At 37.9% G+C, this 144,179-nt stretch overlaps 1 protein-coding gene and 1 non-coding gene across 2 annotated transcripts; both read right to left on the bottom strand.

Moving 5' to 3' along the window:
* Positions 1-5,318: 5,318 nt before the first annotated feature.
* Positions 5,319-117,302, bottom strand: COL12A1 (collagen type XII alpha 1 chain). Its single transcript, XM_045843384.1, has 66 exons — positions 117,061-117,302; positions 113,933-114,046; positions 107,384-107,500; positions 105,220-105,363; positions 104,714-104,773; positions 102,289-102,552; positions 101,948-102,112; positions 101,111-101,284; positions 98,823-99,113; positions 98,054-98,656; positions 96,644-96,916; positions 93,605-93,877; positions 91,659-91,931; positions 81,040-81,312; positions 74,312-74,578; positions 73,669-73,861; positions 72,479-72,600; positions 70,595-70,744; positions 70,394-70,513; positions 70,139-70,303; positions 69,440-69,586; positions 66,627-66,766; positions 65,948-66,077; positions 64,536-64,678; positions 64,102-64,231; positions 62,062-62,198; positions 60,847-60,976; positions 58,349-58,488; positions 57,962-58,094; positions 57,842-57,868; positions 57,347-57,489; positions 54,528-54,657; positions 53,987-54,126; positions 53,431-53,560; positions 52,161-52,303; positions 50,989-51,118; positions 50,199-50,341; positions 48,596-48,725; positions 46,865-46,984; positions 45,574-45,720; positions 44,531-44,647; positions 43,884-44,030; positions 43,279-43,353; positions 41,795-41,934; positions 39,893-40,016; positions 39,599-39,742; positions 38,058-38,222; positions 36,701-36,739; positions 36,466-36,604; positions 34,278-34,420; positions 33,757-33,866; positions 30,042-30,191; positions 28,247-28,324; positions 26,881-26,967; positions 24,862-24,915; positions 23,753-23,848; positions 22,282-22,335; positions 21,863-21,916; positions 17,478-17,531; positions 15,945-16,016; positions 12,359-12,394; positions 12,187-12,253; positions 10,831-11,019; positions 9,844-9,912; positions 8,692-8,862; positions 5,319-6,348 (listed from the first exon to the last, which is right to left on the bottom strand). Exons 2-66 carry the CDS (start codon positions 114,003-114,005, stop codon positions 6,170-6,172), a joined length of 9,366 nt encoding a protein of 3,121 aa, XP_045699340.1. The 5' UTR covers positions 114,006-114,046; positions 117,061-117,302; the 3' UTR covers positions 5,319-6,169.
* Positions 117,303-132,514: 15,212 nt separating this feature from the next.
* LOC123822319 lies at positions 132,515-132,644 on the bottom strand. The gene has a single exon (XR_006786289.1). It is a non-coding gene; the product is annotated as a small nucleolar RNA SNORA33 (small nucleolar RNA).
* Positions 132,645-144,179: the final 11,535 nt, after the last annotated feature.

The following is a 144,179-nucleotide window of genomic DNA, read 5'->3' on the forward strand; positions in this document are numbered from 1 at the left end:
AAACATATGAGAGAATCTTAAAAAATAAACACCTGTAGAGACTGAGGGGTGTCTTCAGGAAGAGCATGTTAGCCCATGGGTGCACATTTGCTATGCAGTAGACTTGCTCACCTAACTTGCAAGACTATGCGCTTGAGTGGAGCAAAATGAATAGGAAGCACCAAGAAAGGAAACATTTGTGGGGCAGCCTTTGTTCTTTCATTTGGCTTGACAAGGATGCTTGAGTCTCCTGTGGTCCAATAAGCACTTAGAAAGTAGCCAGACTTGAGCCATCTTACTGGAATCTTCCCTAAGAGGACTTCATTTCAGGCCAGGGAGAAGACCAAGTAGCAAATAGCTGTGGCGCAGCCCATGGGGACAAGAGCTCAGTGGGAGTTGGAAGAAGTTTTTTCAGAGATACCTGGCAGCAGACAGGGCCTCTGCGTGCTCCTCTGAAAAATATACACGGACACCCAATAAGCAGAGCTGCATTTGGGCACTGGCCACACAGTAAGCATTGGCATTCAAGACAGGATTTTGGTTGCACACATAAGCAGAAAAATCCTTTACCTCCTTCTTCTCTAGTCCTGTAGACCTGAATTCTGAAGAAACTGGAGTGAAAAAGCTGGCCTACCATCTCTACACCTCAAGTCCATAAGTCTAAGTTCTGACTTCAAGGTGGAAAAAACATGAGTCTGAAATTGGATTTGAGATTTTTTCAAGTGGATTAAATTGCACTGGACTGGACCAAAGTACTCACTCTTGAAATGATCCAAAAGCAGTAAGGTCTGTCTGAGATATGCTACGGATAGAACAGGAATATATAACAGAACATAAATGAAGGAAGTGACTAAAGAAAAATAAAGCTAGTTGTATACTTCTTGGAGTCAGGCTATTTAATAAACTGGGTATGTTACTGAGACATGGAATCCAAGTGGGATAAGGAAGGAAGTGAAGACAAAGATGGATGGGAATAACATGGGAGGTTCACTACACTGAGTGTCATAATGAAGCTGAAAACAGTTTCAGTGGGGGTACCCAAATAGATGAGCAAACCCAAGAAGAGTGGAGGGTCTAAGTTAGTGATCTCAAAGTCATGGCAGTTTAACATGAGTCCAAGGTTAAGAACTTGGAGAGACTGAATACTGAGGCTGAATAAAAGAAAAGGTCTGCCCCGGCCAGTGTGGCTCAGTTGGTGGGAGCATCATCCCAAACACCAAAAAGTTGCCTGTTCAATCTTCAACTGGGCATGTAGGGAGGCAACCAATCGATGTTACTGTCTCACATTGATCTCTCTCTCTCTCTCTCTCTCTCTCTCTCTCTCTCTCTTTATCCCCCCTTCCTCCTTCCCTCCCTCCACCCTCTCTCTCTCCTACCTTTCCTCCCTCTCTAAAAGCAATGAAAAAAAAATGTCCTCGGTGAGGATATTTTAAAAAGTCTTTGATAAGTTCAAATAACTGAGATAATGTTATATTAGTTATCCAACATGAATGGTTAAAATACCTAGAAGATGACAGATATTTGGGTGGACAAAGGCACTAAAGTCTCTTCTGAATGGGGTAAGTGACCATGAGGTGAATAGATGGTAGTGCTGGGGAGTTGGGTATAAGCCTCAAATAAAAGGCCTTTTAAAGATGGAAGGACTATTGGTCTGGAAACAGTGCTGAGTGAGGAGTGGGGACAGGTTGCCACCCACCAGCTCTGGGAGGCATAAACAGTCTCTGCAGTATCTTCAGGGTCATTCCAGGAGGTGCTGGGGATGTTCACTGAAGAGGCTAAGGATTGGGGAAGTTTGTAAAAAATGGAATAGAAATTCCAGATGGTCCAATGAAAGGCTGGTGATAAAGGAATAATAGGGTATTGACAGATGGAGTCAAGACTCACAGAAATCTACATACCATCTGCAGAATGTTAAGTCAGAATGACATGGTCAGGTTTTGCATTTTTAATAAATCACTCTGGCATCTATGTGGAAAACTTATTTGAGAGAGGCCAAGGTTACAAGAGAGGGGACCATTTCAGAGACTGTTATGAACATGACAAGAAATCCCAAGAGTCTGAAATTGAGCAGTAACAACAGGGTGATGACAATACACATAGAAGCTCAATCAGCTAGACTTGACTGATTGACTGTAAGAAGTGAAAGAAGGAAGAGTTTACAATGGCTCTCAAATTTCTAACCCGAGGAACTTGGTGATCAGTGAGGAGGGGACAATGGAGGAAAATCAGACGTATGGGGAGATATATTCAGATTTGGACATTGTATCAAAGACTGAAGACTTGAGTTGACCCCCAGTATTCATTTCTCCTCTTAGATTGTAACAGAACGGCTGAGTTTAGTTGGGCACGTGGCCACTCAAAATAAAGATAGCATTTCACACTTATATCTAGAGGTAGCCAAATGACAGAATCCTGGCTAATGGTATATAATATAAATTTGTTGTTTAAGTTGTTCCTGCAACTTCCAGGAGGTGTCCTTAAAAAGAGGGGTGGAGTTTTCTTCACTCTTCCTTGCTTCCTGCAGGGGAATATTGACATGATAGCTAAGGCTCTATTGACCATCTGGGACCGTAAATTTACTTGACCAAGGAAATCACAAAAAGCATTGCAGCAAGATAGAAAAAGCCTGGGCTTTGACTTCTTAAACATGAAAAATAAAGAAACTTCTACCTGTTTAAGCCACTGTTATTTTGTGACTTTCTGTCAGTCACAGCTGAATCTAATCCTAATAAATACCAGATGTGTTCATTTTGAAGTGTTTGTGGAACTTCAAGGAGGCCTACACAGTTGGACGTGCTGATAAGACAAGAGATCAGGGCTAGAGACAGGCTCTGTAAGTGACCAGCATGTATGTCATTCCCTGAAAGCAAGCCCATGTGGTTTTTCCCAATAGCCTTCAGCACCTGAATCTCAGAGTGAAAAGTTAATAAATGTTCATTTAGATGTTCATATCAAACTTTATTTTCTAACCACAAGTAAAAAGTGACCAAGGGATCAAAATTAATTTGTAGTTAAAAGATTGCCTTTGAAAATAAAAGATTTACCACAGCTATTCTTTATATTATTGGTTACTCTTTTTTTTTATTTTAATTGATTGTTTAGAGAAAGGAAGGAAGAGAGAGATAGACAGACAGACATTGGTTTGGTGTTGCACACATCCACACATTCATTTGTTGCTCGCTGCATGTGTCCTGACCGGAGATCCGACCCCCAACCCTGGCATGTCGGGAGGACTCTCAAATCAGCTAAGCTACCTGGCAAGAGTGGTTACTCTTTATAAGGCACTCAGACCATGTAAGGATAGTATAATCAAAATCCCTTGTATCATGGAGAAATTATAACTAAAATCAAATGAGGAATAATCTTATCTGTCAAATACACTGCGATGGGTAAAATAAATAATAAATACTCAGAAAAATTACATTGAACTTATTTGTACAAAAAAATAAAATGTATTTTTGAGCAACTGCACAGGCAGCATAACTCTTTAGAGGTTCAAAAATAGACACAAATCTGAGAAATTATATGTGTAGCCACCTCTTAAACTTGCCAAATTGTTAATCCCATTGTACAAAATATTCTATAAAGAACACTCAGGATTTATTTAAATGCTGTTGTGAAATGTTGAAATCTTCTTACGGTAGCCCTCATGAGAAGTTGTAACATCTTCCCAGTTATTTCAAGTTAGTTTCTTAAACATCAGAGCATCAGCTTCAAATATAAATTTCTTATAACACTTCCAAATTTAAACAGCTTGAAAAAGTGTTTCAAGTTATTCTATATTCCCTCAAAGAAAGTTTGAATAAATAAACTAACACCTACAGGTTTGATTATGTGGGACATTAGTTTTTAAACCGCAGTTACCTGGTCTTTTCTCTCTATCACTTGTCACTATGCACTCAATCAGAGGTTACAAAAATTATTTTAACGTGCTCAGGCTGGCGTAGCTCAGTGGATTGAGCATGGGCTGCAAACCAAAGTGTCACAGGTTCGATTCCTAGTCAGGGCACATGCCTGGGTTGCAGGCCACGGCCCACAGCAACCACACATTGATGTTTCTCTCTCTCTCTCTCTATCTCCCTCCCTTCCCTCTCTAAAATTAAATAAATAAAATCTTTAAAAATTATTTTAATGTAAGATTCAGCAAACTTAATTACAAAGGAAATAGACTATGAAAACAAAAGTCACAACATGTATCTCAGCTGGTCATTACTTTCGTGCTTATCTCCTGGTTGGAAATGGCTTGGCCCTCATGCCCTTTTGGGCACAGATGAGAAGGTAGTGAAGTAGTGACTGCGGACACCAAGTATCGAACCCACATCTATGCGTGAAAGAAGATGAAACCCCTTTGTGCCTTAAATCCATGCAGCTTTGGGACTCAGCTGAGTCAGTGACAACAAACTGAACCTATCTTCACAGCCCTGATACAGAGGCTGCTCATTAAGGAGCATGAGAAACCCCAATGAATCCGAAATTAATTAAAATAACTTCATAGAACTTTGAGGTTTGAAAGCTCCTACCCAGAGAGTAAATGTTCCCAAAAAGGAAGAAGGAGATAGGGGAAATGAGAGTATCTGAGATGATAAAACAGGGTAAAGAACCACAAGACCTAGAATTTTGGTCTTGTCCTGATACTAATTAGCTCAATCTGCTTCTTCCTGTGTAAGGCTAAGAACTGGACTGAGATGATCTCAGTGCTCTTGTCTAACTTTAGCCATCTGCTGGAAACTTCATGAACACAGTATATTCATTTATTGTCTATTCCTTCTGATCTCGGTCTCTAGGAAGTATTTAGCTCAAATGTTTTGCTCTGCAGAAAATTTTCTATCACTACTTCTTTCTCTTCAATTGATGTTGGTTCTTCAAACCAACATTTACATTGTTTTCTTTGATATTTAAATGATGTTATTTGCATTAGTAAAAGTGCAAAAAGAAGGTATCACTAAATGCAAAATTTTCCGTTAAGGAATTTTCCATTTTGCAATTAAACGTGGTATTAGGTAAAATATGGTATAGGAAAGTGATTAAATGCATGCTAAATCATGTGGGTTGTTAGAGGTTATTTGGTTGTTTGGGGTCTCCTAGGATACATAGTTGTTTTTCCAACCAACCCACACATCCTCTACATTCCTAATGAAGCCTTTGGAATAAGCTTGGCTTTTTAAGGTTCTCAACACTCTCTTTCTATGACTTCACCATATCATTAAAAATCTAAAGTTATTTAGCATAATTTAATATATTAGCAGGACTTGTAACCGTATCCAAGGATATGAAGTTGTTTGTTGTAACAACCACCTAAATAGTCCAAAAGGTCATTTAAAGAAAAACAACATACCATGTCAAATTTTCAGTAGTTTTATTGAAAAATGCCTCTTTTGTTTCAGAAATAAATAATATAAGGCAGTGAAATTCACAATCTGCAGTTAAAATATAAAAGCAGCAATTCTATGTTCATAGTCTTGCAAACATTTCCAACTGCTTTTGATAACTAAGAAACATGTTCTGGAAAAAAAGTTCATACTAAATATACAACACAAACATGCAATTCCATCGCTGCAGAATATTCTGCAATTTGGCATAAATGTTAGTGTGTCTAAAACAAGGAGGTTTAAGGCAATATGAAATTGTATCCAGTTGATACAATAATTTCAGCTACATGGATTAAGGTTCGTGATTGTTAAAGATGTATAAAGCATTCTATGCCATAATGGATAACAGGAGACAGAAGAAGAAGAAAAATAATTGCAATGGAGTTGACTTTTCCCTCCCTTTTGGTTTTAGGAGGGCAGTTACTTGAATCGTGCTGTAATTGAATTGCAAATAAGTATTAGGAAAGATAATCTGCCCTCTCAAAATATGCAGTAGTTCTGGGTTCCAGGACTTACGGCTTAACCTAAGAGTTTCACTGAGGCTGCTCACTGTGCCGGGTAAAGGCACAATGCACGTTCTCTCCTTGCAGCTTTTGTGAGCAGTGTTTTGCAAGTATTTCAAGGGCAAAAGCAAAGATGTCTACAGACTACATGCGGGTAGCTAGGCTTCCTGCAGAAACCAGGTTCTCTACAGTAAAAAAGGGGACTCTTGGATGAAGCAACGCCGAAGACACATCGCAGGTAAGACGTACACTGCTCTATCTGACCTGTAAAAAATAATCCCAACACCTCCCCCGAGCCTGGCCGCCCTGGGAGCGGCTTCAGGTTCGCTGCCCGACACCGCGGGGCAGGGCGCGCCGCCAGCGCGTGTGGGGAGGATGCTCCTCGACAGGTTCGTCGGCACCGTAGTCCTCGTACTCGTCAGTCCTCTCAGGCTCCACCGGCACGATGAAGGGCTCGCGCTCAGGCAGGTAGGCCCCGCCCTCGGGCACGTAGGGCTCTGTCCGATTCAACATTACAGTTATGGCATGATTTGGAAGGTACAGACATAGCAAAAGCTAAACTATCACCTGAGGTGATGGCGCTCCAGTCTTAATTTCATAACTATAAATATATAAATTACAATGTTCCGATTACTTCTATTTGCATAGAGAATTTGGTGATGCTCAAATAAAGTAATGGCACTTGTTTTTTTAACCTTCAACGATCCAGCAGTAAATACAATCATTGCACAAATACCTGGGAAGGTATCAGAGACTGGGCCAAAGAACTGTAAACACAGAACCCAGGTGGGATTTCCATAAATCCCCAAGTACCTATTCATGACTTCAAACTCCTCAACTCAAAGAACAGTATGGAAAGATGAGGAGGCAAGGGGAAGTATTGTTGGCTCCTAGAAACTGAACTCTGGAGGTGAGAATCAACTATCACCAGGTAATATACAGTACATGACATTTTCTATGGCTGTCTCTCCCACAGACTGAGTTACAGCTGGTGGGTGAAGAACACCAGTGACTACAGCGAAACAGGAAACAAAAAGTGACTATAAAACTTTGGTTTTATAAAACTAAAGTTGCAGTTACAAAACCCAAATGAGAGTACATGTACAAAAAATAGTAATAATGAGACACATGCCCTGAACCAGACACATTGCTAACAAGCAAGAAATGAGGCAATTCCATTCGGTGTTATTCTGGCATAAAGCAAGCAGCAGGCTTTGATGCAGAAGCTTACTGTAGAACTGTTAAGTGATTTTAGCAGACAGGATCACATACACATCATTTACAAGCCACAATTAGTTTATTATTTACAAAAGACATGTCTCTGTAACCAGGTTAATTGTTTTTCTCCACATGGCATGATCTCCGCTGGTTAGTAGTTTTATTATGAGCCTCTTTCTCTTCTCAGGCTCCTTATGGCTGTGTGTTTGAACTTTTTTTTTAAATAATATTTTTCTGTATTATTACTGAAATGCATCAGGCTTATAAACTAACACCACTTTTGTCTCATTCAAGTTAGTATAAAGAGTCTCCACCCTCCTTTATGATGTTGACCTGGTTCGTTAACCATATCTGTGGTGAGATTTCCATACAGACTCATTTCCTAATAAGCATGTGCGCAAACATCTCAGAAACAGGATTTTCATGTATTCAAACTGTAAGCAGCACTGGCGACTTAGAAAATGTGTTAGCCGGAACCTGAAACAGGTCAAAGATGATAGTTTTTAAAAGTTGAATTACTATGCAAAAAATATATATACACATCCATCTAAGTATGTAATGGTTAAAGTATATATATATATCCATATATTTCTAGTTATTCACACATACCATAAGGCAGAGATAATTTAAATTTATTTTATCAAGCATTAAATTATAATTTTGTGATAGGGCTACATGAGAAATTTACATTAAGATTCATAACTTTTGGCCATATGTAAGTATTCACATAAATATATAGATATATAGATATTTAGGTATTCAACTACTCATGCACTATTTGCTAGTAGCCAACCATATCAAACAGCAGTATCATTTTTAAAACTTGCAAGATGCTTGAGGGTGCACTAATGAGAAGGTCACCGCTGGCCACAGCATGACTTTACTCCAATCAGCATATGTCCCCCATCCCCACATCCCCAAAATCAGACATAAGGGAACTGAAACATTAGAATTTCACTACTAAATCCTTTAAAAAATTGCATCCCAGATTTTATACATATTAATTCTACAGACAGTGTGAGACAGTGAATTATTTTCAGTTATCTGAGTCATGTTATCAAATACAGGGTGGGGCACAAGTAGGTTTACAGTTCACATGGAAAATAATACAATAATTAATAAATAATAATCCAAGAATAAACTGTTATACATACTCACAACTGTTAGCCTATTATTGCCCCGCCCTGTAGTATGCCTACATGTTAGATTCCCAAATATATATATATTCTTAGCATTCTACAATTGCATTCAACAAGTCCCTGTTCCCAACCTTTAGGTTAGGGAAAGAAAAAGAAAAGTCAATTGGTAGCATTCTTTGAACTTGCAGGAGAAATAAGGAGAGCTTTATGATATGATTTGATAATTGCAGAAATATTAGAAGGGAGAGAAAATAATTATTCAACTCATAAGAGTGATACAATGTTTTATGCTTTGAAAGAGAATATTACTACATAATCAAAACACACAACTGGAAGAGCTGATATCTTCAAGAAATACTCAAATCAGTATTCCTTCAATCCTAGGGAACTTCATTTCCAGAAAAGTTCTTTTTAATTTTATTTTATTTTAATCATTGTTCTTTATTCAGGTGAACTTGGGCTCCTACATTGACAATCACGTACCTGGATAGCCTTGCCCGTTGTATGGGATGCTGGCACACTGGGATGAGTCACAGTACCCAGGAGGACCTGGGGGCCCTCGGATACCTGAGTTTCCAGGACGACCAGGGGGTCCTGGGGGACCTCTGGAACCTGTGGACCCTGGCGGACCCGTTCTGGATTCTCCTTGTGGACCTAGTGTGGGTTTAAAACAAATATTTCTTCTCTTGTTAAATACATGTTCTCAGGCAGTCAACAATACTTTGGTACCTCCACTGCCTCAAGAGTAAATAACTCACTAGGCTATGGTAAGAAAATATTTCCTGATAAAATCACCAATATGAACCAAAGTGTGATACTTTCTTACTAGTGATTCATTAACAGTTAATGCCAGAAATCCAACTCCTTTAATGATTTTATTCAAAGAATAGACTTAGCGAGAATTATCCAAACTAAAGATATCAGTGAGTTTTCTGGACACTCCCACTCTCATAGAGATTGACAACCTGAAGGAAATGGCTACCCTAGCTCATTAGACTGCCAGTAAGACACGGAAGTGCCTGCTCTGTACCTCTGGACCATGGGAAGCAGTGTTATTTCTGGACCAAGTGATATTTATGGCTAAAATAAATGTAAACATGTAACCACTAGGGTTGACCTTAGTTGCAAGGGTTATGGACATTATAACAGAAAAAAATTCATTTTCAACCTACTAAAAGAAATCCATAAAAGAACTAGATAACTCCTCTTTCCAAAGCATCAGTAAAGAAACTATAAATGAAATCTTGTGATGACTTTTGAGTGAGAATACATTTTTTCAGTCTACTAGCAACATATTAAAGACTACTAAAAAAAAACAGGAAATGATATCATTCTTAAAAGCTATAAGGCCAAAGAAAACAAATAGGACTTCCATAAAAAAGAAAATAGCAACCTTCGGTGTCACTGAAACTCAGACCCTCATATATTAAAGACACTGGGAATGCTTACTAGAACACATTCAAACTTTTTTTTGAGCAAAGAGAACATAAAAATAAGGTTTTAGAAGTTGAATTTCTTGCTAAAATATATTCTATGATGGTAGCCATGCCTGAAGCTGATCTGATGAGGTTGTGGATCTCTTGGGGTGTTATGTGCTCTCTTGGTAGTTACTATTTCAGGTACCAGCAGACCTACCTGGCGGGCCAGGTGGCCCTCGAGCCCCTGGAGACCCAATACCCCTTTCGCCTTTCTCTCCGGGCAAACCTAAGGAAAGACAAAAAGATAAACCACAGGAGGGAAATTATCAGGAAACACGTAGTTTTCATTTCAACTGAGAATACTTGATTCAAGTAATTAATTTCCCTAATTTTTCATAGAAGTTCACTCTTTAAGGCAAATCTTTCTAGGTATTTGTGTAATTCCAGATTTATGGCCAGTAAACAAATCTGGCTACACACCAGGGAAAAAATTATCTGAAGAAAACAAACATGTCTAACATATATTTTTAGGAACAGTTATTACGAACAGAAATCAAATAAAGAGTTACAACTTATTGAAAAACATCTTATTTTTAGTAGCCCTATTAGTATAGCATCCAAATCATTGGAATGATAGAAATATCTAAGTACCCTCCACAATGTTAAGTGCTACTTTGATCAAGGCAGATACCAGAGTCCTGAAACATCTGGAATCAGGTAATCCTATTTTTCTTCTTTTCCTCCAATTATACTTCTCTACCATAAAATTAAAATTAAACAAACACACGAGAAGAGTGCCAGACCCTGAATAAAAGAACAAAAAAATTGGATCTAAAATTGTAGGGCTGCTTAAATACAAGAACATTGTTACTGCCCAACTCTTTCAAGTCATGACAATTAGTAAGATTTTAGTGCTTGATTTAGTTTGCCAAGATGCAGTTTTGCCCATTTACAACAACCAGAAATTAGTATTATCTTTACTGAGATCTCCTGACAAAATGTTTCTGTTTTCTAAGCTATGGTGTTCTACAGCTGGTGGCCTCCTGAAGAAGACACATTCACTGACACACAATTCCTCTGGGACCATCCAAGCAAGACTCAAGTCCTTTGCCAAATTCAGTCTTCCATGTACTTTTAACACCCCCCAGGCCCTATACTTGCAGACTCCTTTCTTTATGCTTATGCTGCAGCCAGAAATGCCTACCTCGTTCCCCTGGGGGTCCCTGCATGCCTGGTGTGCCCGGGAAGCCCGGTCGCCCCCCAGGTCCTGGTTCTCCTCTGGCTCCTGCACTGCCTGGGGGACCTGGGGGACCTGGTGGGCCCGGCTGGTTACGGTTGGAGTGGTAGTCATTTGGAATCTGATTCAGCATCTGATTGAATCTGTTCATCTGACCTATAAATAGAAATAACAATTGTTAAGAGGAAACCCAGTCAATTAGGGAGGGGTGAGAAGCTGAAACTGCTTTCTCTTAATTGTCTAATGGAATCCATGTCTATTCCTCCTCTGTCCAGAAAGCATTCTAATTATGACCCAAAAAGTAAAATGAAACTCTCCCATCACCAAGGACAAAATGATCTCTGATAAATGATTGTCTCCACTAAATACTGACCAAGTAGGCCATACTATTGCTATAAACATGAACAAGTTGTAAAACTTTTAATATGACTCTGCTAGGAAGAACTGAGATTTGCCAGGTGATGTCACTCAAAAAGAAACCTTTTGTAAATTAAGAAATTATACCATTCTTGTGTGTACATAAGGCAACAATAATCAGGATTTAGTGTAAATTGGGCCCACCTGTGGGATATGTTGAAAAATAAGATTTCTGGGTGACATCTCTAAAAACAATGATTTATCAGGTTTAGAGTCCAGTCCAGGAACCCTAGTGCCTAACAGGCAACACAGGTGATTCTGATGCAAGTGTTCCCCAGGACAGCACTTCCAAAAATAGTGAGTATGACTTCCAAAAGAGGGGACCCTGAGTTTAAGGCCACTTTTGGTTTTCAGCCACTGAGCTTTATTAATAAACTTGGGTTCAGTCCACTGAGCTACATCAGCCAGGTTTATTAATAAACTTATAGGCCTCACTTAAGAAAGAGTCTCTGAAAAATAAGGAGGCAATAAAAATGTCCCCACCAAAGTGGACTTTCTATGATCAAATTGGACTGGGTGGGCCTACTTCCTTAAAGTCATACAATAACTTGAAGGTCTTAATTTAAAAGATTCAGTGTTTGCTGCTTTTATATATATACTCAGCTGGAGATCTCTAAAAATCCTACAGTGTGAAAATTAAAGATACCTTTGAGAATATGATTTTATATCACATCGAATATAAGGAAAACAGGCTTTCTTTTACCTTGAGTTATTATTTTATCTTAATGACAATCATTAAAATAGCATTAGCCTTAACTCACTGCCTACCAAACTGACAATGTATAAAAATAGGAGATCCTCAAAAATGAAATAGAAACATATGTCTTAGAAACTTTATGACTCAAACTCTGCATTTTCCTGTAATTAATTAAAAATTATTTAGACATTAAAAAGAAAGAAATTTACCACTTATCAATTGTTCACAGACTTGTCTTGCAACTGCCCGCATCATGTTCTGAGAAGCAATGTCTCCCTTGTTAATTAAATCAATGAGAATCATTAGCAGGTTATTTCTATCGTTTCAGACTTCAATGTTTTACACAAAAAAAATGTAAGTCAAATTTTAAGAAATACATACTCTATCGCCTTTCTCTCCTTTCAATCCAGATGCACCCTGAAATACAGAAATTTCATATATTAGAAAGTAACATGATCTAAAATTATTCATGAATAAACATGATGATGAAGAGAGCAAGGTCTGCTTTCGATGAATTAGCAAATGACACATCACATTTACATCAATGTTACTCACATTGTCTTTGTCTGTTAATAGCATCTAATTCCCACCCCCACCTCCCTCTCTCTGAAGCACATGACCTCCAAAAGAGGGTGGAGATATGGATTTTATGATAACAATTTAGAAGTTATGTACTATGCATACAGTTTATGATGCCATTCACAAGAAAAGCCTGGAACTGAAATACATATGAAAATGGCACTTGGTACAATGACCCTTTCTTTTACATCACCATGGCTGAGTGACTCAGCTGGTTATTGTGCAGTCCGCATGACACTAACATTAATTTCAGTTCTAGTAAGAACCATTGGACTTTTGTCAATCCCTAGCTAAACATATACCTCTAACTTCTTCCAATGATTTTTTGGTGCATTGAGGATAAAAGTAATCACATGTCTCCCTTATTAAATAACTCAATGCAAATGGTGGTTCCACATCCAAACACAACTACAGAATATTTGTCCCCATTCTGCCAGGACTCTCATTGGCCAAGAGAGGATCATGGAAAAAGTTTTCCTTATAGTGCAAGAAGTTTGTGCCTTTTAGTAATGCTCTTTCCAGGCTACCAACTGCTATCACAGAAGGACACCCAAGCCATTGAAAAATGTGATGTTCAAATAATATATCCCAAACCAACTGCATCTTACAGCCTCTAAAACTTTTAGCCTGAACTACTCCAATATCCTTCCAACTGGTCTTTTTGTTTTCTGGATTGCCCCATTGGAGTCTATTCTCCTTACAGAAGCCAGAGTAATATTTGTAAAAGGAAAATTCTAATGTCACTGTTGGCTCCTTTATGACATTTGGAATAAAAGAACAATTCCTTATCATTGGCTAGATGGCCCATGTGATCACCTCTGCTCAACTATCTGACATGATCTTCCATTTCCCTTCACTCTCTTGACTTCGGGCATCTGGGCTCTCTGCTGTTCCTTTCATATACCAGGGTCATTCTTCTCTCAGAACTTTTATTCATGCTGTTCCCACTGCCTGGAATCCTCTTCCCACAGCTCTTCAAAGAGCTTGTTCCCTCAATTCATTCCACCTCTGACAGGGTGACTACTGTATCTAAAACAGCTACCTCCCCACCACCACAGTTACTCTCTCACCCCTTCGTTTGTTTGTTTTATTTATGTCACTCATCATCACCAGAAATATTTTCATGTTTCAATATTTTTTGGTCTATATGCTCACCAAAAGCAAGAACTTTGCCTTGTTTACTGTTGTATCCCTAAACCCTAAAACATTGACTAGCACACATTTAGGCACTAACACATAGGTATTGAGTAAATGAATAAAAATATTCCACAGGCAGTTTTTGAAAACATCCACAGTATATCAGGTGTTGTAAGTTAGCAAGAAGAGATCAACTGGTTATAATAGCTAATGACATAAGCCAGCAATTTCCAACCAGTGCGCTACAAGAATTTTTGAAACATTCAATACCTGACTATTATTCAGAGGCACTGACCTCTTTTCCTTTAAATTGTCAAGTCAAAAGATGACAACAGACAATACAACAATAGCCGTCCAGTATGAATGAATCAAAATTATACCTATTTTTGTCAGGTCAGCAGAATTTTAGTAATTAGTTTATGTGTGTCATGAGGTGAAAAATGTTGAACATTGCTGACATACGCTGCAAGTCACTGAGCCAGGCTCTCTGCTAACACCTTCTGCACTCATCTGCTAGTTCAAGGTATAGAAATGAAAGGTCAGATAGAATAGAGGATGAAAAGAAGAGGCAGTTTGCCACCCTACAGGGCAAGAAAGATTGAAGGAAAAAAGGAGGTCAATAAGGTCCACATAAATGCTGCAAGTTACAATCACAAGATAAACTGGTGTTTAGCTTTCCCTTTGCCAAATGTACTAGACTGTAATGGAAACACTATTATTATTGAGTTTAAAGCCTTTTGTAAATTTCAAAGATTCTTCTTTAACATTTACTGCTACTTTGAGATTGTTCCTGATGGGTTGTTTTTTTTTTTTAATTTACTGTTACTCTGAGATTCTTCTTGTAGGCAGGGTTTGTAGAAATCATCTTTATTTCAAGTCAAGGACTTAAAAGTTTCCTTCAGGTTTCTAGCTGCAGCCATCAGCTACATCAGTAACAGCCTTATGTAAGACTCCTATTTCAGTCATAGTGAAACAAAACAGAATTCTGAATATATAGAAGAGTTCCATGTACTCTAAACTGCCCTTGTGAAGTTTATGCCATGTTCTTACTCTATTTGAGGAAAACAGAGTAAGAACATCATGTGCTAGGGTATACATGGAGTATAAAGTATATCAGGAGTCCTTCAATTATTATGTTGCTTATTTAATTTTATGTAAACATAGAAGATGACCCATGTCACATAAAGATTTTACCTGAAACTTGTGTGACATTAAAACATTTTTTAAACTTGGCTTTATGTGACTTGGACAATACTTAAGAAAACAGAAGTCTAATCCAGGGAACAGCTAAAGGTCAGACTCAATTATCTTTAAGATAACTTTTTATATTTCAGAGATCTATTTAAATGAGACAAACTCATGCTTCATATATAAAAATAAGAAAGAACTTAAAAAGTATATGAAGCCCAATAGTCATTATATATACTTGTGGATATTTTATTTAGTGTCTCAGTTTTGGAGATACTAATTTGAAAATACCAGGTATGCATAATACCATCTCAATGACTATTTTAACCAAAACACCTAACTAAAAGAAAGTTACAGTAGCCCTGGCTTGTGTGGCTCAGTAGACTGAGTGCTGGCCTGTGAACTGAAAGGTTTCTAGTTCAATTCCCAGTCAGGGCACATGCCTGGGTTGCCAGCCCAGTCCCCAGTTGGGGGCCTTGTGAGAGGCAACCGATATCTCTCACACACTGATGTTTCTCTCCCTCTCTTAAAAAAAATGTTACACTGGATATGAATTAGTCAATACAAAAAGTAAAATAGCAGATTAGATCAATCCTTTTAATTCTAGGACTAAAGATCTTACCATCCTGAAGGGAAGAGAAAAGAGCAAGTGTCTTGACTGTAGGGTACTACCAAAGGGCTAACATCTGCACTTTACACAGGGAAGCACCATCCACCATCACCATGTACTTTTCCATATTAAGCAGCATGCCACTCCTAAATAAAAAGATTCATTCTGCTGACCCAGCTTGGAGTGTTTATACAGTGTAGAAATATGTGTCTTGGCTCGTAATCCCTTTCTCTTTTTAAAGAAACCCTATAAGCACAGTTTCATCTTAGAATATTCTAACTCACAGAGAAAAACTTTAGAACTAGTACCAAGTTAATTCCACAGGTTTAGCATAGTTTCGACAAATGCTTCAAACACATTACAGCAGAGATAATACAAGGCCAAAGCCTTTTGGTTTGCTCATTATCGATGGCCGCAGTGAAACGACTCTAGACATGCAAACCATCCACTTACTGGTCTGCCGTGGTCTCCGGGCTTCCCGGGCTTCCCACTCGGTCCTGTGGCTCCCGGAGAGCCTGGGGTTCCCTGCAGCACACAGATCAGGAAGGAGAATGTCATGATGAAAAAAAACTCCCATCGAAAGTAAACCAATAGAGTGGCCAGCTTTAAAAGTTTTGAAATGAAACAATATATAATCACACATTAAAGAAGAATAAACCGAATTTTCAGTAGCATAAAGGAAAAAATATTGAAAGTTCCCATTCAATAAAAGAAAAAATATAATTCTGCATAAGCACTTTTAAAAACAAAGAGAAAAAAGAAAATTCCCATTCAATCTGTATTGACTATACAGTTCTAAAATATATTTTTAGACCATTTGAAAATTATATACATATATAATCAGTTTTACAATTCACAGACTGTGATCTCAGTAATTGGTTACAAAGTGAATCTGCAGAAAGCAATTCCTGTTTTTCAGTTTATTACTATTACATAACCAGACAACCCATCAAAAGACAGGAGTGAAAATTTTGGCTGGGGAAGAAATTAAGAAGGTAGCCAGTTTTCTGCTAAATTGGGCATCATTGTGGCAGAGTATTCCCTTGCCTGCTGAAAATTGCACCCTCAGCCTAGAAATTCATTTTTTCTTTGGTTCATTCTCCACACTTCATTGTCTTCTGTCATATCAGCACCCTTCACCCCATCAAAACCATAAGACTTTAACACAGCTTCAAGACATTTAGCCATATTTTAATAGAATATTTATAATATCTATGAGCCAATAATTATGTTCTAAAGCCTAAAATTTCCTTAAAATGAAATAATATTTGGTAAAATAATTAATTATTTCGTTATTTAAGCACATTTTAAGCTCTGTAGTGAATACTTCAAATGAAAGTTTCCTATACATTTAAACTCTCCTTTACCTGAAAATATATATATTAAAAATAAATAAGATTATTTTAACATATACTATTGAATATTCATATCCTGCCATAAGATATGAAAACCATCCATCATCTCAGACAATTTAATTGTGATCTTGCCTGGATGGTGGTATACAGACACCACTTTCAAAATCATTGGCTTCAGTATTTTCCTCAAAGATCTTAATTAGAAACCCTATTTCGGTAAAACTTACTTCCTCAGAACGAACTGATAACCATTCAGTAATAAATACCCTTAAAATTCAAATGTTATAGGCCACAAATTGTGTGACAGGAAGTAACCAGCACGGTCACAAAATTCCACCACTCACTGGGGGATGGGTGAACTAAGGCACTAACAGCGAGTGGCCAAATTTTTCAGGGTATTTTTCTATTTTTCAAATATAAATTGATTAAACCAGAAAAATCCCTGAATTTTAATACACCTGTTTCTTCGAGCACATTTTGATTTATGAAAACAAAAACAAACAGCAACCCCAATGGTGTGCCCACAGCAAAGATGGAATGCACTTCAAAAGCCAGGCAAGCAGGCTCTTCTATAGCAAAATGGTGGTGGGGGGGGGGGGCAGGACAACAATGGAACCTGTTCTGTCCTTACCGGTGGCCCAGGTGGCCCCCTGGGTCCCATCGCACCATCTTTTCCAGTAAAGCCCTATTGTAAAAATAAAATTAACTACGTTAGTGAGATAATGACCAAGTGAAAAGGACAAATGTCAAACAAGTTATTAAGTGTGAAGGGTGAAGGATTCAACCCACCCAACCTATTTACAGGTAACCTTGCAAAATAAAGACAAATGTACAAAAAATACAAAATTACCAATTTAACTCAATACCTTTTACTGAATAATTAATTTCTATACTCATTCATTTATATAATTATAAATAAAATTATTTTGAGTCAAACTAATCTTCTGCAAAGAAGGCATTTCTTTCTTGAAGATACTAGATTTTGCTTTTGTGAGAGTGTGAAGAAGCCTAAAGGAAAACTAATCCTTTCCACTGAAAAGTCAATGGCCACTAACTGGCCCAGGAAGGATCAAAGTAGGATGAGAGAAATGTTGCTGAGAAAATCATGTGGTCTCATAAAAGGGGAAAAAGAGGCCAAGTACTTGATTAGAAAACTCCCTTGCTCATTTCCTAAGCATCGGCCAGACAGCCAGGGCTGAACTATTGATGTCTCCACTCTTAATGAATTTCTCTCTTCCACCCCTTAAAAAGAGGCAATGGTGTCTTAACCACCCCCCACCTGAAACAAAGGAAGTCCTCAACCCTGTTAATTTTTTTAGTGGCCCCTCTCTCCTCATCTCATAAAAAAAGGAGAGGCCTACACCAGTGTGTAGTTGACTGGGAAGGAGGGATTGGTCCCAGGAGCACCATGCATCTCCACGCAGGCCTGGTCTTTGGCTCTGGAGCCCCATCTCCATCCAGTGCCAAGTGACCTCTGCCTGGAATGAGTCACCCTGCTACCCAGTTAGCATTCATCCCAACAGCAGGTCTCTGAAATCCAGCCTAGGACTTCTGAGTCAGATCATTTTTTATGGTTGTTGCATTCCTCTGTCAAAGGACATTTTTGTCTCATTTTCTGCAGAGAATGAGCAATAATTTCATCCATATTCCTGGATTTTTTCAGAAAATTATAGAGATAAAAATTTCAGATTGTTTTCTGGAAGATCTAAGCCTGCTTAATTAAAAACAGACTCCAAGTTCATCTGATGTAACATCAACACTGCTTCTGAGAGCCACTTAAGAAGCAAAAATGCGCTGGTAGTATCATTGTTTGGACAGTTTGAATGGATTTCCTTCCATCTGAATTTCTCCAAATGCTATATAGGACACTTTTTTTTAGGTCACTATCATATTTCTAAATAATCCTCCTTCAGTCAGCCTAAGAACACTTCATTTTTTTCTAGCTTTACTGAGGTATAACTGACAAAAAAATGTACATTATTTGTGGTGTACAGTGATGCTTTGATTTATGTATGTATAGTGAAATAATTACCAAAATTATTTCACTATAAGGCAATCACCATAATTGTAATTATATCCATTTCCTCATATAGTTATTTTTGAGTATGCTGAAAACACTTAAGATCTACTCTATTAACAAATTTCAATAAATATGTAGTATTATCAACTATAGTCACTACATAATTATATATTTTAGATCTCCAGAACTTACACATTCTGCATAACTGAAACTTTGTACCCTTGACCAGTACCTTACCATGCCCCCCACTCCCGTCTCCCCCAGCAAACATCATTTTACTCTCCGCTGCTCTGAGTTTGACCTTTTCAGATTCCATGCATAAATGAGATTATTCGGTATTTGTCCTTTTGTGCTTAGCTTATTTCACTCAGCATAATGTCCTCCAGGTTTATCCATGTTGTTGCAAATGACAGGACTTTCTTATTTTGGGAGACTGAATAGCATTCTATGCTATCTATATATCACATTTTCTTTGTCCATTAACCTAATGGTGGACACCAGTCTGATCAACCATTTTCTATCAGGAGAAACATATTTAAGTTGGTGTGAGGAGAATTTTATTCTGATATCTTCCAAAGGGCTACCCACTGAGGTACCTGCAGAACTTTGTGCTTTAACTTTACCCTCTATTTTCAAAGCTGTAGCAATTATTGCTGCTTCCCCCCATGTGAGGGGCACTGAGGAGACCTGTGGTTGTCTTGGTAGATACACATGTATTAGATGCCTGTACATGTTGTTCTTTCGTTACTTTCTAACACTCCCCAAAGCTGTGTCTCATTTTGAAAAAAAAATTATCTACGTTGAAGACAACACACGCATTCTGTTTCTACCAACTCCACCCTGGTAACAACCTTCCTTCCCCACCATGGTCCTCAAGCTTGCTCCCCTGAGTTTTTTCTCTTCCACCACAGGGTTCAAGTTTGTTCCTTTACTTTCTTTTTTTTTCCACTAAGATGCCTATACCCAGAAGCTGCCTAACTTTCCAAACGATGTCCCATCAGCATGATACCTTCAGTGTTAGTGGAAGGAAACTAAGTGTTGGGTAGATGTACAAGGCTGTGAGGAAAAGAGAATGATTTTTCTGAACAGTCTCCTCACCCTGGGAGACCTAGGTGGCCTCAGCACAAAGCTGGATTCTCAAATTAGAATTTGACAGTGGAAAAGCACAATCCTTCCACTGCCTCATTTTTCAGAGAAGCCGTGATAGTGGTGATGGCTGCCTGGCTACCAGTCCCAAACCAGCAGTGGACAGCACTTGCAGTGGCACCCGGCATGGCTGCGTGAAGCCACACTGGGTGGACCTGAGGGGCCCACTGAGGCTTCTGTGGTAGCAACAGCAGTGAGTCATCCATCATCACTTCTTGGTTGTGGTATTTTGGTTTTGTTTTCCAATTGAATAGGCTGACTTTTGCAATCTCACTATTTTCCTTTATTGTGAAATAAGAATGGAAAACAACTAATTCCAGTTTCAAGAGTTATAAAAAAAAACTGTGGTACTTTTACACAATGGAATACTACGCAGCAGAAAGAAGGAGCTCCTAGTTTATCCATGCTGTCGCATGGATAAAACTGGAGAGCATTATGCTAAGTGAAATAAGCCAGGTGGTAAGGGACAAATACCATATGATCTCACCTATAAGTGGAACCACTCAGCAAAACAAACAAGCAAGCAAAATATAACCAGAGACATTGAAATTAAGAACAAAATGACAGTAACCAGAGGGGAGGTGGGAGGGGATAATGGGAGGAAAGGGGGAAGGGTTGTCAGGAACATGTATAAAGGACACATGGACAAAGCCAAAGGGGTGTAGGATCAAGGGTGCAAAATGGGGATGGCTGGGGTGGGTAGGGAGTGGTGGGGGGAAAATGGAGATAACTGTACTTGAACAACAATAAAAAATGAAAAAGTCATAAAAATGCATATATACATACACACACATGTGTATACATAGATAGATATAGATATATAGACATATATCATCTCCAGGTACCAGACTCCCAGAGAATACTGTTTTGTCTTTGACCTCTCTCTTTCCCAAACTCAAAAGTAGACATAGGAGTAAGTCAAATTCATTGGCATATCATCCATTTGGAATTATCTGTGCAAATCTCTGCTGCATCTGAATGACCTCCCTCTTCCAAGCAGTGGTGTCTGGGAGGCATTAAGGGTAACAAGTCGATGTTGTTAGTGGCAACAATTACAGTCCTGGCCCTCTCTGACTTGCTGCTGGTCATGTTGTAACTTTTGATTAATCAGAATACAGACTACTCTCAGACTGTTGTCTGAACCATAGGACACTGAGAAGTCATTTGTTTCTTTGCTCTGAACAACTTTAAAATCTCATTAAAATATTCATAGTTTTCTATGAAACTAAGTATTTCTTAATATTGAATAGAGCATAGAGGCCATGTCCACTGTGCTTCTTGTTTACTTACCCAAGAAAAGAGTAGATTTCCTGCACTGTTTTCATAATGTCAAGAGCAAACCTGAAAGCTGTCACAAATGAGCAAAATCCTTACTAAGTACCAGTTGTCTATCCATCATCAAGACCTAGAAGTGGTCTTGATGTGCAGAGGAGGTGCTGACTTCAAAAAAAGTGCCCAGAAACGAAGACTACTCTCAGAGTTACATAAAGCCCGCCTCATTACAAAGATTTTAATTTTAGGATTTAAAACAATTTGGTAGAATTCTTAAATCTCTTACGAATCAGCTAAAATTCCTTTTACAGACTTCTTTTTCTAAATCTGATAAATTAAGACATCTTCCCAAATTAAAACTTTAAAGACTCTCCTAAAGTACCTGCCACTTTGTTTCCTAGACCTTGGGACTGATCTGGTGCTGGGTGGTCCACTGATGACAGTTTGCCAGTCGTCCACAAAATATGTGAACTCTGCTTTCCAGACATGCAAATGAATTGTGGACATTTCTTAATTAATAAGCAGCAGCAATGTGGTATCATTTTTGACATAATTTTAGCTTTCCCAAGAAAACTTACTCGATCTCCTGGAGGTCCCATTGGTCCTGGTGGGCCAGGTAGCCCTGGGGTTCCCTACGTGAAAAGAAAAATCAAGTGAAACACTGTGATATACTTCCTGTGTGGGAAAAGATACTTGTTCTTCCCCCCAAACATTTTTTTTTAAAAAGAGAGTTCGGGGTCTCTGGAAAGAAACAGAAAACCAGAACCAAGCACAATGTCAGTCATACAGTAGATACTAAGTCATCAAGCAGGTACCTTAACCGACAAGCTCAAACTTGAAAATTAAGACCAGAGTAGGAAATGGAAACAGTGTGAAGGACATAGCCAGGCTTCTGCTTTGCCGCCTGGCCTTGATTCACCTTCTGGGGCACCGCAAAGGCAACTTTTCAAATAACACTTGACAAGTGAAAGAAAAGGCAACGTCAAGAACAACTCACTGTTCGGCCTGGAAGTCCTGGCTCTCCGGCATCACCCTTCATCCCTTGGCGACCCTAGAGAAAGCAGTGGGAAAACAGTTCCCAGGCATTTTACAGAGATTAAGTGAAAATGGAAGGCATGAGCCATCTCTGAAATCTCCATCATCCATAAATTCAATGTAAAAATATTTTTGAAGGGAGATGAATAAATCATTTTTTATACTGATGCTCACTCTCTAAAGTACAAATGTCATATTATAATTACCACTTAATGTTATGGGATAATTTTACATAATTATGGGATAATATACCTGCTTTAAAAGAATATTATTTAACATAAGAGATTTTCATAGAAATATAATTTGAAGGGAAAAACTTATTTTGTACTTAATATATTTAATTTGGTGCTAATTTTAATAATCAATAAAATGTTCTAAGAAAATAACATAATTTGATATTTATAACTACATGCTTAAAGACACTTGTTACAAAGGCAAAGCTGAATTAATTAAAACTGAGCCCTGACTGGTGTGGCTCAGTGGTGTGGCTCCATGGACTGAAAGGTCACTGGTTCAATTCCTGGTCAGGGCACATGCCTGGGTTGCGGGCCAGGTCCCTGGTTGGGGGGGGGGGGGGGCACGAAAAAGGCAACCGACGGATGTTTTTCTTGTACATCGATGTTTCTCTCCCTCTCTGTCTCCTTCCCTTCCCCTCTCTCTAAAAATAAATAAATAAATCTTTAATTAAAACTGATACACAGTAATAGTTAAAAAGTTTTACCTAAAGCTTTCCTTTGGACATGAGAAATTAAAGGTATTGTAGATGTGTTCAAGCCTCTTGAACAAGAAAGCCTTGTTCCTTTACATGTTTCATTGTTAGCTGTATCTGATGTAGATTTTTTTAAATGCCAAAAAATTTATCTGTCCTTTTAAAAGGGAGTTTAAACTTCAATTCAAGAGTTATGCAATTATTGTATTCTTGAACATATACTGTATTTGTTTTATCTTAAAATAAAGAAAAAAAGTTAGTTAGATAACAGATGAGCCTTAAAAGGTAAAACATTTTTGTAACTTCAGATCAGCATTTGAAAAAAAAGGTAAACATTTTATTTAAAAATTCCTAAAGAAGTAATAACCTAGATAAATAATGCAAGCTTGCCTGGAGGTCGTAAGTATTTGAAAAGGATGCCAGGGCTCCCACAAACTGGAAGCAATTTGAAGGCTCTCAGGGTGTTGAGGAACATATTTATTATTTATTTTAAAAAACTGTGTAGGTCAAATAAATAGCAGTGACTCTTTCTACAGTTATAAATTATTATATACACTATTTACATATATGAAATCAGAGTCATCATAGGAAGTTGTCTCAATCACTAATTTTGTTGAGTTCTCTGAGAAAACATTAGAATTTAGCAAATATAGTAAAAAATGTTCCAGTTAAGCTCAATGTCAATTTACTCTCCTCACTTAGTACAGAAAGCCTTTGTACTTACTTGCTCTCCCGGAATAGAAAGTCCATTCGGTCCCTGGGGGCCAGGAGGACCCTGGGGGCCAGGAGGACCTGCATCTCCACGAGGACCAGGGGGCCCCTGAAATGCACAGGAAGGAAACAACCACACAGTGACATCATGCTCATCCAGCGCTAACATCCAGTCCAAAATGGGCTTCCATAACTCTGAGACACCAGCCATATAATTCTTCATATAAGAACAATTGGAAAATGGAATAAATTTATAAGAACATTTAAATTTCCAAAAGTCCTAGTAAAAGTGAATTTTTTGAAGAAGTAAAATGTATTGAATATAATATTCAGATATTTATATTCATATATTCATGAGATCAGAGTTCAAATGTTATTGGATTTGATGTATTTAAACCATAGTCCTGGTTTCTCCTAGACTTGGACTTATTTCTGGAACCTACATAGATATGAATCCAGCAAGGAAAAAACAGATCCCTCCTGAGTAGAAACTCTATGCTGGAGCTCCATTGCAATGTGTGTAGGTGAAAAAGGCAGAAACTTGGAGTCAAGATATACCTGGGTTAGCATCCCTGCCACACCCTTTTCTAACTGGGTTAGCTTATCATTAGTGATATTATGACAAAATCTATACATTATCTTCATAATATATTCCCTGTATAAAGCTGGAGTTCTTTTATGGAAACCCAGTGTGAAACTGGTAAATGGGGCCGGGGCCTCCCAGGGAACACATATGTGGCTGCTCAGCTCTCTCTGAGTCAGGGAAAACAGAGCTTCAGAACTGTTCCCGATCCTCTCCAGCTCTCCAGTGGGAGGACTCTGCTCCCTCTGTGGTCTTCTGACCGACCGCCCCATCAGCCCTCCACTTCCCCGTGTTGCAGCGGAGCCCACAGCTGCTTCTGCACATTCCCATGTGTGGTTCCTACAGCAGTGAGACGCGCTGTACTTTTCTTTTCTCTGAGTCATTATTTTGACACCCAGAGACAAGACAGAGGTCATTATATTGTCACACTGAACATGAACTAACTTGCTCAAGGTAACATACCCTCTCAACAGAAATTTCAACCACCAGAGACCTCAACATATAGATGAAAATTTAAATTCACTTTAAAATGTACTCACAATTGCCCCATTGATGCCTCTTTCACCTCTGGGACCTTTAGCGCCAGGTCCTCCCTAAAATACATAGTAAGAACACATTTTAGGGTGAATGTAAGGAAAGTAGAAAGAAGTTGATACATAAAAATTATTTCAAGGAGCAGTACATTCTCCAGGCAATCAACACATCTGCAGCTACTACAAAATACTGAAGTATTAGGTTGGCCAAAAAATCCATTTAGTTTTTTCCATAAAATAAAAGACGCATTTTTTCATTTTCACCAATGACTTTATTGATTTGGATATTTTGAGTATGTCGGCCATCTCCCACATTGTATAACATTGATTGTTCTCAATTAATGTCTCGACTTGATTGCTATCAACTTCAACTGGTAGACTGTGGAGCATCATCCAACGAGAAATCTCCAGCACGAAAGTTCACAATACACTTTGACATGTTCAATCAGTCACAGCACCTTCTCCATACACTGCACAAATCTTGTTTTGCATTTCAGTTATATTTTTACCTTTCTTGAAGTAATAAAGCATAACATGCTGAAAACATTGCGTATTTTCTTCCATATTCAATATTAAAATGGCTACACAAAAATTCACCAATTTTGATAATTTTTTAAAATGCACACTGATATGACAGCTGTCATAATACAATTGAACAAAACTGTTTTGAATGAAGTTAAAGACAGTGAAGTGCTACTAGAGCCATCTTACAGAAAAAAAAACAAATGAACTTTTTGGCCAACCCAGTAAATACTTTATATCATACAAATATGTGGAAAATTTCAAAGTTTTGTACATCCTAAGTATCTCATTTTTACATTCTGAGCTCTTCTTGTTAGAAAATCTTAAAGTTCATTTTAAAATTTGAGGTTTACTAGAAAAAGCAAGCATTACTTAAATACAGGAAAGAGAAAAATCAGCTTTGGAATTGTATGACTGCATTCTTCAGAGGAAATGATATGCAAGAATAAAATTATATTGAAACTCTCAGGATCTCAGAATACGTAGTTTAGTAACAGGGATTCAGAGACCACTGAACAAAGAAGAAATAAATATGATAAAGATATCCAATAATATTATCTTACAATAAGAGGAAAAAAGTCTCCTCTTCTCAAAAGCATCTAAGTCACATTGGGATATGATTTTATGATTATAAATATAAACCAGGCAAATCACTATTAACAGAAATTATGGTAATTCCAGTGACATTTTGATTCTGTATATGAGGAGTTGGTTTGTAATTAACCTAAAATTAATTTATATTATTTGCTATAACCCAAGTATGGTAAAATTAGGTGTTCTGAGAATCTCTGAGCTGTTCCTATGTTAACTAATTATTTTCTTAAAAGAGGCCAATAGGACCTAGAGGTATCATATCCATTTCACAAAACCAGTCCAGGTCAGATATTGGATTGACTGGATCAAAGGGTTCCATGTTGATTAATGAGTTATATCACTGAAATCTTCAATGTGTTGCCTTGCACTTTTTTTGGCCACATCTCCCCCCATGAATAGATCTAGTCACAGTCTTCTCATACAAGTTATTCAAAAACCCAGCACTTTCACCCAGAGTTTGTGGTACCATCACATATGTAACATCTTCATATATTATTCTCATGAGATGTCTGCTAAGGTACATATAAGGTATATGTATCCTTGTTCTAAACAACTTGTTCCAGGGTCAGCCACTCAGCCATAGCTCCATAACATACATACAAGACACTTTCAGGAGATACAAGGAATTTTCATAATCATGTGATTACAGATGGAAACCCAGATTTGTATCTTTAAGAGAAAAGCTCTTGAATACTAAGCCATTATCATTCATTCCTGCATGTCTAGAGAACCGTGTTCCCATTTTCTTCTTGATTTACTCCATTTCAGATTTCAAAACAGACCACAAAAGTGGTCTGCAGCACGGCTTGCTCTATTTCAGAAAACAAGGATGGCTAGAAGCATTTTATGCAAAAGAATGGTTTCTCCAGAGCTTTATCAGGAAAAACTAGGACTGTTTCAGTGTCTTACGGCAGGGCCTGGTGGTCCTGGAGGTCCAATGCTGTCCTGTGTACATGTACAAGCATTTGGAAGCGCCGGGCATTTTGCTTCATCTCTCTGAAATTTTGAAAAAAACAGTTACCTAGCAAATTGAGGGTGAAAATGATTTCGCATCCCCTACCTCCTTTTATCCTATTTACACAAGGAAATCTGTTTCCCAACTTTTAGAAATAATTTTTGGTTACCATTACAAATAGTCTTATGTTGAATCTTACTTTGCTTCTTTGTCTTTATTTTATATTTTACTTTGGAAATCTCACATAACAAAGACATGTTTACAAAATACTGGGGCCACTGGTCATTTAATCAAATTTTGTCTGGTGTTAGAGATATGCTGAATATCCCAGAAATCAATGCCCATTTCATTTAGAATAAAGCCGAATATCCTTTCCATGGCCTGCAAGGCCTCACATGCTCTGCAAACCAGCATGCCACCCCCTGGGCCATCACTTTGCCTACCCCTTTCCCATTCACTCTGCTCTGGCCCCCCCAATCTAATTAATATTACTCAGATACTTGGGGCACATTTGTGCCTGAGGGCCTTTGAATTTATAGCTCCCTCTGGCTATAATTTCTCCATTACCCACATTGTTAGCTCCCTCAGTCCATTCAGGTCTCTTCTTAAATATTCACTGAGGGCTGATGGTACTTGCTGGCTATGTATCCCTTTACCATAATTTTTTTTTATCCTAGGACTTTTCACTCCGTAACACAGTATATATCTACTTGTCAATTCTATCCCCCTGCCTTTCATTAGAATATTCACTTTTCATTGCTGTAACCCTAACACATAGAACAATTCCTGGCTTGTAATAGGTGCTCAATAAACATTTGTTGAATAAACAATGCACACTCATCGTGTGGATATATGCAGTTCATTGATTGGCAAATGCTTCAAATCCATCATCACCACTTTTTAACCATTACCACTTACACAGATAGTATGGGGATGAAGCATCATCTAAAAAATAAATATGATTCATCACAGACTTCAGCTCTCCAAAGGGGTGATGACTTATTCTGTAAAACACTCAGGTTTTACAGTCAATAGGAGGGATCTCTAATCAGCGGGTGTATCACACACGCTGACTCAGCAGGACTTTTCTAACTACGTGTAACCACTCTGGGAGAATCTCCAGATGTATTTGTATATTCTTGGCTTCCAAGGTTGGGGTCACTGGCCTGAGCTTTGGTAGCTCATTAGCATACACATAATGCATGCATCCTGGATTGTAAATTGCTAAATTCTACTTCCTCTCCCACACCATATGCATCTGCATCCCTTATTCCGGGGGGCCTATTAAAACTGTGACAGATTTCATTCCACTTTACTTACCTTAGAGGGAATGTCACAGCATCTGTCTCTACTGGTCCACACTGGACTGCAGACGATATCAAAATTCTGGATTTGGAACTGCAAACAATGAACAGCAACATCAGCTAAACATGCATGAGAAACATTTTATATTAACGTTTCCGCATTTTCACTTTTGCCAGCTTCTCACGTAAACTGTCTCAGGGGTACGAGCCCTTGAGAGCAACGTGATCCTTACTTCATAAGGAAAGAACATAAGAACCTGTGCCTAAGAGAAAGATACAGTAAGGCAAATGCACATGTGAAATCCCCACTTCTGATTCACTTCCTTGGCTAAAATGAAATGTTTGAGGGGTTTTTTTCAGTGAACATTAATTTCTTTATTTGAGGATTCAGTTCATTAAGAATTTGAAAACAACAGACATTTAAATCAACTTTTGAGAGTCTAGCCTTGTAAAATTTCAAAAGCCATTCTTCATTTATTCTGAAACAAATGCTCTTCTTTTCATAAATTCTTACCTAGGGGCTAACTAGTCATTTTTATGATTATCCTCAGCTTAACTATTCCAATACAACACAGTCCGCCCTTGGTATTCACAGAGGAATTGGTTCCAGGAACCCATCGACCTCTCCCCATGGATACTGAAATCCAGAGACACTCAAGTCATTTACTTAAATGAACTAGTATTTGTATGTAACCTACATACACCCTCCAGTATGCTTTAAATCACCTCTTGGTTATTTATAATAATTAATACAATGTAAAGTCTATATAAATAGTTGTCATGCTGTATTGCTCAAGGATCAGCTTTTTGGAATTTTTTAAAATTATTTTCAAACCTCAGTTGATTGAACCCCCGGATACATAATCCACAAATACAGAGGGCCAAATTTATATACTTCCTATCTTTCTACATTTAAAAAGTAGAGCTCTTTTAATAAAAAGGAAAAGATTGTTTAGATATAACCATTATTTTATAACCCTGACATGGTTTTCTATTTAAATACTAAAAACCAATATTCAATAAAATATCTGAATTTTAATCACAATTATATTAAACTTGCACTTGTGTTTACATGTGAGATAAAAATTTCACTTTTGCATCTAGAAGAAAATTCTGTCTATGGAAGAAAACTAAATTAAATAAATATGATTAAAATATCAGAAGCCAAAGATAGTAGACTTGTTCTTAGAACACTGTTATTATTGATTGACATTTGATATGAACTTAATTAACCTGGTAGAGTGAAAACCTTCAGTTTTAAATTTTGTTACTAGACAGAACTGTAAACAGGGTTGTTACATTCCTGCCTCAAAACGGGAGAGTGGAGCGTGTGAGGAATGTGGTCAGCTGGCTACTCCACTGCGCTGGTCTTCCTGTGAGACTGCCGGCCACCGCCTCCGTGAGAAAGTTCGGGCTCCAGCAGTGTCACGGCCACTGTCCACAGATGCTAAAGTCCTGACTGCACAAATGTGTATTAACAATTACTCTCTTTGAAGAACAAAAAAGTGAATTATTTGAGATTTCACTGATTGTCCTGGCAGCGATTTGTGTCGTACTGTCCAATTTGATCCCGTTTCAAGATGACTACACGATGTTCTCTGTTGCCTTGACATCTTATTTTGCTTTCAGGAATAAAGCACATTACTATATTATTTCAGTAGCATATTTTTAATGTAATTTTTCAATGTTTCAATCTGAACGAGAAATTTAACCATTTAAAACTGATTGAAAAAAAATTCACTTGTTACTTAAAAAAATGCCATTTCAATCTTAATGCAAGGTACCAAGAAAAATAAAAATGTGTTACTTACTGTGGCTGATTTCCTCTCCCCTTTAAGCAGTTTTCCAAGAATTTCGTAACCATCAGTTGTGATATTTCCAGCTTCCTTGATGTCTTTTTCTACAATTTCATAGCAGTCGATGTAAATCTTAACACTTTTTGAGGTTACTACAATATGAACCTAAAAAAATCATGTTTCCATTACAAATTTTCTGTCACCAAAAAATTGGCTGACTTCTTTATATTTCATATCACAGTTTTAAAAATATGTTCTTTAAGCTATTCTCATCCCAAATAAAGTGTCTTAGACTAAAAATCCAAGAGCAGGTTGCAATGTCAGGTCATTTATTAACATCAAATCAAATGACCCACTTAGCCTCTCTAGGTCATAGTTTCCTCCCTCCACACACACATGCATAATTTCCAGTCCATCACCATGTACTATTACTGAGATGACCAGGGATATAATATTGTGGATGAGATGACTCTGTAAACTATAAAGAACTATTCACATACAAGTTAATAAATCAGTAATATTATTTTCAGCAAAAAGGAGCCTCAGTTGTCTTCCACTAACTTTGTTAAATTGAATTTTTAATTTATATCCTAATTTCAGTCAAAAAGAACCTGCATACCATATAAATACCAAACATAGAAAGAGCTAGCATATATATCTCCTATAGAGATTCAGCTCTGGAAATCAATAGGTTCAAGATTCAATTTTCTTCTAAGTAAAGAATCTTATGCTGATTTATTTTTTTCTGATATTGAGGACACTCAGGGTCTTGAGAAATCTATTAGTAGAGATAATTAATAAAACATTTGTATTTCAACAATGTAAAGAATGGTTGCAGGTAATCTTTGAGTTTATAGTTATGCTGATAGTTTCCACTTAATCACAGCACAAATACTCAAGTAAGCACTTAATGATTATTTTTGAAAAGTTTAGCTCCAAGTTGAAAAGAACAGAAATTCTCTTAAGTACTTTGAGCCAATAAGCATAATGATCTCTAGAGATTTTTTTAAACAGTAAGCTTTTTTTCCCACAGAGAATCACCACCAAAGCACTAATTTGGTGCATCTGTAAGTGGTAAATATAACTTGCAGATTGCATTTATATAAAAGGAATACAGAGCTTACTAAAAATAAAAAAACATCATATGCCCACAGTACAATCATCTAATATTGAATTCAAGAAAGCCATCAAAAAAGAATTCCCAAGACATTTATTATCTAATAAGAAGTAGAGCTTATATGTTGGCTCTTGCATGAACAATCTCAGAGGCAAATATGACAGAGTATTTTAAAAAATTATAGTACGCAGGAACATTATTTCAAATTCAAAACTTTTAACTTGTAACAAAACTATTTTAAATACACTGGTCATTCAATGTCAACCATATGAAGCAGATGCTAAAAATGTATTTTGCTACAATCTCTTCCACATGTTTTATTGCATTTTAAACACATGCATAATTACAATTCAGAGTGGGCTCTTCATCTGTATATCATTGTTCTAAGAATGTAGGGACTATTTCCCAACTGTGAAACATTGTTGGTCACAGACCAGCAGAAAGAAATAGGAACATTCTTGCCAACTCATCTCCTGTCCTAAACTCTACCATTACCAAAACTTTATTTTTCATCTATTCCTCTTTTTCTTTATATTATAAATTTCTCACTTGGAACTATGTTATTTGTTACAACAGAATGGAGACACAAAAAACTTTTCAAGAGAATTTTTGAGAAACGATAGCAGTCTGCCATTCCCCACCTAAGTTCTTTTAACCTATCCCCTCTTTCCCAAGAGGACCCTGTATGTCATTTTCGCTCACTTCCTGCTATTGGAGTACTGGTCATTATCCCAAGAAATGAAGGATTTCGGTTCCTGGATTAAATGAAAAATGAAAGAAGAGTGTTTGAATTCTTGAATCAGTAAAGAATGTAAATAGCCAATAGTACTTGAACTTGGTACTTAAATTGATAGAATAAATGAGAGTAGGTTAAAAGAATGAGGTAAGAGAAAGGAAGAGGAAAAAGAGTATAGTGAAAAAGCAGAGAAGGAACTAGTAAAAGAAACATATTAAGAAAAATGTAGAGAATTTGAGGAGAGAACAGAGCTTATGAGAAGAAAAACATAATAATACAAATATTTTTCTATAAAGGCAAATGAAGTATTGCCAAAAATTGTCCTTCAGTTGCAATACCAACTGTCACTATGGACCTCAGCAAAATATTGAAAATGAAGCATTCAATAAAAGTTTGAAATTTAAAAAATGGCCCTGGCTGGTGTGGCTCACTGGATTGAGCATAGACCTGCAAACCAAGAGGTCACTGGTTTGATTCCCTGTCAAGGCACATGCCTGGGTTGCAGGCCAGGTCCTCAGTAGGGGGTGCACAACAGGCAATCACACATTGATGTTTCTCTTCCTCTCTTTCTCCCTCCCTTCCCCTCTGTCTATGAATAAATAAATAAATAAATATATGTATTATTTAAAATAAATGAATAAATAAATAGTTATCAGTCAACTAACAGAAAATTAAATTTCTAAATCTGTAGTGGGTATGAAAGGAAAAACAGAATAGTTCTTTTTAGCAAATTACTCAAATGTAAGTATAATAGGTTTATCAATGAGCCAAAAAGCTTCATAATAACTTCACCAGATTCAACATCTATTATTAGATAAGGGCAGTTGAAGCTAATATTTGTCAAACTAGAATTTTCTTTCCCAAGGAGAAATTTATTTTACTGTACTTCACCATAAAAGTCAATAAACTGTTAGGAGGATATGCCATTATACTCAAAGATCATTGTTTTTCCTTCATTGTATTTTGCTTCTCACTAATGTTCACACCATGAAGCTTCTTTGAGTTATATGAGGAGTTATTTGCCATATTTACTAAGAATCTAATTCATGAAAAAGGAAAACATTCTGAAAAGAAACCAAATTCTCAGGAATAGAATCAGCAAAAAATACAGCTAAAGCTACTCAAATATAGAAAAGTTCTTCAATTTTCACTTTAGCATCAGAATGAACTGGAAATATTTGTATTCTATGTATGGGACTAATTTTCTGTGTTCCATACTAGAGGACTTCTAGACCACCAATGGATCCAGAGGTATTCTGCCTGCTAACTCAGTGGATGAAGAAATACTATTAAAAAATCCATCCCTAACCTAGATTGTTCTTTTCTTTTCTACTATTGCAAACTTCAGTATCCTTATTTGTCAATTAACCTCTAAAAACATTTTAGAAAGTCTCTATTATCCTTAGATGTTAACATACAAAAAACTAAGATCAACAAAAATAGACAATCACCTAAGAATGCATCTTAGAACTTTTAATAAGATATTTTAGAAACCTAATAGTGTGTTCATGTAAAAATTAATCATATAAACATTTATCTTCATTATTTTGGTAGGTAATAATAACTTAGACTGGCATGTCTGCCACTTCACAGTGAACAAAGGCAAGCAGAAACAGCTCCATAAAATAATAATTCTAATAATTAAAATATATATAATTTAAAAAGTAAGCTTTAGAAAGGAAAGGATGTAATGGTTCACAATAAAATGGTAGATAGAAAAAAATAGGCATTCTTGTATTTGAAAAAATATTACCATACGATTTTATTTTTTAAAGATATAGCTATAATCCCATCAACTTAACATATTTTAATAAGTAATAAAGTAATTTAAAATTTTAAGTCATATTCCTTTTTCCATAACTAAATGATCTTTTTACCTTATGAAAACTTCCATAAAATAATGTCTTCACTTCTTCTGTGTCAAACGTAATAGTCTGCACCTCCCCTCTTGTATCCTTGTTAAAAAATGATAATGTCTTGCTAGAAGCTGTAATCAACACATAATTGTTACTAAGCTGCATGCATGGTATACTTTATATTCAAAGTATTAACAGATGATACTTTCTGGTAAGGTGTCTAAAAAATTCAATAATTTTAGTTGAGATAAAACATAATTAGAATATTTACTAGTATGTTATAGTTTTAAAACTTTAAATATAAAAGCATATATCAGGTAACATATGAGTATAAAGAGTGGATAAAAGGAGGTTTACAGTTGTTCATATGGAAAATAATATAATAATTAACAAACAATAATACAAGAATAACCTGTTCTGTGTACTTACAACTGTAAACCTACTTTTGACCCATTCTGTTTATTCAGAAGTTTCTTAAAGAGAACAGAGAAAACATAATCAATATGTATGTATGTGTCTTCAAATAAGATAAAAATCCTTACGATCTGCAATCACCCCAACTTGTGGTTTGTAGTCTCTGTCTGTGATTTGCCAAATTGCAAAAGGGTCATTGGGAGTTTCTGGGAGAAGTCTGAACAATAATATAATCGTGTATGAAGGAGGGAGTCCATTTGGGTGTAGTTCTCTGTTGGATAAAACAAATAAATGAATTAATTAATAAGGATTTCTCATCAGAAATAGAGAATATTTTAAATCTTTGTACCAGAATCTCATTATCAGTAGTTTTAAGAGTCATTTAATATAATCTGGCTACATATTAGAAGAAGAAAAATTTAGGAAGGACATCAAAAGAACAAGCATCAAGGGTCCACTATGTAAGTAGTAATAGATCATTTATAATCTGCTAAAGTCACAAAACTCTGATAATTGCCAAATAATCTTTTATCCTAATAACAATTTTTTCCACACATAAATTATTATAAAATTTTGCAATAATTTTAGAGTGATAAATATTAAACCTATGAATGTAATTTTAAGAGAATGAATCTCACTAGATAATTTCTGCCAAGGGCATAAGATCATAAGGTAACTTAAGGTTTTATTTCTTCCTTGCTTTCTCTAATAGGTTTTACACTTCCAAATTTTTCCCTTGAAATAAGATAAATCAAACAATCTCCAGAAGCTCACATGTTCACAAAGATAAAACCAGTAATAAATGTTGAGGTCATGTACATGAGCAAAAGTTTAGTGGTGATAAAGGGATGTCATTCAGTTAAAAGGAAATATTTCTTTGTTCTAAGGCTGTTAGACAAAAAAAAGAAAAAAAAATGTGGTTCCATGTGTCCTTCCAGAGCTGAGTCAACCACTATGCAGGAGGAATCATTGAAGCGAGATTGATGGTTTTCTGTCTGAGACCATTTAATAACACTTTATTTCTGAAGGTAGAAAAAAGGCCTTGATCATCAACTCTTACAAGAGAAACTTCTACGAATTTTGACAGAGCACAGCATGTCTCTTGAGGTTTCAAGTCCTTGCACACCACTGGCACTTCTGGAACATAATCCCGCCTTACTTCTTGAAACATATGTTCTGGGCAAGCTGACACAATAGCTTTTGTGTGTTCCAAAGCCTACTGTCTTCATAATATCTTGTTAAAAATAATATCTCCTCCATATTAATTCATGTCTAACCTTGCCCATTTTTCTTCCTTTCTCAGTTAATGAGTCCTTATGAAAAAAATAATCATTGAATTACACTTATGCTTCTTTCAGCCACCAGCGCTGACTACTGAGAGGACAGCAAGCTGTCATTAGTTAAAATGCAGGTGTCACACCCGGAGGTGACTAAGAGTAAAACACAGACATTAAGGTTCACTGAAACACCTGAAACTGGGAACCTGCGTGGCTGAACATCCAAAAGCTAGGAACTGCGTGGTCAAACTACAAATGTGATCTCTGCTTCCTTAAATGAAATTAGTTTGGGTTTTAGTCTGAATTTTCCATCAGCTTTCCCAGAACATTTCAAATTTCAGACAGCATTTTCTGACCCTGTCCTAAGTTATTGAAAGCTTTATTTCTTCATGTTCTTTTCTCTCTATAAGTTGCCAAACACATATTTTTCAAGATTAAAATGTTTTCATTCTAATGAATAAGAAATACATATTTTGCTTATCGCTCCCAGGTGCAAGGTTTCATGGAGTAAAATATGGTAACAACATCTAGAGCTACCCAATAGATCTCCATAGCATCAGCCAATAAAAACTAACCACTGCCTGCCTGAACACAGACAAGCAGAGGGCTTTCATCATCCAGAGGCCTGAAACACGGGAAAGAATGCTGCTCCCTGTCTACACTTATTCCATAAGTCCCTCTGCACCTCAGGGAGAAGTGTTCCAAATAGTAAGTTGCCTTAGTGTTTAAACAAACTCCTTTACAAAAAGCATAGCTGCAATCCTAGCCTTAAATTCAAAAGGACCGGCACTCCATAACACTGCAGAACCAGAATGAAATTCTTCACTCTGAGAAGAGCAAGGTTTGAGTCCTTCTCCTGTGTGACCCTGTGAAAGACACTTAACCCAAGTGTATTTTAAAAAATTAATCTAGGTCATTCATAAGTAGTCTTCTGACAAATCTAAAGTGCCAGTATTCCAAGAAGTCAGCAAAGATTCCAAGAACCTCAAAAAAACTCTTGCCCATTAAAAGAGAAAGAAACCCGTGTTGTCACACTTACGCCGTAGGTTGATTTACAAAGGCGTTCTTCTGCAGCCTGTAAGAGGAGTAGCTGGGGAAGGACCCTGACTCCAAAGAGACCCCTTGTACGGAAGCAAAATTCTTTTCTGTCAGATTGTAGGCTTCAAGCATCTTAAAACCTTCACATCAGAAAAGAAAACATTGAAATGAGGCCATTTAAATTATTTAATTGCTTAAATCCTGAAATACATTAGCCCAAGTTTGTAAATGCTTACCTGGTGAGGTGTAGCCATCCAAATAAATGAGAGGGCAACCTGCAATGTACAGTGTTCTTTCAGTATGATTCACCAACATGACATGCAAATATTGTGTATGTACAGAAAGCAGCTGTGTACATATGTCAAGTAAAGAAGTTGTTCATGCATTTATAAAAACTAACATCCATCTAATTGTTCATAAAGGATTCCTTTCCGTTTGGAGGATAAATTATACTACTGACAAGTACTAGCAATGTTTTCTAACCATACTCTAGTTCAATTAGAATTTTACAGTGTTCTCAAGAATAGTAAAATACAATTAAAGGAGAAATTTCAGATGTTTTTCAATAGATTAAAGAACTTTTATTTCACCCAGGGAATTTCAGATTTATGCAAAGGCAGTAGGACTTTGTCCCTATCCAACCCTCTCCTCTGCTCAGCCCCGGAGCCCCAGGCTGCCTACCGAACATCAAGGAACAACAAGTGTACAGCGGCTTCCAACCTGGGCCCCCAGAGCAGGGGATACCAGAGAAGGGCTTTCAGGGCCACGGGGAGTGGAAGTGAGACAACTGCGGTTCCCTACCCACCTTTCACTGGTACAGCTCCTTTCTGAGCTTCCAGGTCAGTTTTCAGACTAAAGCACTGGCATTTCTTTGTTACTGCCACCTCCCACCAGAGTTCTGAGGTTTTAATATAATGTTTAATAGGGGAAAATAAAACATTTTCAAAGCATAGCCTTGCCTAGAATCAAGAGTCTAGACTAGCCACATAACTGTATCCATGATCTAATACCCCAAGAACCAGTGCTAATGGATTGGAAAGAGAATAAATTGACAAAAATAATCAACACTGTGTACTTCACTGCATTTTAAAAGTTGGACTTGAGATCTAGGAATAACAAGAAAAATCTACAATCAAAAAAACCAATGGGTACCAAGTAAATTTGTATGGAGCACACATGTCCAAATGAGTGTTTTCATCAGTCCCTTGAAGCATGGATGTTGACAGAACAAATACCCATTGTCTACTAATAGGGAAAACCTTCGTCTCACAGAAATGCTTCCATGATTGCATGCCTAAAGCTGAAGACTAATTTACTCAACTGTCACAGGCATTGAGATGGTGGGAAAAGGATGTATTAAATCACTTTATTTCCATACAAGGACTGTATTACATCCTCAAGGCTTAAAGTGGACCTCTGACAAGTACACATTTAGCACAATCCCAATAGGAACAATAATTCATCAGTTTCTTAAGGGATTTCCCAGGATCTATTTATGCTCACACTTAATCCCATATAGGATAGGGAATGGCCTACCAAGTGGTTATTTTTCAAAACAAATAATATTATGAATCCATGTGGATCATGACTTACTTGAGGTGGCAGTTTCACAGACAAATGTAATGAGGTTGTCTTCTATCTTCTCAAAAGATTCAAAGTCATCCACAATGAACACATGCCGTTCGCTTGGTTTGCTGGCAATGTTGGCGAGCTCATTGTACTCAACATCGGCCACACCAACCACAAAAACACTGAACCCTGCAGAGCAGTGTTTACATGTCAATGACATAGCCCTTTTCCTGTCTTTTGTAGTTTAAACAATGCAAAATAAAATCTTATCGGGGCTGATGCTGTATTTCTCAGTGTATACAGTAACTACTTTTAATTGACATAAACTCTCTTTAATGAATATGTACTTTTTCCAGGTCTTCCTATTTTCTGGCTTATAAAATTCAATTAATTGGACTTCCTAATAAAATCCCAACAAGAGGCAAACATTTTATTAGCAGAAAGATTTGACATGGTGTACATTTCCTTGCACATATCTACAGTCCTGATACACCCATGAATTCTATAGCTTTCTTAGGCACTATTATTAACACTTTAAGCTTGTGTGACCCAGAAAGCAAAATGGGCTCATTTAAAAATCTGATTCTTGTGACTGATTTTCTCAATAAACCTGGGCTCAATGGCAGCATTTTGGACACTTCTAAAACAGAATCTATAATCCCCACTGGCAATAACTTTCATTTATTTATATTAACATAAATAAAGTTTCCACTCCAAAAGCTGATTTGACTATTAAAAAAAATAAACTGTATAAGGAATTAGTTACATAACTAGGTATTAATAAGGTAACATGAGGAGTAAGCATTAATAACCTGAAACTCCAGTCAGCTAGGAGCACGAAATATGCTGAAATCTGCTCAAAGTGCATAGCATAGTGGCAATAATTTATAAAAAGATCAGTGCAATTCCATGTAACCATGCAATTACCACAATAGATAATGAATAACATATGTCCACCTTGGGCCCTACTGGGGTGGGAGTGGACAGATGGTGTTAATGCAAGTACTGGAAAGACCTTGCTCCATCTCTAATAACCCTAAATAATAAATCCAAAAGGCAGTAGGCACTCAGGATGTTCTGTTGCCAAATGTACCCCAGCAATGTGCCCCTGAGCCATGGCTGCTCTTTCTGGGCAGGGTAGCTCTCAGGAAGCTGCTCTGAGTCTGCATCTACAAGGCTGTGCCACAGTGAAGGCTTTCCTGTGTCTGTCCCTACACGGGAACCCGCATCAAGGCTCACCGCTGCTATGGCAGGAAATGCTCTAAGGTCAACCCATTATTCCATTCTGTAGCCTCCCAGCCACTGTGAGGAAACTTAGCTTGCTCATTGACAGACCCTGAGTCACATCTTATACAAAGAATATATACCATGTTATTTTTGAGCAGTTACCAAACTAGTCCACACTTAAATATATACTAAGGGTATGAAGTAAAGATTAAATAGAAACAATAAAGTAAAATTAGCAAATCTTAAGGGGGGGTTGCAGGTTGCAATCATTCCTGAACATTTAAAACTGTTAAAATAATGAGTGCAATCACTGGGCATCAAATGCTTGCCTGGCTTACCTGACTGCTGGATGACGAAAGCTGCTTTCTTGACCTCGTCCTGTGACCGACCATCTGTGACCACAACCAGCACTTTGGGGACATTCTTCCTCATTCCACTCTCCCAGGTCAAGACTTTTTCCTTGATAAATGTGAGAGCCTTACCTACAGAGTGTGGCATGGAACATGTTAGTGTCACCTCAATGCCCAACTGATAGAAATGTGAATATTAGAGTGAGTGAGATGATACACTCAGTTCTTCCACTCCAAGCACTCCGGAGAGTGAAGATCTATGTATACTCTGATCAACTGTACCTGTTCTTGTGTTTCCTCCTCTGTACCTAATGTTCTGGAGGGCCCCCAGGGCTAGGGCCTTGTCATTGTACGTGTTCAGCTTGAACTCAGACTTGACCTCATCACTGTACTGCACAAATGAGACCTGAAAGGAAATGTGGTTTGTGGTGAGAATGCCATCTCTTTTTTGTTTCAATTTTCCAATGATTCCTCTGGCTGCAGAATGAGAAAAAGGAGTGACTCATACCTGACAGAGAATTGTAAGCTCTTTATAGCTAGTATTATAACACTGACTACTGTTGTCTCATTAAATCATTGAATTTCTAATCTTCAATGAAATTGGCAATAACTGATATTAAAATGTGAATATATTATATTCATATGGTACTTTTCCCTAGGACATAGGAAGGGATGGGTAAAACTGGGGAGCAGTGAGGTTTCAAAATTAAAAATGAGACACAGTATCTTGAACTCAAACGTTGGCTAAGCAATCAGTTCTGCAGTCAACTGCTCCTTCCCACTGACCACATCCACTCGTTATGCTAATAGAACACTATCTCATGTATGATGATAGCAGCACTCATCACAAACTAAGTGGCAATGTGATTTAGTGGAAAAAGGATAGTCTCTGTAGTCAGGAATCCTTGGGCTGAAATCCTAGCCCTGCCAAGCAATAGCCACATGACACTGGGCAAGTTTCCGACATTACTGGGCTTTGGTTTCCTCATCAGTGAAATGGAGGTAATTATGTTTATTTTTGAGCGTCGTTTTGAAGACGTGTATAGTAACCATGTATGAAAGTAGCTGGCACGTAGGAATTAATGCAATATGATAGCTATTTTTTATTTTCTATTAGATATTTTACATTTCTAAAAGGATGGAAAAATGGCTTAGCTTTTGACACATTAAATTGAGACTATAATGGCCTGACCTTTTACTCTTCCTGGGTTGGAATAATATCCACAGGGTTATTTGGGGATTTGAAATTCAGTATAGTCCTTAAAGTATACTTCCATAAAAGACATAATTTGTTTATGAAATTATTTGTGGTTTATGTCAAATTCTCTTATTTTCAAATATCTCTAAGATGCCTCAATGAAAAAGTATAAACTGCCAAAATAAAGAAGAAAATTCACCAAAAGGAATGAGGAAGGATAAAAGAAAATTCAAAAGAATTTGTAGTCTCTTGTTTAAGGAGTCAATGAGTTAGATAGAAGTTGCACAAAATACCTAAAGGAATATTTTTATGCTTATTTATCATTTACACCCAACTCCTTCCCAAAAATACATGTGTAATGAAAACATCAAATAAAAAAGTCAAAACATAATTTGTACTGAAAAGTCTTTCTACTTAAAAAGAGAGATAAATGTTCACAGCAGCATTATTTACAATAGTCAAGTGCTGGAAACAGCCCAAGTGTCCAATAGTAAATGAGTGGATTAAAAAACTGGGGTACATTTACACAATGGAATACTATGCAGCAGAAAGAAAGAAGGAATTCCTACCCTTCATGGCAGCATGGATGGAACTGGAGAGTATTATGCTAAATGCAATAAGCCAGATGGTAAAAGACAAATACCATATGATCTCACCTATAAGTGGAACCTAATCAACAAAACAAAAAAATAAGCAAAATACAACCAGAGACATGGAAATAAAAAACAAACTGACAGTGACCAGAGGCGGAGGGATAGTGGGGGAAAGAAGGAGAAGAGTCAAGTCAAGGAACATGTATAAAGGTCTCAGGACAAAGAAAATTGGGGGGAGCGGGGATTGAATGTGGGAGGTGGGAGATGAGCAGGGCAGGGGGAGAGTAATGGGGGGAAAATAGGAACAACTGTAATTGAACAACAACAAAAAATTTTTCTGAAGAGAAGTTCAAAGGATATAGTAAGGTACTACAAGTGAATAGTGACACCCACCTGAATTCCAGCAGGATTGACTTCATCAAAGGCTCCCACAGTATTGAAGATGAACTTTACAACTTTGTTAAAATTATCATCCCCGATACTCCAGGAGGCATCAGTCAAGAATACAATATCTGCCTTGGCCCCTTTGCATACTGGGGAAATAAAAAAAAAGAAAAACAAAGTAAGCCCCAAATCTCATGAATTATTTCATTCAAGTGAAATTATACAGCTGAGAAATGTAGTCAAACACCTTGCTACTAATCCAACTGCCCTCAATTCTGCTCTGAAATTACTTCATCTATTTGGATCCGTTATGCAATATATGCTCCTTTCTCATGGAACTCTTCAAGTAGCTTCAAACAATAAATGAGGAGGATATGAAATGGAAAGCAACAATGTCCAGAACTTAACAGTTTGGAAATTTTGCATATACTTATCAAAGATTTCATGCAAATAAGATGTCTTTTAATTTTAAGTTATGCCACTAGAATCACAGGGTGGGAAGCGAGGGGTAGAATAAAATAAATATCTTTAACTGAATCTTCAAACTTGGAGGCTAAAAAAATTCTAAAAATAAATTCTAAAAATTCTAAAAATAAAACTCCACTCTGATGCAGAGGTTGGTCTGGGGGAGGCTGTGCATGTGCGGATTCAGGTAACATTATGCACTTTCTACCTAATTTTGCCATCAACCTAAAACTGCTCTATTCTAAAAAATAAGTCTATTAAAAATAAGCTCAACAAGCCAAGATTACCTACAGAATCAACGATCTAAAGAAATCCATTATTGTTTTACCCTATAACAATACACTTTTAGGTGTTATCTTATTTAATAGGCTTAAAGAAGTTGTGTCAGGCTACAGCCTTCTGAGATTAAAAAAATGGTTTTGAAATCTGAAATGCTTTCAGTTAAACACTGAAAACAATCTGTGGTGAAAAATAAATGAATGATTAATGACTTTAAACTTAATTTGATAAAACACAGAACTGTCTCAAATTACCAAGAGATCAGCTTTAACAGTATGAGTTTTTACCAATTCACTGCAAGTGACAATTATGCCTCAAACTTTAGTGAGTAGAAGTGTTTTAGCTCTGTGCACTCCAGGGCACTTCTCAGGTCAGAAACCAAGACTCCCAAAGCCACTGGCCCAGCAGCTAGCTTGCAGACATAGCCAAAAAGATCTATGGCTCCTACTGATGCCAGTAGCAAATAGAAAGAAATGTCCACCAGGGACTATGTATGGTATCGTGAGACATTAATCTGCGAATTTAATGAAAAAGAGCTAGAGTAGTTAGTAACTGATTCTATTCACACCAAAATGTTCCTGGAGGGTGAGAGCATATTACTGACAATCTTTTCTTTTCTAAAAACTCTTGAATGAGAACAATAAGTCAGAAATGTTCTATATCAATTGTAAATGATGTACAGGCTGCATACGTGAAGAAGGCAATAAATCTTTTCTTACATATTAAATTGCCAAATCAGCTGTACTTACCATCTCGAGCAGGTGGAATTGTGGGAGGAGGAGGAGGTGTGGGTGGTTCTGTAGGGGCTTCTGTTGGTTTTAAGGCTAGAAATTTCAAAATAATGATTAGAAAAATACAATATATGCACATTTCATATTACAGAAGGTAAATTTCAAGAGTGACGTAAATCCTTGATGACAAATTGTCTCATTGGCATGGACACTGGGAATTCTATTTTACCCAAATTTGGTATCATTCATAGTCATTTGACACTGACTATAGCTGCAAAAGGCAAAGCCAGTATTCAAAGGGTTAACATAAGGCCTTCAAATAGGGTCAAATGAGTAAAAGTCACTAATACAGATGCATGTCAACTTCTCATTGTCAGCTGGAGCGGTATGTCCCTCCTTTAGCCCTTTCCTTAAAATAACACCAACTGTGTAACTGGGCAACATGGATTTCCTGCAGATAAAGGTCCTGAACCAGCCACAGACTCCACCTTCAAGAACCTGCCATCATTACATCATTACTTCTGCCTATACAGAAAAGTACCTATATGAGAGTTTTGTGTTTCACAACTAGAACATTCTACTCTGAAGCCTTAAAGATACATCCAGGTTACTCAAAAACTTACTGGTATGTTCTTTGACAGAGACACCAGGACCCTCAAGGTTTGGTGTCTGCACAAAAACAGTGACACCATAATCAGTGTCTGGTGAAAGGCCAGTGAAGCAGTGACTCGTTTCCGATCCACGCACTGTAATTTCCTGTCCTCTGGTTCCTGATTACGACAACAAAGTCAGTGTCATCATCAATTACATTTAAAGACATTTTATACATAATTTTGTAAATAAAATGGCACCTTTTTTGAATATTTATTTATTATATTTTTTCCATTATCATTTATTCCCCTTACACCTTCTGCTACCTCCACCTACCCTCCTCCCCGCTGCAGTCACCACACTGTTGTCTGTGTCCATGAGATCTTTTCCTCTTTTGCTCGATCCCTTCACCCTCCCAACCCCCACCCCACCCCAGATCTGTCATCCTGCTCTCTTATCTATGAGTCTATCTCATAGATAATTTTGCTTGTTAGTTCAGTTTGCTCACTAGATTCCACATATGAGTATCAGTGATATTGTATGGTACTTCTCTTTCTCTGACTGGCTTATTGCACTTAGCATAATGTTCTCCAAGTCCATCCATGTTGTTGCAAAGGTTAAAATTTTGCAGTTAAAAATGTTGCTACTATGTGCTCCAGTTTTTGTTTTGCACACGTACCATCTGCAGGGTTTAGCTTCAGCCTGTAGGAGGTGGCTGCCCGGTGAGGTGACCATCTAACACAGAATGTATCCCACCCGACCTGGTAAGTTTTCAGATCTGTCACATTTAAATACACTACATAATAAAGAAAAAAAATAACAGATATACTTGGTAAATAAAGGCAGAAAAGCATATTTTTAATCATAAACTTTTAAAACTTTCACAATGGCTGAAAAAAGTCTAAAATTTTTCTATTTTTCTTTACACATGAAAATGTGGCATGGTGAAAACAGATCTCCCTTTCTGTCACTGATCTGTGAAAGAAAAGAAATTCTACACAGGCCCTCTCCACAGTACAAATGTTGAAGATGTCTCATGGAAAATAAGAAATTTTTCTAAAAGGCAATCTTAAGTCCTTGAATTGTTAGTAAAGCATTGGCAACAACAAAATCTATCTGGGCTGAATTAATAATCATGGCATTTCTGTGAAAAATTTCAATTAAATCAATGTCCAAGGTCCGGCATAAATAACAACTCTATTTTATTACAAAGTCTCTTATTATAAAATCGTAAGCATTGTAATTATGTAATATAACAATATCACACTCAAGCACACCATGTAACATTGTAGGTGATATGTCCAAATTAAAATTATAAATTATTACACCCATATTGTTACCCTACCAACCACTTTCAGGCAGGCATTACTTATGCCAGACTCTATATTTACCTATTATATGTTTTCATATCAAATGTCAAAAAAAGAAAAAACTACATAGCATCCAACTCTAATTTTACAGATCATTCATGATGACATGAAATTAAATTTTTATCTGTCAAAATTCAATCTATAACATCTTTGTGAACTAAACATATTTTATCATATACATTTTTGTATAGTGAATTGTATCACTTTTAGATTTGTTTAGCTGGACACAAAAGGGTGACAACCACTTTGTGCTGAGGAAACATATATATGTTAAGAAGTAAAATTAAAACAAGCTGACCTAGTAATTTGTACTCCACATGTTCTTACAACCATGCAAAGACAGATAACTCACATGTAGTGCCTTGGTCTGTCAGGGGGACACTGAGTCCAGAATCATACTGAGCGTAAACACTGACATCATAGGTGGTGCTGGGATTGAGGTTGTGTAATGTGTATGAGGTCACCTCTCCCACAAAGACTTCCATGGGCTCACTGGAACCTGTAACAACGATCACAAAATCACACAGATATATGTCATCACTAGCCTAAAATTTGTCTTAAAATCAAAATGCCTTAACTTATACTCAAACAATAGTACGAACACCACTAATTCTAAAACCCCTTATGCACTTGTTTGTGACAGCACATGCTACAGTATGTGATGAATACAAAACTGTAAACAGACTCTGGATTCTGTACCCTCTGGTTCTCAAAGCACAGCACTGTACCTAGGGTGTAACAGATATGTAATCAGTGTTCCTTTAATGAATAAATGAATCACCCAATGACTACTCTAGACCCTCAGGCCTCTTCTCTAAGCCTCACTTTGCCAGTACAGTGCATTGCACACAGTAGGTGTTCAAGTGACACTTTTCAGTGTACGGTGGAGATGATTTAAGAACATCCATATTGGACCTCATTGCATGAGCTTAGTGACTGAAGGTCCTCAGTTATTGACACCTCTTCCTCTTTTAAACTCTCTCTCTCCATTTCTTTCACAAGCTCACCTTCCCTTGCTCTTACCCCCTCTTTTTATGTTTTTCTAAGAAAAATTTTCTAGGAAATTTCAAAAAGTTCATGCCCTTCCTGGGTACTGGGAAGATGCCCTAGAAAATCTGGTACAAAGAGTACTTTTCTTCCACTGTTCTAAGAGTATAGACAGAACATAGAAATATAGCAAATGCTTTAATAAAGGTGATACTTGTTTAGATGAAAGTGTCAATGTCAAGTTGAAAGCAAGCTTGTTATAAATAAGCTAAAATACATATGCCCCAAACATAATAATACTTTGACATAGTGGGGAAAATACAGAACTTTGTATTGATTAAATATGCACTATTTCATAATCTTAAAAACACATAGATGTCGGAACACAAATACCTTCAATTCATGGAATTTTGTGAACCACATAAAATTTTTTAGCCATGTAAATAAATGAGAATTTCACCTACACCCGCAGTAATAATACTTTAGGCCATTGGCTTAAAATACTATTTCCAGAAACATTACTTCTGATCAAGGAGGACCTGATGTGATAACTGAATTGTCAGTAGAATATAATCACAGGGGATGCAACAAAGAATACCCTCATACTCAAAAACGCTCACCAGTGCATTTCTATGATGATAAAAGTGTTTCCTTACCCACTGGCTTATACACAATTTTATATCCAAGAACTGGAGAGGGTGAAGGATCCCAGGATACCCTGAATCTTGTATACCATTCATCAGAGATGTGTATGTTCTGAGGTGGAAGTAGTCCCACTGCAAACAAATACGGACACACGTTACTGACTTTTCATTGACACATGGGGAGAGCATCAAGCTTTCTGAGTACAGTCATAAGCACTACAACACCATGAAATCAATTTTATAATATCCCATAAGTTCTTATCCAGAAAAAAAAGATACTAGAATGTTCAACAGAAAGCATGGGGGGTTTTCAAATCAGACTGCAATTCAAATAGACTCAGAAACCAGTGACTTCCAAAGCTGATGTTTTATATGATGCAGAATGATAGAAAAAAAAAACCCATCCCACTTTTAGAATGTTATAGATTACAGATTATTAGAGCCAACAAGCAATTTAGAGACTATTTAGTCCAAACACATTTCCCCAGAAAAATACCAAAATACATTCTAAAACCTAAGGGGAAGTAAAAAATGGGAAGTTGTTAAATTAAATCATCTTGATTTTAAATTAAAATCACTAAGCTGAGTCTTCATTGCCTCAGTCCTATAGACAGGAGATATCAATAAATATAAATCCCTGGCCTTGAAACACTGAGCTGAAACAACTCTAGCCCTGCTTTTCTCCTAAGAGCATTCACATATTACCTCTCCAAAATTCTGTGATGTTGCCAGGGTCATTTAAGCACAAAAAGAGTTTGGGCAACTGAGTATAGTAAGGATCCTGAAATCATGCTGAGTAAAGTGGGGGAAAAGATGCCAATATTCACCAGCAACAGAAATCAGATGTACAGTTAGCATGTCTTTACGCTAAAACAGTGGCTCTCAACCTGGGCACACTAGAACATCAGCAGGTCCAGGCCACACCTCAGACCAGAGTTACATCAGTAACTCTGGGGGTGGCACCCAGGCAAATCATTTTTAAAAGCTCCTCAGGTGATTCCAATGAGAAGCCTAACTGGAGAACCTTTGCTCTAAACCAGTGGTCCCCAACCTTTTTGGCACCAGGGACCGGTTTCATGAAAGACAATTTTTCCGTTGACCAGGGTTATGGGGGTGGAGGGTGATGGTTTCAGGATGACTCAAGTGCATTGCATTCAAGCTCATCTCCTGCTGCGAGGCCTGGGTCCTAACAGGCCCAGACCAGTACCACTCCTCAGTCCGAGGTTGGGGACCCCTGCTCTAAACCATAGGAAACTGCCACCAGTGCAAGCTAGAAAAGGGGCCTGAACATTGGTAATTCTTTGTAAATTACTGGGTACAATAGAAAAAAAATATTTTTTAAAAAAACTACATTTGTAAAGAGAGTAGGTAAATGATAATCATCTCATTTATTTATGACTTAAGATTCTTTCACGATGAAGTGTTTTTTGCTGTTACTAAATTGACTGAGTCAACAGCTACAAGCTTAACTGATACCACACAAACTAAAACAACATTCAGAGACTATGCAATGGTTTTCCAAAGGGGAAATAAAACTATCTCAAGCAAAACAAAATATGCAGAACTTTTTCTCCTTTTTCTTTTTTAAGTGGACTTCTAAACATTTAAAATACAAGTCCTGTCCTCATATCCTTTTGACAAAATTCAACGCCTAATATAAATGTTAATGGAATACTGATGTAATATTTGAATTGCATTGGTAAAGGTAAAATTTAAAGATTTTAAAAGGCATAAGACATTTACCAGTTCTTCCATTTCCTGTTAGATGGCTGCCATCTCCGTCTTCATACACAGGAATAACAGTAATTTTATATGGAGTATCAGCTTGCAGGGGCTGCAGTATTACATTGTTCCTTCTGCCTGGGACTGTGGTCTATGGGGGAAGTTAAATTACACATTTGTTACCAGTTAGAGGGCTTCCAGATCAAAAGACAATATTGTTTTATGTATTCCCATAAGGAGTGATGTTCTCTTCATATATTTCTTCGTCACACGATGGCTCATGGCAAGGCAGATGTCCACACAGCCCGTGTACAGCATGGGAGGACAGTTCTAGAGTCAGACAGATTAGGGCTCCAGTCCCAGGTTAGCCATTTAGCAGCTTTATGACTAAGCACCTCAGAAGGAAACTGTCGGGGTGAAGAGCAGCAATGTGTGGAACACCCAGCACACACTCGTGAGTGCCGCCCTGCTCAGTAGTATGTTTGCCCCCTGCATCTCTCATCAGCATATGTTATGATTTTATATACTTCTTCAACAAATATTTACCAAGTACCCACTGTGGGTATCAGTTTGGCTAATACTAAGTAGATGAAAAAAGATGAAAAAGAAGAAATGGAAAATGCATTTAACTACCTCCATGAAAGGAAACAAATCAGATCTCTCAATCTCTCTTTTGACCCTCCGCTTTACTTCAATAAACAGTGTGATTTTAGAATGTTCTAGATTATGCCTGTGATTCCCAGAGTAGAGTTCCTTTATTACAAATGGTGAACTGGGACAAGAAATTATATTTGTACTGTTTTTGGAAACTGAATGGGAATTGCATAGTTGTACGTGGGAAGGCTGAACAAACATTAAAGCATGAGCGTCTTTGCTTTGGCAAACTCAGTGTGGCAATACTGCTTATGTCATTTTGATCAGAAACACTAAATGGCAGTTACATGTGTTTCTAACTGATAAAATTAGGGCTTAAATTAAAGCTTGATATTTCTAGTAGATGAAATATAACATAGAGATGAGGGAAGGAGAATGATCAAAGAGATTGTATGTAGTAAAATGGTTGCCAAGCACAGACCAAACTGCTTCATGATCCACATCATGTGTATTCTTCCCCTGTCTAAACTAGTACTCAACTTTAAAGAAAGTGTTGACTTCTTCTATTCGTAACAAATGGATATGCATAATGAAGGTAATGAGGACACTGTAAGAAACCTGAATCTGGTTCTAGAAAGATAAAATATGATAAGAAGTGTGAAGAATCACAGCATTTGAACATGAATCTAGATAGCTCAGAATAACTGGTATCATGTTTCACTGGATTTAATTCCTATGGTATAATTAGATGGTTAGAAATATGCATGTTATGAGATAAGATAGTTTTTCAAGCTATCTTTAAAATAAAAGTGAGCCCCAAAGACATTGACTCTCTGTGGTATGGAAGGCTGCACTAGGCACATTCAGGTGGTCCCAGTATCATGTCAGACACAGTGATACAGAATGTACTGTCACACAAGAGTCAAGGACTTGACTCTAATCCTAGCACAGTCCTAAAGAAGAAAACTTAATTTCACCCTCCAGCCAGGTCCTCTTACAACATGCTCAAATAAATGAGAATCAGACTCACATATTCATCAATTGGATCACCAACGGTGGGAGAATAAACTATCCTATATTGCTGAACTGGCCCATCAGCATGATCCCAGGCCACAGAGAGGCTATTGGTTGTCTCCCCAAAGACTCTCAGATTTCTTGCTCCACTTCGTGGTACTAAATAAAGAAAATACAATAGAGTTATGTGACTGCCTGTGAACATGACAGACATGGGGACCGAGGGGTAGGTGTATAAAAGAATTTTACCCTGGTCAGATTAAGGAAGTTACTTTCAGGTGTTTCTATATTCACTAGGTTGTTTATTCCCTATGATAAAATACACATCTTCTATGGTTTTAATGTGAAAAGATAAACTGTAGAAAGTGCTACATTACAGAGCTACAGTTATATGCTGAACTTCCAGTGACATAGAACTAGTTTTGAACCAAATGTACAGACTGGGGGGAAAAAAGGATGATTTTAACTACTATAATCACTTCCTGTTTAACAAAACATAGAAGCCAAGCCCTCATGGTTGAAAGGTACCCATTTAGTGAGAAGACCTACCAAAGGCCAGGAGGGAAGAAACCCCTTCTTGATTTAGGCCTTAACTCGATGGCAATATGACCAAATAAAGTTCACTCAGCACAAAGGGCAAACATGGACCCAAAGCTTTTGCCTGGAGTGTCCAGGCCTAACCTCACCTGCACAGAGGTGGCAAAAGCTCTCACAACCTCTCACTCACCACCCACGGCTCACTCACTTAAAGAAGCCCAGCCACTGAGTCACAAGGAAATGGGGTGGAGAAGGGATTTCTGCCTCACGTGTTCGCCCCTGGGCGGGGCTGGGATTCCCCTCTCCGTCTGAGTAGAGAGCCACGATGTTCACGGAATAGGGTGTGTCCGGAATCAGCCGCTCCAGGTGCACCGTGCGGGTGTTTCCTGGCACCACAACCTGGAGGGGAGGAAGTGCCAAATTCTTCCTGATGACAACCCAAATGCTTACCAAGTCTTTTATTAGTCAGCATAATAACTCTGATAATAAAAAAGCTGAGCCCAGACACGCCAAAAGCCAACTACTTGTGCTTCTTCATGAGATCTGCCCAACCCACATGATTAGATACAATTTATCCTCAGAAATTTCCTCTCCAAACAAAGTTAGTTCACACTCCCATTTATGTTTATTGTAAAGATTCTCAAATATAACCTTCAGTGCTTATGACAGTAACTTGAAGAACATTGCTGAATGTTAGATAAACATAAGAGACTTCTACCCTGCTGGGGGAGAAATTCTATACTACAAGAGAAAGCAACTCTGTACAATGGATAAGGACTGCATTGTCTGAATATGTCCTATCATACACAGGGACATGCAAATCAATGTTCTTACAAACTACGCTATTGTTCATCATCATTGTTTATTTTTATAAAGGCTTATAAATAAAGGTAGTCTATAAATTTACTTTTTTTGAGTGTTCATATTCAAGTGTACTTTCATATTCAAATTAGTAATTTCTGATTTCTAAACTATTAATTTACGTACAAAACTGAATAGTTCTATGACAATTTGTACAAGCCAGTAAAGGAATGCTCTAAGACAGCTTTATAATAAGACATCTGGACTTTACAACACCAGCCCATATTAACAGCGTTTAGCGATGACTTACATTTGCACTTGGCATTTTGAATTCATATTACTAATTTGAATTTTCCCCCAAAATTCAGTTTTTCTAACTAACTGTATAATTAATACACCTGCCTTAACTCATAAAAAGCAATCACGTAATCATTATTCTTTGGCATGTCTGTGGTTTGCATTCTCACAGACTATTCAGCAGGACACAAGCATGAGTCTCTCTTCATCAGGAAATGAAGTTTCCCTGAGACTCAGCGCCACACCAATAACAGGCTTATTGTTCTGGGCCAGCAGCCATGGCAGGAGGCACAGTAGAATCTACAAAAGTCATTGCTGAGCTTGAAGAGACAGCGTTACTTACGGATTCCGAGGGCCTCGTGCCATCCACAGGAGAATACACAATGCGGTACTGCTGCACAGGCCCAGGGGCAGGGTCCCAGCGAACATCTAGGCTGTTGGGCGAAGGATTATACACTTGGATGTTTCTCGCCAGTCCTCTCACCACTGAGAAAGGGAAAGCCAACGCATATTTCCTAAGTCCATTTATACATATTGAGTTTTTGTTATCACTTTTCCAGAACTTACACTCTATAAAAGCATAAAACACTACCCTCCTTAAACTTCTAATTATCTACATGCAAAAGCAGACTTAAACTATCCAAATCTAAATTTAGCCAATGTTAGTCAATTATGGCCTTTGTCTCTACAGAAGCAAAGTTGTTGCCAATAAAAACAAACTAATAAATGTTGTAAATCTGGGTTGGCCATAAAGGGACAAGGGATAAGGAAAAAAAATGGAAAAGAAGCTTCAGTTTTCCAGCATCAGTAATAGAGAGACAGAGAGGAGGAATTTTATTGTGCTTTTGATTTTATGCATGTTTTCTACTATGATTAAAATTAAAAGCAAAAGGAGGGAGAGATAAGATCCTCATATCTCAATTATCTGCCCCAATAGGGACTTACAAAAACATACACTAAACCCATGTATTAACCCCAGACTGTAGTTTAGTCAATAACATCATCTTTCTAGACCACTAATCTTTTACCAAAAGAAGGCAAAGAAATATATTATAAGTATGCACAAAAACCTTTAAGCAACACAACAAAGAATTGTAAAACCATTATAAACTGTTTTTCAAGATGTTAATAGCAAATAAAATGATACAGATTTTTAATGCCAAAAGACACTGCAGCAAACCAGAGAAATGTGCAGTCAGGCAATATGAGGAACAGATTCCAACAATTCACACTATAATGTCAGTTACAAAACACAGCTTCACACAAACTTATGAAGCACAAAGCAAAGTTCAATGAATTTTTGTCAGTGAAAGAAAATAACCAAAGTGGGGAACTAACTATTGTGTACACATTTACAAACCTTGAAATTATCATTTCAGAAGACGAATGCCACTATAAATTTTTTTTACTTCATACACAAAAATAGTAATAGTTCGTGGTGTTTGAGAGGCGAATTATGAGTAATTTTTATGTTTTTATTTTATTATTCTGAATTTTACAGTTTTTCTCAGTGGGCCCACATGGTCTTGATAATGAAAAGAACAGTTGTTAATGAAATGATTAATGTTAATGTAAATGGTTAATGTTAATGATTCTCCTGCCTCCTTACTCACACGTCCTTCCAGTCTCCGAGGTGCGCCCCCCGTCTCCCTCAGCGTAAACAGGGACTACCGTAACAGTGTAGGGGGTGTCCGGCTGCAGGTTCCTCAGAATAGCATAATTGGTATTCCCAGGGATTGGTACCTAAAGATTTTAATAAAACATAAAGCACTTGATTTTTTAAAAAACCTGTAAAAGAAATAATACTTCAAGCACTAGAATACTCAAAATACTAACTCAAGACGAGTTAAGAAGCAAGCTCTGTACTATTGGAATATAATGTCCCCATACAAACCATTATAAAAGCTTATACAGACTCCTCTAGAACCCCTACACTCACCCTAGGCTCCCCGGTCAGGACTTCTGGAACAATCACTTCCAGCCTCAATTCCCCACAATCCCCTTACCACCCAGGCACCAAGACAGCAACTTGCTCTCTATCAGGTTCTGTTAAATGAATATAAATTTCATCAATGCCAAAACAAAACAGTTAATCCCTTTAGCTTCATGTTTAAATCATTCAGCTACAGTTTAAACAAACACGCATGTTTCACTACAGGAAATAATTACCAGTTCCTCTGGACCGCCTGCTGTTGGTGCATAGAACAGTTTGTACTGACGAGGATTTCCCTCTGCATGGTCCCAGCGAACACTCAAGGTGCTGGTAGAAGGGTCATACACTCTTAGGTTCCGCACAGTATTCAGAGGCTCTGGAATGCACAGAAACACATCACACACAGTAAGGTCCTCACAGCCAAGCATATATGAAGCACAGGTTCAATGGTTCACCCCTAGAACATAGCAGGCACCCGACAGTGTGCACTGCACAAGTATTTGCTGAAGGAGCGAATAAATGAAAAACTGCAATAATCCAGTACACATGTCTCCACAAGATATTTTGGCCTCAGAGCATTTTTTTTATTCTAGAAAATAATAAGTGTCTCCACAAAGAGACAGTAAACTCCAAGCAAGGATATTAAAAACAATATTATTTTTAAACGTATCTTTAAAGATTATCAAAACCCTGTGTCACCTCAGTGTTTCCAAATAAAGATGTGATTGCGTTCCAACGGCAATAACTCAGAAGCTACAGGAGTCTGGGTTCACTTACTCGTCTTGCCTCTTCCCGTCATCCGACCTCCTTCACCGTCAGTGTACAGGGAGGACACAGTGATTGTGTAAGGAGTGTCAGGCTTCAGTTTCTGCAGGAGAACACTGTTCTGTCGTCCTCCTATTGTGATCTTGAGTGAAACAGGAAAAAGCATTAACTTTGTTCTCTCCATCCCACTAGCCTGTTAGAGAAAGTCCTTTCTACAAGGGAGCTGTTTCAGACCCTTGCCAAGATCTGGAAACACGTACATGCCACAGTGAAGATTTAAAGATATTGTATGGTATAATTTTAAATCCAAATTATGCACCTTAAGTTGCACACAAAAAAAGACTCTAACCCTTACACTGGTGACCTCAAAAAGATATTTCAACTTGCTCGCCGCCAGCACTGCAAAATTTCACCCGAAAGGCATTTCACTGATCTCTTCCCATGAAGGCATTAATCATAAGTGAGCTACAAACGAACTTTAAGATAGCAAAGACTTGCATATTAGAGGTTCCACACCATTCAGTATAATTCTTACTTTTTCTTACAGATGTTTCTTATTTGCTTTAGAAACACATTAAAATGATTCAGCAAAAGATCTAAAGCTTTCGGTGTTTCTCCAAAACACTGCCACTCTAATGGCATTAGCTGTGTAAACTACGTGACGGGGCCCCTTGCCAGGACACTCAAGCAGGGGTTCCCAGTCATCTCCACGTGGTACGATGCTTTTTCAATTTCCTCCGATTACAGAGTTTTCAGTATTTTATTCATTGCTTAGGGCCATCTAGCTCTCTTGTTGAAAGAAAATTTGTACGATTTGTTAACAGTTTGCCGAATTCAGATGTTTGTGCCACACTAATTAAAATCACATGAAAGGGCATGCTGCCCACAACGAGTGCACATGTGGACGGCTGGGTGTGCTAGCACAGTCCAGATGTTTCCAGCATCACACCCGTCCTTTCAAGTTCTACAGGAAACCTCAGTGAATCACTGCAGTCATCCTAATAAAAGCAAATTGAACAACAGTGGCTAATTTTAATAAATTTAGTATTTGAGATGATGAGAGAAAATACCAATGTCAGTACAAGCCATCTGATACTTAACAAATCTGAAAGCATCCACGTAATAGAGGTAGCCTTATGAGTAAGCAGAAGGGTGTCTGCCTACTTCTTCCGTCCAACTCTTCAAGATAATTCTAGCATCAGTGATTCATTACTTTGATCAGTTCATGGACTGGCATTGAAATGAAAAGGCCCCTAACAATAACAAATCTTAGGGATCATCAGCTAATAGTTTCCAGGGGTTACAGTTAGTTATGAGACTCTATCTAATTCTATTAAGTAGCTAAGCGACAGTAAAAGAGATCTGGACAGCAGTCAGAGGGTGAGTGTCACTAAGAACAGAAATGTTAGGGTCAAGTTTACCCTACTATATTTTCACCTAAATCTGGCCTGGCATAGGCATAAGAAGTTCTGTTTCTGACAAAATATCAATCCATCGAATGTGCCTTACTTTTTTATAAAAAGCCAGATTATTATAGTTGATATTTAGTTTATTCTTGATAATAATAATATATTTAACAACCCTGGCTGGTGTGGCTCAGTGGATTGAGCACCAGACTGAAAACCAAGGGGTTGTCAGTTCGATTCCCAGTCAGGGCACATGCCTCGGTTGCAGGCAGGTCCCCAGTGGGGTGCACGTGAGATGCAACCACACATTGATGTTTCTCTCCCTCCCTTCCTCTCTCTCTAAAAATATATAAATGAAATATTTAAAATAATAATAATATATTTAACATATATAAATAATAATTTATTTAACTGAGACATATTCTCAATCCAAATATATCAAACTACCTAAGTCAAGGTCTATGGAAACCTCAAAAGACCAACTCAAAAGTCACACTGGGATGGGAGGATTTCTGGTTCAGCTAAACCCACTTACTACTATGTACTATCAGAGACCTTTAACCACTGCCAGCGTCCACTTCTGCTAACTCCTCTAAACTGCTCAGAAGTAAGACCCACTGACTGGAGCTCAGCAAGTCGCACGATTGAAAGTTAGTAACTCCTATCTCTCTAGAGCTACATGAGGAAACATTATAGCACCCCCCCCAAAAAAAAGTCAACAAAATACCAAACCTCACCAAAAGCATCACCTCCCGTGACTGTTTTAAAATCATAGTCCTTTGTGAGCAAGGATAAAGTATGCAGCTCTAGTCACACATTTCATAAAAACAAAGGTGGAGAAACTCTGAAGACAGACAACAGAAGCAAGCAAGGTGAATGAACAAGGGTTCTGCTAAATAAGGGGAGACTGGGAAGATAAAAAGATGAAGGCTGAGCTTATAGTCTTAGCATCTTTCTCAGGAATCTCCATTTAGATAAATATAAAAATGACAAATACTAGGAAGTAAGTGAACAGGCACACAGATCTGGAAACACCAGATCTAAAAGATCACTTATTACATGCAAAAAGAGAAAAACTAGAATAAAGGAGTTGAGACTTTCAGAGCAATACGGATTAAAAATCTAAATAGACTAAAAAATCCAGATATCTTCATGGATAACCCAACTCATAGTTTTTTAAGGGAAATGTGGATGCATGAGGCACACAGCTGATACTGTGAAGCTACTATGAAAAGCAGCACTCATTTCCCATGAGAACATCCTCTGAGTCTCCATCAAGGGTGCAGTCAAACATTTCTACCCTGTACAGTAAATTCCACGACTCTCAAAATAATACATATGATTAACTATATCTTGTGGGTGAAAGAAGTTTGAAGAGGAAAAGGCAGAATTTGTCCAAGTAATAGTCTTTACAAAACAAATTACCATTTGTTCATTGCCTTCGCCTGTTGAAGGCTGGTATGTGATTCTGTATTTCTGCACACGACCACTAGCAGGATCCCACTTAACGGTCAAGCTGTTGGATGTTGCATTGTAAACCTGAAGGTTTCGGGGGCCACTTTTTGGAGCTGAAAGAAGATTGTTGAGAAACAAAGTAAGCACACAGAATAATGCCTCTCCCCAAGATATGCACTGTTCCCAGGAAATCAACAGTTGTCTAGGTTTAGAACTAAATCAGTCATTGAATCCTGAATAACTCTTTAACTATCCATGAAATAGTATCCAGGAGAATACTTTTCCAGGAAAAGTAAACTCTAAACCCTAAACAAAGCTTTCCAGGAAAGTCCTATTTAAAAGAAGTCCCAATCAACACCTTACAATTTAAAAACAAAACACCTGTTTGCAGTGGATTGTATGGTACTTCTCATTCATTCATTCATTATTTGATCATTCATACAATTCAGCAAATTAAATTCTTACCTGGTGTTGTTGCAGGTATCAAACGCACTAAAAAAGGAATTTGGGAAAATATTACTAATATCGCTATAGCTGTACTTTAAAATTAATTTTAAAATAACATCCTAAAGGCTGAACACCTACATGTGCGCTCGCTGCCACTCAAGTCATCACTTTCTGACTCATCGGGATAGATGGCAGTAACAGAAACTTCATAGAGAGTGTTTGGGTTCAGGTTTTCAAACATCAAAGTGTTTTCGTCTCCATTTAAGATGGTCTTAGGGAAAGAGGAAGAAAAAAGAAACCCACACAAATCAAGTCAACATATATTTTACACTCAATGGCAGTTTGTTGACATTATTTAGCCAAATGTTTCTGCTTTGAGTCATTCCATGAGCTGAAATCTCACTAGTAAGAAAGGATGCTTTTCTGGCAACACAGGTAATACATTATTTCAGACAAGATTTCCTATCATTAAATGGGACACTAAAAAAAGATAGAGAGAAAAGAGGGAAAGAGAGTTAACACTACCTCCATCTTATCTGAGGTTCCAAAAGGCGCCCAGGTTATTCTATAGAGAGACACATCTGAAGCTGCGTGATCCCACGTTCCTCTGAAACTCTCTGTCGTCACGTCAGTCAGCTTTAGGTTTGTTGGGGCTGGCACTGTGCCTGTTGTGAGAAAAGGCAGGACTAATTTTTTAATGTGATCTATAAACTTCATTTAATATAATAAAACTGCTTTGTTTTATTTTAATGGACATGGAAAGACTGGCTGAAAACATTGTTTAGAAGCAAATATCTCCCCAATTCAGTTTATTTGAAAGATAAATACAAAAGAGAGGTCTGAAAACTGGAAGCATAGTGTGGATATAATAGGTGATTATTAACTTTTATTTTTATAGGTGATTATGTTCTATTTTAAAAGGTAATAATTTAGTAATACTCTTCTAATTCAGTGGTTCCTAATCATTTTGCATCTCAATCTTTTTGAGAATCTAATGAACTAAGGGCACTTGCACAGAGCAGAACACATAAGCAGAAACTTTGGCATATAATATCAGAGAGTAAGTGAAGCTTCATGGTCCATGAAATGTTATGATCTAAGTAATCCATGCACAAGCTTCTCCTGCAGTCACTAAGCTCACACACAATGTGAAGCAGACTGTAATTGCCTCTGTCTAAAGAGAAGAAAAACCACGGAGTGCTGATGACTGCTGAAATTCCAATTAAAAACCTATTCATCAGGCATTCTAATTAGTTTGCAGTACAAGCAATTTGGAAAGTCTGCCACAAATCCTGAACTTTCACTGTCAATTATTTCTCAGACTCTTGGCAACCAAAGTCAACACCACAAAGCCCAGAGCCATCAAAAGTTTGTTTCTAATAATTATAGTGACAAGGCCCATTGAGATAGAGTGGCACCATTTTCACAGGCACAACTGCCATCAAGACATCAAGCATGCACTTTGGATGTATCTAAGTTATTAGGAAATATTAAGGATTAAAAACCTATATTGAAAGTATTAATTTATTGTACTAAATTACCTGCTTCTACCAGCCTTTTTTCCTGACTTTTTTTCTCTCTACTACTCATGTTATGTTTATGCAAAGCTGTCAGTCTACTCTTTGCATCAATTTTTGTCCCTAGCCACTGCCCAAAACTGATGTCAAGAAAGCAAGTGAAATAGCTAAGAGATACCACATGGTAAGAAAATCACAGAAATGGGTGCTGTCTGGTGTTAAGGAGCAGGCTGGGCCATTTCACAAGATGCCTTGATCATGCACAGACAGCTGGTCACTAAAGGAGAATATTGTGAGCCTCTGGTGAGGGAGTCACTGCGTAGCAAGTAAAAGTTCCAGACGCTTGCACTAATCCCACCACTAGGTTACTTGATGAGGTGGGCAAGTCATTAAATTCTCTAGCCCTGTACTGTCCACTAGGAGAACCACTAGCCACATGTAGCTACTGAGTACTTGAAATGTGACTAGCCAAATTTGTGATATGCTGTAAGTATAAAATTAGTACATCCTGTATTCTGAAGACTTATGATGAAAAATGTAAACTAGCTCATTAATAATAATGTAAACTAGCTCATTATAATACTGATACATGTTGAAATGATAATTTTTTGGATAAATTAGGTCAAATAAAACACATTATTAAAATTAACTTTATGTGTCCTTTCCTTTTTAATATGGCTACTAGAAAAATTGAAATTACATATGGGACTCCCATTACAGTTCTTTGGAATATTGCTAGCTCTGGACCTTGATTTTTTTAACTACTATTCAATTAGAAAATTATGGGCTGAACACTGTGCCAAGCACTGAAGATTCAAAGTTCAACAAAATCAGTGTGTCTCTGCCTTCATTAGGAAGGGAAAGCAAAATCGATAAAAGAGGCCAACAGGCAATAATAATTAGGCTAAATGCTATGGAAGTACCATATGGAAGAGAAACAGGCATCCCTCCAAGAAGCAACATAATGGGGCAAGGAAGGAGGGGTGAGGCAGGTGTTCTGTAAGTCCCCACCTTCCCCCCGTGGACATCTCCCCTTCCTCTGAAATCCGAATGCATACAAACTGCGTGCCACACACCTCACCTTCCTTGTACAACCCCACATATCATCAACTAATTTTATCTCTACAATGAAATCATGAACTATTGATGGCAAAGATGCTTACATTTTGTTACCCTGGTAGCCCTTTACACATAGTAAGATGTCAAAAATACTTGGTAACTAATGCTACTTTTCCAGAGGAAATGTCCAACATACATCAAGAATGTACTTTTTCTCTCCCATCCCACCCCCAACCCCACACACACCAGTGAAGTATGTAGAAGATGAATTAGTGACAGAGGCTGATAGAAGAACAGTAGGAGAGAAATTATAACAGAAATGAACATAAAGGTAGAAGGGGAGAAGAAAATAAATGAAAAAACAACCTGTGAATGCAAACATTATTAAATACTGGCAAAAACAGCATTAAGAAACCAAATGAGCCAATCAGCATGATCACAACTCACGGGTCTTTTCTTGAGCAGTCACTGGGGGAGACTCCCCCTCGTCATACACGGCAGAAACGCTGACTGTATACAGGGTCTGTGAGGTGAGTTCTTTGAGAGGGATGCTGGTCTGTGACCTGTCTACTTCAACCTGCAATAGAGCAGCAGAGCTACTTTTACAAAGGGTTTAGTTTCGTCATCTCTCTGTTGTTTACTATACCTCTCAGCACAAGAGCATTAAGAATAGTGGTACAAAAAAAAAAGCAGTTTTTTTCCAATCTGCATAGGAGCCCAGAAACTGGAGACAGTTCATATGTGGAAAAAGAAGTATGTACTAGAGCCATACCTGGCCTGGTAAATGATGACTGCCTATGGATTTAAACAACCTAATCATTTTTCACCTATTTGCCTTTGTACCACTGCCTCATTTCTTTTGGAGATGTTGTCCTGTGGATTATCTCATTTGTTATGCACAAGAACCCTGTGAGACCCACTGGTCATCATACCTCTTTTGAAACTGAAACCCAGGATGACATGAATGTGTGCACATGGATAAATTAGCTTTTGTGTAATCCAAATGACCAGCACAGTCAGTAACTGGGTGCTTAGTGAAACTATTTCTATGTTCCAAAAATGCCCCTGAGATTCCAATATCAGTGCTCCCACCCCAAGCACACATGAATTTTAAACCCATCCACTGGTGAAGCCCCTCAGTTTGCTCCCACTTTGAAACAGGTTGTCAGAGAAAATGCTCCCTCCACCCCAACATCTACTCAAAAACATTCACTGTCAAAAGGACATTTCTCCAACAACATATCCATCCTTTCTGTCTGTCCTTTTCAATTGTCCTGTCTTCCTATTATCTGACAAACTTCCCAACATCCTCTTGCTAGCTTTTATTTTTAGAAACATTATTGACATATTTTTAGTAATTTATAGAATGCAGAGCATCATATATGTAATCTAGATGAAAAGGAAATACTATCTAGGTTCTATAACTAAGGGGTGATATTTTTAAGATTACTATTATACAGCAAAACATTTTTAACTAAATGCAAGACAGTTCAACATATTATCAATATTCAAAAAGTCTTTTATTAATATAATAATTTTTCAACACTATACTAACAAAATGACAGTATTCAAAACATGCTATCAAATGTACTTGTTTAGGTTGTTTTGTTAAATCTACTAGGAAAACAAATAATTCCAAACTCATTCTAATCTTTAACCTACCTCTTTGGTATCCTCTTCTGGAGTTTTGTAGCGAACAATATATTTACGCACTGCTCCAGGAGCGGGTTCCCAAGAGACATTGATGGTGCTGTGGGTCACATCTCTGAGTTTCAGGTCTTGAGGTTTGGGAAGAGGCACTGGAGATGCATGAGAAATTAGGTCCAGATGCGATTCTCAACCACAAAGCTCTAAAGAATCCACATAAGCTTTCAAGAAGTTGTTTTGAGAGCACTTAAAGGTATGCAGGAAAATAACTAAAATATAGCAGATACAATGATAAATGTACTATACTTCTACCAGGTAGAGCTGAATTATCATTAAGAAGTTTTTAAAAATAGGATAAATTTATATTTATATGATGACTTGACTTCTCACTTTTATGTTAGTTTCTTCCACTCTATTGAAATAAACTCTTACGTGATGCTCAGCTATAATAAATCATAATTCACCATAAATTTATCATTCATGTTTCCTTATCAGATATTTAAATTGATTAAGGTAAAAAACAAAATCAAAACAGTCAAGCTGCCCTAAGAATGCAACAGAAAAATATCTGGCTACAAGAGTGAAGAATGAAGATGAGCCAAAAGTTAGCATACAAGGAACTTATAAGCAAATCCACAGAAGCCTAAATGGTGAAAAGAAAATACAATTAATAAAGTTTTACCAAGACAAACAAAGCTTCACCTTAAAAAGAAGAAGGAGGAAGATAACTAATGAATGTGTTTTCTTTTGTTATATTAGACATATCTCACTTATATTAGACATATCTCACTCTTTCCAGTTGCCCATTTGACCAATGCCTTTGTCTCTCATTGAAACTCTACACACCTCTCTTCCTGAATCTTTCTCTCCACCTCTATTTCTGCACCTCATCCCTTCAATGCTTTTATTTCTCTGAGCTCCCTGCCTCCACTGTGAAGGTCCAGCCCTATAGCCTAATCCACGGCCACATTTGTCTTTCATCCATTATGGCTCTCCTCTCCCAGCACTCTCAGGACACGTCTTCATCCCTAGCAGGCTCCCAACTCTTTCCATCTGCCACTGATCCATTTCCACAAAAGCACTAGCTCCAAACAAGATCTAACATACAAAAGATGATTATTTTTTGTTCATGAGTTTATAGTGCCCCACCCAGGAGGGGTTCTTTCTCTTTTCTGCCCTATCATGCTTCTGCCTTAGACCCTTTTCCCCCTTGAAGATTCCTTCCAGTTTCTTTATTTCTCTAGAAATGTGGACTGAGACTCACCAAATTTAAACCAAGTCATCTATCCCAGCATGCCCACCTAAACAAGCAAGAAACCCAACTCCCAGCTAGGTCAGGCAAAGGTCCTAAGTGCAATCACTGTCACTTTTCAAGAAAAATGCTAGTGAAACATACGGAAAACACAAAAAGGGCCAATCAACACACAAATGAGAGAAGTGCAAACTAGGATGGAATCCATGCACTCTGTGCTGCTTTGCATTATTTATTGGTGCATTACCTATACTTATTGGTGCACAGTGACTAGAGTATAATAGATGATCAATGTTTTGGGGCTGAGTTAATTGATCAATTCACTTAATTGAAACAGGCATTCATATGTGCCACAAAGTTGCTACTTCAATAAAAATGTGGAACATTCTGATTTTAAACTGAGTATCTTCCTTCAAACCTACACTCACCCAACTTCCCATCCTCACCAACTGTGTAGGTCTACTTCATGGACCTACAGCAACATCGGTTGTAAGGTATATACTATTTTATGTTCTGTGCCTTGATAGACATCTGGCCATGAACAGTTGTAAGACAATATTGATTGTAAGGTACACTTCAATATTGGGCATGTTAAGTATGAAAAGATATATAAATCCTATAATCAACTTAAGATGCTGCCATAAGTCTAGAATTAATCTTAATTCTCAAATTTGATTGCCATAAATAATAACTCTATAACTTATGCACAATAATTAAATTATGATTAGCATCACTGAGTAAAAGAAAAATCTGAACAAATGTTATTAAGCAGTAGAAAAGAAGGAAAATTGGCAATGTCTTACGAGTGACTTCCCGAGCAGTGACAGGTTCACTGGTGAGGTCATGCAGGGCTGCCTGGACTGTGACCACATACTCAGTGTTGGGAAAGAGGCCAGTCAGCTGCACATCGTTCACTGCTGGTCCCACATGCATCTGCATATTGACATGCCGAGGGGAGATCAGACATTCAGATCACACGTTCCCACTTACCAGGCACAGCCAATCACAGCCCATGTGTAACCACTAGATTATAACACAACTTTTATTTTTCATGTTTCTGAATTGTATTTTCTTTTTCATGCTAAAGCTTTCTAAAAGGAGTCACAGGCCTAATTTTCTATTTTTCTGGTTTCTGTGTAAAGGTATAAATGAGTTCATAAGTAACTGCAGTTAATGAAGACTCCAAAACTGTAATGTCTCAGGAAGACCCAATAAAAAAGAAACAAATGTCTCCCACCTCTTTGGCTTTTGTCGGTTCTGTGGCATTGATGGGTTCGTAGGACAAAGTGTAGCCGGTAGCCCCTCCCACTGGCTGCCACTGCACCTTCATGGTGGTAGTGCCAATGTCATAAATATTCAGGCTGACGACAGGAACAGGCACTGTTGGAATGTAAAACAGACATCAGTCTAATTCCTGTTCTTCTGCTCATTTTTTAATTGGTTCCTACTTAGTTATTGATATTTGTATATGCTAAATAAAGAATATGTTGCTATGGGAAATAAATGAGAGTTAACATCACCCATTCCTCTTCCCTCCAAAAAACACAATGTCATTGTTCATAACTACCTCATACTCAGGACTGTGTGTTACAACTATTTCATAGGAGGAAAAAAGTTTAAATTTCAAATATTATTCCTATGAGTCCATATAGAAGCCAAAATAAGTACCAACTTCCTGATATTTCAGTTTGTTTTTCTGCAACATCTCTAATTTGACTATGTTCATCCTTTAATCATAGAATTTTATATATAAGTAACCAACATAGTATTTTATTTCACCTTTATTTTAAAAGTTTGTTAACTGAGAGTGCCATATATTACTAACTGGAACTTAGGGATTTATGGGCTTTATGAAGCCAAGCCCATGAGGCACAGTAAACAGCTTGCAGACTCCTCTTCACACAACATCCACATAGCTTTCTCTTTGTTGTCCAAAGATTGAGTTTAAATTTTTAAGGACTTACCAAATTAATCCTGCCTATTATTAAATACATTTTTTAACTCCTATTGTCTAATGTAAGGGGAAATAAGAGAAGAGATAAAGACCTAAAGAACCAAGCAGTAAGCAGAGTCAATTCTTGTGTTGGAGAGAGTGATACCCATTCCTTTCTCTTACAAGTGGTCCCCTTCCCCCTGGAGCCCAGCCAAGAAGATGGGAGAAGGAAGGAGAATATTCACAAGGCCTCAGAAACCTTACCATAAATACAAGTGAGGGACATCTCTCCTAAAAACTCTACTCAAAGTCAAAGCCATTAGAACTTCTCTAGTAAAGGCCAGAGGCCAAAGGCCAAAGGCCAGGAAAGAAAAAATGGAGAGATCTCATTGCCAGAAGGAAGATCTGGCCTTCAACAGAATGAAAATAGATCATTCAGTACAGCTCCTCTTCCTAACCTTAGTCCCCCTCCCCTCACATGGTGTCCTTAAAAAGTGAAGTATCTATGTTCATAGATACTTTGCCTGGAGTAGCCAGTAAGAGTAGAAAACCACCATGTATTTACTGAGCACCTACACAAAGAAGGCACTCAGTAAACTGTTGAATGGATATTGAATAAAGGAATGACTTGGAAGACTGACAAAATCCCACATGGGCTGCCACCTCTTTATCTTAAAAAAACAAAACAGTTATATTTTATTTTTAATCTGACTTACAGGTTTTTTCTGTGCCCTTCAGAGGCTCACTATATTCGTCTTCTACTACAGAATACACATTCACAACATACTGAGTTTCAGGCTTCAGATCTTTCAGTACTGTGCTACTTTCCAGCCGGCTCACATAAAACTAAAAGAAAAAAATTTAAGTAATAACAACATATTATAATCACTTCCCTCTTTTCTACTATAGTTACAAAGTACTTAAATACAATGAACTTAGAAATTATGTTTCAATAAGACCATTGTCTTTTGTTTTTGCAAAATACCACATTATAATGAGATCTCAGACAATTCATATAATTTACTCTCCCAACTATTGTTTCCTTATTTGTAAAAAGAGTGGGTAAAACTAGATCATCTTTAATGTTCCCTTCTAACTCTCTGATTCTAAGTATAAACTCATGAACAAATCAAGCATTCTCTAATTAAATTTTAATTAAAAATCATGTTGATATTCTTTAACTCTCAGAAATCATAAGAATTTAAGCAGAGCTCTTTTCCTTTAATTAAGCCCAAAGGGAAGTGTTTGCCTAGCATGAGCTAGAAAGCACCATTATTGACTTGTTCTGGACTCTACCTCCCTTTTGCTCCTCACCTTACATTTTCCCAGAGCCCTAATGAGTAGGACCCAATCTGAACATCAGGAAGAAGGGGATTGGAAGTGTTGTCTACTCACTTCTTGGCGTTTCCCTCCAGAAACTGGGTAGTATTCAACCTTATATCTGTCCACACTGTCAGCAGGAGGTGTCCAGCTCACTCTAAAAGAACGATGGGTTCTCTCAGAAATAACTAGGTTAGAAGGCGCTGCCAAGTCACCTACACGTGGGAATAAAGTACATACACTTTTTTCATTATTACACCAACGTGATAAAATTTGAAATTAGATTGAAACATTATTAGTGTCCAAATCAAGCTTGTACACGCTTCCTTTCACATATTAAGTAGCTACAGTTAATCATTGTAGAGGACCATTGCACATAAGATGTCTCTGAAGGGATGCCCAGAGGGGTCCTTCAGCCCCAGAAAATTCAAACTTGAGCTCATTTTCTTTCACTGAAACTTGGTCCCACTCTTCCTTATGGTACCACCCGTTTACCAGTCTCAAACCTCTGAATCATCCTTTGGATACTTTCTCCTCTCACTAGCCTTGTAATCAATTTATAATCTAATAAATTGCCCTGGCTGGCATAGCTCAGTGGATTGAGCTCAGTCTGTGAACCAAAGTGTCCTCTCTCTCTCTCTCTTTCTCCCTCCCTTTCCTCTCTAAAAATAAATAAAATCTTTTTTAAAAAAAATCTAATAAATTTAGTGATTTATAATCCATATAAATCCTAATTTATAATCAACAAATAAGGACCTGGGACCTCACAAATCCATTGTCTCTCTCATAACTTTTGGTACCATCCAAGTTCACGGCCCTCATTATCATTTTGATTATTTATATTCAGGTTGTAGTCTGTAAGAACAAAATTGGTTTCTTGTTCTTGATTAGTTCCCCTATAGGACCTAGTTCAGTGGTAAGAGCACCTAACCATTTTCATACTCAAAAGAGAGAAACAACTAAGTTTTTAAAAATGTGGTAATATCATACTGTCTGTGATTACATTCTCTGTGGGTAGATATAGGTGAAATGACTAATGCAGAACAATATCTGGAATAAATATTAATGAACGCAGAAATATTAAGTTCCTTATGACCACTAGAAAGATTTACCAAATAAGAATTTTAAGAGAATTAAACCAGTGACTCCATGAGCATGGCAAATTATTCTCATATAAATTCTTTCTACTTTCTTTGCAAGCCAAAGCTGGAGAAAGCATTTCCATTCTTAGTATCCTAACCTTTATTGTACTTGGGTCATAATCAAGCCTACAAAATTATCAACCAATTTTACTGTCTGGGAAACTAGAATGAATGCAACTCTTACATAGTTGACAAAAAAAATAAAGGAAAATAGATAAAAGATGTTTTCATCCCTATTCAAAGTTCTCTCCAACTAAATAAAAGTACAACTCTCTCAGCTAATCCAGAGCCAGAAGCCTACAAATGCTGGTTTCCTGGCTGGTCCATTTCTCCAGGGAAAAGGTCAGTCTGTTGTTCAAAATCCAAAAAAATAAAATCTGCAAAAGTTTGGAGTAAGAAACTCAAGAAGGAACAGTCGAATAAACATATCCCAGTACCTAAAGCATGTAAACCATTTTACCACATTATTTGTTAAGTTCATTCCAACCTTTCCAAAACCAGAAGATAATAATGAAAGGCTACCTTCACCATAATCCACATTGCTATTACAAGTACTTAAAAGAAACTTTTACAATATAATGCATTTAATTTTCCAAAAATCTTCAATTTTGGTGCTTACTATGTTTTGTCTTGTGATTTATGTGGAGAATAATCATTTCACACTACCTTTTGTCACTAAGAATTCAGTCCCATAATTTTACTTCTAAATCTTAATTCCTTTTCAATAACTACTTTTCTTTTCAAAGACCTCTAAAAACATCCTTAACCACTTAACCCTGTGTAATTTAACTTCTCTAAGTCTCAGTTTTCTTCCCAGGTTATGACAGATTATGTCATTTCTAAAAGTCCACACTCTAAAATTGTAATGTCCCTGTATATTTAAGGGTTACAAGTGCAAAGTATCAAATTTGATCATCTCCAGTTCAGGCAAAGCAAATCAGATATAAGACCCCTCTTTCATTCCTAACAAAAAAAAAGTTATCAAACTTTAGAAAATAAAAGTCTATGAGCAACAATTTAATAGAAGCTTAGCAATTATAGAGTGAAGATGCTTTATAAGAAAATATGTATACACAGAAAAAGAAAGAATTTCTCTTCCCCAATCACCACTTATGCACGGTGCATGTCTGTGTGCAGGCACATACAACTGAAAGTGTCCTCAAATAAGCTGGAAGTCATTTCTAGGTTGATGTCATCAGAAACAAATCATGGACTAAACCAATGATTCTCAATTGTGGACAGTATTCTCCTTAGCAGACATTTGGAAAATTTTGAAGATATTTTTTGTGGCCACAAATCAGGGGATGCTACTGGCTTCCAGTGGGCAGGACACAGGAATGCTATTAAACATCTCACAAAGCACAGAAGAATCCCTTCCCCCACCCAAAATAAGAATTTTCTGGCCCAGCCCTGGCAAGGTAGCTCAGTTGGTTAGAACGTCATCCAGATACACCAAGGTTGTGGGTTCCATCTGCAGTCAGGGCACATATAAGAATCAACCAATGAATGCATAAATAAATGAAAAAACAAACAACAAATTTATCTCTCTCTCTCTCTCTTCACCCCACCCACTTCTTCACTTTCTCTCTCTCTCTGTTCTGGTCTAAAATAAATAAATAAATAAATAAATAAATAAATAAATAAATAAATAAATTAGAATAGAGTAGAATAGAATAGAATAGAATAGAATAGAATAGAATTATCTGGCCCAAAGTGCTGAGGGTAGAAATTCTGAGCTAACCTTACCTGGACCCTTGACACTGTTACACAAGTTAATGGTGAGGTCATCCACAATTCTGGAGAGCGAGTCAAAATCTGCCACGTTGTATGCGTGGACGTCATCGGGATCTGATGCGATCATCTTTAACTCAGACTCATCAGCATTTTTAATACCTCAAAACATGGATATATACAAATTAAAAGCACTTCTCAGAAAAAGATAACGGAGTGAAGCAAAAATTTTACAGGCTGCCCTGTATAATCAATGGTAACTAGAACATATATATGATTTTCCTCAATAATAAAATGATTATCTACCTAGACTTACAAAATAGGGTCAAATAAAAAATAATGTAAATTGAAAGTTATTCTGAATTAACTTCTTCTAAATGCTTCTAGCACCAATTTCTCACCCAAACAAAAGTGTCTCTGCAATGTTTTCTTCTGGAAAGTAAAATATGGATATCAAAAATAAAGATTGGGCCATGGAAAACCAAACAGGAATTTTTCTGATTCCTATTAAGAATGCATTTGTCCTCTTGAGCCATTACTTTCTTCCAAGAAGACATGTAATTTTGTCTCATTACAAGGATAACTACATCATTTGATAAATTATATGATAGGGAAAATGTGTTTGTTTTTTCACACTTCAGAAAATATTTTTAACTACAAAAATATCCTCAGCTTCTGCAGTGCTGAGAGCACCACCAGCTTGGCAATGCTTACCAATAGCAAACAGCTCCACACCCTCATCCTTGAGTTTCTTCGAAGGTGCCTCAACATCATCCTGTGACTTTCCATCAGTGATAAGAACACCAATTTTTCGAGCTCTAGGCCTCATTCCAGCTTGGGTTTTGAAGCTCTGTTGGCGAATGAAATTCAAAGCCATGCCTGGTGGAATTTTTAAGAGAATCAATCACATCATCATTTAGCCGTAAGCTTTGACAGGAGCTAAAATTGAGCCAAACCATCCTGACTCACCTGTGAGAGTATTGCCACCTTTGTATGGTAAGTTTGCCACAGCTTGCAACAAACTCTTCTTGTCTCTGTGAGCATTTAACTGCCACTCTGTTCTGGGGTCCCCACTATACTGGGCAAGGGCTAAAATAACACCACTGGCATTAGCATATATAAAAGAGCATAATGAAAATGTCTAAATGTCTTTAACACAGTCAGACTTACCAATTTGTACTCTTTTGGGGCCAATATCAAAGACCTCTACAATGCGAGAAATGAAACTCCTCACAGTTCTAAAATTTGCCCGGCCGATACTCCATGATCCATCCACCAGTAACACAATGTCTGCCTCAGCTCTGGTGAGACACTCCATCCCTGACATGGCAATTGTGAGAGAGAGCCAAGTAAGGAGCAAATTCTTAGCAGGGTTACTTCCTAGCCACACATCTGCACCCCCCTCCCCAATGTTGCCTAATTGTTTGTGTTATAGCTTTAGAATTTGAGACTCTGAAATCACATCCATGTGATTTACTGACTTCAAATAACAGTTATAAGAATCACCAGTTCCTCCAATGATTATTTCAGTGGCAAATCTTTTTTTCATCTTGACTGTATTTCCTGGCCACAGACCCTGGAGACTTAAATTAAACTATCATTACAAATTGAATGGGCTCACAAACTCAAGGCCTGAAATAAATAAGTGAGAATGTACAGCCATCTAACTATAAGGTGTTAATAATTTAATAAAATGTTAATATAATCTAACTATTAGATTTGCACTTTTCTGTGATACTCCATGGTCACTAGCAGACAAGTGTGAGATGAACTGATAAAATGTGTGAGCTAGAAAAGGTTTTAGTGAGCCAAGAAATCTTAAAATAATTAAGCTCCCAGGTAACTACTATACATATTATGAAGAAATAGGAACATAACTTAAAATTAGACCTTTTTAAGGTAAATATAATTGTGTTAAAGCCTGATAGCTATTATATTATATAGTCATTAACTCCTTAATCGTCTGCTATGTACAACACTCAGGCATATACAGATGGTAAAGTCTGCACATTTAAAAAAATCAAGAGAGAAGAAAGACAATTTAGAAAAAGTATGCAAACAAATACACAAATTGAGAGCTATAGAGGCAACAAGCACAAACATTGATACAAAGCTAGGGTGCTTTGGAAAGAGAGAATAATCCCAATATCCTCAGTGCACAAGCTACAAAATAAAAATATAAGTCAGTTAATATCATCATAGAAGAAACAATAAAACATTAAAACAAAACAGCACAATTTGACACTTTATTTTGTCCACATCCATATTTTCAAATGCTTTCTTTTCCAGGAGCTTATGTTACCAGCTATGGATTTTCCTATGTCTTGCCATGTTAGCCTCTGCTCTTTACATTACAAGAAGAAGTAATGGAGAAAAATTACATGATGCTACTCACACTACAAAACTGTTCTCATCATTCATTATACACTAACTCAGGATAGCAGAATCCCAAATACCATTCCAACCACCTAAGCTTTTGCAAGCCTGCTCATGAATTGCCCAGACCTGCTCTTTTTTTTTAGCAGATGATGGCAAATATTTAGAAGTAAATTCTACCCACCACTTATACCTCTAAAATGTTCAAAACTAACTTTGTGTACATGAAAACTATAATCATGGCAAGTGCAAAATGGTTTATGTTAGCATTTTGCTTCCCAAGCTGTGGTTCCACACCTATTTAAGTAACCCACCTCTGCTTGCTAAGCCCAAATAAGTCACTTCTCTCATTACTTTAACAAAATACAACTGCCTTGTAGTCATTAAAAAGAGAGAAAATGTACATTATCTACTGATCTCAAAAACTCATCTTTAAATAATATAGTACCATGTGATCTATGCAATGGTAAAAATTTTTAAAAAGGCCTTAAAACTATATTGTAAAAAAGCATGCTTAGCTGGATTTTTGAAAAAATTTTAAATATGTAAATTATTTAAATAAATTTTAGTGTAACATTTGTGTAATTAGTTTTCATTGTGTGATTAACCTAACAATTCATACTTGAAATACTTTCATAATATTGAGGTCTCCTAGGGAAATGTAACTCAATTTCTTACCGGAGGATAAAATTGGCATTACAGTTGTGTCAGAAAGGGTTGTCATTTCTTGTCCAACAAGTGGTGAACTTTCTCCTCCATCAAACATTCCAAAAACATTTACTTTGTAGGTGGTACCTGCCCTGAAATGTGAAAACATATAGTCTATATGTATAATTGGCCCAAGTGGCAGCATTGTTTCTCTGTTTAAGATATTCATCTTGATTCACAAACCCTTCCTCAAAGTTATAATGCGTACCACTGCAAAAGAAGGAAAATAATTTCCATCACATTGTAGTTTAAGCTAACAGTGTGAGATGTCAAGGGAAGCTAGCCAACATTTTAGAGACTACTTGGGCTTCCAGCCCTGGCCTCTGTGTCTGCTTGCTGTCAGATGTAGAATCCCCACCATGCCACTGAGCGTATCAAGGAAGAGTCCTATCCTTCATCCTTACTGCTTCTAAGCAATATGCTTTAAAAAAATAATTTCAATGTTGTACCTTTCAAGGTTGCCTAAGGCCCCTACCACAATGCTGGCACATAGTAGGCTCAGTAAATTTCATTCTCCCTATTCTGATAAAAGTAAGTAAAAAGCATTATATAGACTTCAATATTGTTGAATAAATGGTTGAAACAAACTTTCAAAAAGGCACTCCACAGTAGTCCATTCTTTCTACTTTAATGAATGCAGGGTGCTGTTCAAACTCAAACTTCCTTGTTTTCCACTGCACAGCCTGAAGCAAGGCTTTCAATCAGTTCACCCCTCCCTGATCCTGCCAGCTGGCACCACGCACAAAGTCCTGCCTTCCCTCTGCCATGGCCCACCCTGGAAGAGGACACACTTGGAATCTAAGCATGAGTCACCTGGACCTTTCCAGAAGGAAACCCCTACGTTGCCACAGAGCTTGCTAGGGGAAAGTGACTTTTTAGTGTAATATGGATGTTAACTTTTTAAAAGCAGGATACTATTGAAAAAATACCATCCCTTATCACTTAATAACAAAAATCATTAAAATATTACAAAAAAATTTTCTCAAGCCTACATTCTGTTCTAACTCCTGAATGCTACCTCCACTTCACCAGCACCAAGAATAAGAAAGCAACTTCAGCTGATTTAAAATACTCTGCTGGCAAACTCTGTTGTGTGAGGCCAACTAATTTACATAAGTTATTTGATCTTTTAACACAAACCAAATATAGTTCATTCCTACCTAAGTTCCTCCAAAACAACTGTGTTGTCATATGGTCCAACCACTAACTCTCCCAGTGTTCTTTCTTCTCCTGTAGGGTGGAACGTGACTTTGTAACCCTTCACCTCCCCAGGTGCAGGCTCCCAAGTCACTCGGAAGCTTGACATGGTTGAGTCAGAGGTTCTGAGGTTTCTGGGTGACTTAAATCGAGAAGCTGTAAAGATAACAAGTTTTCAAAATATTATTCATAAGACTAGGCTTGGGGGTTTTTTACTTGCCTCTGCAATAGTAAATTGAATTGGAAATGTCTAAGTGACATACATGAGAATCATCACAACCATAACACTTCAAAACATATACTTATCAGAAGGTTAAGTCTGATAGCTCCAGATATAATACACAATAAAAATGCTGATTAACAAAGTGCTACCCAAGTGAAAGTGTAAATAATTCTCACAATTCAGAAGATTAGGTTAGCGTTAGAATACTAGTATGTAGAATCATTTTACCAGGACCTGTATTGGTAAAAATAACATGCTAATCTCATCCAATTATTCTAATTTAATTTATTACAGAATTAATTTTAGACATTTACAAGTAAAGTAAATATATAAAGTTTTCCTTAAAATACGACATACTTTCCAAAAAAATTATCGTTTTGTACCTGTCGTTCCTGATCCTTGCCTGAGCTTCCCTTCTCCTGTCTTGTAAACTGGGAGAACTGTGATATCATATGTGGTCTGGGGTTTAAGTCTCTTTAACACTGTCGAGGTGACTGTGGGTGGCACTTTGGCAACCATCTGTCTTCCTCCCCCACGGGGGCGATATACAACACGGTAGTTGACAACTTTCCCAGGTGCTGGTTTCCAGGTAACTCTCATTGTGTTTTCTGTTTCTTCATCCACTTTCAAGGTTTTCGAATCTTGGGGTACTGTGAGATAAAAAAAAGATTACAGTGTGTACCATGTTGAAAGAAAATCTATATGGCCACCTCCCTATTTCTGTGAAAATAAACTGTGGTTTCTTCAATATGTACATATTCTCTTGCTTGGCATCATGTTTCATAAATTCATGATGGCGGATAAGCCTGATATCAGTGAGATCACAGTGAGATGTGTTTTCTTTAATTGACTAATAAATAAAAATGGATGTTCATATTGCATGCATTTCCATTTGCATTCTAAAGGTCTTAATAAAGAAAACATCCATTTCTGAATTGAGTGCCAGCCTGCAAACCAAAAGGTTGATCATTCTATTCCCAGTCAGGGCACATGCCTGGGTTGTGGGCTAGGTCCCTGGTTGGGGCCTATGAGAGGCAACCAATTGATGTATCTCTCACACATCAATGATTTTCTCCCTCACTTATCTTTCTACTTCCCTTTCCCTCTTTCTAAAAATAAATAAATAAAATCTTTTTTTAAAAAAAGAAAGAAATGAAATATTCATTTCCAGAGATGACTTTTTAAATGTTTTATTATATTTCCACCTGTAAAGAATTCCTGTGGCAATCATGCTGTGGGGAATAGTAAAAATCATGAATTCAGGGTCAGAAATATTACTTGTGTCTTTTCAGAAAAGGTACAACCCACAAATGACTAACCAGAATGAGCAGGGTTAACACAATTCTTTGTGACTGCCACAAATATGTCAGACTATGAGCACAGAGGAATAGGAAACTCTAACACATAAAAATATCTCAATAGCTCTAAAGATAAACTAGTAAACACTGAGTGTTTTAGGAAGCACAATATGTAAAAAGTGTTTAGTATATAATTATTTATTATTAAGTTATCTTTTACTAATATTTTATAATTAATAATAACTACATCAAAAACAAACACCCACAAACAGCCAACACACCCCTTTGCTTATAGATAATCAGAGTTTATAAGCAGGACCACTTCATTCAGTTTATTAATCTTAGTAATTCAAAAGGCATAAGCATTTTCCATAGGAAGAATCTAAAGCTTAAAGAAACATTGCAAAGGATCTTTCTCAATTCTAAAAGAAACATTCACATTCAAACAGACAAAAACCACTTGAAACAACTAAAAATATACACTAAAAAAAACTAAACTAAAAAAACTAAAATATACACATATACAGAAAAACATTTTTCAGATACTAGACATCAGAAAGCACAGGACAGTGATCCCTGAGAAATGAGAAATGGATGAGTGTTCACTTTATGATTGCTCTACCATATTATTTAGAAAGAATTTTCAGCCCCAGTACAGGAAGAGGGAATCCAGGTAGGGCCTAGTGGTTCTCTTAATTCAGTAGATGGTTTTGCAAATTTGGGGAGGCCCAAGCCCTTGAAACTTGCAGAGCAGAGTACTATAGAGGAGATGATGCTAGAGAGAAAAAAAACAAAAATCGGAAAAAGATCCTCCTTGAGTTTTCAACCCAGTACTAATCAGAGCTTATGTATGAAAAAGAACCACCCAAAAAGAACAAAGGTAACAATTTCTAGAGTTCCCACAGAGCCAGAAATGCTCCCTAACCAGGGCAGAAAAACTCAAAATTCTTGGAATATCATGTATAGTATTCAAGAAGTTCTTGCCTCAGTAATGGGGCAAAATTAGCCCTAAACTAAAGGTTTACCTGGTCTATTGCTAACAAAAAATAAAATAAAGCTTTTAAAAGATCAACCAATTTCCAAGTAACTTAACTACATCCAGAATAAAACTTAAGGATATTTATAAGAATATAAAAATATCTAGCACCCAAAAAAGTAAAATTCACAATGTCTAGCACCAAATAAAACTTACCAGGCATGCAAAGAAAAAATATGACACATATTATGGACTGAATGGTTGTGTCTCCCCAAAATTGATATGTTAAAGCCATAACTTCCTGTGATGGTGTTTGGAGGTACAACCTTTGGGTAATTAGGGATAAATGAGGTCATAACAGTAGGGCCCTAATCTGATGGGAACAGAATCCTTATAAGAGAAAGAGGAGACACTAGAGCTCATGTGCTCTTGCTCTCTCTCTCTCCCTCACCCCCAGCTGTGTGCACAGACAGCCACCCCCCCAAAAAAGGGGAAAAAATGCCATATATGAACATAGCAAGAAGATGGCCATCTCCAAAACAGGAAGAGAGCTCTCACCAGAAACCAAATTCTGACAAAACTTTAATCTTGGCACTGTGAGAAAATAAATTTCCTTTGCTTAATCCAACAGTTGATGATATTTTAGAGCTAAAAAAAAACCCATAATAATAACAAAAATCAATCAATAGAAACAGAACTAGAAAGGATATATATGACTAAATTATTCAAAAGGGATGTTAAAACAGCTATTGTAATTATATTTTATATATTAATGATAGAAAAAATATTAAGTATGTTAAATAAAGACATAAAACATATGAAAGAGACTCAAGCAAAACATCTATAGCTGAAAAATACATAGGATGACATTAACAACAGAATAAAAATCACAGAAACAAGATAAGTGAACTTAATAACATGATAATAGAAAGTATCTAAATGTAACACAAGAAAATTAAAAAAAGATTTTAGGACAGAACACCACAACAGTGAGCTGAGTGATAACTTCAAGCAGACTAATGCATGTATAATTGGAGTACCTAAAGAGAATAGGGGTATAATAAGTAAAATATTTAGAGATATGATGGACTAAACATTTTAAAATTTTATAAAACTATAAATCCACAGATCCAAGCAACTCAATGAAACCTAGGCAAAAAAAATATGAAGAAAATGATCCTAAGGCACATTATAAGAAAATCGCTTAAAATCAATGGTAAAAGAAAATCTTAAATACAGCCATAGAAACAAAAGATATATTATGTATACAGGATAAAGGAGATTCAAGAGATGGCTATGGGCTTTGTTTCTGAAAGATGAAAAAGTATAAATTCAACTTAGAGTAAATCAGTTGCATTTTTTTTGTTTTAGCATTTAAAGAAACTAAGAGAATTCTCAGCTAAGCCTATTACTGTCTGGAAGTATTAAAACTTATTCACATTAATCTTCAATTATCTATTTCTATTTCCAGATAAGTGAACTATTAAAAGAAAAAAAAACATGTATTTTCAAACAAAAAAATGTAAAGACCTTATACAGGGCTTTGAAAATAGTATGGAAAAGAATGGTAGATATAAGAACCAATCTATTTTGGTTATTATTACAAATTTTCACAAATAAGTTGATGTGTGTCTAACACTTTTCTAGAAAGGGTCGTGCTAAAATATGTTTTCTGACCTCTTATTCCTAGCTTAAATTCGTATTCAGAACAAGACATTTTTACAAAAAATTCTCAGACAAATTTTACGTAATTCAGAACTGAGGGAAATGAAATTTTAAATCTTATAAGTATTAGTCTAAAAAGAAAATTATGTCCCGAAAAGAATGGAATCCCAAACTTTAAAATATTTCCTAAATTAAATATGTGAGTAACAGTCAAATGTACTTCACACCTTGAAATGCTTCAAAAATCTCAGTTATATTCCTGCTTTTAATTAACTCTTTAAAATAAAGAAATTGAAGTTAAATATTGTACAATATACTTCATCCTAGTTTTAATAGAAAACTTTGGATTTTAGGGAGAAATTTAAAAAGTTTTGTTGGCATCCCCCAAAAGTTAATGTTTTACTTCACTGATAGGTGTGCCACATGATATAAAATGCTGCAATACATTGTTAGTTCTCTTCATGTTTCAGTAACTCTCAGAGGGAGCTTTCTCACAGCCACTGTGCTCTGCTCAACCAGCTGCTATAAATGACAGAGCCAACAGAAAGCCTCCCATCCACTAGCTTCTGGACACAATTTGCTATTTTCATTCTATCAGCAGCTGCATACCATGTCTCTGAGTTGAAAGCAATCCTAAAACCACTTCCAAAATGTTCCCTTAGAAGATGATTAGGAACTCCACAAGCATGATCTACTGACTGCCCAGGTATCCACACTTAGGGATTCTTCCACCACCTAAATACCACACCTGGCTCAGGTTTGTCAAAGAGCTTCCTGAACTGCTTTACTTTCCACAAAGATGGCAAAGTAAAACAACAACAAAATGCTAAGAGAACAAACAAAAATTCTCTCATATGTGCTTAGATGTGTAAGCGGTTTGCATATACACTACATACACTACAAAATGTGTTTCATTCCTGCCTAGTCTGCTCTTCAGTTCAAAAGAGATCTTTCTCTTCCTGCACCTTTAAATCAATCAATTAGCCAAGAAAAACTGAAATTTTCTTAGATGCTCACCTTCTTAGAGATGAAAGGTTATTTAGGACTTATGCTACCATATTTGCTTTTGGCTAAACTATGTCCTTTGTTGAGATTTTCAATCTAAATAAAAACTGAAAACTCAGTCTTTTGGGAAGAAGATACGGTGGAGAGTCTTTAAAAATTTTCCTCCCTTTAAATATATATACTTGAATAATTTCTCATCCACATGAATTGTATATTTATTCCTGCAAATAAATTTAGCTTTATGTGTCATATCTGGCCTAAGTTTACAATATGATTTCTCTTTATGACAAATGAATTTCTGCTAGAAATAGAAATGAGTTTCTGCCAGTTCTTAAACAATATCAGCCAATATACTCAAACATAAGATTTCACTTATTACCATGTAAACTAATCATGTGAATATCTGAGAAATATGCTTGTCTATTTAAATTTTCTAAAAGGGGCTTGATTTTTTAAATATCATTAATTTTGAAACAAATTTAAGGTTAGACATACCCAACTGAGTCTGCCAGTTATTAAAAAAAGAAAAGATGATTTCTTCAGAAAACTCAAACCAAAATATTTTATTTTAAGAATAACTTTAAAGTCAAGATATAAGACTTAACTAAAATTGCTCTTAGCCAGAAAAAACATCCAATTTCTCTACTTCTTTCTAATAAAGAGAAATGCAAGAATTCCCTATTCTTTCTTCTTGTTCCAAAATTTTCCCAAAACAAAAGGAATAAACTTTTCTCCAGTAAATTCTGAGAAATGCCCATGGCTAACAAATGACTTTAAGAAAGAGAATTAAGAAATGTGAACACAGCCCTGGCTGGCGTAGCTCAGTGGATTGAGTGTGGGCTGCGAACCAAAATGTTGCAGGTTCGATCCCCAGTCAGGGTACATGCCTGGGTTGCAGGCCATGACCCCCAGCAACCACACATTGATGCTTCTCTCTCTCTCTCTCTCTCTCTCTCTCTCCCCCCCTTCCCTCTCTAAAAATAAATAAAAATAAAATCTTAAAAAAAAAAGAAATGTGAACACATATTTCACCAGCCAGCTGATTATAAATGATGGTACATCATTCAAAATTATTCATAAGAAAGAATATTAATGAGATTAGGGTAAATCAGAGCCACCAGAAAACTAAGTGGACTACTGACTTAACCTTACCAACTACAGTAGAAATGAAGTGAAGAATCTAACATTATTCTGGGGTATATAATAACCACAATTTCAATAGCCACTATCATTTCCCAATTGTCTCTAGTGGCCAGGCACTTTGTTTGGTGCTTTGCACATTATTGTTTCATTCAATCCTCTGGACAACTCTTAAGAGACTATATTCTACAGATTAGAAAATTGAAGCTCAAAGAAGATTAAGTGATTTGCCCAAAGTTGTATAGCTATAAATGTGTCCAAATTCTTTTTGTCTCCATAGCTCCTGCTCTTTCTACTAGTTGAGTTTCTTATCTAGCTGATCATTCCAACCAGGAGGGAGAAAGGAGAGAGGATTGGGGGTGGGAAGAGAGAAATATGGGTAGTTAGAAGAAATTCAATATTTCAAAGTTGTATATAAATTTTCAATACTAAATAAACCTGAATTTAAACCACATTCCTTTATTTTAATATTTATTAATTTTAGAGAGGAAGGAAGAGATAAAGAGAAACATCAATGTGAGAGAGAAAAACCTATTGGTTGCCTGCCATATGTGTCCTGGGGATGGAACATGCAACCTAGGTATGTGCCCTGACCAGCAATTGAATCCCCAGCCTTTTTTGTGTATGGGATGATGCAGCAACCCACTAAGTCACACTGGCCAGGGCTAAACCATGTTCTTTTTTTAAGGTTTTATTTATTTTTAGAGAGAGATGAGGGAGAAAGAGAGGGAGAGAAACATCAATGTGCGGTTTCCTCTTGTGCACCCCCTACTGGGGACCTGACCTGCAACCCAAGCATGTGCTCTGACTGGGAATCGAACCTGTGATTCTTTGCTTCACAGTCCAGCACTCAATCCACTGAGCCACACCAGCCAGGACTAAACCACGTTCTTTAAAGGTCCTAATTGTTTAGTTCTCAATGATCATACAAAGAAAAAAATGCAAGTGGTTCAACTTCATCTTGCTTGAGCTAGTAGCTATAGGCAGCACCAACACACACACACAAACATTTTGTGATGTTACCTACATTCAGTTGTGGCTTCTCCATTCAAAGGTTCTCCTTCTCCACTGCTGTAAACTGCAAACACTGAAAGTTTGTATTTGGTCTCTGGCTGCAGATTTTCTATCACAGTATGAATTGCATCTTCAGGAACACTTTTCTCTCCACCCTCAACATCATCATAAAGTGATTTCCATGAGACTCTGTAACCTCGAACCATTCCTGGAGCAGATGTCCAATAAGCCCCAATGGATGTGTCAGTGATGTCCTTAGTAATCAAATCCCGAGGTGAACCACGTTCTAGAAAAGAAATTCAAGGGGAATCATTTTTAATGGCTACTAGATATGTAAATATTCCTTCATCCTAACTTGCTGGACTCAAGCTCAGTTTGTCTAAAATTGCTTTTTTTCCTGTCTGAGCCAACTGTCTTGTTCTGTCAATAGGACAGACTGATGAAATAAAACTTTAGAATTATATCTGATTCCTACTTATCACCCTGGCCCCTATCTGTGTAGTCAGAAAATAAGATCTTTCAGGACAAGAATGACATCCAAATATGGAGTATATGCCTAACAGAAAGTTTTCCAAAGAAAAACTGCATCTAGATTCCAAAATCTTACCACATTTTAGTCCACTTTATGACAGCTCATTGTTTACAAAGATCTTTATTTCTTTACCATCATCTTTTCCTCCCTGATCCAATTTAAATAAGCTCAGTTTCAATGTATGATTTACAATAACTTCAACAATTTTATATCACTTACAAATCTTAATTCCAACAATCATTTTTTGGTGGAAACTATTCGTTCAGGCAGTTTAAAAAAGTAAAAGTGCAAACTTTCAATACAGCTTACCCCTAATGAAACTAAAAACCACCAATTCTTCTGGAAAACCTCAAAGCATTAGTCATCAAAATAAAACACACCACTTGTTCTAGCTGATCGAAAATGTCTGCTACTAAATTTTGGTTCTTTCATTAAAAAAATACAACCCAAATGGAAAAATATGGAAACCTCAACTTAATAGGAGGCACAGATGTTGTCCAATAAAACCCTCACTTTCCATAATTTAAATGTAAGTTAAATATACAGGTCACTTTATATTGGCTACCTTTACTAGAGTTTGTGCCACAGTATGACATAAATATAAAACTATCTGCTTCTATAGCATACATTTCACCAATAATTGTATATTCCAGATGATGATATGTGATGTCGTTACAAGAATTTTGAAGGCTATTATTTTACTTCAACCAAAGAATAAAAGTGAATATATCAAAAATATTCTTGAACAATTAAATTTCAACACTAAAAGCAAAGATAACGATGAATGAAAAAGAAATCTAGAACAAAAGCCTATCATATACGGTACATTTTAGAGGGGAAAAATAAACAAAACAGAAGCTGGGCATCCTACCAGACCCCAAGTGCAACTGGAAAATTCTAACTCCATTCTAAATAACTTTAACGGCTGACAAAACACTTCATCTCTAAAGGGAAATTAGTTACATATTTCACTTTAAGCAAGAATACTTATTTTCAAGAACATGTTGACTTTTTTCCCCTCCGTACTGGAGGCTAATTTCATCTAAAGGTCTTCTTTACCTTTATTTGCTATTTAAATGACCATGCATCCTTATATTTTCTCTACTTCCAGGGGAATAAACAAACTTTTTCTTTAGTTTGGTTTAGTTCAGGTGTTTTGGGTTTGCTTGCTTGTTTTTTTAATCATTGCTGTCCCCACAACTGGGCTCTAAGCTTACGTGTGCAGCACACGTTTGCTGATGGACAGCCTCTTTTCATGTGTGTCTCTCCTCCTAAATTTGCTAAATTGTGTTGGGGACAGCTGTTGTAAAATAATTGTACTTATAACTGGCTTTGAATTTAAATGAGCTAAAAATTACACTAATAACGTCCCCAAAACATATCTAACCAAAGTTAGTAGACTGTGGGAGTTATCTTCCAAATTAACACTGGAGTAATTCAAAAACAATGATTTTAGCTTCTAGTCTTCCCAAAGATTGTGCTTCTCAGCCTATTTTTCTCCCCACTTTCTACAGCATTGCATTTGTGACATTCCCATGACAACAGACATCAACTCCAGAAACACAGGCTAATGATTTCACTGTGAGAAAATAATAAAAAGAGAATTGTGTTTGAAGCAAAAATATATTCACAAAGACATTTCTGAGCTACCAACAAAAGGAGCCTCAATCACTAACCATGTATTCCCATGGATTTTAATCAACTGTTTTAACACTCTCAAGCCCTGAAAGCTAGAAAAAAATACTAGCAAAATTGCAATACAGGCTTTTGCAAGGTTTAATCCATGTCCTGAAAAGAATCTGTAAAAGCACTTTTTAAAATATAAATAAGATATTAACTAGAAGATATTCCTGAGTTCTAATTAATGGCTAACAACACTAAGTCAAGTGAACACTAAGTTCTCAATTACAGAAAAGATCCTCAAAAAAATTATGGTTTCTGTATGTGTCACATAAGGCATTATTTGCAGGCATTGGCATTGCAACATTCTGTGTTAGTGACAAAAAAAAAAAAACATGGATTCAAGGGAAGAAGAGAGATGACTCAATCCAATGGCCAAGATTGAAAAAAATAAACCACTTCAATGAGCTTCTTATATGTAAGACAGTTTGATAATACTGCTAAATATTAAGTTTATATTATTGTCAAACACATTGATAGACTTATTTTCTGAAAAAGACAGGAGGGTCGGGTATTCCAGCTGCTGCATGACACCCAAAAATGTTGAGAATATGATATACTCATGACAGTAAAGTTTATCAAACTTATAACCCTTGAAGTTTTTTATAATGGAATTTTAGCTTGGCAAAATATTAGATCACCAAAAAAATCAAACAACTGGATTGCACCCTATGATTTAATTGGCAGGCTGCCAAGTGGCCACGCTGGTTTTAAAACTAGATGTGCAACCAGCTGAGCAGCCCACCAGTGGGCTAGGTCACATCGTGGGATTCTGGGGTCCAGACCTAGTCAGGTACACAGAATCTCCTTGGAGAGTCAAAGACAAGGCCATGCCCAAATCAAGTAAACTGGAATATCTGGAGACATTATGCTAAGTCCTGATGCTTTCTAAATCTCCTCTGATTCTAATTCCTCCACTACTCTCTATTCTTTTCTCATTCCTTCCTTTTTCCTTCATTCTGTTATTCTTTTCTGAGGCCTAAAGAGACACTTATTTGGAAGGTGTGCTTAATCAGTGTGGCAAGGAACCCTCACACTTGCCTTCAGTCTGCAATGAGGTGCTGTCAAAATAAAGATGTGTGGTGAAAGCAAAGCTGGTCAGACTTGTTGGACATGGTGATGCTGTGTAGGACAGCTTGATGGTTTACTGTATGCGTCTGTGGCCACCCACAACAAACCACCCTTGAGGTAGTGAAATAGGCTACATATTGACCCTCAGAGAATTAAGAAGTTGACTGAAGTTTCTCATCACATCCTTTCCATCCCAAACACAGGTGGGATGCTCATCACTCTCTCCTCCCCTCCATCATGTCTCAAAAGGAAATGGTTCTCAATATAAAAAGTGGGACAAAAGTAGGTTTACAGTGTGAGTACACAAAACACAGAGTTTCTTCTTGTATTATTATTATTTATCAACTATTGTATTATTTCCCATACAAACACCTGTAAACCTACTTTTGCTCCACCCTGTATGCTTCTTAGTCAAAACTTCATCACATTTTCCTATGAATGAGGCTCAATCCAAGTGTTGCCCCGCAAGGCATTTGGTTTGGTTTAATATACGGAAGTATAGGTTTTGTCCCCAGTTTAGGACATTTCAGACATCAAAACTATGGGAAGAGATTATTTGTCTTGGTTTCATTAGATTGGGTTTGGGAAAGAGACTCTTTTTACAATACCTGGGATGGAAGAGAAAAGAGAGAGAGATTAAGAAAGGGAAGATGTCATAAGACAAGCCAGTAGCCACTACTGTCCCTCAGAAGGGGAAGCAATGGTGACAGTCCACAGCAACCAGCCCCAGCAGACTGTCTGCCACTCTGTCACTGCTTTTCCCCAAGCCTGGGTCAGCTTCCGCTCCTACAAGGCTCCCTCCCTCCCTGAGTGCCTCCTCTCCCTCTGCCCCAAGACTTACAAATGCGTGGTTTATGATGTTTTGGCTTGTTCGAGCTCTCTAACGAAGTGATATTGTTTTCAATAATAATTTAATCTCATGATTCTGGACTATATGCCAGTGCTTTGTATATTACTTTTATCTCAAATAACAGAATTCTTGGCAATCATTTCAAAGCAATCATCTTCTACACTGATGGTATGCCTTCATCTTTATTCCTTTGATTTCTTCTCAATAGTTCTCCTTTCTACCTTATTCTCCTCAGCATAGTACCAGTGTAGGAATAAGGAATAACAATTCTTTTAATCATAAATTTAAACATACAAAATTCATCAGTTTTCGAAACTTTGATACTCAGTGTTTCCACTTTGATTATAAAGCGTATTAACAGAAATTCGAAAGGCATTCTTCTCGTGCCTGCTTGCATGCACCTCCATGCTCTGCTGTGGGAAGTAATTCAGACAGGTGCATTTCTCATGATTTGAACATCCACAGGGGTTGATTCCTACTTTTTTCCATACACGAGGCCAAAGAACCAATGCCTGATTTAAGTAACTTTCCTATGTTTCCTTAGCCCTTTTCCATTTGCTTTCTGAAAAGCAAATCATCATCCAATTCAAATATAATTATAATACAAATTAGCCAATGATGATAACTGAAAAATTAATCATAATGAAATGAAACTGTATTTCATCTTATAGATTGTTCCAGCCAGCTTTCATTGAGTTTCACATACCACTTTCAAAAATAGAAGTTAAATTGAAAATGTAATGTAAACCCTCTTCTAAATCAATTTGTCTTTTCCGTTAGGGTTTAACTCAAAAGTCATCCAACTTTCCATAGCAGAATGCAGAAGACCTCCTTCTGGATAGTGCTCACGTGGAAAAAACATTTGATTTACAAGCAATGAATTAGAGCCACCATTCAAAAGGACAAAGTTCACTAGTGATAAGTGAACCTCATTACTTTAAGTAATATGTAGGTCTAAAAAACCTCTTAACAATTAAATCACCCTTCAACTTCAAAGCTAGTGACATTTCTTCCACAATTGTCTCCTCTCCAATTTGATTTAGATTTTTCTCTGATGAGCCATTAATTTGCAGAAAAGGAAATATGAATAACTGTTTGCTGAGTGTGCTAGTTCCCTGGAAACATCAGAGCAGCTATACCCAGAATGTATGATTTTTTCCAGTTATGAGGCAGCAGTAAGTCTAGGAAAACAGAGGCCTTGTTTAGACCATCTTGGAGAGGCCCCGTTACTACTCAACATCCCGCAGAGGAATTCCTTGATGTGCTAAAAACCTTATTGTAACAAAATGTCAGCTGAGTTAGCGTGGTGTAGTGTACAGGAAGCCATTCATGTCTAGGACATTGGCAGGTTGCTATAGCAACTGAAACAAAGGATATTCTCAAAAGTCATCTTTTCCAAAGCCAGGAAGGAACATTAAAATTTTCATTCATGTGTGGTAAAATTCTGAATTAAAATGGGCATTATTCAGTTCAAGGTTTATAAGAACAGGTTTTCCTCTCTCTAAACACTAACAGTGACAAGTAAAAGTTCTACCAAACATAAAGTGCACTTAACATCTACAACAGTGTTTTACTAAGTGTATTAAATCAACTTTAACAACAACAGGAGGAGGAAAAAAACAAAGTAAATCAAACCTAATGGTTTGTGCTCAGATTCCTCTGAAGTTTGGATATGAAATAGTAATGAATTTTGCCTTTGTGATTCTATTTCATACAGTACTAGAGCCAACCATGAACTTCCCCAATGCCAATGCTAATAAATCTCACTTCCAAGGACAGGGAAATTTTCTGATCATTGGCTGCATTTCAAGAAAGCACTAGCAAACAGATTTAAGTTAGTGATGGTTGTATACCACACTAAATATTTGTTTAATTCTTTCTGAATTGAATAGGATGCCCTTTAGACAAACTATAAAATTTTCAACATACAGAATGCTCTTGCCCACTGAACCATGCCTCTGGATGAAAGAAACATTCCTTCAAGGTAGCCTCTTACCACCTCCTCTCCCAAGAGAAAAACAGATTAGAAAAACAGCAGCCCTCAAAAGCAGTTGCCTGGCTTTGTTTCTGGGCTTTCCATCCCCTGCATTTACCATCATATCCTATTCCTGTATATGGTATGTGGATTTGGCTGAGTTAATACAATAAAATGAAATGGAATAACCAGGGACAAAAATCTTCTATTATTTTAATTTAGTCACAAGTATGTTTTCACATATTTGTCAAGTTTACCACACATAATGCAATGGAATAAATATGTTAATAAAATCAGCCTGGCAGCATTTAATGTAATCCTTCATAATGATAAAGAGATTGGTGTAAATGAAAAAAAATATTTTGACAATTGAGTTATGAATTAACTGTATTTTTAAAGAAAACTTGTAAATCATCTAGCATGTCTCATCAGGAAATGAAAAAGTAATTTTTAAAATATATTTTACTGTTCATGTATGTTCCTTATACAAGGTAAGTTTTTATCAAACAGGTGCCAAGCACAAACTCACATGTGTACACAGGTTGGTACATTTTTTACACCACTTCCACAAAACTATAAAATTATACCATTTAACTACACACCTAGTCTAGAAAAATCACAGCCCAGCAGACTGTGTTTGCTATTAAAGTAAAATATGTATTTTGTTTTCAGTTTGTTTACATATTAATTTAGCAAAAATGCTATAATTTTTAGAATCAAGAATTTTGGTTGACTGTGAATATACTTTTTAAGTAAGAAAAAGCAGAAGAATATCAGAAAGTTAAAAGTTACATGCAACAAGAAAATTAAAGAACCTAGGAATAAACTTAACCAAGGAGATAAAAGACCTGTACTCAGAAAACTACAGAATGCTGAAGAAAGAAATTAAGGAAGACACAAATAAATGGAAGCAAATACCATGTTTATGGAAGAATTAACATCATTAAAATGCCCATACTACCCAAAGCAATCTATAGATTCAATGTAATCCCTATCAAAATATGAAGGATATATTTCACAGACATACAAATATTTCAAAAATTCATATGGAACCATAAATGACCCTGAATAGCATGAGCAATTTTGAGACAGAAGAACAAGGTAGGAGGGATCAGAATACTTGATATCAAACTATATTACAAGGCCACTGTAATCAAAACAGTCTGGTACCGGCATAAGAACAGACACATGGATCAATGGAACAGAATCAAGAGCCCGGAAATAAACCCAAGTCTCTCTGTTCAAATAACATTCAAGAAAGGGGACCGGAGTATACAATGGAGTAAAAATAACCTCCTTAATAAATAAATGGTGCTGAGAAATATGGACAGATACATGTAACAGAGTGAAACTAGACCACCAACTTACACCATACACCAAAATAAACTTAATGGATAAAAGACTTAAATATAAGTCATGGCACCATAAAAGTCCTGGAAGAGAACATAGGCAATAAAATGTCAGATACCCCACGCAGCAATGTCTTCACCAATATATCTTTTAGGGCTAGGAATATAAAGGAAAGAATAAACAAATGGGACTTCAACAAATTAAAAAGCTTCTGCACAGCTAAAGAAAACATCACCAAAATAAAAAGGGAACTGATGGTATGGGGGAACATATTTGCCAAGGCTATGTTGAACAAGGGTTTGATCTCCAAAATATATAAAGAACTTACATAACCCCACACCAGGAAGACAAATAATCCAATTAAAAAATAGGCAAAGTGCCTAAACAGACACTTCTCCAAGGAGGACATGCAGAGGGCTCATATGCATATGAAAGGATGCTCAGCACTACTAGCCATCAGTGAGATGCAAATTAAAACCACAGTGAGATACCACCTTACACCAGTCAGAATGGCCATTATAAACAAATCAACAAACAAGTGTTGGAAAGGCTGTGGAGAAAAGGGAACCCTCATGCACTGTTTGTGCACTGTTTGTGGGAATGTGGACTGGTTCAGCCACTGTGGAAAACAGTATGGAATTTCCTCAAAAAACAAAGTTGGAACTGCCTTTTGACTCAGCAATTCTACTGCTGGTATTATACCTTAAGAATCCGAAAACACCAGTTCAAAAGACTGTGCATCCCAATGTTCATAACAGCACAATTTACAATAGTCAACTGCTGGAAACAGCCTAAGTGCCCATTAGTGAATGAGTGGATCAAAAAATTGTGGTACATTTACAGAATGGAATTCTATGCAGCAGAAAGAAAGAAGGAGCTCCTACCCTTTGCTACAGTATGGATGGAGCTGGAAAGTATTATGCTAAGTGAAATGAGCCAGTCAGTGAAAGACAAATACCATATGATCTCACCTACAAGTGGAACCTAATCAACAAAACAAGTAAGCGAAATAGAGCCAGAGACATGGAAATAAAGAACAAACCAGAGGGGTAAGGGGAGGGAGACAACAGGGGAAAGGGAAAGGGTCAAGTCAAGGAACATGTATAAAGAACCCATAGACAAGACAATGGGAGGAAGGATTGAAAGTGGAAGGTGGGGGTCGGTAGGGCAGAGGAGAGTAATGGGAGAAAAATGGGGACCACTATAATTGAACAGTAAAAATAATAATAATTTAAAAAAGAAAACAGGAATAAAATTCCTGTAGATTGTTATCTATGTTGAAAACCTCTGGAAAGCATATGAGAAAGAGAATTTCAAAAAGTCAAAAGAAAAAGACAAACTTCTCATAAATTCTGGATGTTGCTCCAGATATAAACATCACATGCTCTTATGGTTTGGATTGTGGCAATCTAATGAAGGCAATTTCTATTTCTAACTCTTATTATTTTCAAAACTTTAGTATAGCCAATCAATATCTCTGAAACACAAAAGTATTAGATATCAGGTCCAAAGTTAATGTTATTTCTTTTTTATAAAATTATATACATACAGTATTTTATAGTTCCCAGAGAGTTTCACTTGCATTCTCCCATTTGATCTGCACAGGTCTGGTAGGAAGGGATAATAATAATCATTCCCTCTTTATAGATGAGTAAACTGAGGCTCAGAAAGGCTAAGGAATTATTTCAAAGTCACATGGCTCAGTAACCAAACCAGGACTCTTCTGATCATCAGTATTTTACACACAAATATTTAATATTTCATTTAAATCCAGTTCTAAAAATAAATTTCATGGACTATTGAAATTAAACTCTTTATGTAATGTAAATGTAATAATCTCTCTGTAATAATCACTATTACAGAGAGAATTTTAATTAGAATTTTTTTGTTTATTTGCTTTTAATTCTTGACTAAGTCTTGAAGCTTTAACCAAAACTGCCTACTGTAGGCCTTGTCCCTGCTAATTAAAACATCTACGACCCTCCAAATTCCTGGATCCATCAAATTTGATGGATATTTTGCCAAATATCATTGTGGTTTCACATGACAAAAAATACTTCAGATTTGTTTTATTCCTATCACCGTTTTTAAGTAAGTCATTTAAAAGACAGTGATAAGAAGGAAAGGAAAGGGAAGGGAAGGGAAGGGAAGGGAAGGGAAGGGAAGGGAAGGGAAGGGAAGGGAAGGGAAGGGAAGGGAAGGGAAGGGAAGGGAAGGGAAGGGAAGGGAAGGGAAGGGAAGGGAAGGGAAGGGAAGGGAAGGGAAGGGAAGGGAAGGGAAGGGAAGGGAAGGGAAGGGAAGGGAAGGGAAGGGAAGGGAAGGGAAGGGAAGGGAAGGGAAGGGAAGGGAAATATGCCTGATTTTCCATGTAGGTCCCCAACCACGGTGCTGACTCATCTTGGTAATCATCCACTGATATTTCCTTCTAACATTGTATTCCATACTCACTGTGGTTAAGTTAAATCTATACTTTTGTCTCTCCTACATGACTTACTTTGTAGTTGTGGTGAGTTAATGCTAAGGGGCTATTAAATTTCAAGAGATCCTAAAAGACATGATGAAGCCTGCCAACAATTTACTCTAGAGAACCAAGGAAGGAGCTCCAGTCTTGTTAATGGTTCTTACTAAGTACAGCATTAACTTTGAACTTCTAACAAGCGACTGAATTTTAGAGGACATTTGGAAAACAAACAAAGAGAAACTCAGATTTTCAAGTTCCTCAAATTATCATGAATGCTTTCCTGCATGGTGACTGAAAAGAAACTGAGAACCAGAAAAGGGTTCCTATCTGCTTTTGGGTGAAAAACAGCTGTGTGACCTTGGACCACCCAAACCCTCGCCACCCACAGATGTTTCCCAAGTTGCCTTCCCGCTCTGAGTGTCACACACCTATTCTGCATTTAACCGACCCATGGCACTACAGACACATTTCTAAGGCCTTATTATGCTCAGCTCCCCAATACACTTCTTCCTAATCAAGTTCAATTTTTCAGTTGTTTACATTCTACATCTCTGAATAAGAGGCAATTTGATGATTACTTATTATTCAATACAAATTTCTCTTAAGGAAAAGAACTGCACATTTCCAGATTTCATTCACTAAAAACATTTTAAGTTTCCTAAATGCAACCACAGACAAACTGAGGGATTTTTATAAACTATAACAGTAATTACCTTCAAGTGTTGTTCCTTCTCCCAAAAGGGCATCTCCAGCCCCAGATGCATACAAGGCCGTCACAGACAAGGTGTATCGTGTCCCTTCGTTCAGTTGTCTCAGCACAGCATTGGTTGTGTCTCCCCTCACAGTGACCTCTTGAGTTTCACCTCCTGCCACTGGGGTGTATGTGACGAGATATTGTTTCACTTTTCCTGGTGCCGCACTCCAAGATAATCTCATAGTTGATGTGGTAGGGTCAGAAACTCTTAAATCTCTTGGGTTCCCTCTAACTTCATTAAAAAAGAAAATCAAAACTCATTATTTAATAAAATGACTTGAAAAACCTTTTGTTACTTTACATGCATGTGTGTGTAAAATTAAATTTATATCCTGGGTGAGAATTTGGCAATTTTGAGTGTTGACTGGCCGACAGAGTTCAAGCACTTCTAAACTAGGCTCCGCATGGTAGAGGCAACAAAGCAAAGACATCTAATTCCCCTGCTGTGTTTACACAGTTAAAATCTTCCATGTGTGGACTCCATCATGCAAAAAACTATAAGGTTCTCTCTAAAAGTGGAACAAAGCACTATTTTATATATATATATATATATATATATATATATATATATATATATATATGTATATATATGGTTCATATATGTATATATATGGTTCAGGTTCATATATGTATATATATATATATGTTGATTAGTATCACAATGTTTTTAACTCCTCTAATAAATCTTCAATTAGGAAGGGGTTCATTGGCATAATGCTCTGAACATCTAAATGTAATGGCCAGGAAAATACACTAATGTAATAAAAATGATAAATGATAAAAATAATGCTGTTCCCGAAATAATACATAAGAGAGGAAACAGCCTAAATGCGGTTTGGCCTCAGGAGCTGGTGAAACTCAGGGGCTGCCCATCCCTTTGCTACTATGTTCAGCATTTCATGACTTAACTGGCAGAGTGACTATGTTGCCCCTGAAGGGTGTCAAGGCACCCAACTTTGTGACACTCTCCACAGGGCACACAACAGCCAGCCACTTCTACTCCAGAAATCAGATAGATAAGGAGTCACTGAGTCTTTTTATGATGCCAGCACAAAGAGCCCTAGATCCCCAATGAGAAAGAGAAAAGGGAAGAAAGCGAGTGGAAAGACAAAGGTCTGCACAGGAAAGGCTCAATAGCTACATTACGCAGGGACAGAAAGAGCGATGCAGGAGGAGCTAGGATGGCTATTCCCTGTGAACGCCTGCACAAGGATGCCAAAGTCCCCAAACTTAGATACACGGCTTATTAGCAACATGAGTCTGAGTTATTATTTAGCTTCCTTAGCCTTGATTTTCTGGTAAAACTGGAAGAATAATAATAACAACTTCATAAACTCTATCAAGGGTTAAATGAGGTAGTATATGAAAAGCTCTTTAAACAGAACCTGACACACATAGGTGCTCAATTACTGTTCATTATTACTAATATGTTGTTAATATTATTGTTATATTTTAAAAACTTTAAAAATAGGGAATAAAATTTAAATTATGAATGCCTTAATTTTTCTCAATGAATAACATTAAATAACAATTGGCCACAAATATCAGAACCTACACCATTTAAGTTGGTATTCTGAAATCTTCCTGAAGAAGTAGTATATAATCTGTTTTAGTGATGCATAGCAGTTTGATTTTTAATCCCTAGCCATCTTTAAATTTATATTAAAATATTTAATAACATTTTAATGGAATATTTAGACCATGCTATAGCATTCAAGTTCTACCAACATGAATAAATACTGTAAGTCAAAAATTTCAGTAACTGAATTCTAAAAGTAGTAGTCTAAAATACTCAGATAATTGAGACTGAGTGTCTCAGAGCTTGTAGCATGTGGAGCGTTGTCCAAAGTCTCTCCTGCAGTCTGAGATTTTAGTTATTACCATACAGTCAGGATATTTCTCTACCTTCTTCGGTGGCTGCATTTCCAGTGAGTGGAGAGCCAGGTCCTGAGAAATATTCAGGAATTACAGAGACTTCATATTTTGTGTCTGGAGTCAGGTTCTCCAAGGTTCTTCTCCTTTGGTTGGCTGGAGTGGTAACTTCTTTGCTTTCTCCACCAGCAACTGGTCTATATATAATTCGGTACCTTAAAACTCTCCCTGGAGCTTGGGTCCAAGTAATTTTAAAGCTGTCTGTAGTCTCATCTGTCACTTTTAGGTTTCGAGGCGCTCCTTTTACTGAAATTTTAAAAACAGTTGACTGATTTTACATGAAAAGTACAAAACTAGCTCTTGATCACTAAATTATAGCATTGCCCTAAACAAACCCATATGCAGTTTTTTGACAAACACCCTGGTTACTGCATTCATTTAGCCAGACACTCACTAGAGTCTGAAACAGCAAACAAATGTGATATCCAGAAACAGAGTAGGTGCTGTTAACTTTCTAATCAAATAAAGAGGCATATATAATAGTAACCTTTTAGAATCACAAATACTCTATTAAATGATAAATTCATATTGACATAAAATTCAAAAATAAATACATTTTGTTTCTTCAAATATAAGTAACCAAGGCTTTCACTCTCACCAGATTTTCTCAGGAAAGTAGAAAATAATACCTGACACCCAGGTCTACCTCATTTGCCCATTCAAATGAACTGTTTCTTCCAGTCAGCACCATAACTAACTTGTTACCTGTACAGTCATTTGACTTGCAGAATAATGACTGTACAGGTAACATGACTGTTAAGTCATGTTAGGTAACATGTCCATTTACATGTTGGACCTAACACATTATAGGTACTTCATGAATGCTAGTTAGATCTAAATCTTGAGGTTCAATTGCAATGTGGGTAACATCCACAGATTTTTATTAAACCCAAATGAGAACATTATTTGGCTTTGGGGTTAGTAAACATGTTTAAATGACCCCCATTTGTTTAACAGGGAATCTGTCCACATGGACAACACATTCAGGAAATGAACTACAGGTTATTGTCTGCTCGATCCGCTGGGGTGAAACCCCAGTGCAACATGCCTGCATGCACCTCTCCACAATCACACCTTCACCTAAACACCCAGCACATCAAGGAGAGAGAAATTATCTCTTTCAAGAAAAGAAAGAAATGGCTGTTGATGGCCTTGCATCCATGATTCATTTTTTTTATTATAAGGCAAAAGACTAAATTAGTCCTCCTGAATGAGACAATAAATTGATGGGTTTGAATACTCACCTGAAGCTTAATAGACATGTAATTCTGAGCCTCAGATTACTCCACAGTAAAAATGTGACTACTTAATGGGATTATTGAAGTGGTTAAATGAGATAATCCCTGGAAATCAATTATCATAGTACCTGACATCTGTCAGGACCTCAATCATTGCTAGTTTAATAAGGGTACTGCATCAGAAATTTCCTCATTGACTAGATAAATTTAAATCTCAGATTTCACTACAGACCAACAGAACCGGAAAGGCATTACCAAGTTCTGCTGTGGTAACCCAATGAGCAAAAGCCAGAGTATATATGAATGTAATCACCTATACTCAAAAACCTTGTAGACCAAAATTTGCTCTTGAGGCATATTCCCATCCCCATGCCAAAGTGCTGAAGAACAAGGGCCAAGTTCAAGAAGAGGTAATGTGGACATTACAGAGGAATCATGAGAGAGTCACGAATATCTAAGGATGGACTTGTAAGTCATACAATCACAAAACTCATAAGACACCTTAGGCAATTTAGTACATTTGCTGGCCTTTGAGTAGAAATATACCTAAACCATGTGCAGCAGAAAACATCAATTTTATTTGAAAAATCTTTCAGGGAAAAAAATATTCTCTAGCTTTTATCAGCAATGTATGTCAACCTGTGCCTTCCCCATCAGCAAATACTTCTTTGTAACAATCTTGAACTCTTCACTGTGCTGTTTCAGCCTCTTCTCTTATCCCCAATAAAAATAGAGAAGAACAATTGACATCTTGTTCACTATATTTATCTGAAAAAGTAATGGTCTGGTCTTAGTCCTCCCAACCAGGTTCATCAGTACCTTTTAAATGTCAAATGTAATGAATCAGAAAGTATTCAATTCTACCTAGAAAAGAGAACATATCTAAACAAACACTGCTTAAAATATCTGATAAAATTTGTGTGCTCGTGCTCTCAGCAGCGTTATTTACAATAGCTAAAAGGTGAAAGCAACCACAGTATCTGTGTGGGTGAATGAATAAACAAAACACCATTTATGCATCCAGTAAAGTGCCATTCAGCCATAGAAGAAAGGATGTTCTGACACACACTACAACATGGATTACCCTTGAGGACATGATGCTAAGTGAAATAAGCCAGTCACAAAAGGACAAATACTGTATGATTCTACTCATATGAGGTATGTAAAGTAGTCAAATCCATAGAAACCGAAAGTAAAATAGTGGTTTCCAGGTGGAGGGGGGAGGAAGGGAAATAGGGGTTCATTGTTTAATGGGTACAGAGTTTCAGTTTTGCAGGATAAAAAAAATTCTGGAGATAGATGTAGTAATGGTAGCACAATATAAATGCTACTGAATGTACACTTCAAAATTGTTAAAATGGTAAATCTTATGTTATATAAACTTTACCACAATTAAAAAAGAAAACATTTGGTAATATATATTTGTCATCAGATCCATAGATAAAGTAAGGCAGTTTCAGAAGCAATTGAGCATGAAACTATTGAAATGTGAGACAGAAAATGCTATAATTATAATTATAATTATAATTATAATTATTAACAGTTCTCCATGTCTATTAACCTCAAATTCACCAAAGTAAATCTAGGGCTTTTTACTTAAAAGGCTTTTTTTCTCCTTTTAAGAAGATTTATGAATAGCTGTACTTTAAAGAGGCTGAGTCTTACAAAGGCATTCACAATTCTGAACTATAAGCAGACTGTTATTTCAAATGGTAACTTTGTTCTACAATAAATTGCCAGTTTTTGGAAAACAGTGGCAGAAACCCCATCATACCTTCTTCAGTGGTCTCCTCTCCAGTTAGGGGAATGCTGAAGCCATCTTCATACTCCGCAGTCACATTGACCAAGTACAGGGTCTCTGGCTTCAGGTTGTTGAGGACAACGCTGGTGCTCGATGCTGGCTCCACCACTGTGACCTCGTCATCCCCAGTAGCTTCTTTGTAGGTGATGTGGTAGGAAAAAACATTTTCTCCAGCGGGTGACCAGTTAGTTTTAAAACTGTAAGAAGTCACCTCAGAAAAGCTAAGATCCTTTGGAGGTACATAAGCTAATTTAAAAAAAGAAGGACATAGTTTAAAATTTTTAAACTTATAAAGCTAAATTGGACTTAATTACTACATATTCCTAAAGCGGCTGAGTCATTTGGGAGAGTGGTCACTGAGACTGATGTAGTGAGGAGGTATTCCACATGTGAGCACAGAGAGAAGACCTCGAACAGCCCTACAAGGAGGTGCTGATCATGTGTTTTGACCATTCGTAATACTAAGTTATGTGGTTTAAATGACTAATTAAAATTGAATTCGAATCTTGAGTTTGTTAAGACAAAGCTGTAATGCAATGGTCCTGCCCACAGCTGGGATTTTAGATAGTAAAAGGCCTATAATAAACCATCAAAATGTTCCCATTCATCCCAGGCGATTAATCACATATTAACCTTTGGTAGTAAACACTTTATTTCAATGTAATAATTGAGAAATTTTTCCTAATGATAGAACAGTTATTAAACTAAAACATAGGAAGAGGCAATGTTTAAGGCACTCAGCCTGTCTTCAGAGGACATACAAAGAAATGGAGAGACAAGAGAATGTAAAATCATCAACAAAACAAAGCAGCACATATGAACATCAAATGAGTGAAAGTGATGTTATAGCACCAGAACAAGTAAGAAAGGCTTGATGAGAGATGAGATGTATAACTGAATGCTGAAAAAAGGAACTTGGACAAAGGAAAACAAGAGGGACAAGGAAGCCCAGATGCAAGAAAGGATGCCCAAAACTGGTCCAGGAAAGAGAATGTATAAAATAATTCAAAGGTCCAGGACTATAGTCTAGTTGTCCTTGATTCAAAGAACCTAGCTCAGCATCTAGCACAGAGTAGACATTCAATTAATGGGCATTGAATTGGATATGATAAATAGGTATGACAAAGCTCGTTCCTAGCCCTGGTTGAACATCTAGGATCAGAAACATCTCATGACTCTATAAAGCAAAAATGTCTAAGAGAAAGTCACATCTCAAGGTTAAGTAAACTAACTTTAATGGTTTTCAATAACATAGGAAATTTATTTTTTCCTGTATATTTTATGGAATTCTTTTTAGAATTCAAGAAGTATATTATCTACAATTTTAAAATAAAAAATTCTTTTTCATGAAGAGATAACTTTTAATCTACAAAGACTACTAACCTTTTTTCTTTATAGCTGCCAATTCTTGCTCAATTCTAAGACAGATGGACTGTGTGAGTTCAAAAGATATCCTCTGAAAAGCATCAAAATCTTCCACTGTGAACACGTGGGTCTCGGCAGGAGGAGAGGCAATAGCTTCTAATTCTGAACGAACAGCATCTTTCACACCAACTGCAAAGATTTCGACATCTGAATTCCTTAGTTTTACAGCAGGATCTCTGAAAGCATCTGAAGATTTGCCATCAGTGATAAGAATCATGACCTTTGGTACATTGCTTCTTGAACCCTTGCTAGGCACAAATATTTTCTCTCTGACATAAGTCATTGCTTTCCCAGTGTTTGTAGATCCTCCTCTGTAGGGGAAGGTGTTTATTGCTTCAATTATATCTTCAACTTTGGTGAATCTTTCCAAAGTGAACTCAGTATGAGGATCCCGGCTGTACTGCACAAGACTTATCTGTACTCTATTTGGTGAAATCTCAAAACTTTTTACTAGAACTTCCAAAAAGGCTCTAACTTTCACAAAGTTGGCAATCCCGATGCTATACGAACCATCAACCAAAAACACAATATCGGCTTTTATATCCACACCACGTGAGCATTCTGTAAAAAGAAAGAAAGCCAAATAAAATTCAACAAGTATGAATTAATCATGAAAATATAGCAGTATATTGCAAATACTTTGATTTAAATTAAATCTGAATCAGTAAGACATACTATCAAATTGGCCTTCACTTATTCCAAACCCAATCATCACCTATTAACTTACCCACTTGAACTTTCATTGGCTGAGTCTTCTCCATTATTGAAACAGGTTCACTGGACGTCAGTCCCTTCATGGCAGAAACACTGATCTGGTATTCCGTGTCTGCTGAGAGGTCACGAACACTGAGTGTGGTAGTCTGAGGCCCCACACTCAGAGCATGCTGGCGGCTTCCAGTGGTCATGGGTATAAGGAGGACTTTATATCCAGTCACTGGGCTAGGAGATGGGGTCCAACTTAGCTTAATGTATTTTGATGAAACTTCTGTTGCAACCAAATCTGAGGGAGGTTCAATAACTAAAAAGTAACAAGCAGAACAGTGATTAAAAAACAGTGGGATGCAACCTTATTAATTAGGTCTGTAGGTTTGGACCTTTAATTCTCCTCATTTAAACTAATCACAAATGTATCAAGAAACATTGCCCAACCCCAGCCTTCCTCGTTGACCTGTACCCAGCAAATCAAGAGAGACTTGGTGCCAGATTTTTAGTCAGGAAGCTAGGATGTGTAGGGGAAAAAAAAAGTCCTTGGAAGAAATTAATGATAGGACATCTGATGCCTAATTCTTCCCTGGGACCAAGATTTCCATTTACTCATTGTCTTTATTCTCAGTATTGATAATGTTTGTTAAATCAATTACTTAATTCTTCAGAAATTTTTCCCCTCTAGTCATATTATAAGATAAAAATATAACATTTAAAAAATACTTTATAGTATTCCAAGAAAGGTAAAGAATTCACCAAGTCCAAAATGACAGGTTTCTATCATTTTAGACAGTTTTATTCCCCCTTAGTTCAAGGTAAAAAAATAAATAGTTCAACAATGTTCATAATGTCACCAACAAGAGGTAGTGAAACAGCAGTTTACAACATATATACTAACAAATACTGAAATCTAAAAAATTTCTATCCTACTCAAAGTACCATACACTTAACACAAAACATAAAGTACTTTCAGATATTTCAGACCAAATCTTCAAAATTTCACATTTGTCAATGGAATCAATTTCCCAGAAGATATCATTCTAATTGTTACATCAGCCTACAAGAAGTAGATAATAAACAAGTACAAGGTGACTCACCATCTCCTCAAAAAGGCAATCAGATAGTATATATAAAAAAACTGGTGTCTGAAGAAGAAAGAGATCATGGGAGAGAGGCAATGAATGTTCCAGCCACAAGGCTGACCAGAACTCTTGAGCGATTCAGAGACAGCACAGGGAACAGAAGTCATGGGCAAACACCAGCAAGGACAGAAGACTGAGAACAGCACCTGGGGTGTGGCCTGCACCCTGTACGGGGGAGCTGCAACAGTGGCAGATCAGAAATTTGGCCTCCCGGTACATGCAGCCCAGTGAAGAGGAAGAGGAGTTAGAAAGCTTCAAAGATTACGTGAAGAAAGGTTAACCAGAGAAAAGTGGGTTGGAGGATAGATTTTGTACTTACACCAATCAAAAAAGTCAGCCATTAGGCAGTTAAAGCAAAGAAAGAGATTCTGAGCCCATGAAGCAATGAGAAGGAGCTTTGAAAGAATTAGGGCTAATGGACACTGCCAAAATACTCAGGGTTTGGAGTTTAAAAGTTTATGTAATTGAAGACGTAGCTATTTCGAACTTATCTCTAATCACTTGTCAGTTTTCAGGCTAATAGGGGAGCAATCATGGAAATTGTGACTTTTTAACACCTGAAAGGATGGCTATGAAATGTCTTCTCTTTCTCCCATGTATTCAGAAGCAATAACATATACAAATGGAAACATTTTCCAGCTATAAGAGGATCAAAATGACTGATTTTGAAATATTCTTAAAGTTCTGAAAACATGATACAGAATATGATGATGGAAAACTCTTTTCCTTCCCCATTTATCAAAACACTGCTGCTATTATTTACACTGCAGAATGCTAAAATTAGTATTCTGTCCCACACTGTCAATGTTTCAATCAGAGTGTAAGAAAATTAAAGCAAGTACCTGAATAGCATAATTATGGACCCTCAATATATATGAACAAAATGATCTTAGAGAAGAAAACCAAGTCAAACTTGTCCAAAAAATATTTTTAAGAATGTTACAATGATAGAAATATTTTATCACTTAATGTTCCACTGAGGGGGAAGGAAACAGCACAGATGATGTCAATAAGCTGCATAACCAACAAACTGTACAAGTGGAGAACACGGAGAATCACTGGAGGATGTGGGTGAGTGAGAGTGTCTCCTCCTGGACACCTGCAAAACTACAGATGCTATCAAATAATGGAGGGGACTAATGCATGGAACACACAACAGTCCACTCACCTTCCTCTCCACTAACCAATTCACCAAGTTGTTCATCAACACCTGAGCACACCTGGGAGATTATCTCATTCTGAATATCCACAATCGCATCAAAGTTGGCCACATTGAAAACATGGTTTAGTGAAGGTGTGGAGGCAATTTGTTTGAGTTCTTTTGCATCTGCAGCTTTAATGCCTTAAAAACAAAAAGAAGAGGACATAGTGAAATGAGAAAGGTGCTGAACTGGGGAAGACCTTTGTTTTCTCAGTCTTTCACAAGTGAAGACATTTTCAAATCCTTATTCAGTAATAAACCAGAATCGCTCTGCTCCATAAATAAAGTGTAGCTGTTCAAATGACAAAGGCATTTTATAATTTCACCTAAAGCGGCCAGCCCAAGATAAAAACAAATGGTCAGGAAAACAGACTGGGCCCTCCTGCCGACCACACCACCATTGGTCCTTGCCATCTGTAAAGATAATACTTTTCTCTTCCAGAGTCTAAATGAGCTGGATGGAACCCTCTGAATTCTTCAAGTATTACACAATGTAGGAAACATAAAAAACACTTAATGATAATACAAGGAGGATCTTTATTAGAATCATTGGCCCAGCATTCTTTGAAGAGTAGAGGGCTGGCAAAGAATGTGAATACCAGCGCACTTAATGCATACACTAAGGGAGTTACGTGAGAGAAACAGACAAGCCGAATTTTTACTCAAGGATGATATGGCTTAATACTACACTACGCAATGCAGTAACACTTTTAACAGCATCCTTCCCTGAGAAGTCAACCCTTTGTCTTCCTAAGCATTAAGTATTGAAAAGTTCTAAAATAAAAATAACAAAACTTGACCTACCCAAAGAAAACACTTCGACCCCAATACTGCGAAGCTCTCTGGCTGGAACCTCCACTTCGTCCTGGGATTTGCCGTCCGTAATAATAATTGCCACTTTAGGAAAGCCAGCTCTTGCTCCAGCAGATTCCGTGAAAGTATTTTTAATTAAGTAATCAATGGCATCCCCTGAAATGAAAAGAAATATTACATTCATTCACCCTGCACTACACAATTTTGCCAAAGTCAAAAGCTGTGATTAATCTCAAAATTATTTAACATATGATAATTGTGCAATGCTTAATTTCTTTCACAAATGGGATTTTTCATTTATTTTCAACAATAACACAATTTGTAAAACATACCTGTCATTGTGTTGCCACCTTTGTATGGGATTTTTTTAATTGCAGCAAGAAGTTCATCCCTTCGGTAGTACTGGTTCAAGTTAAATTCAGTCCTGGTATCAGAGCTGTACTGAATAACTCCAACCCTTGTCTTCTCTTCCCCAATGTCAAAAGCAGACACAAGAGCAGTAATAAAGTCTAATATGTACTTGAAATTATTTCTTCCCACACTCCATGAGCCATCCACAAGGAATACTAAATCAGTCCAGGCACTGACAGAGCATTCTGAAATACATTTGAGATATTTTTAAATGATGCATTATTAAATCTACTTGTTGCTAAAGGAATACAAACTAACACTGCAAAAATGTTGGCTCCTTAAATCATCTTGATCACTAGAACATATTCACATTGGTCTTGACCCACAACTGGCATGCACAGAAGAATATAAAATTCTATTAGCACACATAGAAGCAGTTTCAGTGTCTTCATGAAAATGCATTTCTGAAACCTAAGTCTTTAAATTGCTAAATAAGACATGCAAGAAGAGAAATAGATAGATGGCCTACTCTCCAAGAGCATGTGATCCAAGTATTTATGCTATCAACTTATTTTTATAGATTGTATTCTCACTCCCCTGCTCTCCAAGTAAAAATTATATAAAGTATCTGGGAAACGTAAAAAGGAAAGGTAAGCAAAGTGTTTTTACCTCTTGGTCTTTAGCAATAAACAAATACAAAAACAAATGCTATACCATTCAGGCAAATGCAGTTGAGGTGAAGAAATGAGCAAATCTGTTAATGTTCTCCTTCATTTTTCAATATACTTGTCTACAGTTTGCAGTGATTAGTCTAGAGGGCTAATGAATTCTAACAGGAGTAAAGACAAGCACAAATAAGATGTAAGATAGCCAGACTATCTTGTTTTCTTAGTTATCAATATATTTAAATTTGATGACAAAAACCTACTTCTACTAAACAAAGAGGGGAAAAAACATTTTAATTCAAAAGGAAAAGTAAAAATGCACATGGTAGCCTTAAATTATGAAAATGCAATGACTTGCTTTTACAACTCTCTGTGGTCAGGGGAACAGGTTGGTTTTCATGAAAATCTATATTTGTAAGGCAACACTGAGTGAACTTTCTGAAAATATTTGTGTCCTTGTGGTCAGTTGATAGATAATAATAATAATAATAATAATAATAATAATAATAATAAAGTATTTCCCTAGTAAGAGGAGGAAAGTGTCCTGGAAAATTTTGCAAGCAAAATAAAGGTTGTATGCCCAAAAAATTTTTGCATGCTATTTAATGGGCCAATTTAAATCTATTGAAAAGTCAGTATTTGTCATAATGCTTTGATCTAAGATAAATATTGGTGGTTCAGGAAAAATATTAGCATTGTAACTGCATACTTCATTTTAGTTTATTAGACATCAGAAAGAATGATAAACAGTGATCTAGAATAAAAAATTCCAGATAAAGGAGGCTTTGGGTTCACAATCTTTATATTGTCATCCTGGGTCATAAATCCAACTTCTTCAAGGTAATAAAATTAGAGTCCAAGAAACCCCTTAAAGGTCTATCCCACTAAATCAGACAAAGCAGTATAAACCAAAAGGAGGCTAGAAAATGCAAAATCTAGAGTAAATAAAATTGCTTTCATTTGATTACAAATGTACCCACTTACCAATTATGTCTTATGAGGCTCTGGAAAAGGCTACAACTGTCATCAACCAAGGTCATGTTAATACCCTAGACATGAGTATAAGATATACGCAGACCTGGAAATATACATTTTCATGGCAACTGAATTGCTTGTAACACTATGGGAGCATCTTCCTTCTGTTCCAGCCTCATATTTCTCATACATCTTTAAGCTACCACCTATTTCTATCAGTTTGTCTTTGAGATATGAGTTAAGTCCAGTGATAAAGCTTATTTTTCACTTACTACCAGAATCCTGCAGGAAAATTTGGACACCCAGAAATTCAAAGCATTTCTAGTAAAAATAATATTTAGTAAACAGAGTGAAAAATTGGCTAGAAAGTCAAAACATAGATATTATAACTACTTAGTCATACATTACTATTACATTGTCTGTACTTCTAGATAAAGCTTATAGAAAATAACAGAAATGTGATCAGACTATGTTTTGAAACATCTTTTCTTTTAAGATTTTATTTATTTATTTTTAGAGAGAGGGAAACTGAGAGAGATAGAGAGGTAGAGAAACATCAATGTGTGAGAGAAACTTCGGTTGCTTTTCACACGGCCCCAACTGGGGACCTGACCTTCGCAACCCAGGCATGTGCCCTGACTGGGAATCAAACCAGTGACATTTCAGTCCACAATCCATTGAGCCACACCAGCCAAGGCTGAAACATATTCATATTACCTTTATTACTTTTACAAATCTAAGCAAAAATATTAAAGGAAATACTTACTTTGTACTTCTGTTTTTCCAGGTTTCTTCTCCCCTGGCTTCGTCGGACCACCTGTCTGAACTGAGTCAAAACCTGATTATTACAGAAGGAAATGAACCCATACAAATACTTCCTAAAAATAAAATAAATGCATTGTCTTTTAAATGTATGGTCCATGACTAGCTGTTAATAGAATACAGCCAAATATGCACTTACTTGCAACTAAATTTTTTTAGTGAGTTTTAGCTATATTTCAAAAAGATATTAATGTTGTTGCCTGGCAAACTTTAATGTTTTTAATAGTTTTCATTCATAACATTCCTGATGATTCCAGAGGCCAGGGTTATAAATCAGGAATGAATTATTCACATCCAGTAATAACTAGGATCATAAAAATGACTATTTTCAGAAAAACAGTTAATACTGATACAAATTAACTCTGCAAGGTAACAAATTAAATGTGAAAGTTGGAGAAATCTTCCACAAAATGAATTAAAAGAATAAAAGTACTTTATATGTGTGCTTACTTGTGAGTTGGCCTATAACTGGTACACTTTCTTCTACTTCATCATATGAAGTGATGGTCACCACATACTCTATTTCAGGTATAAGGTCTGACAATAAAGTTTCAGTGGTACTAGCTGCCAGGGTAAATTCTTTAGTGGGTCCATCTGGAAATATGGAAATGAAAATACGAATGTAACAAAACTTTTTATGTACAATACAATATGATGTGATTCCCACATACACTCAAAATCTGAAAAATTCAATATATACTAGTTATCAGAAGATCCAAACATTGTGTTTTACTGTCCTTCATAACCAAAACTTTGAATTCTAGAAATTCAGTGAATAGACTGGCATTGCCTTCACTTGTTATGAGCATATTCAATATTTGTTTGAGGACTCAAGGGTTCCTCTAGATTAAAGATACACAAGAATAGCAAACCAAAAATCTCTTATTATTTTGGAAAACTAATAATAAATAACAAATCTTCTAATAAATGAGATATAAAGTAGGAAATAAATAATGCATTGGAGGAGAGCAGAGAAAGAGGAAAAAAGATGAAAATCAGCTCCAGGGAAATTAACCCCATAGGCTACTATTAACCTCTACTGGGAAACAGTCAGTGTGGAAGCAAAGAGTCCCCACACCCAAACAGGTGCCCACCTTACTGGGCAGCCACACACCTCCGCATCAACTAAGTAGCAAATGTTTCCAGGCACAGAGTACCTGATGTTTACTTACCTATTAATAATTTCTATACTTCCCTTTAGATTGTGTTACATTTCAGATTAATCAGGAAACACGGTACTTTCTAAGGACTAAGTGCTTGTTAAGATTTTTAATTAGATTTAATTTTCATCGAAAAATAAGTACTCCAAAAAGGTAACAGATGTAATAGGACTCTGAGAAATGCCCCCAGATTATGTGTAGAACATTATAGAACCAACCAGGGCCCCCAAGATACCAGGGCCCTGCTGTGTTGGGTGGTCCCTGTACTAGCTTGGGGAATATCGAAGTCAGTGGTTTACAATATCTGGAAACTGAATAGAGCTTTTTTCAACTGTTTTTTCTGCTTTGGAATGAGTGACTTTGCTGACTGCAAACATATTGGAGAGAAATTATTCAAAAAAGAAAAAGCAAATTATTTTTTAAATGTCTAAGATTTTATTTACTAATTTTGAGAGAGAGGACCAGGGAGAGAGAAGAAGAGGGAGAGAAACATCAATGTGTTTGCCTCTCATGCGCCCCACACTGGGCACCTGGCCCACAACCCAGGCATGTGCCCTGACTGGGAATCAAATCAGCAACCCCTTGTTTTTCAGACCAGTGCTCAAGACACTTAGCCACACCAGCCAGGGAAGAAAAAGTAAATCTTGACACCTTTTTAAGTCCTCAGATCATATTTTAAAAATAGTTTCCCCATTCCCTAGCAAATCAGCACTTTAAATCGCGGGTATCTTTAAAAACCATAAGTAAACACAACACTGGTGATAAGTTATGCTGACATCATTCATCTCTACCATCAGCCTATCAAGACTTCTTCCAACCACTTGGTCAGTGTCAGTGGAAATTATTATTTTCCCATTACATGTCAGAGCTAAAAGTTAATCAACAGAGATTGGTTCTCCACACTTGGACAACATAACGATGAACACTAAATATTGCTCTTAAGAGCAATCAAAACAATTTTTTTTCAGAATCCTAGCCTGGGATCTACAGAATCCACATAACTAAAGTATCTTTCATCATGGTAGCTCACCATTACCCCAGAATAATGTTTCCTGAGCCCTGAAGTGTGTAAGACACGGGGCAGGTATAACAACTCACTCCATCACTTGATACTTTACATGCTGGAAATATTAGTAATTCAAGAAGATTGTCAAGAAGTGAAAAAAATCCAATATCACCCGCAATATCTGATCAGGTTCCCAAAAAGTCCATTTTTAATAACAGCTTAACCGCAAACCATGTCAATCAACCTCACCACTATAAAAATACAACAGTGAGTACTATGCTGGAAGTCTGGAGACCTGAGTCCCACCAAATATCTGGTGGCACTGGCTAAATCTCTCAGGTTTTCTAAATCTCTCAGATTTTCTAAATCTCGGATTCCTTATATAGAATGAAAGGAGGGAAAAAGAGTGGATTGTACTATCTTTGATGCTCCTAAGAGCAAAACTTACCTGTTGTAGGGTCCACTGTTATTCTGTAGCCCACAATTGAATCAGTTGGTCTTGCCCATGACATGTGAACTGTATTTTCATCTATAATTTTAAAATTCAAGTCTGAAGGTGGGTCAACTGCAAAAGAGAGAGTTAATATCAGTCACACTTTCCAATTTCAGAAAATGGTCAATTTAATTAGTAAGAATTGTGTTGAGCAAAGCTTACTAAATTGTCTTTGCATAAATTTGTTTCCAACAAATATAAAAGATATCTTGTTGGATAAGAATAAAATTAAAAGCTGACAAGATATGACAACACATCACAGAATATACATATTATAGAAGACAGCACAAAACACTTTTGATTCTTGAGTTGCTAGGTCATCCAAGAATGGCCAGCAAAATCAAGCATAATAGAAACATATCTGGATACAAGTACATACAAGTACAATGAGATCACATGTAATAATCACATATGCAAACAATTCACAGAACAATTAAAAGAATTTCAATACATGCTGAGTGCATTTGGAATGAGCATGCCATATCACAACCTGCTTACAACCACAGAAGTTCATTTAGAACACTGACATAATACTTTTTTTTTCCATTATGTGGAAAAGAATCAATGATGTTTTTGGTTCATTCTCTGCATTTAAATCTTGCTATTAAGTTTTGTTTGATAAATCTCAATCTGTGGCAGAGATGAAGCTGTATTTTAATGAAAAGAAGTAATCATGGGAAATTTAGCACTGCTATGTTTCACAAAAATATATACATTTAATGTATATTCATAGTCACATAAACAAATATTCAAATAAGAGGCGTTCATAATTTATAAATGTACATAGTAATATGCAGATGTTTATAAAATAAATATTCTGCCTGTTTACACCTATTGCTGTATGTTTGCAAGGTGTAAACCAACACTGTTCTTTTCCTTTGCAGCAGGTATACTCCATACTAGAAATAGCATTTTAAGTTAAAATGCCAGTATGGTCCTCTATAAAACAATGGTTAATTATGGAAAGACAACATCAATGTATATTTATGGACATTTATTTACAGAACTTAAAGAAAACAGCGAAGAAGAGTCAGCAATCTGGAGACATGACTGCGCATAAAAACTTGGAGAAGTCAATGAAAGGCATAACTGAAAAGTATAGAGAGAGTTTACATACAAAACCGTACAGCATCATGCACATGTCAATAAAATGTTGACTTGTTTTTAGTTTCCCACAATGAACGAAAGCCTCCATGTACAATAGTCATTACACAAAGACGTTTCAGAAATATTTTATAATGATATCCTCCCTGCAATGTTCATGCCTCATCATGCAGCATTGGACTGACTCACTGTCAGTGCATGGTCAATGCATTACAAATTATTGCTCTGGAAGCAGGTCAACAAAGGGAGAAGACTTTCAGCCATAGTCTGAACACTTCTTAAAGTGTTTAAGTCTGAGAGTATTCCTTGTGAGTCAGAATTTTTGAGAGATTAAAATCTCTTTCGCAGAGGTCAATTGAAATACAGCAGTAGCTTTGAGACATGGGTCACAGAATTTAACTGGGGTTAGGGATTTATGTAATATTAATATGTTTAAATGGAAACAACACAAATAAAGCAAACATTTGCTTTAACACACTGCTGCTTACAATTGTAGAAGATGGCTTTTTATTTTTATTGGATATGCTAGTAATGAAATGAATGTTATTTTCCTACTATCCATACACAGGCAGTGAGATTAGACTATTAATCTACATGCATGGTTTAATTATTCAACATTCTGCTGTCTGACCATATTGCGAGAGTCAGCTGTCATCATCACTTAGTATAACAAGCATGCAACAAATGTTAATAGGACAATGGCTATTAAGAATATCATTATAAAATATTGTTCCAGTAGCAATGGCTCAGGACAAATTTAATGCAAAGGCAGACACAACTGGCCTGAGCATGCTTTAAAAAAACCAGTACATGGAAAAACAGTACCACCAACCTTGTAAGGAAATTGACCTGAAGCAGCAGACATTAGGTTAAAACTGCTGGAGGGCAGCAGCGGCCCACCTTGTTGGTTTCCAAATGACCAGGATTCCAGAAAAACTGAAAAATTGACTGTTGGGAAAAGTCTTTAACATTTCAGAGGAATTGAAGGTGTGCACAGAAACTCAGATGCGGTACTTGGGAATCAAAAGTAGGAAAGAGGGGCCGACCGGCATGTGCACGACAGACAACCCACTCCGCCTTTCTTCCTGCCACGTTTATCACACACAAAACCTTCCAGAATTGCCATGCAATTTACACATTTTTGGTTTGTTTCATGAAAAGAAAAGATAACGAGGTAGGTGTGAGTATGGACTGCCATCAATTTGAATCAATGCAAAATGTATTTTCATTAATTTTGAAATTTTTTTATTTTCCATAAAAATAACTCACAACTGCCCTTACATCATCACAAGCAGCATTCTGTGTTCCCTAAACCACTTTATAATTGTTTCTTTTTCTGCTCATGACAATCCAGCACAGCAGGTGTTATCCCGGTTTCATAGATGGGTCAGTGAAATTCAGAGGGGTTAACATAGTGAATAGGCAGCAAAACTTTGATCCCATGTTGTGACTCAGCATATACAATTTCTTTAGATACTGAGTTAAATAGAAAGAATAAGAAATATTTGAGTAAAAGAAAGGGCCCATGGACATGGACAACAGTGTGGGGAATGCTGGGGGGAAGGGGTATAAGGGGACTAAATGGTAATGGGAAAAATACAATAAAGATTAAATTTTAAAAAAGAGAAAAAACAATATTTACACTTAGTTAACTATTAACATATACATATCTATTTCTTTCTACTCTATAAGAAAACAGTATTTGATGCCTGTTCAATAATAAATATATGGTACTTAGATATCTCCAAATCAGATACAGATAGCGTTTGACAAACTAATTTACACACTTGTTCAGCTGATTTTAAAACTAAAGTGTCTACCCTGACACATAAATTTTAAGAAACAAAATTCTTAAATCATGGCACTCAAAAGGAAGAAACATCCAAGAGTGTACAAACTGTGCAGAGATGAATGGATGGATGGAAAGATAAACAGGTGAGAGGAGAATAGTTTAATAAGTTTTGATAAGTATATAAAATGTGTTAAAGATAAAGAAAAACTGAGAACATACTACAAAAAATACAATCTTGATAAACTGGTAAGAACTGTAGTCTAATCTTTGGGAAAATAACACTAAAAATAATGCTACCCTAATGGTAGATAACTTTAGAAGTGTGCGGAGAGTGATTTTACTATATTCAAAAGGCATTAGTTTAAATTTTCCATCCAAAGCTAGCATAAATTTAATAATCTTTGACATGATGTAGATGTTCATTTCATTTGTATGTCTAAGATACCAAAAATAACCAGTTGAAAACTTAATACTTCAGACAAGTAATGAATCATTTGTAAACATTATATAATGTGTTCCCTCATTAAACTGACTGTGTTGACCAATTTTTGAACAAGAAAGAGGCACAGTAGGGGCAAACTAGCACTACATCAGGCCTAGAAGACCTGGGTCTTGTCTGTTTAAAGGTTGTCCCTAGGTAACCATGTTAGTTTATGCAAACATTCAACTTCTCTACTCCTCATTTTCTCAGGTGGAGAAGAAGAGAATTAGAATAGATGATCTATGAGTTCTCTTCTATCTGAAAGTTCTAATATAGGTTTGACATAGAATTATAGAAATATATATTAATTAGCCTTTTAACCTAAACACAGGGTAATAAAGCATATGGCCTCAACTCACTGATGAATTGATATCAATTGTTCATTTTATTTTATAACTCTAGGTCACTCAGAGCACTGGGCAAGTGACAAGCTTAATAAAGTCTATGTTGTACTTAAAAATTACAAATTCTAAAGGCAAAAGAAATCACTCTCACCCTTATTTCTATAGGACAAACTAATGTGCTAGGGAAAATAAAGTTCCTTGTATAAGATGGTAGAAGAAAAACAAGACAAAGACAAGATCACTTATTAAAAAAGAGAAATGCAAAAAGTGAGTGCCAAACTTTTTAAATAATGTCAAACAGTATTGGGTTTTCAGCATATAAAAATATTAAGTTAATAGACATTTGTTGGAAAATGCTAGAAATACAAGAGTACAAGTATGAATTGCAAAAGGGAAAGAAAAATAACTATGACTACTTTAGAACTAAAATTAAAATGGCATAGCAGGGAACAGGCGCTTGAATTAAAATTTTGAAGTGTCCCCAACAGACATATTTCAAAGAACTTTTGTGTCTAGCTCATTGTCCCCAGAAAAGCCCTGGCCACAAATTTCATTAGCCCTCCCAGGCTCCTGGGACCAGTAGTTGAAGCTGACACAGAGGATGTGCTGTCCAGTGCAGGGGCTACCCGCCACGGACAACTACCAAGCACTTGAAAGGTGGCTACTCCAAAATGAATTGCGCCACAAGTGTAAAATGCACACTCAACTTCAGTGACTTAGTATAAAAATGTAAAATATTTTACTAATAATTTATATATTGATTACATACTGAAATGATATGGTGATATTATTAGGATACATTATATTAAATATATTATTAAAAATTAGTGTCTCCTGTTTCTTTTTCCTTTTTTAATGTGACTACCAGAAAACTTTAAGTTACATGTGTGGGCTTTCATTGGTGGCTCACAATATATGACAATTCCAAACCAGCGAATAAAGTTAAAGAAATGAATTCTATGAAAATATAATTATTAAATGTTGATGTGAAGGGATGAGAGACAAGAAAAGACACAGCTTATGAAGCAAAAGAAAGAGCTATACCATGTGGAAATAAATACAAATTAAAAAGACAAAACGTGAAAAATATGGAAATAATCAGTAATAGACACACTAAAGTGTTCTTTTTAACTGCACTTTGCTAACCAGCCATTATCCAATTCAGAATTGATTTTTTCCACTTACATCATTTCCAACCTAATTCTTTTCCTAAGAATTCTCAAGTCTTTCCGATTTTCAAATAACTATTTTCTTAATGAGCAGTAACTAGGCCACTTCAGTGAATTATCTAAAAATATCTTTAGCTGGGCTTCCAGGATTGCTCAAATAAAATTCCTTCCTAACAATGACACAAAAAGAAGCATAAAAGGCAACCTCTTCTGAACATTACTTCACAGAGGCCACTCTGAAAAGCCTCTCCATTCACAAAAATATTCATCAGATAAGAAAAGCCAGCAAGTTTCTGTCACTTTTTTAAACATGTCATGCATTTTTGGAAACTCTCTGCTTTCCCCAATCTGGATTTTTTTTTTTGTACCAGCCATCTTAAAGTAGAAAATCAAACACAGTAAGAAGTTTGTGAAAATCTCAGTGTTGCCATGAAACGTCTTTACTTTCCCACGACCTCTGAAAAGCAGAACCCCCCCCCCGGAACTTCCACAACTGTCCCACGGACCAGTATTTCTTTTTTCCCTTAACTCCACCAGGGGCATTTCTTTACTGAAAAAAAAAAAAATTTAATATGTCTTTTATGGTATCACTCCATTACCTTGCAGAACAAAAAATCTAGTTTGTTAGGTCTCCAATGATAAATGAGGGCATACAGAAGCCCCCATTTGGTTAATATATAGAAATGGCGTGTTTAGCAAATACTGAGAAATTAAGGCATGAAGGCCAGAAAAAGAAGTGAGGTTGAAAATCTGTCCAAAGTCCTTCGTTTTCCAGAGGGTCAGGACTATCCATCTCCCAGCCCCTGACCACCTCCTCACTCAGGTCTGACTCTGGGAGGATGAGGGAGGGGGCAGGGGGAGCCCCTCCTCCCCCATCCCCCGGCTAGTCTGGCCTCTCGCTTCTGGGGTTGGGAACTTTGGCCCAGACCCAACCTGTCTGAGCCCGGCTGGCCCAGGGCCACTGCCCTTCGAATCCCGCAAACCAAACAGAAACAGCAGCGACTTTGGACCATGTAACACACCACGGGTCCCGGGTCTCTACTTGCCACCTATTCCCTGGGCCTTATTGGCTTCTACCTTATTTGTCTGCTTTGTCCGCCTGTCCAACTGAGCTCCCCACAAAACACACACACGCGCAGAGCCGGTGCTGTTGGAGTCTTTTATTTTGTGCCTTCACGGAGAACGCAGCCCCAAACCAGGTAGTTACCAGCTAGTGGAGCCAGCCCAACCGCCCGCGCAACAGGGTTCCTGGTATCACCCGGTGGTATCTTCTTTATAGAGGTGGGAGCAGCCGTCGCCCCCTCCCGGACAACAGGTCTTCTTGGAAGGCAGCAGCGTAGGTGGCAGTGTGGACAGCACACCGCAGAGACAAGCGCAAGGAGACCGACCACACAGCATTGTACGGAACGGATTAAGCGGAATATGAAAGAGCTGGACCGGAGAGCTGGGAAATGGACAAACCTCAGTAGAAGGGGGAGTTTCTCTGAAGGAGAGAAACCCCTAGAGAAAAGATAAAGTGCGGGGGAACAGAGAGCGCAGAAGGAAGATTCACTTCTTTTTTCTTTTCTATAATTCAACATTGTCACTGGGGGAGGGGAAGGAAGAGTCTTTTACCTTCTGCCTCAATGAACGACAGGAGCAGGGCCCCGCCCAGGATGGCGAGCACTGTGGGAAGCCTTGTCCTCATGTTTGGCCTGAGCCAGCGACGTCACAGCCACATGAAGGGATCTGCGGGAGGAAGCAGTGGCCGCATCAGAACCGGGTCTGAGCAGGCCTGGAACCAGGTTACAACTGGAGCCAGGCCCCGGGCCAGTACCCTAGCATATCTGCCTGAATAATCAACAGGGCCAAGCCCAGCATATAATGGGCTTATTGTGGAGCAGTGGAAGTCAAGTTCATCTACAGCAGTTTAATCACGGCACTAAGAGGGAGTTCAAGTTTAAAGAGGGTCCTGTTTTCCTGGAGGCTGATCCTGCTTAGCATCCAGGGTGAAGGACTTACCAGGCCCCACATGACTTCATCCTGCCTAGGTGATGGCTAATTCAGAGGTCATTTTATCTCTGACTCAACTAAATGTCTCTTCCAGCTGGGGATTTTATTTGGCCGGCCACTTTTTCCTAGCTGCTGAACTCTTTAGGTAACTGTACTTTAGTGGTCTCGGGGTAATTTGGAAAAGTATAATAAACCTCTTTTACTCTCTTTTTTCTTCATTTTGTTCTGCCTACAAATATGCAGCTCTTTAGGTCTGAAATGGATTATACAGAAATATGTAAGGCCCAGCTGAAACCTGACCCTCCTGCTAGCTGTGTTGTCTTCAAATCTGATAAATCCTTTACCCAGAATTAGGGAAAAAAACAACTCTAAAATACATAATAAAAAGGAAACAAGCAATAGAAGAGACAAAACTTTCTTGTCTGTTTCCCAAAGATATATTTATGACAATGTTCAGTAATAATCTTTTCACTTAACCATTCACTTATCCCAGAAGATTACAGGTATATGTGCTCCAGAGAAGAATGTATGTCCTATTCTGATTTTTCCTGACTGTAACTAAATTTTTAATTCCTGAAAGACAAAGAGCTTTATTCATCTTTTGTGGTTCCTAGCACATAGTAGGTGCTTAATCCATGTGGGCAGAAGGGAATCTTCTAAAACATTCTAAGGTCCAATGCTGAGACAAAAGCTGCTAGCAATGAAGTGGGAAGGTGCCAAGTGGTAAAATATAAAAAGACAGTTGACTGCAGGGTACATAAATTATCGTAAGGCAACAGACTAGGCCTCCTGAAAAACGAAGTCGTGCTTGGGAATCCAAAAATGAGCCAAAGGTCTAGCCCTCTTTGAGAAAACCTTACAAGCTCCAACCAGGTCTTTCCAAATTATTGGCACGATGTGTTAGGGCAGCTTTCCTCGGCCTGAGTGTAAATTGTGTTTTAAATGTCTGGTAAGCAGGCGTGCCAAATTTGCCCGGAGCTCTTTTTTATGAAGCCAAAATTAAAATTTTGGCGCTGCTCTGGAGATCCAAGGGCTCTAGCAATTTCTTTCTTCCTAATTAACAACTGTTTGACATTTCTAACCCTCTTCTACATCAGTGAAAAGCAAGAAGTGAGACTGGCCCATTGTTCCCGTCATCTGGCCTTTACTTTGCTATAATAATTTCCAACTCAGTTGGCAGTCGTGCTCGCGAAAAGTTAAACGCTGACAATCTACCCGAAAAGCTTGTGCAGATATTTTTTAAAACCGCTAGTCTCCAGGGAAAAAAAAGAAAAAGAAAAGAAACTGGTAGCAGAGGCGCTTTTGTCTGGGTCTGGAGTGCCACCTATCGGCTGCCAGATTCAGTGGCAAGAATGCATCACGTTGCGGACGGGTATCTGAACATACACTGAGTTCAGCCAGCCAGCCAAGAATTCCGTCTTTATGTTTTTTTTTCTTTTTCAAGTTTTATCTCCTTTTAAACAAACGTTTATCTGAATGCTTAGCAACACTTCATTGAGCAATCTCAGACATAAATGTCTGAAAACAGCCGCCCCTCCGTAGCAAGGAGGATTCCCTCACTTCACCCTCATGAATGAAAATGAGTTGGTTGCTGGGGGAAGGGGATAGTCTTAAGGGATAAGTCTCCTTCTGCCAACTTGCCCCCTTTCCACCCCGATGGAAGAGGTCAATTCCTTAACTTACAGTTTAAAAAGGAAATTACACACACACACACACCCAACTCGCGGGGTGCCTCTAAGTCCCTTGCTTGACGTCTATCTACCTACCTACCTCCTCTACCCACCGCGACCTTGACTTTCCTTAGCCAAGGGTGAGTTTAGCGCTCATTTTCTTTCTTGCCTCCTCCCACCCGCAGCGAACCAGCGTCCTTTAGAAGGTCCATGCTGAGGCGAGGGGCAGGGGGTACTGGAAAGCCCGGAATGGTCATCAGAGGTTCCCTGAGGATGCTCGATTTTATGTGCTTTTCTGCTTCCTGGCTACAGGTCTTCGATCCCTCAATGAACCCGGCGTCCACACTCTCTCATCCCTACATTCTCTAGGATTTGGGATGGAAACTACCTAGGAGGTCCCCCCGACCCCGAGTAGGGCCTCCACCAATGCACTCGGGAAGAGGTCGGGAGAGGGAGTTTTCTCCAGAAGCTAAGGAAATTCAGCCAAGATTCAGTTCCCTAGAACTAGACTAACCCGCCATCTCGGATGCTTTGAAAAGCAGAGGAACGAGCCAGAACACTCGACCAGGAATCTGTCTCAAGATGCCACACACACCCGCGCGGCCTCGACGAGCTGCAGAGCACTCAGCGGCCCTCCAAAGAATTCCACACCATGCGTCACCAAAATACCTTCCCTGCGCCCGGGCTGCACGACGGCAGCCGCAGCAAAGCGGCAGTCGCTACACAATGAAGGACCGGTGGCCACAGAACCCGGCGCGCCCTTCATTGAAATCGACAGCATCCATAGATTCGACTCCTCTAACAAACAGGAACAGTGAACAGGGTGCTTTCTGCACACACGGCCGCCTGCACCAGCTCTTAAGAAAAGCTAGTATTCCCTTAAAGACACAAATGAACCACAAAACCCCAATATACCTGGCAAATCTCGGGCACATCTCCATACTTACAAGTCCAAACGGTCCTCGCACGGGATCCTTAATAGCTTAGGGCGGAGCAAGCAACAGGCTAGAAGCAAGTTTCCCTAGTTATCTATCCTTGGGAGGGATGGGGCGAGGGAAACCCGCTGGAAGCCGGACCCACCTGCGGAGGCTACGATCCAGGAGGCGGCTCTGCGACGTCGTAGCAGACTGCGCTCCGTGCGACCCCCGCGCGCCCTGACAACTGGCGCGGCGCTCCAGGAGCACCTGGCGGCTGCTGGGACTTGGGCAGCGGCCGGGCCACCCTGAGCAGGAGGAGGAGGATCCGGGGAAGAGCAGCTGGAGCGGCAGAACTGGTGGAGACGGCCGGGGACCGCAGCTGCCGACGCGCGGACACAACTGGGCGGCTCGCCTTCGTCGAGTGGGAAGAGGCTCCGCGCCGCGGGCTACTTAATAGAGGGCTGTTCCCAGCTCTCAGTTTACTCGGTTACGAAACGCCTGGGAAGGTGGACGGCTGCCACGGGTGATGTATGCTCCTCCGGCGGTGAAGGAGGTCTACTTTTGGGAACGTGTGCATACTTCGAGCATTCCTTCGGCGTGAGGTGGCGATCGCGGTAGTAGCAGTGCCCCGCCGGGGAGCGGGGGAGGGTGTGGGGGGGGGCGGGACGGGGAGGGGGACAGCCGCGGCCGAGTTCACTGCCAAGGGAAGCCGCGCACTCCTCCGCTTGGGGCGGGCTGGGAGCTTGGGTTTCCCTATCCGTGCGATTTCCCCCAATGAATTTATTTTTTCTAAATTAAGAACAATGGGAGGGACAGTAGGGGCTTTCATTTTCAAAACTGTAAGAATGTGTGAGCGACCTCATCCCATCTTAGCCCCATCCCTAATCATCACTACCTACATCTTCCTCCCCCTTTGTCCTGGGTGCACTTTTAAAGCCGATTTTACAGGGTTTCCATTAACTAACTGTCTGTGCACGCAGCTCACCCTCTGTCTTTTTCGATCTCGGAAAGGCGATTGGAAACCCGGACAGACCTCCCGCAAGAGGCCCATCGATGGGAGGGCTTTGCCAGTCGCGACTCTCTCTCCTGATATTTTGGGACGGAACTGAGATGCTTAGTACGCGCACCAAGAGAGAGGGCGACCACCGCCGTGAAACCTAGGGGTCCTTCTAATAGGAAGTCACTCAGGAACAAGTTTTATACACTGTAGAAAGCTCTCACCCGGGCCCAAGAGAAGGGTTTGGACCAAAATTTGCCCTTGAAACCCCATGGGGTCCAGGCAACGAAGGGGAATAAGTTTCCCCCCACTGATGGGGAGATGGAGGCCAAATGTGGGGCTGAAATTCCGCCAGAAGCATCTCCTTTTTTCGCCGCCTCCTCTCCACTCCACTCCACTCCACTCCACCCCTTGGCTCTGAGCAGGAAGCCTGGCAATCAGGGTTGCCAAATTGTACTAGACGCACGGGAGGAAGCGCGGGGCGCATACACTCTGGCATCTGAAAAGGGCTTCAGGAGAGGTTCAGATTACATACGCCTGTGCGCTCAGCGCAAGCCCTGCGCCTTTTGGCCTCGAGGCCCAGGGGTTACCCCTGCAAGGTTGAGCCACCGGGGATGCAGGAGGTGGCGCCAAGAGGAACGCGGGAGCGGCGTCCCTGGAATTAACCGCCTGCAATAAAGCGGAGGTCTAGTCGCCAAAGTAAACCTCTCTTCCCATTTGATCTGACGTCTGCTAATTTGGCCTTCCTTTCATCAAGCATGATAATCTCCGAACTTGCTTTTAGAATGACAAGAACTTGCTGGGCGACCCCCTGCACTCCGTCCCACGCATAGGCTGCCACCAGCCAAAGCCAGAAAAGCCAAGGACTGGAATGGGGGTAAATGGAACTCGCCACCTTTGCACATTCCCCGAGCACACACGGCCCACTCGAAGTCCAACTGGGCAGCTCGCACAAAGAGCCCACACGCACACAGCACAGTCTCTTTCCCTTTCAAACTCTCACAACCCGGGTGTCTGGCACACAACCCCCCAGCTCGAGTGCGTCCTGGGCGTGAATTACCCGACGTGCAAAGCATAGTGCGCGGTCATCGCCGCAGTACCAATGAGCCCCTATCCCCGCCTGTATAGACCCCCCCTTCGCATCACTGCCAGCTCTACACCCGCACCCTCACTTTACTCCCCTCTCACAGACGCATGAGGGTGGGTGGCAGCCCCCGGAACAGAGCAAAGAAGCACTGGCAGCCGCCTTCTTGGCACCCAGTAATACCCGCTGCACCCGCTCGGGTCCTGGCAGGAGCCGCGGCCTGGAACGACCAGGGACGCCCCTGGGACACAATTCCCACCTCCCACCCCCGTCTGGAAAAAGACAACACATCAGCCCAGGCTGGCTGAGATTTGCATTTAGCCGAGGTGTGTGTGTGTGTGTGTGTGTGTGTGTGTGTGTGAGCGCTTTTCTCTTTTTGCACTTTAAAAAGAAATTTTTGTTGTTCTGTCGAGATTCTAGACTAGGGAATAGTGTAAACTCTGGGTGTTTATATTCTTGGTTTAAAATGAGTCCCCTGCTGTTAATTTGACTGAGAACTGCAAATGTATCAGCCGAGAGGTGCAGTCACCCTCCGGGGAGCCAAGGGCAGTGGCTGGCTTCCTCGAACTGAGGCTGAACACCGCAGATTGGGTGGAGGAGGCCTCTGCCCCTGAGAGCACGCACTTTGCACCGCTCTCCAACTCAGAGCCAAGTGCTGGGTTTGGAGACCTGCGCTGCCATCCTCCCTTGTTAAAGACATTCTCGCTCACATTCTTAGATTTAATGCATTTGAAAATAGTTTCTGCAAAGGAATGTAGGTAATATAAACCACTGGCTGCAAACGCTCTCTGGCCTCAGAAAAAGGATTCCTACGCAGTTTCCAGAATAGGATGAGAGGAGGAGGAAGGAGGGGACACCCGGGTCGGGGAGTACACAGACGCATATTCACAAGCTAATCCAAACACATCCATTCCCGGGAGAGAGGGGGGGGCCACACAAGGTTCAATTCAAATGCATCCCAAGGGGCACCCGAGGGGCCTTCCAGCATGACGTCTGCACTGTTTATCTTCCGGGAGCCCTTACGCTGAACATCCAGTCTGGTAAACGGACAAAACGTGTCAAAAATGTGTAAACCTTTCAACCAGTGCCCATCAGTAGTGCGTCCAGTTCTTAATACCCTTTGGAATCCGTTAATGTTTGGGGAAAAAAAAATATATATATATATATATATAATATTTATCGACTGAGGCAGAGCTGGTTGCATTTATTCAGTTTGGCTGCTTTCTGTGGCTCTTTACTCCTGAGGTTACATCCCGCGAACTATTCCCCTCACTCTTCCTAGCTCCTACTCCCACCTCTTCTCCCTTCGACTCCTGGGTTCCCGGCGGTTCTAGAGCTTTAGATTTCTTGTCTGACAGCGCCCTCTCGCGGTCAGAGTGAGCCCTGGCGTCGGAGGTCAAAGTTACAGCCTGAAAGTTAAATTGTGTTTTTTAAAAGTGTGTCATCGATCTGATTCCCGGCACTGACAGAAGCGACGGGATAGAACAATCAGTGAGAAGATGGCATAAACTTTCCTTGTGCCCGTTAACTAACTGCCTTTAGAAATTCTTGCCCCAGGGTTGCTGTGAGGTTCTTCTGGTCAGGGGCAGACAAAGGAAGGGGTGCTGATTTCTGAAAGTTTAGATTACAGCAGGGCCCTTACCTTCTCAAAAGGCAAAAGCAGCCTCCTCATTGATTTGCTTGGGGTTAATTTAGCCACGCTTTCTAGCGACAGATGAGAGTGTTTCCCTTGTATGTACGTTCTTGCTGATTTACCTTGTGGGGAGGGAAAGAGAAACCGCGGCTGAATGTGCACTGACTGTCCGGCTCTTGGGGCTGCACATGGGCTGTAGGGAGAGTGGGCTTTAAGGGTCTTAAGTGAAAAAAGCCCTCACAATCCCTTTGAGATTACCGTGTAACAAGAGGAGGCAGCGCTCCATCTGCACTGTTTCTCAGGCAGACAGGCAGTGACCAGCAAGAGCCAGAAACACTGCATCTGAATCCTCTCCTTTAGGACCGACCTTTTGGGCTAGGCAAGTAAAACACATGTAAAGGTCGCCTTTTATGTGCCGGTACAGTGCCAAGGTCAAAGCAAAATATACAAAAATAATTAAGATGAGGCCTTGCCCTCTTGTGAGTCACCTGAAGCAGCTTCGCATGGCCCACTTAAATCTCCCAAGATCTTATACCTTCAAAATGTTGTACCATTAAAAGTGAGTAGCTATAGACAACTCCACTCTCTGCACTGGCAAAGCCGAGGAATCCAGACACCAAGCCATCTCTAAGGAAGGGGGATGGGGCACTGCACTCCTTCTGCCTTCTTAACTGGTTCTGATTCTTCAAAAAGGACTGTTTTGGTGACACCCACAGGCTTTGTGAACGCTTCACCCTGACCTCCTCGCCTGTACTAAAACAACCTCTCCTGTCAGAGTGTGAGCAACTTATGGCAGAAAACTGTAGCAGCATTACATTTACCCTGCTGCACAAGGGGGCTAGCTCAGATCTGTGTGGCCTCAAACGTTGTGGTTGCATGGAAAGCTATAAAGCTTTTAAAAACATTGCATTTAAATAAAATATCTTCTTAGGATAAACTACTTAGATTTAATTAAAGGCAGTTGCTGCTAGGAGCTGATTATTCTGTTAGCTCTGACTTCCATGAGCAAAGTGGAAAAGACAAAGGAAATAAATTCACATAAGGGCTAAGAAAGCACCCTCTGCCATTTTTTCTTCATTTCTGTAAGATTCAATACTGTCCAAGTCATCCTTACCACCACGAGGGACTTGGAGTCTATTTATTCTGGAAGTATCAAATAGCACAAGGTCCAGAATTTCTAGTCAGGCCACTGCCCTGTGTGTCAACAGTCGGTATGTGTACACTGACATACATTTTCAGGTTGGTGGAAAATGTGAAAATTCTTAAGAATTCATTTTTCAAGATGTGGTCTTGGCCTTCAGAGTTACTACATAGTAGACTGAAATGTGGTAACGATGAAACCATAGTCACAGAAACTATGAATAAAGATTTCACTGTTCTCAGTTGGAGCTCCTGTGTCGAATGAAGTGTAACCAGACCAAGTCTCCACTTGACAATGTATTTTTATACACGAATTAATTCAGCTACCTGTATTGAGCACCAACATCCAGGAATCCAAAGCAGACTATGTAACCCTAAATCCAGTGTGGAGTGCACCCTCTGGTGGGGAAAGGATGGCCATTGTCTAGTCAGACTCATTGTTAAATCATTTTTTTCTTGAGCATTCACTCAGCAAATGCTGTTACTCTCATCATGATGTTCCTTAAAAAAAAGGTGGGAAGGTTTTTTAGGGCAAATCAAAAGACTCCCTGCCCACAGAAATTTAAATGTAGTAACAACGGTGACCAGAAGTAAACATAAGCAAAAGCCAAACAATTTAAGAGAGGTGTGGAGACGGTGTGACCAACGTGAAAAACAACCCAGGAAATACATGGTGCAGAGAAACTGTGTGAATGACCACACAGGAAGCAGTCAGCTCAATGTGACATTCAAAACATTCCATGGGGAAAAAAATTTTCCATAAAACAACGTCTCTATAAACCAATCTCTCCACTAACCAATGACAAGAAAAAAGAGGGGGAAGAGGAGATTGTTATAATATATTATAATATATTCAGAAGCCATAAAAACCAAATAATAGTTGTTAAGAACTGTGAAGTTCTTGTTTGATATTTTATCCTACTTGCAAGCTAGTACAGTTCCTGGATGCTGGCAGAACATACAAGGGACCAGGCACATAGATCTGTATTATTCACAGCAATAGCAGTGGCCTAAGAATCATTGTCTGGGCAAGTTCCCCAGTTCTCACAGGGTGATGAAAAGAGGACCCAGTGACCCTTGCATACACAGTGGTTGCATGACAGGAACGGAATCTGATCTTGGGGAACCCAAGTCTTTTATAAGGACAGTAAGTCTGCTTGACTTTTGCCCTGAAAGGAAACATTATCTTTGTTCTAGGGGACAGTAAACAGGCTTGCCCTTTGCTGTGGAGAGAGAAATTATCTCTCTCCCAAGGCTGCTGGTATACAGATGCCATAGAAGACAGCATCTGAGACAAAAGCAGCAAGTGTCTGCCCAATGACCTGCAGAAACACAAGACACCCGTGGAGAAATGTCTTCCAACAATGAGAATTGTTGGTAGTTCATGGGAGGCAGAATGCACTCTGTGTCGAGGTGGTTCCTGAAGAATTTCTAGAGGAGGAAGACTGAAGGACTGGGAGTGGGCAATCTAAGTCCAAGATTCAAAATGACAAGTTAAAAAAAATAGCAGAGGACAGGATATGTCTTGGGCAATAAATAAAGCAGAGTTGTTTTAGCAGAAAGTTTGTGAACACAATTGGAATAGTTGTGGAACTTAGAAGTGGCTGAGTTTCTGGAATTTAATCCTCTAACTATAATTTACTGAACGTATTCCAGACACTACATATGACATTTTACATACATACATCCATGAAATTTAATTTTACAACTGTACTTGAACAATAAAAAAAGAAATAAAATTTAAAAAAGAAAAAATAATAATTTTAGATAAGGAATTGAGGATCAGAGAAGTGATTTGCTGGTAAGTTTGGAATCAGGATCTGAACTCAGAACTGTCTGCCATCTAAGTTCATGGTCTTTTCACTATATTAAAATAAATGCTTATTGAATGAATGAATGAATTTTTTAATCTTGTAGAAGTAGCCTAAGATGGCAATTGAGCTCACCATAACCTGCTGGGAGGACAGCCAGCAACAAGGACACCAGCAGGGGCAGTGCCAGAATCCAGGCAGGGCACAGATGCCTGTGTGCCGTTGGCATGAAAGCCACAAGACCACTGGCTTTAGCAGGTAAGGATGGGACAATACCTTAAGATGATGGAGCAAAGTGATGAATGAAAGAACAATGATGCCATGGGAAACACTGGGGAAGTGGGCAGGCAAGCCAGTTTTAAGGGAGTATACCAAAATGTCTTTAGAACATGCCTTATTATATGATCAAAATCCTTGGGGTTTTTTCCTCTAATAAAGAAAGTTCATTGGTAAACTTTTATTATATTAATAAAATTAAAATAGTGTCTCATTCAAATACAGATTTTTTTGAGAGAGAGGTATCTCTTTTTAGGATTTTGCAAACTGAAAAACTACTAGAGTCACATTTGCACTCTCTGTGACAAGCAGTTATTCAAAGGGAAAACGACAGCATTGTTGTACTTTGGCTCTCCTGCAAGCTTGTTCATGGGTGGCTGAATACATAACACTGCATGTGATGCAGAAAGCATCTGGGAAATGCTTAAACAATTTTCTCCATCCTCCCCCTGTCTATCTGCTGCCCAAGTGTTGGACTCATCAAGCTGAAAGTACATCAAGTTCTCACTCACTGTTTAAGTTAAGAAAATCATTTCAACTCTCACCTCTCACACATGGTCTAGTTTAAAAAAAAAAGGTAGCTTTATTTATCAAATGGCTTCTTTTCTTTTCTTTTTCTTTTCCTTTTTTTTTTCCTGGTAGCAATAGCTTTGGGACAAAACCACTAATTGTCCCCATAGTAACAGATTCTAATCTCTGATGTTAGGAACACCTAAGGTGTGTTTATAACAGAGAAGTAGTTAGAAAACCAAGTTTTCTGAAATGAAGTCTTGTGCTTTTATTGCTTTTTTACTACCTGTGAGAATGAAGTTGAAATGTCTGGTTTTGCATGTCATTCTGATGTGCACACTGGAGCTAAGGTGGTCTCAGCTGATCAATAACGGGTTTCCACAATATGGCCATTGTGTGGGCTCTGCTGTTGGCTCTGCGGTTGGCTCAGTGATATTCCTCCTACCTCTGCTCATTGCAAGGCCACCACCACACAGCTTGAGGTGGCCCTGGCAGGTCTATGCCAATGAGTTGTAGAAGTCTGCCTGCCCAAACGAGTCACTCAGGGAAGCTAAAAAACTTCCGTATTGATGTCTGAGCACCACCCTTAGAGCAATTAAATCTGATCCCCAGGGCAGGGCCAAGGCATCTGCATGTGTCTGAAGCTGCCTGGATAATTCTGATGGCCGACAAGGGTTGACAGAAGAAGCTCATCTAAGCCAAGCCCCCTCTGCAATTCATGAAGTCTGTGCTAAGGTATGTTGGGAACTCAACTGCCACAGTGAAGATTGAGAGAGGTCATCTAGAACTGCCAAGCAAGAAGGACTAACTGCCTGTAGGGCTGGTCCTCAAATCAATGTCCAAATGGGTTTAAATTTGGGTTCAGTCTTGCCAGCAGTAGTAAGGAAAATGATCATGAGGAAACCAGCAAACTGAGGGAATGTAGGTGAGCCAGGGTCGTGGAGCTGGTAAGTGGCGCTGCCAGGATCAAACCCAGGTCCAGCTCTTGCCCCAGCCTCCAGCACTCCCACTTCAGGGCCGCACCTGCAGGGAATCCGGTTCGTTGTTGCCATCAGCTGTGCGGTTCAGACAGCCAGAAACATGGTACTCTTTCACTTGCCAAAGGACACTCAAGATGCTATTTAGTTCTTGTTCTTGATTCTGAAACATATCCAAAGATGAGAAAAATTCTATTTATTTCTTCTGATGAAAATATTGATATTTTCTATTGTGTATATACTTAAGAGATTCAGTGAATACTTTCAGAGAAAGAGATAAAACTGTAAGATAGGTTTCATCTAATGATGACAGGAATTACCAGGGTTTGGGGACTAAAAAATCTTAGAAATCAGGTAACCCACTTCCTAATTTTTCATTTATAAAATCTAAGAACAGAGCTGTTAAAGAACTTGCTCAATGTCCTGTTTCTATCAGCAGTGGCAGGACTAGAATCCAGGTACCAGCTGCCTGATTGGTCTTCTTTCCATTATTCTAGGCACCCTGTTTCTGGGCCTGTCTGTTATTAATTTTGCAAAACATGTTGGGACTCATTGCCTCACTGTGTCAAAAATAAGATTGGACTAAAGCAGTGGAAGGCTGCCATGTATCACAACATATCTGCACCCGCCATCTTTTAAAATTAAAGCAAAACAAAACTTGCCACAGATAGGCAGTGACATATGCAACTACAAGTACCCGGCCCACCCAGCACTTACCAGCACAGCTGACAGATCTGCTAATAAGCAGACCAGTTGCCTTGGGGACATTGATTCCAGCTCTAGAGGAAGCAAGGTGGGGAGGGAGCTCCAGTGTCTACTTGCTGCAGATACTAAAGCAGCACCAGTACAGTGTCCTTGTGTTCCGAGTGCAGGTGAAAGGGAAGACCCAGCACAGTGGCCTCCTGTCCCATGTCAGTGTCTGCTCTCTTCCAGAGACCACCTCTGGGATTCCTTGAGAACATTGCCACACCCTCTTTTAATCACCCCTCTCCTAAAAGTGCTTACAACTGACAACCAACAACATTAGAAGTGCTCTGCTGGGAGGAACAGAAAACAGAAATAACAGGAACTCAAACACTCATGAAAGTCAGGAGGTAGGTAGCCCACAGCTGATATAGTGGCTTTGTTTCATGACACCCTCAGACACCCAGGCTCCTCCCACCTCATTACTCCACAGATGTGGCCTCTATTACAAGGTACTACATGGTCCAAGTTGGTTGCTCCAGCTTAGGACACGACATAAAAATTTTATCCAGAAGAGAAAGGCAAAGGACAAACAGAAAGATTGGGGGAGGGGGTCACATGGTGATCTCTCTCATCTTCTGAGGAAGGTTCCCTCTAGCTGCTTTTTAATGATTGTGATTCTATCTCATTGGCCAGAATGTAGTCACATGGGCACATCTAGCTGCAAAGGTTGCTTGACAGTGTAGTTTCTTCTGGCCACCCATGTGCCCCTACAGGACTGCAAGGTCCTGTTATTAGAGAAGAAGGAGAGAAGGGATAATGGAGGATGACCAACAGACTCTACCACTGATAGATAGCAATCCAGTGGTAAATATCTACCTTCCAGGGATATCTGTGCTGAGCAATTGGTAGTTAAAACACAAACTAAGCCCCATCCAAGGTGTCAAATAGTGCTGGTAACTGACATCAGATTTAGCAAGATTTTAATTGAAACTTTGACTCATTCTTATTCAGTCTGGAGAACTAGCTGCCAAACACAGAGGAATCTCCTTTGCACTATTGTCTTCAGAAATTCCTTACCTCCTCTTAACTCCTGGCCCTCACACTTAGCATAATTGTGAGATGGTTTTACTTGAAAGAAAAACCATCCTGTGAGCTAGACAGCTTATGGAAACAGTGGGTCTCCAGAGAACAATGGACCATGGAATCTCCATCTGATGACATCATTGCAGAGACGTGTTTTCCCTAGTGAGTCACTTACTGCATTAAAATTTCATTTCATCTTTCCTATCATAGAGGACACTGGAAGGACTACATGACATGTTTTTTATAAACAAACATTATGCTGGAACACAAGGAAGGCAAAATAAATGCAGTTTTAAATAGAAAGGAAATATGGGAAAATTTCCAGGAAAGCGTAGGCGTTTTATAAATGACTATGCCTGACCTTCTCTTGTAAAAAGATGCTTGTGCTTGTCTCAGAGACAGCAGAAAAGCCACAGAAAGATAACTGTATCCCCTCTTTCTAGCTCTCAAATTACCATGAATCCGACTTTGAGTTCATTGAAACGCAATTTGAGCATTTGTTGACATATCACAGCCTGAAACAATGGTACATCCCAGGCACATCTAAAACCTCAGAATTCCGTTCCCTGGGTCTGAGACATTTATGAAAGTGCCACAGATTACCCCTGCTAAAGTGAGTAGAATGTTTTAAAGGGGCAGGAAAAGAGATGAAATGAATCAGAGAGGGGTCACCACTTGTATAGTAAGTATAGAGTAAAAGTAAAAGGAAGATTAACAGGAGACTATTCAACGGCAGAAAAGCAGTTTAAAAAGTTGACCAAATAAAAAGAGACATTTGTGAAGTATAAATTGTACTTAGCAATGTATTTCAATGCAATGCCCACAACAATCATTTTGACGCAGGTGAAGCTAAAGTCATTTCCTCAGCATCCCAGATGAAAAAAAACTCATGTTTAAATAGGAGGTTATATGGTCTGCTTAAAGCCACATGACTAGAAAGTGTTATTGCTACTTCTCAAGCCCAGATCTACTGCCACGGCTGGCAGAAGAGTAACCAGCTTCTTGCTCAAGGCTGCTTCCAGCCTGGTTGTTGGTCATTTGCCGTCTCTCCCTCAGTGTGGCAGTCCATTCTTCCCGTCTTTTGCTAGTCCCTGGATTCAGACTCTTCATTCTCCGAATGGCTCCCCCAGCCCACCTCTTAGCTAGACCTTTGCAAAATGGTCCTGATACACTTGATGGATCGATCCTATCAGATCAGTTTCCTAGGGACTTTTAATTCTAACAAAGTATTGAATGGGCAGGGCAGGGAATGACACTGCAAAGAGAGAATTTCAAGTATTGAGAAGTAAAGCAATGGAGGAATTATTTGAGGAGGAATGGATCTCCACAAGTGTTGAAATGTATTCAACACTTTTCTACTCTGCCATCCAAAAAAAAAGCTGGACCTCAGCACTTCTACCATTTATTTTTACATGTTGGTTTTTTCTTTAGTAACTTAGTAATATCTGACAACTATAAAACCAAAAGCTTAGTACAAGTATGTTTATGACAGTCATTTTAAAAGCACTAATAAGTGAAAAATGCATATACTGCTGGTAGTTTGTAAATTGGTACAATTGCTTTGGAAAAGGTGAGCATTTTGTCATGAAGTTAAACACACACTTACCATACAACCCAGAAATCCCAATGTTATATATTGACCCAGGAAAATGAAAATGTATGTTCATATGAAGACCTGTAGGCAAATGTTTGTAGCAGCATTATCCATAAGTCAAAAACTGAAAACAACTCTACTGTATGTCAAATGGATAAACACTTTTAGACCACACATATAATGGATACTATTTAGACCTGAATAGGAATAAACTACTGACATGTGCAATGTGAATGGATCTCAGACTCATTATGCTCAGCAGAAAAAGTCAGACAGAAAGGAATATATGCTACATATGATTCCTTTTATATGACAGTACAGCACTGGCAAAACTATAGAGACAGGAACTAGAGCAGTGGTCTCCAGGGGCTAGTGATGGGGTAGGAGATTGGCTGCAAAGAAGAAAATGGCACTTTGGGGGTGATGGAAATGTTCTGTAACATTATTGTGGTATGATTACAGGACTCTACACATTTACCAAAATTCATCAAACTACAATTGTTAATTTTATTACATATGAGTTACTCCTCAATAAATTTAACTTTAAAAATGTATTAAAGAAAAGTGTGCTTGAGATTATTTTGATCTCAGATTTGAGAAAAATATGTTTAAAAAAGAATTCATTGTATTGCTATGAGAGGAACTTGGCTGGTATCTAGAAATAAAGAAATGAAAGACCTAGCCCATGACTTTAAGGAGCTTATAGCACAATAGAGGAGAGAGAAGCAAGCAAAGACATCACACTGAGTACTAGGTGCATTGGTGGAGACGTGCACTGCGGGCTGGAGCACACAATGGAGCATCTAAACCAGATTTCTGGAAAGGATGAACTCCCAGAGAGATACCTGAGCTGAGCCAAGATACTGTCAGTGTTAGCAAGATAAGAGAGAAGAAAATCCTTGCAAAAGGAAGTATAAAGTACAGTGAGAGAGAGAAAGTTTCCATGGATCAGCTCTAGTTTTGAAAATTGCCAAAATGAATAACACAATAAATAGGAGAAAATGTAGACAATGTATCAGAGGATGAATTCCATGGCAGTGAGACATATTAAAATGTGAGTTGTTCTTTCTAAGGAAGTATAGATGATCTTGAGATTTCAGAAAACTGAGTTCATAAATAAATAGAACTTTTACATATTAAGAACATTCAGTCTTTGCTTTAGCATAGTGACCTATCAATTCTTCAGTGACTCAAAGATAAACACAGACTTTACTGTTCCATTTCTGATATGTACTACTTTACTACTTCATGTCATGTATACTTCATTTTGTTCATTTAATGGCTTGACTTCAACTTTCTTCTTCCTATTGTTTTCGCCTTTTAAAAAAATCACGCAAAAATCTGGTTGGTTGTTATACTGTATAATTGTGGGACACACAGAAATCACTTAGCATAATGTGTTACCTCATGGTACAAAAGTCCCTTCCCAAAGAGGCAAACAAAAACAGTACAATCTAATAATCTAACTAAAGCATATACATCCATCTCATAAAGCAGGTTCCTGCATGTTATCCCACAGTACTCCTGTTTCTATTCTATTGGCCAGAATTTAATCACATGGCCATACCCTGCTAGAAGGGATGATGAGAAATCTAGTCTTTATTCCAAGCAGTCAAGTGCCAACTGCTAGAAATGGAAAGAGTGGGTACCATAGGATAATCAGAAGTCCCTGAATCAAAAATGAGATCCCCTTATCCCTCAGATTACTGGGGCCCCAGAGACAAGACATTTTCTAGTTAAAACATGAACTCTAGAATTTGGTTATCAAAAATTTCCTCTGATTTGGAGCTGATGTTTTTAATCCAGTATAAACCCAGGAGCATTGCAGATTACTTTACCAAGCACTAAGGACAGTTCCTAGCACAGAGTAAGTGCTAGATAAATATTGGCTGCTAAGATCATGGTTTCTTTGTCATGAAGCCATGAAACCTTGTAGCTGCAAAAGAGATAATTTAGTCTAATCTTTGCCCCGACCCAAACCCCTCAAGCAGATGTGTAAGCTAGTTAAAAATAAGAAAGTGAATTTGGTAGAATAGTGCTATACAAAAGCAACTAGCATTTAATAATATATTTGTAAAATGGGAAAAAAGTCTTTTGTAGAGTTGTGTTTTCTTTTTAAAATATTTTTATTTCTTTAAATTCCATCTCTTAGGCCTTTCTTAAAGCTTCTATGGCAGGTTGCCTGTGAAATATGCTCCTTTGGTTCTGCCTCTATTCACTGAAGCTTTTTGTGTGAATTCCTTCCCCATTTGCAAAGGTTAAAATCTGTATTCCTGTTTGTGACAGTGCCAAAACTTTCCAAATAAAAAGTTCTATTTGTATGTTTATTTTCCAATTGTTGATCATTAGTTTATTATAATCAGGCACTTTTTAAACAAATTGGCTGCATTCTTGGTAAGGAAACAAAATTAGTTGCCTTTCTAGTTTTTATCCAGTAGCCTTTCCCAAATTTGCATAACAATATGTCAAAGAGAATTGGCTTTCTTTTATAAATTCAGGCTTTTATATCGAATAATGTCACTGAAAAGTAGGTGAGAAAATACTTTTAAATTACAGCTCTCTGTGTATGTTTTGCTGTGAAGGACAGTTCAAGAATTGCTGTTTTGTTGTACATACAGTGTTCTATTTCGGTAGATATTTCCTGATAGTTTGCAAGACAGACCTGAGAAAACCTAGATAAAATTGTTGATCTATTTTTTTATTTTATTAGAAAACATCCTGGATAATTTCCATAGCATCAAAATGACCTGGGGGAAAAGAGGAATAACTACATATTTCCATTACTTACACTGTAATAACAAATAAATACTAGGGAGGACATTTCCATCAGTTTTAGTTTTTTTAGAAAATTAAATAGAAAAGAGCATTGCAATTTTTAAGGGACAAACTATTCTAAGAACTGAATTTATAAATAGGCCAAAAAGTAATCACCTGAATTATTATACAAAGGAAAAAAAATTGTCTACAAACAACCTTAAAAAGGAGGCAATCCAATAGACGTTGGATCATGTTCTTTAGGAAACTAATTTGTCTTTTGAGCACTCTCAGTGAAAATAAAATCTTTCAAGTGTTTCCTTATCCACTAATAACTATAAAGTGTTAGCAATGTTTCTGACATCTTTGTCTCACAGCTAAGCACAGTCTAAAATCAATAACTCAAAGTATAGTCTTTTTTCCTTCCAAAGACCTCATTATCGCAAGAGTGGCTCCAAGGCCTCCTTCTCTGAATAATCCTTCACTTGCCACAATCCCCTTCTTTTCCAAGTTCCTTATTTTTTCCAAGGTTAGATTGAGACCGGTGGGCAAATTGGAAGCCCAATAATTTAATGCCACCTTCAAACCATAATTTGTAAACATCTATTCAACATACAGTGCCAGGGGGATGAAGCTGATTACCTATGAATGAAAAAATGTATGCTCTTCAAAAGAAGTAAAGATAACATAGTACTTTAACTTATTTGGAAATATCTCTTGAGTTGCAATTTTTTCATCCCTTCATTTATTAGTGATGAGACAAAGGTATGAAAAAACTGTAATCTACACCCCCAGTAGTCAATGTCCCATATCTGTTATATTAGTTTGTTAGGGCTTCCATGACAAAATACTGCCGACTGGATGACTTAAGTAACAGAAATTTATTTTCTCACAGTTCCAATGGCTAGAAGCCCAAGATACAAGTGCTGACAGGTTCGGCTTCTCCTGAGGCCTCTCTCCTCGGCTTGCAGACAGCTGCCTTCACACCCTGTTCACATGGTCGTCTCCGTGTGCTGCACCTGTGTGGTGTCTCCCTCCACATCCCAATCTCCTTTTCTCTTTCCCTCCTTTTCTTATAGCCATTTTCAGGGACGTTAATGAGTTCAATGTCTTTAAGGCTAGTAACAAGGCTTCACTATCACCAGCTTTGTCTAAATTTCTGCCGAAACACATTCAGGTAAGCAGATTCATTGGCTAGCTTCCAATCTCCTTTATTTATTAAGGACACCAAGCATATTGGACTAGGGCCAACCTTAACAACCCCAGTTTATCTTAATTACTTCTTTAAAGCCCTATTTCCAAAACTCAGTCAAATCCTGAGGTACTAGGTGGTAGCACTTCAACATATGAATTTGGGGGAGACATAATTCAGCCCATAACTACTCCACCCTGGAATGTTCAGATCAGACAGGGAAGGACTTTATTTCAATACCTGACAACTTTTGATTTCCAAATTCTAAAAGTAGCTATCTGACAGGATTTAATACTTCACTTTTGGATTCCAAGTAATTTTCTACACAAGAAAATTTGCAGAAACAGAAGGAACAAAAGATGGATTCATGAATCTACTTCTACTTGCTAAAGCCATGTCCTGAGAAGGAAGAAAAGCAAAATAGTCCCTGCTTTTATTAAGTGCTCATTCTCTTTTTAGCTTCCCTTTGTAACTTTTGGAAGCAGGTAACCTCTTGAGAGATACTCTAAAGGATTTTTTTACATTTCTTAATCACTCATTCCTTGGAAACAACATTATCTCAAGTGCATCAGTTGTGTTTTTGGCTCTAAATAATAGAAAATTTCACTAAGAGGAATTTAAACATTAAGGACATTTATTATCTAGCATGAAGCCCAGGGGCCGGCAGTTCCAAGACAGTGAATTCAGCAGCAAAATGAAGACAGAACTGGTGGTCTGCCATCTCTCCCCTCAGCCAACTCAGGAGTTGGTTTCTGTCATCTCGTAGATGCCAGGCATCAGCTGTTCATGCAACTGCACCTACAGACTACAGGGGAAGACTTTCTCCTCCTGAATCTCTTTTCACCAAGGAGGAAAGCTTTGCCAGAGGACTGCCCCTTGTATCTTATGGTCCTCACGGGTAGCAGAATATGAGTATGTCATCCTAAAAAAATGACTGTGGATTTCAAGACAAACCACCCCAAAATATGCTGCTTTGGTTTCAATAATTTTGAGCTGCAGGCACTTGAGAAACAGCAAGAACAGGGAGAAGCTTTCTCTAAATCCTCCTTTTCTGCCTAAAAACAGATCCTCCAAAAGGAACTCAATTGTCAGAAACCCCCTGTCTGGGAGTTTCATCACCGGGGAAGATTGGCTTTATCACAGGAGAAAGGAATGTAAGTTGATACCACACACAGACAAATCCTATCACAAACTATCATACTTCCCATCTATTCTTCTTAGGGCCCATTTATCTTTCCTAAAAATTATTTATACTCCCCTAAGTGGCCTAAATCTCCCCTTCCCTTTCGCTATTAAGATATGAAGATGGCATTCATTTTAAGCCTTAGCCACCACAGGGAGCTAATCATTTTTTATTATTATTGATTTGATAGAGAGAAACAAACATCAATTTTCTTCACACACCCATTGGTTGACTCCTCCACATGCCCTGACTGGGCACAGAAACGCAGCAGTGGTGCATGGGGATGATGCTCTGACCAGCTGAGCTGCCTGGCCAGGATGGGAGCTAATCATTTCCCCTGGGTATCTCCCATGTATACATGGGGTAAACATATTAATAAACTTCTTTTTTTTCTGTTAATCTGTCTTTTAATACACTGATCTCAGACAAGAACTCAGAAAGGTGGAAGGAACATTATCTTTTCCTCCCCTATAGTCCCAACTTCCCCATAAAGGGAAATGGAATTTATTCTATTGCTTTTCACACAAACACACAGAAGAAATAAACACATGCTAGAGAGAAGTGCTTTTTAACTAATTGCCTCACAAGGGCACCAGCCACTTCAGCAGGAATGGAATTAATTTGCAATTCCCCAGAACTTTAAAGAGAGGACTTGAGTTTATCAGCATCATTTTTGCAATATATTCTGTAATGTTTTAGTGTGTTATTCTAATTATCTATTGCTACATTAAAACAAACAAACAAACAAACGAACAACATGGCTTAAAATAATAATATTTCTTTTGCTCACTGATCTTGGGCTGCGTTGACTTAACTAAGCAGTTTTCACTCAGAGTCTGTGCAGTAGCCATCAGGAAGTGACTGGGGCTAGAGTCATCCTGAAAGCTCCTTCACTCAGACTGGCACCTGGGCTGGAAGCACTCACACATCTACAGGCTGGAACAGCTGGGGTTCCTTGGACATTTCTCTCTCTCTCTCTTTCGGAGGTCTCTCCACTTGGTGGCCTAAGGTGGACTTCTTACATGGCAGTTGAAGCTTCATTAGTGAGTGTCACACAAGAAACTGTCAGAAGCTACATGACTTGGAAGTCACAAAGCATCACTTGAGCTACATTGGTTCATCAAGGCAACCATAAGACCTTGAACCTTGTGTTCAAGGAGAGGGAATATAGACTCCACCTCCTAATAGGAGGAATGTCAATGAATTGGTGGACAAATTTTTAAATACCACCATGTACCCCTTAAACGTTGCCCTCCCTGCCATTTGGACCACCTTTAATTTACCTTTGAGTCCACAGAACTTGCTTTTCATAGTTATTTGAACCCACAGTTTCGCATCTCCCATCATTCGCTCTGCAATTAATTCCCACTCTCACTTCACATACTTTCTTTCTCAGGATCAAGTGTTTAGAGGAAGAGGTCACGGTCTTTGTGAAAAGATACCGGGACTTTTGGTGAACCCCTAATTATTTTGATAAAAACAAAATCAATGCAGCTAAGACACAGATTCTCATAACCAATGTTTCAAACAAGTAAACATATAGACATTACTTTCTCGAACAATTTTTGGTCTTGTACAAAGAAGAAAAATGCAAATATACAACTAGCAATGGGGAAGGTTCTCCAACACCAATCTGGCCTAAGGTCACCTGGCTATTAGCTATGTCCAATGGACAAGAGCAGAGAAAGAAAAAGTAGGCAGGCCAGTATGGAAGGAATGCCTCTCTTACTGGCCATTCTGAGTCTGCCTGTTCTCCTGTTCCTCTGAAAGCAGAGGGTTGTTTTTGTATTGTTTTGTCCACCTAGAGAAAAAGAATGAGTATCTGGAATCTTATGTCTCTCCTCAGTGCCTCTCCACACAGCATCAGTCAAGCTGACCAAACTGTCCTTGAACAAAAGATTTAAATAAGAGCCTGGAGTAATGAGTATTCCTCAAAACAAATTTATACACAATAAATAAATAAAATTTCCAGTAACAGCTTAATTATTTAGGAAGAAAGAGGGCCTTGTATACTTTATACCTATTGGTAGGGGAAAAGGAATTCAATGATGCCAAATTTGGGCCACAGAGACCACTGTGTAGAAATAAATTATTCAAGCTCCAAATACCTTTGATTCAGTCTTAATTTATATTAAAATTATTTTGTGCTCATTTGTTTTTGTTTTAAGCAGGGAACGTTGAGGGAAATTTTAAGAAACTATCTTTACAGGTACATTTGAGAATAAATGCACAAAATTTACAACTAGCTTTGTACAAAATGGAATCAAGCATATATATATTTATATATCAGTTATTGTAAAGTGTGTACTTATTCTGTGTTTTTTGTCATCACAAAATTCAGTTTCTGTCTAACTCTGTAACTAAGATAGGAAAGAGTTTTCCTGTAATCATCAAAAATTTGCCTTCCTAGTTTTTAGGACTTCTTCTTGTAACCTTGATGCTATAAGTATGCATTTTTGGAAACTGCACTTGTTAAGGTATTGTAGGAAACTGTACATGGAGAGTTGTAAACTCTGCTTTGTAAGGATGGTTGATTTTATCCACCCACCTTGGACAACTGGTCCACTGACTTTTGACTTTGCCAAGTTAGTTAACCAATAACAAACACAAAAACACTATGATATAGTTTCTTAAAATTAGGAACATTGCTAAAAACATTCTTACTTATCAACACTGTATTCTAAAAAATAATATTAACAGACCAACTTTAAACCATGATCTGGACCACTTGATCAGGTGAGCCCTGGTGGAATTCCCTGTCTTTTTGATTTTCTAACATTCTACCTGATAAATGTTAAAATGAATAAGATGTACACATAGAAGATGGGGGTAGAGGCCATTGTTCCTTTTCTGAGCCCTCCCCTGACAGAGCCACAGAACTGACAGGCAGGTGCCATATCTGAGGCTCCATCAACCTGGCTCACAACATGGTTCACACTGTTTGCTCTGCCCTGTTGATTCCCTGAGGCTCTGCCCCACCCAACTTACCAGGGACCCAAGCTGTTAACAGTGGCTTTTCCATATGAATGGCTTCACATCTTCCTAAATTCATTTGAACAAGCAACAGCAGGCTTCAGCCCTTATACCTCCTGGTAAGTAGCCCCAGGCTCCGCACTAGCAGCAGCCAGCCTTGGTTCACAGCTTGGCTTCACCTAGGAACCTCCAAGCCCAGCACAAGGAGTAGTCATCTGCAGATTGCTTTGTAGCTCATGCTGGGTGGCCCCAGACAGAACACAGGTGGTGGCTGACTTTGGCCTGCACCACCTGGGAAAACGCAGAACCTGTACACCCAGTGAACAGCTACAGACCATGTCTGAGCACCACCACCCTGCCCCTGCACAGTTGATCTTCTTTGGAGGGTGGAGGTTGATGGTCAGTGGTCATAGCCAGTCCTTGCAGCTGACTGACCTGAGTAAATCCCTCCCATTAACCTGCCAACAGCAAAAAAGGCTCAACTACAAGAGGAGGGTGCACTCAACCCACACACAGGGTACTCTTCAAGTACTCAGCTTGGGTGATGGAGGAGGCTGCCACTAGACCCTAAAGGACACCTACTACATTATGCCATGCTACCAAGACAGAGAGTTAGAGCAGCTCTACCTAATACATAGAAACAAACACAGGGAGGCTGCCAATATGAGGAGACAAAGAAACACAGCCCAAATGAAAGAACAGAATAAAACTCTAGAAAAAGAACTAAACAAAATGGAAATAAGCAATCTTTCAGATGCAGAGTTCAAAACACTTGTTATAAGGACACTCAACAAACTTAGTGAGGACTTTAATAGCATAAAAAAGGTCCACTTAGAAATGAAGGATACACTGAATGAAACAGAAAAACAATTTACAGGGAATTGACAGTAGAGTGGGTAAAGCTGAGAATCAAGTGAATGATTTGGAACATAAGGAAGCAAAAAACAACCAATCAGAACAAGAGGAAAAAAGAATCCAAAAAAATGAGAATAGTGGAAGCAGCTTCTGGGACAACTTCAAGTGTTCCAACATTTGTGTCAAAGGGGTGCCAGAAGGAAAAGAGAAAGAGCAAGAAGGTGGAAATGTTTTTTGAAAAAATAATGAAAGAAAACTTCCCTAATTTGGTGAAGGAAATAGACATACAAGTCCAGGAAGCACAGAGAATTCCAAACAAGATGAAACCAAAAAGGCCCACATGAAGACACTTCATAATCAAAATGCTAAAGATTAATGATAGAGAGAGAATCTTAAAAGCAGTGAGAGAAAAGCAGTTAATTACCTACAGGGTAGTTCCCATAACACTGTCAGCTGATTTCTCAAAAGTAACTTTGCAGGCTAGAAGCAATTGGCAAGAAATATTCAAAGTCATGAAAAGTGGAGACCTACAGCCAAGACTACTCTACCCAGCAAAGATATCACTTAGAATCAAAGGGCAGATAAACAACTTCCCAAACAAGAAAAAAACTAATGCAGTTCATCATCACCAAACCAGTATTATATGAAATGTTAAAGGAACTTATTTAAGAAAAAGATTATAATTACAAACAGCAAATTGACAATAAATACATATCTATTAACAATTAAATCTAAAAAACAAACTAAGCAAACAAGAGGAACAGAGACAGAATCACAGGTATGGAGAGCATTTCAATAGTTGCCAGATGGGAGGGGTGTGGGAGAATGGGTGAAGAGGCGAGGGGATTAAGAAGTACAAAAAGTAGTTACAGAATACCTGGGAGGATGTACAGTACAGTATAGGAAATGGAGTATCCAAAGAACTTTTACATATGACCCATGAACAACAGTGTAGGGATTGCCTGAAGGAGCAGTGGGGTACTGGGTGGAGTGGATAAAGGGGGAAAAATTTGGACAACTGTAATAGCATAATCAATAAAACATAATTTTAAAAAAAGATGGTGGATCAAGTTCAAAAGAAAAAAGTTTGTGAAAATCATAGGAACATGATAGAAAATGAAGAAAGATAATATAGGGAATTGTGAAATATATCACAATACTATTTTGTGACAATGTAAAATTTATATTGACATTAAAACTGAAAACAAAGGAAATCCATAAGTATCTCATGAAGATTCCCAACACCAATCTGTAAGAGAGTGCTCCTCGTTTTCAACACTAAGCATTGCAGTTACCATGAAGTCAAGTACACAGGTGTTAGGGTCATGCTACAAGACAACCGACCTAGTCTCTTCACAAATTGACAAAAGAAAAAGGGACAAAGAATACTGTTTCAGGTTATAAAGCCTTGGACATAACAAAGAGATCCAGTACATGGTCTTTGGTAAGAGCCTGACTTGGAGGGGAAAAAAAATCAGATATAAAAGACATTTGGAGAGTTAGTTGAGGCAATTGAATATATGGCTAGTATATTAGGAAATAATGTCATAATGCTATGTTATATAGGATAATGTGCTGAAGTATTTTGGTGTGAAATTTTATATAGCCTACAATTCAAAATGGTTTAACGGAGACACGCAAAGTATGTGTAGCAAGATTATAACAATTTTCTGATATACATGGTGTGTATACAACTGTTAATTATACTTTTTTTCCTAATTTTCCCTGTCTGAAAATCTCCAAAATGAAAGTTTTTAAAAAATATTATCCCTATCCCCAAATCTTAATTATTCTTGAAATGAGAAGAAAGGTATGTTAAAATTAGCTTAAGAAGGTGGGTCCTGTTACTTTACAAAAAGAGTTAGCAAGTATGGCAAAGTGCTTTTCTTCAGATGTTGAGACCCTCATCATTAAAACAAAACTAGGAATTCTGGGTCACCCTCAGATTTCTGTGCTGGACAGTGCTATGCCAACAGTGCCTCCCTTGTGTACATCAGGCTAAAAGGCCAAGGTGTAGTTACCCTGGAAACCAACCAAGCCGACCAAAGATAAAAAGTATTGGACTCTTTCCTGGTTTCAGTGTTTTAGAATCCCAAACTAAATCAAACAAGTATCCAGAATAAGCCTCTGCTATAATGAGTAACATTGTCAGTAGTAATAATGCTGCCTAACATTTATCAAGCACTCAATGAGAAACAATAATAAATTGGAAGGAAATTAAAGATGATGCTTCAATAGTAATGATAAGGCATATTGCACATACTGAGCTATGTGGTCATTATGAATAGTCTTTCCCTCCTCAGTCAGGTATTATTACCTGTATGTGTGAGCAGCGTTATAGGAGTTCAGAGACAATAATTCCTGACTGTCAACAAACCAATATTTTAAATTTAGGTTTACTGAAATATTATCTAATTTCATGGGAATAGACGAATGTGAAGTTTTCTTTTTCTTCCTATCCAAAACTGCCCCCTAGTGGTGCCATGACCCCTTTACAGCACCTCTCAAATTCTCAAGAGGGTACAGAAAAAGAAATGGAAACACTCCTAATCTGATTTGTGAACATTCATTTCAAGTTGAGCTATTATAAGTGAAGCATTTATTTCCCTTATTTTTCCCTTCCATGACAATGCCCTACCACAAAAGTCCTGTGGGTCATAAATAGACATACATAGATACATGTGTGTGTATGTATTTATTTTTAATCCTCATCAGAGGATACGTTTATTGATTTTAAAGAGGAGAGAAAGAAAAAAAATCCATCAGTTACCTCCTGTGCTCACCCCCACTGGGGATCAAACCCAAAACCTTTTGGTGGACAGGACGTTCCAACCAACCGAACCATCGGGCCAGGGCCTTTTATACCAAGATGTGCTGTGAAAAGGCAATGACCTCTGAAAATGATATAAAAGGAAAAAGTAGACCTTCTACTGGCTTAAGGAAGGGCCAATTCCTGGCTGCTATTGAGAGCAGCTTCCTTGTAGAGATGGAAAGGGAAGACACACAATTCCATAAATCTGAATCTGACTGAAACATGGTCGTAAGAACTTTGAAATCTTGATGCAGGTATCAAGTGCCAAAAATCCTTGTCATGTCAGAAGTGGAGCTATTTTCTGTTTTTAAGAGATGACTACTTAGGTATTCCTTGTGGGACAAGCTCTCATTTTGTTCTGGGAAGATCCTCACAATAGGCCAAATGACTATTCAAAGACAGAGCTGAGGCTCTAATCATGTGAAAGGTTGGCAGTGCAGCAGGCAGAGTAAAAACTTTGATTTCTGTTCCATCATCAAAACAAAAATGTTGATTGTTTTCTAAGTATAGGTTGGGACATTGTATGCCTAAAAATGGTGAGTTTGTTTGTTTATACATGAAGGTCTTATTGGAGAGTGCTAGAGAAGCCCAACACTGAAACAGCCATCTCCACCAAAAACTTAGCAAGACTCTGACCTCCAAATATGCTGTCTCAAGGCCTTGCTGAGGGAACATAGCTCAGGATATAACTCACTGAGAGCAAGGATTTTGTCTGTCTTTTTAATGACATACAATACACCTCAGGACCTAGAACCTTGCTAGGTTCATAGTCAGCCTTTCAATATTTGTTGAATACATGAGGGAAAAGTGCTCTCCTTTCCCTCACACAAACCAGTTTGGCCCTGGAACACAGGGAAAGGTAGGTTTTGGAGCATGCAAAAGTACACTCTTTGGCAAACCAGTGCCTGGAGAGTTTTCTCTTAGTGCTGGGTGAAGTACTTTGAAAAGATGGGAAGAGAGGAATATGGAAAGTCATGTTCCTGGACATTAGGACAACAAGAAAGATAGCAGTGTTGTTGTGCAGGCAGATGGGAACTCAGAATCATGGCTATTTGGACACTAATGTAAATGTGACCTTGACTGGCTCCCAATTGGTGTGATTTCAACATAACTAGCACAACACAGCATTAACCACTTCATGTCTCTGGAGCAGCTCTTCTTTGTTCTACCATCCTCATATTCTTTTAAGGAGGTTGAATTCACTTCTTGAAGAAAAATGCTGCAACTGTAAGTCATAATTTCTAATTCTATAACATCTCCATTGTCAATTTTTTCCTATTATTGAAAGTAGAAATCTACAACTAATGCATTTGATCCTGTTTTTAAAAATTTACAGTTTTCTAATTCTGCTTCCTTCGTGGCAATTTTTCCATTTCTTACACAAAACATAACTTGTAGGACATCAGGTTATTAATACACCCTTATTAGTACCTCCCACCACCCTTATTACCCTTCAAAAGGACAATTCACTTCCTTCAATGTTTTAAAATCTTGCTTAGTCTATTATATCTTCCTCATAAGCCATTTTATCTCCACTCTGGTTCATCTTAAATGAACCTGCCTGAATCTTCTGAATTACTCCAATTGTACCTCCTCCTGCAATCAGTAGCATCCCATCACAAGAATCAAATGCTGCAATGGATCTCCCAATGTCAAAACATACATTTCAGATCCCTTACATTTCAGAATTTCTATTCTCCTGCCACTAAAACCTTATGCAGAATATCCTGCAACTAACTTGTTTTTCTCATCTATCGTGGTATTTTCTATGTGTTATTCTTGGGGGGGGGAGAGAACCATATTCTTTATGTATATTTAACACATGCTCACCCTTGAGTGAACATATCCAGTACATACACTATTAAAAGTCTACAGAGGTATAATACCGTTTATACTACTTATATTTAACATGTGAGGAACTTTTCAAAGCATTGGCTCCTAAATAAAAACTGTATGTTGGCAAGCAATAAGCTCTGAAACAAGTTGGGCCAATAACGGTAGATTTTATTTAATGGGTCCTAGGCCAAAGCCCTTTATTGAAACTTTTAAACATGGGTCCAGAAATAACTTCCATTTTCTTTCAGGTCTGTTCCCTTCCAATTCCAAGGTTGAAGCCCTAACCCTCAATGTGACTATATTTGGAGATAAGAGTACTGATGGAGGCAATTATGGTTAAATGAAGTCGTAAGAGTTGAGCCTCAATCCAGGAAGATGTACGTCCTTGTCAGGGAAGGAGACACCAGAGTACTCTCTCTCTGGTGTCACAGGAGAAAGGCTAGGGTAGAATGCACCAAGTAAGCAAACATCTGGAAGTCAGGAAGAGTGCTTCACCAGGAACTGAATTGGTTGGCATCTTGATCTGAGATTCTTAGCCTCCAGAACTGTGAATTTCTGCTGTTTAAGGCACCCAGTCTGCAGTATTTTGTTACAGCAGCCTGAGCTGACTAATATAGGTGGGGAAGCTGGGAAGTACGCATTTCCAAAAGACACATTTCTACCATGCTGAAGAAAGAATACTGAAAGGATGAGATAAGTAGTGAGAGTCCTAGAAACACCCATGCTTCAGCTATTCATACACAGAACAAAAATTAGAATGCTGTAAGAAGCATTCTTCTTTATTCAGCTTCGTACTATGCATGTATTAGTATTATACTAAGAAAATGTTTCTGAATAACTACAGTGCATATAGTATATTACTAAGTGTCCTATACATACTCATTTTTCTTTCTCAGCATGTTTAATAATCACCTATAATAAACACCTATTTCTACCAGTTAAAAAGCCTAATTTGGAAACCAATTATCATAAATTTATTATTGAAGCTGGGCTGCTGCAGATTTTGGAAATGAGAACAAAGTTTCTTGAAAAATAAACTGATGTTCAAAATTGCTTCTTGAGAAATGTATCTTTTTGTTTGCTTTTATATCTTTCAATCCTGTGAAGTGATTCTGTTAACAGAGGTAAAACAAAAAAGACTCTTAACTCCTCACCCATGCCAGGGCGTTCTGGTCTATTTCTTCTTACTCTGTTTCAACTAAATTGCACAGAATTCTTTTAAAAACAAACAAACAAAATAAACCATTTTGTGATAAATGGTTTATCACATTTATTGATAAAATAAACCATTGTGATAACATCAGGATAGAATCGTGGAAAAATGACCAACTTGGAAAGATGTGTTTTTCACAGAAACAGAAAAAATGGTTAATCACATACTCATTTCCCAAAGTAGATATTGTTTTAAGAAAAAGCACTATGGGTAAAGCATCCAATATTAATGCCCATAAATGTTTTAGCTAAGTGCACTCACTGAGGTAAATGCCCTGGAAAGAGATGTAATAAGTCAAACAAAGACATCAGCCTTTAGTCATCAGAATAATACTGAGAGCTTTTTTTTTTTTTTTTTTTTAGCAACTCCCCAGAGGGAAAATGATGGCCTCCTACAAGAGGTCAAAAAAGGTGGTCACATAATCTCAGAATTCAAGGAGACAGTGTACACAAGATGTTGCTCTCCACGTTGCCAGAAATTGCCAGCTTTGGGGAACTTGTACGTAACTCCATCAAACAGGCCAGTTCTGCAAACCTGAAGCACACTAGCTGCAGTTGCAGCCACAGTGTAATTCTTTTCATCATTCCTGTATTCTCTGTGTCTATTTGCATTTGTGTTCTCCAAGTACATCTTTTTTAAACATTCCTGCTATGAGAAACCAATAATGGCTTC

This window comes from Phyllostomus hastatus, unplaced genomic scaffold (genome assembly GCF_019186645.2).
Source record: "Phyllostomus hastatus isolate PE091 unplaced genomic scaffold, TTU_PhHast_1.1 phas_contig_40, whole genome shotgun sequence".
NCBI classification, from domain to species: Eukaryota; Metazoa; Chordata; class Mammalia; order Chiroptera; family Phyllostomidae; genus Phyllostomus; species Phyllostomus hastatus.

What these genes read in the sequence shown, in the direction of transcription:
- COL12A1 (XM_045843384.1), bottom strand. Translation starts at nt 114,005, where the DNA reads ATGAGGACAAGGCTTCCCACAGTGCTCGCCATCCTGGGCGGGGCCCTG. An exon ending in TAACAGTGTCAAGGGTCCAG is followed by an intron (nt 66,767 to 69,439) that starts GTAAGGTTAGCT and finishes TCCCACGTGTAG; the next exon opens with GTGACTTGGCAGCGCCTTCT. An exon ending in GGGAGAGGAAATCAGCCACA is followed by an intron (nt 28,325 to 30,041) that starts GTAAGTAACACA and finishes CATTGTTTGCAG; the next exon opens with TTCCAAATCCAGAATTTTGA.